The 139,829-nt window shown below is 37.2% G+C and overlaps 16 protein-coding genes, 1 non-coding gene and 3 pseudogenes across 22 annotated transcripts; 10 read left to right on the top strand and 10 right to left on the bottom strand.

Annotated features, from left to right (window-relative positions):
* The first annotated feature begins 5,775 nt into the window (after positions 1-5,775).
* LOC121754494 (phosphatidate phosphatase PAH2-like) lies at positions 5,776-12,017 on the top strand. Its single transcript, XM_042149844.1, has 11 exons — positions 5,776-8,417; positions 8,960-9,258; positions 9,387-9,460; positions 9,624-9,708; positions 9,882-9,968; positions 10,119-10,191; positions 10,320-10,363; positions 10,668-10,802; positions 10,887-10,985; positions 11,343-11,463; positions 11,649-12,017. The coding sequence occupies exons 1-10, from the start codon at positions 6,614-6,616 to the stop codon at positions 11,397-11,399; spliced, it is 2,757 nt and encodes a 918-aa protein (XP_042005778.1). The 5' UTR covers positions 5,776-6,613; the 3' UTR covers positions 11,400-11,463; positions 11,649-12,017.
* A 22,493-nt stretch (positions 12,018-34,510) lies between these two features.
* On the top strand, positions 34,511-37,408 carry LOC121754486 (rRNA biogenesis protein rrp36-like). The gene is made up of 9 exons (XM_042149838.1): positions 34,511-34,733; positions 34,927-35,060; positions 35,140-35,206; positions 35,637-35,689; positions 36,098-36,152; positions 36,242-36,316; positions 36,436-36,553; positions 36,866-36,912; positions 37,010-37,408. The coding sequence occupies exons 1-9, from the start codon at positions 34,650-34,652 to the stop codon at positions 37,115-37,117; spliced, it is 741 nt and encodes a 246-aa protein (XP_042005772.1). The 5' UTR covers positions 34,511-34,649; the 3' UTR covers positions 37,118-37,408.
* A 146-nt stretch (positions 37,409-37,554) lies between these two features.
* On the top strand, positions 37,555-40,543 carry LOC121754478 (protein TIC 22, chloroplastic-like). Its single transcript, XM_042149831.1, has 8 exons — positions 37,555-37,979; positions 38,229-38,291; positions 38,687-38,761; positions 39,099-39,149; positions 39,334-39,393; positions 39,485-39,556; positions 39,993-40,028; positions 40,136-40,543. The coding sequence occupies exons 1-8, from the start codon at positions 37,584-37,586 to the stop codon at positions 40,226-40,228; spliced, it is 846 nt and encodes a 281-aa protein (XP_042005765.1). The 5' UTR covers positions 37,555-37,583; the 3' UTR covers positions 40,229-40,543.
* Positions 40,544-45,058: 4,515 nt separating this feature from the next.
* LOC121801353 (UDP-glucuronate:xylan alpha-glucuronosyltransferase 2-like) lies at positions 45,059-48,661 on the top strand. 2 transcript variants are annotated; one of them, XM_042200828.1, is made up of 4 exons: positions 45,059-45,477; positions 45,592-46,228; positions 47,159-47,599; positions 47,947-48,661. In XM_042200828.1, exons 1-4 carry the CDS (start codon positions 45,295-45,297, stop codon positions 48,447-48,449), a joined length of 1,764 nt encoding a protein of 587 aa, XP_042056762.1. In that variant the 5' UTR covers positions 45,059-45,294; the 3' UTR covers positions 48,450-48,661. The 2 variants fall into 2 exon arrangements, with proteins under 2 accessions (XP_042056762.1, XP_042056771.1); XM_042200837.1 differs by having other exon boundaries at positions 45,335-45,485.
* TRNAR-CCU lies at positions 46,800-46,872 on the bottom strand. Its single transcript has one exon. It is a non-coding gene; the product is annotated as a tRNA-Arg (tRNA).
* A 4,396-nt stretch (positions 48,662-53,057) lies between the features above and the next one.
* LOC121792464 lies at positions 53,058-54,544 on the top strand (annotated as a pseudogene).
* Positions 54,545-54,567: 23 nt separating this feature from the next.
* On the bottom strand, positions 54,568-55,979 carry LOC121803450 (annotated as a pseudogene).
* Positions 55,980-56,132: 153 nt separating this feature from the next.
* On the bottom strand, positions 56,133-59,059 carry LOC121754471 (protein CYPRO4-like). The gene is made up of 2 exons (XM_042149822.1): positions 57,194-59,059; positions 56,133-56,618 (listed from the first exon to the last, which is right to left on the bottom strand). The coding sequence occupies exons 1-2, from the start codon at positions 58,829-58,831 to the stop codon at positions 56,328-56,330; spliced, it is 1,929 nt and encodes a 642-aa protein (XP_042005756.1). The 5' UTR covers positions 58,832-59,059; the 3' UTR covers positions 56,133-56,327.
* Positions 59,060-65,204: 6,145 nt separating this feature from the next.
* On the bottom strand, positions 65,205-68,188 carry LOC121754454 (alpha-amylase-like). The gene is made up of 4 exons (XM_042149814.1): positions 68,099-68,188; positions 67,811-67,943; positions 65,715-66,520; positions 65,205-65,580 (listed from the first exon to the last, which is right to left on the bottom strand). The coding sequence occupies exons 1-4, from the start codon at positions 68,177-68,179 to the stop codon at positions 65,326-65,328; spliced, it is 1,275 nt and encodes a 424-aa protein (XP_042005748.1). The 5' UTR covers positions 68,180-68,188; the 3' UTR covers positions 65,205-65,325.
* A 1,229-nt stretch (positions 68,189-69,417) lies between these two features.
* LOC121754463 (cold-regulated protein 27-like) lies at positions 69,418-71,862 on the bottom strand. The gene is made up of 4 exons (XM_042149819.1): positions 71,648-71,862; positions 70,503-70,682; positions 70,123-70,360; positions 69,418-70,027 (listed from the first exon to the last, which is right to left on the bottom strand). Exons 1-4 carry the CDS (start codon positions 71,708-71,710, stop codon positions 69,939-69,941), a joined length of 570 nt encoding a protein of 189 aa, XP_042005753.1. The 5' UTR covers positions 71,711-71,862; the 3' UTR covers positions 69,418-69,938.
* A 1,475-nt stretch (positions 71,863-73,337) lies between these two features.
* LOC121754450 lies at positions 73,338-77,695 on the bottom strand (annotated as a pseudogene).
* Positions 77,696-82,592: 4,897 nt separating this feature from the next.
* On the top strand, positions 82,593-85,794 carry LOC121754445 (protein DETOXIFICATION 33-like). The gene is made up of 9 exons (XM_042149808.1): positions 82,593-82,965; positions 83,502-83,697; positions 83,769-84,114; positions 84,204-84,290; positions 84,508-84,564; positions 84,630-84,868; positions 84,980-85,098; positions 85,260-85,346; positions 85,462-85,794. The coding sequence occupies exons 1-9, from the start codon at positions 82,726-82,728 to the stop codon at positions 85,516-85,518; spliced, it is 1,428 nt and encodes a 475-aa protein (XP_042005742.1). The 5' UTR covers positions 82,593-82,725; the 3' UTR covers positions 85,519-85,794.
* A 3,114-nt stretch (positions 85,795-88,908) lies between these two features.
* Positions 88,909-92,917, top strand: LOC121754437 (protein DETOXIFICATION 33-like). The gene is made up of 9 exons (XM_042149801.1): positions 88,909-89,306; positions 89,863-90,058; positions 90,134-90,479; positions 90,568-90,654; positions 90,924-90,980; positions 91,061-91,299; positions 91,441-91,559; positions 92,581-92,667; positions 92,764-92,917. The coding sequence occupies exons 1-9, from the start codon at positions 89,064-89,066 to the stop codon at positions 92,818-92,820; spliced, it is 1,431 nt and encodes a 476-aa protein (XP_042005735.1). The 5' UTR covers positions 88,909-89,063; the 3' UTR covers positions 92,821-92,917.
* A 251-nt stretch (positions 92,918-93,168) lies between these two features.
* Positions 93,169-96,474, bottom strand: LOC121801343 (protein DCL, chloroplastic-like). Its single transcript, XM_042200817.1, has 3 exons — positions 96,001-96,474; positions 95,361-95,475; positions 93,169-93,644 (listed from the first exon to the last, which is right to left on the bottom strand). Exons 1-3 carry the CDS (start codon positions 96,321-96,323, stop codon positions 93,468-93,470), a joined length of 615 nt encoding a protein of 204 aa, XP_042056751.1. The 5' UTR covers positions 96,324-96,474; the 3' UTR covers positions 93,169-93,467.
* A 1,709-nt stretch (positions 96,475-98,183) lies between these two features.
* On the top strand, positions 98,184-101,748 carry LOC121754426 (bZIP transcription factor 23-like). 4 transcript variants are annotated; one of them, XM_042149793.1, is made up of 5 exons: positions 98,184-98,257; positions 98,798-100,092; positions 100,943-101,014; positions 101,095-101,124; positions 101,403-101,748. In XM_042149793.1, the coding sequence occupies exons 2-5, from the start codon at positions 98,947-98,949 to the stop codon at positions 101,475-101,477; spliced, it is 1,323 nt and encodes a 440-aa protein (XP_042005727.1). In that variant the 5' UTR covers positions 98,184-98,257; positions 98,798-98,946; the 3' UTR covers positions 101,478-101,748. The 4 variants fall into 4 exon arrangements, 2 of the variants coding, with proteins under 2 accessions (XP_042005727.1, XP_042005723.1); XM_042149789.1 differs by lacking the exon at positions 98,184-98,257 and adding an exon at positions 98,267-98,451; XR_006040578.1 differs by lacking the exons at positions 98,184-98,257; positions 101,095-101,124; positions 101,403-101,748 and adding exons at positions 98,264-98,451; positions 100,682-100,768 and having other exon boundaries at positions 100,943-101,079.
* Positions 101,749-102,019: 271 nt separating this feature from the next.
* On the top strand, positions 102,020-103,183 carry LOC121792457 (trimethylguanosine synthase-like). Its single transcript, XM_042190416.1, has 5 exons — positions 102,020-102,096; positions 102,183-102,234; positions 102,518-102,756; positions 102,842-102,977; positions 103,082-103,183. Exons 1-5 carry the CDS (start codon positions 102,020-102,022, stop codon positions 103,181-103,183), a joined length of 606 nt encoding a protein of 201 aa, XP_042046350.1.
* A 1,600-nt stretch (positions 103,184-104,783) lies between these two features.
* Positions 104,784-108,871, top strand: LOC121801328 (trimethylguanosine synthase-like). 2 transcript variants are annotated; one of them, XM_042200809.1, is made up of 10 exons: positions 104,785-105,015; positions 105,096-105,147; positions 105,266-105,320; positions 105,443-105,534; positions 106,192-107,113; positions 107,217-107,442; positions 107,691-107,826; positions 108,034-108,128; positions 108,213-108,336; positions 108,527-108,871. In XM_042200809.1, exons 1-10 carry the CDS (start codon positions 104,939-104,941, stop codon positions 108,599-108,601), a joined length of 1,854 nt encoding a protein of 617 aa, XP_042056743.1. In that variant the 5' UTR covers positions 104,785-104,938; the 3' UTR covers positions 108,602-108,871. The 2 variants fall into 2 exon arrangements, with proteins under 2 accessions (XP_042056735.1, XP_042056743.1); XM_042200801.1 differs by lacking the exon at positions 108,527-108,871 and having other exon boundaries at positions 104,784-105,015; positions 108,213-108,520.
* Positions 108,872-112,926: 4,055 nt separating this feature from the next.
* LOC121804111 (transcription factor HEC1-like) lies at positions 112,927-113,773 on the bottom strand. The gene has a single exon (XM_042203654.1). The coding sequence runs from the start codon at positions 113,621-113,623 to the stop codon at positions 113,063-113,065; it is 561 nt and encodes a 186-aa protein (XP_042059588.1). The 5' UTR covers positions 113,624-113,773; the 3' UTR covers positions 112,927-113,062.
* A 2,577-nt stretch (positions 113,774-116,350) lies between these two features.
* LOC121801318 (protein ROOT INITIATION DEFECTIVE 3-like) lies at positions 116,351-119,281 on the bottom strand. Its single transcript, XM_042200790.1, has 8 exons — positions 119,045-119,281; positions 118,736-118,849; positions 118,503-118,636; positions 118,276-118,423; positions 117,843-118,042; positions 117,264-117,391; positions 116,898-117,142; positions 116,351-116,722 (listed from the first exon to the last, which is right to left on the bottom strand). The coding sequence occupies exons 1-8, from the start codon at positions 119,255-119,257 to the stop codon at positions 116,546-116,548; spliced, it is 1,359 nt and encodes a 452-aa protein (XP_042056724.1). The 5' UTR covers positions 119,258-119,281; the 3' UTR covers positions 116,351-116,545.
* A 3,224-nt stretch (positions 119,282-122,505) lies between these two features.
* LOC121801309 (heat stress transcription factor B-4-like) lies at positions 122,506-123,944 on the bottom strand. The gene is made up of 2 exons (XM_042200780.1): positions 123,418-123,944; positions 122,506-123,324 (listed from the first exon to the last, which is right to left on the bottom strand). The coding sequence occupies exons 1-2, from the start codon at positions 123,664-123,666 to the stop codon at positions 122,683-122,685; spliced, it is 891 nt and encodes a 296-aa protein (XP_042056714.1). The 5' UTR covers positions 123,667-123,944; the 3' UTR covers positions 122,506-122,682.
* Between the last annotated feature and the right edge of the window lie 15,885 nt (positions 123,945-139,829).

The raw sequence follows: 139,829 nt of genomic DNA, 5'->3' as shown, positions 1-139,829 counted from the left end.
ATCAAATAAAATAAAAATTTGCTTTTTTTAGAAAGAATGAAATAGAAAGTTTTACATCATTATGAATAATGGCATGAGTCGCATGACTTTAGTGGTGATTTTTTTAACTACATTTTTGGAAAGAGCAAAAGGAAAGAAATCGCTACAAGGAAATGAGTAATGTGAATGGGCTCGAGAAAGGGAAATTTCGAAAAGATGGATCCAAGATTTGACGTCTTGAATTGAATACTATTCCCTCTGTCCCACAAAGATTGTCTCACTTTGACCGGGCACGTGTTTTAAGAAATATAATGAAGAGAGAGTTGAAAAAGTTAGTGGAATGTGAGTCCTACTTTTATATATTAGTTTTATAATAAAATGTGAGTAGCAATGAGTTAGTGGAATATGAGGTCCACTACAAAAAAATGGTAAAAAGTGAAATGAGACAAATCTTGTGGGACGGACGGAAATGGAAAAATGAGACAATCTTTATCGGAAGGAGGAAGTATTTGAATTGGAATTCGAATTTAAGACAGAGATATTTGTATTTTACCAAGAATTCAATGAGTAATGTGCTTATTAGAGCTGCTTTATTTGTTTAAGGAAACAAGAAGATGCATACATCAAACAAATATAATTAAATTACATGAAACGGTATTTCGATATAACATTTTGATACGATAGTGAAAATACAATACTATATCGATATTGAAAATGTTTCATATTAAAAGTCCAGTATATTAAAAAAAATTGATATGATAACAATATGACACGTAAATATAAGCATTGAATAGACAAATTTAAGAATTTGGAATTAAATTCACGTTTTCAGTTTTTGAGATTAAATTCACGCCTTTCATAGTAAGGAATTGGGGCATGCGAACTTTTCATTTTAGGGGAATTCTACATTTTTCTCTTGTTTTTTCTTCTTTTTTTAATAATTATTTTCCCTCACAAAATACAAGAGTTGACCATACTGCCCAACAAGGGAGTTTTAGTTTTCCAAAAACTGAAATTCCTCGTTAGATAGTTTGGTCAATTCTTATATTTTTTGTGTGGGAGAAGAACTAAAACACTGAATTTTCCATTGGTTGATTTGGTCAATTCTTGTATTTTGTGTGAGAAAAGAATAAGAAAAGTAGAGAAAATTGGAGAAAAATGTAAAAAAATCCTTAAAATGAGCATGTCTCGTGTAGGGGTTGGTAGGTACGGTATACCTTACCGAAACCACCATACCGTATACCTTATTTTCAGTATGGAGAATTTTCATACCGATATCATATCTCATTTTCGATATGCCGTACCAAAGTTCGGTATACCATACTTTTGCGGTATACTTTACTTTCAATATCAATGAAAATTGAATATTTGAGTTTTTAGAATACTATATATATTTTATAGTAATTTAAATAATATACGGGTATTAAATACTAGTATATTTTATTCATATTATATTATATTTCACAATAAATTTTATAATTTAAAAGTATATAAAATACTTTATATATTATTATATTCATATTTTACGGTATATACCGAATTTCGGTATGCCGCGGTAATAAAAATTCATACCTTTTACCTTACCGAAATATTTCAGTAAGGTATCATACCGTACCGAAAATTCGGTATTTTTTCAGTACGATAAGGCCGGTATTTTGGCATTTCGGTATTTTTTCCCTAGCCCTAGTCTCGTGAAATCTCTCAAGGGTTAGTTTAGTCTACTCTCGTATTTTATGAGGGAAAAAAAAGGTGTGCCAATTTTATTCCATATTCTGAAATCTCTCAAATTGGATTCCAAAAAGTTTCTTTGGTTTTGAAATAGATAGTTAAATATGACCCCAAAAATTGAACAATATATATGCCACTTGCAAATTATATTAATCCCATTGAATATACTTGAATTCGTCAAACATTTAGCTTTTAGAGTTGAGATGAACACTCTTTTATTTGTACAATTTTAGCCAAATTAATAGTATTGAAATTAGTGATTAGTTTCAATAAAATTAAATGTTGTGAAGCCTTTCTATATGGGCCGGCCCATTCCTCTGTTTCAGCCCATAATATGTGGTTTACTTCAAATAAAATTTGTAGTCCAACCAAAGTAAGTGATATATAGTTTTAATATTTTTATTCTGAAAAAACAAAAAAGTAAACGAGAAACTCTATTTCCACAAAATATGTTTCACATTTTATCCTAGTTATGGGCTATCTTTCCGTGTATTGTTCAAAAAAAGGTTAATGAGTTATGGGGCTTTCAAGATGTACTAGTGTACTCATTGATATATATCATTGACTAAATAATTGGAGATACTATTTTAATTTTCTCACTAATAAAAAGGAGATACTATTTTCAACTTTTTACTATATCAAAATAAGATATTAAATCGTGAAAGAATAGACTAACTTGTTAGACTTGAATAGCAATTTGTCGCACAATTGTATGCTTAGGACTAAAACATAAATAAAGTAATTTTGTAGGCTTGTGGTTCGTGTTGTAATCAAAAAAATCCAAAATCTTTAAATAAAATAATACGAATATTTAATTCAAGATTCTCAATTCTTTTTTATATTCAGTTTTGAGAAAGGGTAGAGGGAAAGCCGAATTATTTATTTTTTATTCTTTTTCACTATCAAGAATCTATTGAGTTGTCCACACTCCATTTTTTTAGAGTACTAAGATGTGATCTTAAGCTTAAGTCAATTGTCTAAATACGAACACCATGAATAAAAAATAGATTTAACAAATATATGTTAGTTTGTTAATCCACTACCAAATTCAACTCCCATGTCCCAATAATTTAAATTATCTAATACCAATATATTTGACATAACTTATCAATTGCTAACTCATTACATTACATAGTTGTTAACTATAACTAATTTAAAATTATAGAATTAAGAGATCTAATGGTTTATAATTTGTCATGTGTAATTTAGTTTTTCATATTTTAATATTAAAAAGATAAGATTAACTACCACATTTAGGGTTTTGAATCGCAATATCAATATAGTGTATTAAAGATATCAACCCAATATATTGTATATGTCTACACAATTTAATATTGACATTGTACACATATTATGTTGACATAATATGTTATATATGTTGATATTAGAGCATCCGCAACGGTGACACCGTCCGTTCGTGCTAGCGGCACGGCGCACCGCTGCGCTCTTGCCGCTGGCGCGGCGCTGCTCGATGCATCGAGCACGCCTGTGTCAGCGAGCAGCACACGTGTCAACGCCTGATTGGCCAACGGCAATGCCATTGAATTTCCTTTAATAAAAAAATCGGATTTTAATTTAAAAAATCCGATTAAAAAAATATTTTCCCACTTCCTAAAAAATTATATCCGTTTTCTCCCCACTTTTAATTTATTTTTCAATTTTTTTCCCAAAAAATTCACATTTTCATCTATAAATACCTCACTTCCACACAAAAAATTTCACACCACACTACACAATTCTCATCTAAATTCTCTCATTTCCATTCTTACAATTCTCAATCTTTCTTTAAATCTTACAACAAAAAAATGTCTGGCTGCGGCGATCACCCCTCCGACTCCCGCGGTTGGAATCACGAATGGTTCGGCTAGCAACCATTTCCTAGTCCGGAAACGGAATTTTCGGCCCCTCCTCAAACCCAAAGTTTGCAAGCTCCGGGTGGCTATCGGCCTTACCCGGTGGACGACCAAGATGCCCCCGATGGGCAATACGGGTGGGCACCCGTACCTAGAGTGGGAGGGAGCGACAACTCTCAAACTCCTCATCTTCCTACTCGTGGTGTCCGCACCCCGTACACTCTGGGGGAGATGGATCAATTATTCAAAGCGTTTTTATCTATCTCCGAAGATCTGGAGATTGGCACGAACAAATCCGGGGACCATTTTTGGTGGCGCATCTGTCGCCGGTACAATCAAAACCGGCCGGCTGGAACAATCTAGCGCAACGAGAGTATGGTGCGCAATGACATATACAGAGCCAACGAAGAAATCCAAAAGTTCCAGGGGTATTACCTCCAGGAAGAGCGGACGGCGGGGAGCGGCAGAAGCGAGGCCGCTATCATTAGTGCCGCATTGGCGACCTACCAATCCTAACACTACAAACCGTTCAAGTACCTCAATGTTTGGCAGGCGGTGCGTGTGCATCCGAAGTATAGGGGAGGCATATCATCCTCCTCTAACTCCTCAGCAAACGGTCGAGGTCGGTACCCTATCCGACGCCCGCTCTGATGAGGTGTCCACCCAGCTCGCCGGAGCTAACTTGGGTAGCCCCGACGCCGTCCCGAGTAGTTCCCAACGCCGGCCGCAAGGAAGGAAGAAGTCGACGGCCAACCGCCGTCGCGCCGCGACTCCATCTGCCCCCACTCCCGTTCCCGCTGTGCCGCCTCAACCCCCCACCAACTCGTTGTGGGGGGTTTTGGCCCAACTCAATTTGGCTGATAGGTCAACTATGACCCCCGAGCAACTTCGATCGCATGTGACAATGATACGGGGTCTCCAAAGAACATTGGGGATAAAGCCGAACGAATAGTCTTCCATAGGGGTATTTTTAGCCTTTAATTATGTAATTTTTATTTTTAGGAGTTTAATTATGTAATTTTTATTTTTTAGGAGTTTAATTATGTAATTTTTAATTTTTAGGATTTTAATTATGTAATTTTTAATTTTTAGAATTTTAATTATGTATTTTTTATTTTTTTTATAATTTGTAATAGTATTTCGGGTAATTTTAATGCATTTTAATATTGTGGAAATGTTTTTATTTAAATTGAATAATAGAATGGTGGGACCCTTGAGCTTGTCCTTGCGGAAGAGCACGGATGTGGGTGTTGTGCTCTTGCCTAAGAGCAGGGAGTAAAAGTGGGTCCGGGCCCACATCCGTGCTCGTTGGCAAGAGCACGGATGTGGATGCTCTTAAGCTGTTTGTCGATAATTATGAAAATTTACGATTTTTTTTAATTTTGACGTCGAAACATATGCATGTAATGATGTAATGATGCACTATCTCGTTGGAATCCTTATAAAATTATCGTTAATATGATATATGTTGTGTGAAAAATAATTTAAATTGATATAAATATAATTATTTAAAGTTTTGAGTTATTTTTTAAAAGTTAGTTATGACTAACTTTTTGTTAATTGAAATTAATACCCCGATTAACATTATTTTTAATGATCCAAAGCCTACCATTTAGTTTTAGCAATTTAAGAGTGAGTTAGCAATAGAATGCACCATTTTGACATACACGCTCATCTACTTATAAAATTATAAAAAAAAATAATGAAAATAGTGAAAAAAAGTTATGTGAATCTTCGATCTCATTAATTAAATATAATATTAAACATAATATGTATTTAATTATGAGATATAATATTATTAATCGAAGGACCTCTTATCAGGATAAATTTTTATAAACAAAAAAGGTAAAACACATTTTTATTTTTTTGGCAATATTTTATTTTCTTTTTCATGTTGATCATACTTTATTCTTTTATTATTATTTATCTACTCTATTTAACTAATTTTTATTTAATTTAATTAAATTATTTTATGTTAATTTCACTTTATTTATAAAATATTTATCAGTTAACCTCCGTGTAAAAAACGTATCAACATTAATAGGAGGGAGTGTAATTCTTAATTTAAATATTAATTGGAGAACTTGTAAACGTATTCCACTAACTTATAAAAATTGATGGCGTGGTTAGTGTTATTTTAGCAAAATCAAAATATCATCACTATCCCAATCAATATGAAAATAGTTAATTATGATGAAATAAATACAATTTGATCAATCATCGTATTTGTCTGAGTTGCAAATCATGGAAACCTCCAGCACATCCTCCCTCCTTCGTTCTGGAAACATTTCATGGCATGCAATGTGTTCTCTCTTAATCCATCCTCAAACGTAACCGTCGTTTTCAATTCTCGAAATTTCCCAATTGTCAAATGGTTTTATGAGGCAGTGGGGTCTTTGTATTTGTATTACTAAATTCGAATAATCTACAAAGGAATATGCTTTGGACGCCAACTGTTGTTCAACGCCCACTCTTTGGCGGTTTATTGTTCGTATTGAGTGATCTTCGCATGTGGGTATGCCCTTCTATTTCCATTTCTTCAATCGCCAACTTTTTTGAGCTGGATTCCTTTTGATCGCTCTCGTTTTGTCGATTGCGACTGGTGTTTTCAATTGGATGACTTGATTCCTCTTCCTTTTTTGGTATGGGGTAGCTCTTTTTTTACCGATCATTATAAAGATTTTATCTTTATTCAATTTATTGATCTGGGGTATTTGAAAGAGGTGGGGTGTTTTTGGGTTGTTTGATGGATCAGTGTAGGGAGTTTTGAGGTTTTTGGAGTATTGAATTTGTAAATTTCATGTGATTTGGAGATTGTGTTAGTTAAGGGTGTCTGTTGGTTTTGTATTTGGTTCTTTCGAGATTCAGTTTCTTGGTCTTTTGTAGTTGTTGAAATTTGAATTGGTGGGTTGGAAGGGGTGGGGATTTTCTTGGGAGCATTTGGCTTGTTTGATGGTTCAGTGGAGTTAGCTTCGTGGTTTTTGGAGTCTCGAATTTTTGAATTTGGTGTGTATGAAGATTGTGTTAGTTAGAGGTGTTTGATTCCTATCAAGATGCAAGCTGTGGGGAGGATAGGTAGCTACATTAGCAAGAGTGTGTATACGGTTTCCGGGACTTTCCATCCGTTTGGTGGCGCTGTAGACATAATCGTGGTGGAGCAACCGGATGGGAGCTACAAGTCTTCGCCATGGTATGTTCGATTTGGGAAGTTTCAGGGGGTGTTGAAGTCCAAAGAGAAGGTGGTTGGCATCACCGTGAATGATGCTGAGGCGGATTTTCATATGTACTTGGATAGTAAAGGAGAGGCATTCTTTATGCAGGAGGTTGATGTAGAGGAAGGTGAGTCTACAGCCTCGCCTCCATACACATCTGGTGAGGAGACGGAAGGGCAACCTAGGAGGCCGCTGAAATCAAAAAGTTGCAACTATGACTCCAGTTTGTTTGAGCCTGTTGTTACGGAAAGGAATGCCTTGACTAGGCCAAACACTCGCCAATCTCAATTTTTTGGCTTTTTTGGAAGGAGATCTCTGACAGAGGAGGAAGAAAATGCACATGATGTTAACAAAGATGATCCGTTAGAGGTTGCTGAGATGGCGGCTGATCTCTTGGACTTGAGGTGGTCTACTAATCTTGGTTCCCCCAAATGCAAGAGAGACAATTGCGCACCATTATCTGATGCAGATACATTGGCAAAAGTAGTCAAGAAAAGTCCTCTGTTTGATGGTTCTAGTCATGATGAAATAAATCTTAATTCTCAAACAAGCTACCGTGAGGCAAATGGTGTTGAAATGGAATGTGTTACCTCAGAGTATCTTGTTTCCCCTTCAGTCGAAAGTGTTAGAGAACATACCCCTGCAACAAAGTTAGAACCAGTGATATCAGCATTAGGCTTGGATAAATCAGATTTGGAGATGAGTTCTGTTAGCATTGTTTCTGAGGCTACAAAATCTGATTTGGATATTGATGACTCTATTGTGAGACTTAATAGTTTGTCTGATGCTAATTCCTCTTTGAAGGAGAATGAAAGAGACAATAACCACTCTTTTTACTCTGAGATTTCAGGGAGCTCCACAGTTGAATTGGAGGGATCGTCTGAAGAGAAAAGTCGGCTGTTTTGTCATAAAGAATGCAGAGATGTATGCATTCATTCTGGGGATCATTTCACCATCATCCATGAAGAAAAGATTTCTTTGAGTAGAGGAACTAGTTTTGGTGCTTCAGAAAGTACTTTGACTGAATGCTATTCGAATTTAGTGAGCCGTCAGTCATCTAATGATTCTCTTAAGGACATCGACTCACAGAGTAATGCAGCTGATTCTAAATCGAGCATGGGCAAACATTCTATTTTGGGAGATAAAGACAAGCTTGGTTCCTCTGTAGGGCCTCTCTATGATCCTCATATTGAAAGGTGTACTGTTCCACCTTCAATTGGGGCGTCAACAATTTCAGAAGAAGAGCAGCTACTCTTCGGTGACCTGGATGGTGTTCGTCCTGCTGCCAGACACTCGGAACTCAGTGCATCTGATCATGAGGGCAAAAAAGCTGATTCATTACCTATGATAAGAGTTGCTGATCAAGGCATCGAGTCTTGTGATGCAAAATGTTCCCCCATTTCTGCGCTAGACCAGTCTGAAATAAATGACTCTACAAATGCCTTGTGTTTGGACACTAGAACAAAGAGTCCTATGTCTAATGATGTCTCCGTTACAGAGATTGGCAATGTTCAGTCAGAGGTAACCATTAGAAGCGCGAGATCTTTGCCCAGCATGGTTTCCCTTAGTAATAATCTAAATGGCACTGATCCCAGCGACTTTTCGAATGACTCACTATATCCAGCCGGAGAACCTCCTAAGCCGGGTAAGAAAATGATATGATGAGTTAATGTTACTATATTTTTCTTCTTGAGTGAGAACATCCATTGGTTTTCTACATGTTCATAATTCTACATTTCTCCATAACTGGTTCCATATTTACTACGACTCTTTTATATATGCTTTGTTTTAGAAAGTGGATCGACTGTTATAGGTATTGTAGCCTGTAGACGTTTTATTGCATTAAGTGAGTCACATCTCAAGCGCACAATCCTCTTCATCCAGATTGCTCGACCAGGAATAGGCAATTCCATGTTTTTATTTTTCAGTTTGTTTTGCTTTAGGAAGTTGACATTTTAGTTTAGAATCACATAAATACCTATTGCATATTACCATATACCTTGCGCTCTTATTTGGTGAATAAATTCCGATATCTGTTTCTGACAGGAGGTGCTATTTTTTTGGTGAGAAAAATCTTATTCTTAGTTCCTTTGTAGTTAGAAATTTGAATTGGAATAAATAATTCCAATTACTACAATTCCTGCATATTTGTATCAAATTACTCGAGGTTGATGTTTAGTTCTTCAGGGTACCCTCCAAGGTCCGTGGATACTTTAGGAGGAACTGGTAGAGATGTACACTTTAGAAGCTCAACAGAGACTAAAATTCCTGATGTGACGATTGACAGTGAAGAGGTGAATGGCGCAGACATTTCAAATGAACCCGGTGACGTGGAGAGTGAGACAAATGTTACCAAAGTGAAGGTAAACAAGAAGATAGTACAGACACTTACTCCAACATCTGAACAGCTGGCAACCTTACAGTTAAAAGAAGGGAAGAATGTTGTGATATTCACCTTCTCGACTGCCATGCTGGGCAAGCAACAGGTTTTTTTTATTTCATTGATTTATGATCTCTGAATTTTAAGTTTCTTTATATGCCTCTTGTGTAATAGTATGTTGGATGTTTGATGCATCATGCATGTCTCTGCACTGACTGAATTTGACACGTCCAGGTTGATGCTCGGATTTTTCTGTGGAGATGGGACACTAAAATTGTGATATCTGATGTTGATGGGACTATTACACGGTAAAGAATTTTCGTCCTCTGCCCACAGGTCTTCTCGCGTATCATTATGTGAATTGAACAGCCACCTGTCTTTATTTGCTCACATCCTGTTTATATGGACAAGTTAGTTGCCATATCGTTAATCCATCAGTTCACTCAGTGATCCATGAAAGGCTTGCTGCAGGTCTGATCTTCTAGGTCAGGTTATGCCCTTGGTTGGCGTGGATTGGTCACAGATAGGTGTCGCACATCTCTTCACGGCAATAAAGGTTCATGTTATTGCTGTGCTATGATCGTTGAGAACAAATTTCTGATTGTTCTTACATGTTTGTATTGTTGATTTACCATTTACTGTTGTGGTCAACACTATTCACATTAATTGTTTTGTCATGATTTTGAGATCGTTTCTGGATCATGAGGGATTTCATATCATGTATGACAGGAGAATGGATATCAATTACTGTTCCTGAGTGCACGTTCAATTTCTCAGTCTTACATTACTCGACAATTCCTTCTCAATATCAAACAGGTATCATGAAGTTATACTTTGTCATGGTTCTTATTTTGTAGTTTATCCTTTCCGGCGCTTTTGAAATTTGAACAAATTTGTAGCAGAAAAAAGTTTAGTTTGCTCAAGAAGAACACAAATCTTGTTTTTCATAATCTTATATTCTTTCAGGATGGAATAGCCTTACCGGATGGGCCTGTCGTCATTTCCCCCGATGGATTGTTTCCTTCACTATTTCGAGAAGGTAGAGATAGATGGCTATCTTTCGCTTCTATTACTTATTTGCACATGAAGTGTTGTCTCTTTTAAGCAGCCAGTATTTTGTGAATCTGGAAGTTATCATTAATTGTGCATTATATGATGCTTTTGCAGTTGTTAGAAGAGCCCCTCACGAGTTCAAAATTGCATGTTTGGAGGTTTGTTTTTGTATGATCCTAAATTATTGATATTCTTGCAAAACTCTTTATATATATTTGTAGGTGTGTTTAATAAAATTCTAATTTATGTACCATCTAACCTAATAAATAGGATATTTTTAATTCAAAGTCACAAAATATCGATGTATGATAGCAAAGTTTGTGTCATGAAACAATGTCCTTTTTTAGATGTATGCATATATGCCATAACAACGAAGACAGATAGGAAACTGAGAGAACTGTGAATTTCTTCCTCAGTTTATACTCGGATGGTAACAAATCTGATTATTTGTCAATATCCCAGGATATTAGGGCGTTGTTTCCTCCTGAAAGCAATCCGTATCCATTTTATGCTGGATTTGGTAACAGAGACACCGATGAGGTCAGCTATCTTAGGGTCGGAATTCCGTTGGGGAAAATATTTATCATAAACCCAAAGGTAAATAAAGGTGTTATTTAATATTGTGCAACTGCTCCTGTCGACTTGGTGATGTCTTATCAATTCCCCTGGCAATGTCTACAGGGAGAGATTATTGTGAACCGTCACGTTGACACCAAGTCTTACCTGACTCTTCATTCGCTTGTTAACGGAATGTTTCCCAACATGTTTACCACTGAGCAGGTTTGCTCCCTAATCTTAATATTCTGATACATTGTTATTCAATCACGCTAATAAACATTGCCAACATTAGTTTAATGCATCATTCATCTCTTCCATACATTGTCGAGGAAGAGAAAAATTAATTACTAAACTAATTGTTAATTTGCTTCTGTTTTTCGTCTTATATTCTCATGAACCCGAAATCTTATACCTGAGTTGCCAATGTATTAACAATGTCTTAGAACGGTAGTATATTTGTCGTCAGGTCCTGGTTGGATCGATAGATAACTTGTTCTTTTGGGCCTTAGAGAAATTCTATGATTCGGAAACTATATAATTCCAATACTCAATAAATAGTCCTTTCCATTTTGGTTTCAGGAAGATTTTAATACATGGAATTTCTGGAAACTTCCACCACCTTCAATCGACAATTAAAGGTCGAGTAGTTTGCGTCAAATGCAGGCAGGGAGGCAGCGTGTACAAGGACTGGAGTATTGAGGTAATCATCAGTTCCTTGTCATCGTCAGAGAGAAAAAATATTGAAGTGTATTCTGCTAATAAAGAACTCCAAAGTTATTTAATGTTCATTGCTCGTAAATGAGTAACATACCTATAGAAAACTAGATCTACACCCACAATTAGGGGTTCGTCGTGTGAATTACAATATTGTGCTCTTATGTGTAGGGCATAGTATGGACGACTTCTTTGTGTAACATGTCCAGCCATGGTCAAATATCCTGTATCGTACAAAGCTTACCACAAAAGGAGATTTGGTGTTAGTCTCTTGCTGACAATTTCCTTGGTTACATGCTGGAGCTGCTGGTATATTGCTCGAGAAAGTCGATTATGGATTGATATTGTTAGGCTAGTTGAATAGTCTGTTCAACGTATTCTTTCAATACTATACCGTGCAATGTTGTTACTAGGAGGTGACCAGCAAGGGTCTGTAAATCGTAAAATATAGGGCACATTGCTTATCGATGTCGATGATTCACCATGTAAATGTTGAGATACAGATGCACTAGATTGAATTCATTAGTGTTTTTAGGTGAAGGTCAGTTTATTCCGTATTTATTCATTCATTCATTGACAATGGCTTCTCTTGCATTCCCCTCTTCACCTTTGGGATTTCATAAGATTCAAGAGTGGATTGTTACCGTTACCGCGGGTTAAAATTTCTAACGACTCCCCAAGCGATGCAGGTCGAGGAATCTTGCATGAGAAAAATTCCTCAGATCCAGTTTTGTTCTCTGCAGATGCAACAAAGAAACCACCTTCATCCTCATCACAGTCGATGAGATCAATGGAAGCTCGTCTCCATCAGCTTTACCGGATATTTATAATTTCTGGCCATCTGCATCGCGGGCATTACAAGTTTACTCACTATTTCCAGGTTTGTTTTCGATGGAAAGCTTAGCTAGTCTTGAGTGCCTCTCGTTGCGATAATGCCTTTGTTGTTATGGTTTTCGTTGTTGGAATGGTGCTGTGCAGTAGCTGTAGAACTTGAAAAAGGGGAAAGAGGAGCATAAATGGAAATAATTGCAGTCTGTTTAAGACATATACTTTGATTGGTATGCTATTGTTGCTCTATTAATTTATGCTATAATATTAAATCTTCTTCTTATATAATTATATTTTAGAGTAAAGGTCAAAATTAAGTAAAGGTCAAAATTGGTCATGAACATATACTCATTTTACGATTTTGGTCATAGACATTATCTTTTAAATTTATGCATACTAAACATTTCAATTCAGATCACAATTGGTCTTAAACTAACAATTCTGTCAATTTTTAAACGGTCAATGTTTTTACCCTATTTTGACCAATTAAAGCTGTTAAGTATGATTATTTACCCCTAATTATATTCTTAATTACCGCGTGGGAGGGGGGAATCAACCCTCAATTTATAGGGTTTTGTTTTTAGTGGGAAAGTCATGTAGTGTCCGAATTTGTATAATAACCACGTTGTCAAACTTCAGAGAGTATACATTTTAGTTTGCTCAATTTAAATTTGTTTTATGCTGGATTTAGATAATCATATCGCCACGTTGGCATGCATGTAGGCATGCTTTGTTCATTAACACGAGAATTTGTATTATTGGGTGTAGATTAGGATAGATAATTATAATGTTTGGGGTTAGGATAGATAATTATAACTTATAAGGTGCCTAGTAATTATTTGCATTTACAAATTTATAATATATTTTTCCAGGAGTATAATCATACATAAATAACAAATCATGCAAGTATCAAAGTAGAGATAAGATCGAATCCACACGATTATAATATCTAGCCATGCTTGCTGCATGCAATTGGACAGTCAATATATATATATAAACAAATGCATTGAAATCATAAGAAATTCTTACTTATACTGTATAATAAATACTACAGTTATTAAGTTGTTGAATTTGAAAATTTAACAACTTCTAATTTTACGTGTGAAAATTACTATCAAATTTAATAGGTAAGGGTAAATGAGTCATTTTCATAGTTAAAATTTCATTTATCATATTATGTTACCTTTATTTCGTTAATTTTGCGGTTTAATTTCCATAACTCAAGTTAATTTTGCTGTTTGTTTGTGTCAAAATGACGATAACGTTGTCAATCAGTCATTAAAATCCCTGATAGTATAATGAGCAAGTTGTAACTTTACTAATTGGGGGTGTTCGGTTTGTCCGGGATTAAATTTGTAGTGTGTTTGGTTCATGAAATTCAACCACACAACTCAATCCTAGGTGGATAATCATGGGATAATTAGTCATAGCTAACCCATATAACTAAAATAATCTAATAACTCAATTCTAGATTGTATCTTGGTATTATTTTATCTTGGAAACCAAACACCATTTATACTAATATACTATAATCTTATATCCGTAGATGAGAGAAATACTATAATCTTATATTCTCTGTTATAATATGAAAATACTATAATCTTATATCCGTAGATGAGAGAAATACTACATGAGTGATTGATTTTGCCATTGACATGACAAAATTGAATATTATAATAGTATATTCTTTGTTTTACACTTGTACCCTTATTAACACATTTAATTGGAATAAGATTCTTTTTAATTATTAACATAAAGATATACTAATAAGTAGCTCGTGCATATTATAATATTAATCCAAAGAAGATATTAGAATCTAAACAATAAACTAAAGTAGTATTATCAAAGACACAAAGATAAAGATATAGGGTGTCATGAATTGCTAACTCACTCCTTAATTGCTAACTGTAATTAATTTAAAACCATAAAATTTATAGAGATCTAGGGATTTATAAATTGCCATGTGTAATTTCGTTTTATTATTATTTAAATTTAAAAAGATAAGAAGAATCACCAAATTTAGGGTTTTGAAAAAATTGTCAATATAGTATATAAAAAAATATCAATACGATTTCTTGAATATATCAACATAGTTTAGCATTGACATTATATATGTATAACATTGACATATTATGATTACTATGTTGATATTATCTTCTTGTAAAGAAAAACGAAAATTCATAAATTTTTTTTCAAATTTTGACATTGAAACATATGCAAGCGAGATCTCGTTGGAATCTTTATTAAATTATCTTTAATTTGATATATGTTATGTGAAAAAATAATTTAAATTGAGATAGTTATAATCATTTAAAGTTTAGAGATATTTTTCAAAAGTTAGCTATAACTAATTTTTTGTTAATTGACATTTTTTTGTTGCATTGATACTCGTGGCTGAATGATCTTATGCCTTGATTTAATTATCCAATGAATATCATTTAGTTGTAGTTAATAATTTAAGGACGAGTTAGCAATAGAACACACCCCCAAAGATATATATGTAGCTTCAAGATAACTGATGCACTTTTTATTAGCACTATAAATACCTGCAAGTATACATAGTAGGAATAGTATAGCTAAAGGTCAGTACCGGGATATCGAACACGGGGAATATAATTGCAACTGACTATCATGTACCAAGCGTCATATACTATCTAGAAAAACAAGAGTTTTGGGTTTAAAATAAATAAAACAAATAAACAACTAATTGCAAATAAATCACAAAGATGAAGTAATGAGAGATAAGAGAATTCCAGGGATGTGCGTTCACAGTTATGGTTATACAAATTCCAACTACAACACCCTAGCACAGTCTTTACTTCGATAGAACGAGTCACATAAGTTTTGTCCATGCGGCACAAGCGTAGATTACTAACACTAGGGCATCAATCTTAGATCCGTAACTCCTAAAAGCTCATAAGACCCTTAAAAAGTCCCCACTCTTAATTAACAATGTCGTTTTAAGGGAAGCTAATTGTAGTGTCTACTAAGTGGACCTAACTGGCCAACCTCCTCTCACGATTATGTAGCAAGTTATATTAATTCATCACCGAATGTGTCACTCAAACGTGAAGCATTATCCCACAACTTAGAGAAGAAACGAAGTAAAAACAAAACGGATATTAAATAGCAAAACAAAATTGTATAACTAAAGTCATTACTAACACATCCCTAGAATCCTGTGAATTTAGTTACACATGATAGAATAAGCTAAAAACATAGATTACAAGGAAATCATAAAATAAATAAGAACTAAAGCAAATAAAACCCAAAGGTTGAATCCTTGTAGCCTTGATATTCTCTTCATTCCTTCTTCAACCCTTGCACTATGAAGTACTCTCAAATTTAAGCTCTGGAATTACTTGGCAAAAAGAAAATCTAGATGAAGGATTAGGGTTGGAAAATGGAGGGAGGAGCCAAGAAGGCTCCCCTTTTGGGGCTATGAGTTCGTGAATATTATGAATTAGGTTATGCGGTATATATAGGCTTGAAAATGATTTAAATTTGGTAAAAAGTTTCCGCCAAGCAATAGTAAATATGGAATTTTCGTGCCCCATAGGTTAAGGAAAAGATTTGGCTTCACAAGGTAATGTCTTCTTTCATTCTTTGAATTTCCGCCTAAAATTCTGCACTTGACAGCTTTGTGCGACTTTGGTAAAATGGCCATAACTTTCTTCACAGAACTCCGATTGGGATGATCAAGGTACCAAGGCGAAGCTCTTTCGAAGACGGAGAGACTGACATATAGAACTCCCTGATAGGACTTCAGAATAGCCGGAAAATTGAGTTTGAACATAGGCTGTCGTGTGCTGCGTTTTCCCAGCGGGCCGCTGCACCTTGGCCAACGGTCACTGCGGGTTGATCCGTAGCCTCTACCTCTCGGATAGCGGTCGCTACACACACTCCAGGGGTCGCTGTGAATAATCCCGTAGTTTCGGAAACTCTTGAAGCGGTCGCTGCGCACTCCCCAGCGGTCGCTGGACGTGTTTTTTGTTTCAGCACAACTTTCTCTGGAGCGGACCGCTATTGGCTCAGTGGTCGTTGGGCCCCAGCAGCCGCTGTATTTGTTGCAGCGGACCACTAGGCGTCTCAAATGCTCCATATTTCCAACTTTGATTTTTTGCTGTCTTTTTAGGCTCAAATATGTCAATTTCTCACAAAACACGTCAAAATACAAAAATAGATAAAATATGCAAATAATGAACATGTGATGTAACTTTGACACTCAAAACGAACAAAAAAATAGCCTTAAAATTGTGCAAAATCCGAGCGTATCAATAACATCATTGAGGAAGTATAAGCTTCAATAAATTATTTGCATAATTTATAAATTGCAAAATTTTATCACTAAATTCTATACAAATTAATTACATAATTAAGAATTGTGAAACTGACAATATAATTAGAAAAAAAAAATAAACAAGATAGAGGGCCATTATCATCCCAATTTACCCAATTGGATATAGTTGGTAGAGATGTCAACACAACCCCAAACTTGAGGATTCGAACAGGCCAACAATTTTATAGGACTAGGATGAAAAAGCCTGAAACCTGATAGAGTTGACTCGAAATTAACAAAAACCACGTAGAGTTGACTTGAAATTGATAATTCTCATTATTTAATTTTCAATTTCATCAATCTTTACATTTAAAAGTTAGTTAAATAAGTTCTTTTTATAAAAGTTTATATGAAATTATATTTTGATTCATTAATTAAAAGTTATACTTATTATTTTAATATTCTTCTATATTTATCATAACAAAATTATATAACTGAAAGAATGATTATTTAGAAAAAATGTATTCATGTATCAATGTGATACACTCCCTTCGTCCCACTATAACCGAAACATTTTTTTTACATTCGTTCTGGAAAAATGATAAATAGTTAAAATGGAAAGAAAGTAAAGTAAGATAGAATAATTGAGGTAGAAATTTGAAATATCTTATTAAATCAAGAAACATCTTAATACACCCTTTTACTATTTATGAGCGAACTACATATTTAGTCTTTGGATTATGCGTTTCGCACGCAAATAGTCTATGGATTTTAAAAATATACTCACCGATCTTTGGATTTTGCCTTAATCACGCTGGTGGTCCTTTTTCACTGTTCATCGCTTTTCGGACGAAAATACCCTAAAAGCAATTTTGTAGCTGGATGGCAATTTTGTCCATTCATAAAAATGAAATACTTGGATATTGGATATGATATTTTCTCTATCTCTCTTTAGTATTGGGTTTGATATTTTTTTCTTATAATCTGAGTGTCTAAATGATATTTTTCAATCAATTTAAGTCGAATCCTCTTTTGTTCTCTTTCTCTTAAACTTTTGCGTGATTCTTTCATTATTTCTCGCAAAACTTTGCATTGCAAACCATAATATTCATGGCGGCCGGCATAGTTTAAAAAATACGTTTGAGTTTGTTTGCTTTATATCATTATATGTATTGAGTTTGAATGAGTTCTAAATTTATGATCACGTCACTCAATAAGCTTTGTAATTTAAATTCTAGTAAATCAAGAAACATTTTAATCCTCCCTTAAAATTATATACACCGATAATACATCCTCATAAACATATTTCTCACTTATCCACCATCATTTTAGAGTGAGTGATACAATCATACAAGACCCTATATATATAGTACACACATCAACACCCACACACAGTAGGAAATCCATATATAGACTAAATAGTAGTAGTACTTAAAAGAGGAGCTTCTTATCAACTAAAACTTAGTTGTTTGGCTGCAAAAATATAAGCATGTGGATCTCATGCTCATCGATAAGTCCATTTGATGTTGTTCGAACGTAGAAATCGGGCTAAAACATTCGGTGTCAGAATAACTTGAAATTCGTATGGTGTTACGGACGTTCTCCGTAACGAGGCCGGATGGCTAACTTCTCGGAGAGATAAGGTGATCGAACCTTCGACGTGCTCGAAGGAAAGCTCACGAATTGCTGATTTTCGGACGTTCTCCGATGAACAACAATTTGGAAACGAAATATGATATTCTTGTTACTCAAGACAAGTTTATGGAAAATAATATATTCATTGAATTATTAAAATGATAACATCCTATCCCTATTTATAATACTAGAATACTAGCTTAGGGAACAAGAAACAAATATACGAAAAGATATGTAAATCCCTAATATATCTAAACTAATTAATAATGATAATACTCGTATCAACTCCCCCACGGTTGAAATCCACCTTGTCCTCAAGGTGGGGACCACAAAGCAAAAATGAGAGTTGAAATCAGAAGCTTTGGCAAGACAACTCCTCCTGGATCAAACACACACCGAACAGCTGAACGACCCCCTTCTTCACCTTTGTCAAAAATCAACAAAGGAGACCCAATGTTGTCGGCAAAATTCCATGCCAAAACGAAAAGCTTGTCCACGCTTCCAAGAATGCTCAAACATGACGTGTCATTGCGCGGAGGGATCAACCTCGCATCGGTGTCGAGCGATGTTGATCGAGGATTCAGACATGTAGCATCCATAACATGCAAATCCCCATAGATAAAGGCAATCTCCTTCAAATGTATTGGAAAGGACGGTGCAACTTTATTTCCAACTAATGCACATAGATAAGCACCACCATTTTCACTAAAACAATTCTCAACAACATCGGGAGATGTCATTCGAGCAGCGTCGAGAGATGCGACGACCTTCTTCACTTCCTCCATGGAATCAACCTCCTCGTCGCCATCTAACAATGTTTCTTCCTCTCCACTGATATAGGGGCTGCACGGCGGAGAGATCATAGCTGGTGGAGGCAGTTCATCTAACAATCCGCCTTCCCCTCCGCTGTCGTCGTCGGGGCTGCAAGACGGAACTGTTGGGGGCAGATTCGAAGATGGGACAGCAGCTACATCGGGCAGTGACGCTGCTGCACGGCAGTGGCTTGTCATGCTCAAGCAAGATGACGAGCGTTGTGGTGGTGGTGGCGGGACAACAATGACAGTTAGTTGTGAGTTGCTAGATCGGTCGTGGTGGACATCAGCGTCCTCACCATATCCAACAGAGTCACAATCATAATCAGGGTAATATATGGATGCGATCTCTTCATAATCCAGGTTACCCATCGATACCCCAGTGCCCGGCGGGTCCCAACAGGATGGTTGGCGAGAAGGCTCGTTCTGCAGCTGCAGAAATTGACGAAGCGGGAACCCCCTGTACGTTGGTGGCGGTCCATAGTCAAAGGGATGATAGTGCTCGGGCAGTTGATAACGAGTTTGGTGGAGGTGGTACGGGCGGCGTCTATCCGGCTGATATGGAGGCGACGGTGTGTACCTGTCCGACTGGTGGTGTTGTGGCCGCCGGTACGTAGGCTGGGTGTAACGCCGATGCCGCTTGTCCCAATCAACGCGTCGTTCCAAGTTTGCGACCCGGCGATCCATCTTATCGAAGCGCGCGTTCAATTGCTCAAACCCTAGCGTGATCGGGTCCGTCGATTGAGGCCTACCTCCAATCTCGCCGATATTCCGCTGACGCATCGGCCCCAATTGCAGTGTTTCAGTCACCGGCACTTCGGACTCCATTAGATTTCGTTTTCACAGATAATGATGAGTTTCGGGATGAAAGAATATGGAGGATTAGGTGTGGCCGTGGTGGTGGAGCTGCGGCTGATTGTTTTTCTTTCTTTTTTTTTTCTTTTTTTTTTCGACGGGGGCTGGGAAATAATTTGGGGGATACGGATGAACGAAGACGGAGGATGAGCTCTCAATGAAAGCACCAGTTGTTACGGACGTTCTCCGTAACGAGGCCGGATGGCTAACTTCTCGGAGAGATAAGGTGATCGAACCTTCGACGTGCTCGAAGGAAAGCTCACGAATTGCTGATTTTCGGACGTTCTCCGATGAACAACAATTTGGAAACGAAATATGATATTCTTGTTACTCAAGACAAGTTTGTGGAAAATAATATATTCATTGAATGATTAAAACGATAACATCCTATCCCTATTTATAATACTAGAATACTAGCTTAGGGAACAAGAAACAAATATACGAAAAGATATGTAAATCCCTAATATATCTAAACTAATTAATAATGATAATACTCGTATCACATGGTGCATGCGAAATGCGATTTGGAATCGAACTCATCGCGATGGTGTTAGAATGACTTGAAATGCGCTCAGTGTCGCGATGACGGACGTTGGATTTTGGCCATCTGACATCGTTTAGGGGTTGAAAACGACATTCTACTGTTTTTTCGGACTTGATTTTAATTTTCTATTTTGCTTTTATTTCGTTTTGAATTTTTAGGGTTTCTAGACTCTTATAAATAGCGTTGTTTTTGTTGTTGGATGCAGTTGATTTTGATAATAATATTTTCGTTTTCACAGAAACTAGGGTTTCACAGAATTCTTGTCGACCGCACCCAAAACCCGGTTCGTCTTGGTTTTGCTGAACCAACTGCCTCTGGCACGAATGGCTGCCCGGAGCTCCTCCGCGCTTATCTTTCCGTCTCCATCTTTGTCGTACTTCTCCAGCCATATCTTGAACTCCTCCGGAGTTTGATCTTGCTCGACGCGTCGTAGGGTAGAAAATGCCATTTATCTTAGATGTACTATTTTGTTGTGTATGTGAGTACTGTGCTAATTTTATTTTGCCAAAACCCTCAATTTAATGGATTTTTTTTTTGTTGTTGGGAAAGTTGAGTTGCTGAATTTAATTAAATTATAATCACCACGTTGCCACCAAGCTTTGTTGTAGATTCCGAATAAAATGAATGGGGTTCAAAAAACCCTAGCTCTAATCATTAATATTACACTCCACTAAGTATAATATAGTAGGACGTTAAATGATAGAATTTTACTTTGGTAGTATATAATATCTTAGAGATGGTTATCGAGAGGTTTAGGTAGGCTCCAAATATTAGGGCTCTGCATATTGGATAGTTTGGGAGGAAAAAGTTGATTTGTATTGTATTGTGTATATTGTTACAATCGTTCCTCATCTTTAAATAGAGGGGAATACAAAGTATTTTGGTAAAGAATAAAATCTATTTCCATACAATGTATTCCATATTAATTGTGCACTAATTCCTTCCCTGATTTGTCGAGATCATAGTTGCTGATTTCTCTCCCTTGATTTAGGTAAGTTTGACACTCCCCCTCAAGTTGAGCGACGGTATCTCCGATGCTTAACCTGTCCAATATTTCTTTGAACATCTTGGGTTGAACTGCCTTGGTCAATATATCCGCCAATTGTTCTTCTGAACGGACAAAAGGGAATTCAATAATGCCTCTTTCCAATTTTTCCTTGATGAAGTGCCGGTCAACTTCCACATGTTTTGTTCTGTCGTGTTGAACAGGGTTTTCTGAGATGTTGATCGCAGCTTTGTTGTCACAGAATAACTGACTCTTTCGGGTTGGTGGAAACCCAATTTCGGTGAGTAATTTCCTAAGCCATAGGATCTCCATGAGTCCGCTCTTCATTCCTCGGAACTCGGCCTCGGCACTTGACAGAGCTACGACTTTCTGTTTCTTGCTCCTCCATGTAACCAAGTTTCCCCCAATAAACGTGAAGTACCCTCCTGTTGACTTCCTATCCACTGGGTTACTTGCCCAGTCAGCATCTGTGTAACCATCAACCTCCAGGTCTTCTCTTTTTGCTAGGAAAATTCCATAGCCTACAGTATCTTTCAAGTACCGCACAATCCTTAAAGCGGCATCCATGTGGTTAGCTTGAGGTTGGTGCATGAACTGGCTTACAATTCCCACGGCATATGCAATGTCAGGTCTCGTATGTGAGAGGTATATAAGTTTTCCGACTAGGCGCTGATATCTTTCTCTGTCTGCTAGTTCTGCTCCCTCTTCTATTTTAAGGCCATGGTTTGGAATCATTGGAGTGTCTGCGGGTTTGCAGTCGAGGAGGCCCGTCTCTGCTAACAGATCTAAGACATATTTTTTCTTTCTTAGAAATATTCCATGTCGAGATCTCAACACTTCTATCCCCAAGAAATACTTTAGTGCGCCTAGGTCCTTCATCTCAAATTCTCTGAACAGATTTTCCTTCAACCTCTGGATTTCCTCTACATCGTCTCCGGTAATAATCATGTCATCAACATAGATAATCAGACATGTTACCTTGTTGTCTCTCCTTTTTGTGAAGAGAGTATGATCGGAATGACTTTGTTGGAATCCATGTTTGAGCATAGCCTGGCAGAATCTTCCGAACCAGATCCGTGGAGACTGTTTTAGGCCATATAGAGTTTTCCGCAGTCGGCACACTTCTCCAACTCCAAATTGTTCGGAGAAGCCTGGTGGGACATCCATGTATACTTCCGTATTCTGTGCGAGTTCTCCGTGAAGGAAAGCATTGGTCACGTCGAACTGGTGTAGTGCCCAGTCTTTGCATGCTGCTACAGACAATAGTGTTCGTACTGTTTCCATTTTTGCAACTGGGGAGAATGTTTCTTCATAATCGACTCCATATACTTGGGTGTATCCTTTCGCGACAAGTCTTGCCTTGTACCTCTCGATTGAACCATCTGCTCTTCGTTTTATGGTGAATATCCACCTACATCCGACAGGTTTCTTTCCATTTGGTAGCGTACATTTCTCCCACGTAACGTTCTTCACTAGGGCATCTATTTCCTTCTTCATGGCTTCTCTCCAGTGCTTATGTTTATTTGCCTCCTCAAAGGATTGTGGGATGTCTTCTTCCTCGTATAGGGCAGTCTCGAAGGCTTTGGCCATTTCTGATAGATGACTGTGTGCAACATTGGATATTGCATATTTTGCCTTTTTCCTCTCCAATCTGGTGAGTATCGGCGTGGGGGGACTCCTCTTGTTTGTCTTGGGGGGAGTTCGTATGTATTTCTCCCACTTACTCCACTTTCCTCATTCGAGTCCCTGTCAAGATTAGTATATTCTGCGGAGGTATTATCAATATCAGAACTGTTTACCTCAGGTATCGAAGTCGGTTCTGATTGTTGGTCATTGACACTTTGTTCGTCGTTCTGTATCACAGGATGTGATGACCCGGTGGTGTTGCTAGCATCCTCAGGTGGACCAACGTCTGTGACCGGGCTTGGCTGTGGCTCTCCCCCTGTATGTGGCTCTCCCCCTGTCTGTGGCTCTCCCCCTGTCTGGTGTTCCCCCATATGTGGTTCTCCTTCTAAATGGTTATTTCCAATGTCTGGTAGCCAATCTAGGAGGCTCTTGTTTGGACTATCGTCTAAAGTATGGATCTCCCCCTGACTACTAGATTGGCTATAAAAATATTCACCTTCCACGAAATCGCAATTCATGGTAGTGTGGATCTTTCGGGTTTTAGGATCATAGCAGCGGTATCCTTTCTGATTCTTTCCATAGCCAATGAAGACACATTTAAGGGCGCAAGGGTCTAATTTGGTGCGTTCATGTTTAGGGATGTGAACAAAGACTGAGCAGCCGAACACTTTGGGTTCTAGAGACAGGGATGATGGGGTATCGAAATGTTGGGAGAATATGTCCAAGGGGGTTTTAAATCCAAGTATGCCGGTAGGGAGTCGGTTTATGAGGTATACTGCGGTAGCTATTGCTTCAGGCCAAAAGAATTTGGGTACTTTGGATTCAATTAACAAGGCTCGGGTAATTTCGAGGATGTAGCGGTTTTTCCTTTCGGCGACTCCATTTTGTTCTGGATTATATGCACACGAGGTTTGGTGGACTAGCCCTTTTTGCCTAAAGAATTCTTGCATTTTGTTGTTGACAAATTCCCCCCCATTGTCTGATCTAAGGATCTGGATGCTATGCCTATATTGGTTATGAATGAGGTTATAGAAATCTATGAACCTATCACACACTTCATGTTTATGTTTTAAAAAATAGATCCAGGTCATGCGGGAGTAGTCATCAATAAACAGTAAAAAATAACGAAAACCTTGGCCTCCAGTAATGGGAGCAGGACCCCAAACATCAGAATGAACTAAACCAAAAGGATTTTTCACTCGTGTATTATTCAACTTAAAAGAATGTCTGTGATTTTTAGCCAAAACACAAGTATCACATTGAAAAGAGTTCAAAGATCTAGCTAATTCAGGATAAAGGAGTCGAAAGTAGCCTAAAGATGGGTGCCCTAACCGACGATGCCAAAGCCAAGCCTGTCTGTCTGTTGGTCCTGGAGTCAGCATCATGGCAGCACTCTGTTGGGCTATCTCGTCCACGTAGTACAGTCCGCTTCGCTCAGTGCCACGCCCAACTATCGTCCCCGTCTTGATATCCTGTAGCATGCAAAATTTAGGTTGCATTAGTAATTTACAGTTGAGCTCTTTAGTCACATGACTAATTGATAACAACTTATGAGACAAGGACGGAACGAAAAGGCAATTAGAGAGGCAAAGAGTAGGCGAAATGTTAATTGTGCCCGCCCCCATCACGCGTGCTAGGTCCCCACTGGCGGTCTGAACATAGGGTTTTTTTGAGGTGGTGATAGACACAAAATCTGAGGCTTCAAAGGAGATTGTATCTGTTGCACCACAGTCAAATATCCAGTGCGGGTCTTTTGGGCCGGAAGTGGAGGTAGATGAGCAGGCTAGTGCGTCAAAGGGGTTCTGGCATGGTATGTTGGGTTGATATTGGACATTTATTGAAGGTTGGGGGCTAATTTGTAAGGTCTTGGCAACTGGGGGGGTCAGATTGACATTTATGTAGAGTTTGGGGTGGAATATGGGATTTCTGGAAGGTATGGGGTGGTAATTTGAATAAATTTCTGGAGTGGGGGTTTATTTGAGATTTCGGAGAGATATTAGGCAGTTTTGTAGATGGGGAATTTTGGGGGGGTGGTATTTCGGATTTCTCAAAAACGTGGGGTGGCTCGGTAATAGCTGAAGCTCGATTGGGGATTAAATTGGGTGAATAAACCCTAGCCGCCAGACCGCCCCTCTCCCTTGTGGGAACCCTAGTCTTCCCGTCGATCATCCTCCCGCCGTCACTGCCGGCGAGACCTTCAATTTGTGAGGGTTTACCTTCCGACTAGGTTCTTGCTATGGAGACCGATGCATTCGGCGGTTTGGCTTCGGTTCTCGTCTCGCCACCACCTGTGTTGTTCGGGTTGACTCCGCCACCGTTGCCTCCGCTGCTGCCCGCCGATTTTTCGGTGTTGGTGACGCGTTCGAGGGCGACTACTGCTGAAGCCCTCCCACCGCCTCTACCTCCGCCACCTCGGCTGGGATTCCGGGCTTGTCTGGCTCGTTTCATCTCGTCCCACCATTCTGGGAACCCATGAATATGAAAGCAAGTGTCCCTGGTGTGTTTCTTCCCTCCACAGTGACTGCATGTTAGTTTACTTTTGTCTTCTTCCTTTTGGTGATTGATATGTCTTGGTGGTGGGTTGAATGGTGGTGTGGATGTTCGGCTTCGGTCGTACACTGCGAGGCCGACTCCGATCTCGGTGTCTGGGGTGAGGAGTTTCTCGTTGACGGATTCCCGTCGTACTAGGCCGTATGCCTTCCTTGCTGATGGAATTGGATCCATATTGAGTATATCCCTCTTTACCTTGCTGTATTTGGTATCATCCAGTGCCCAGATAAACTGGTATAACCGATGCCTCTGGATGTATTGGTTGTACTTCTCGATGCTTTCTGGTGTTTCCATTGGATTGGGGTCTCTGGTGTCGATGGATATCCAGAGATCCTGGAGCTTTTGCCATAGATTTTCTAGGGTTAAATCTCCTTGTTTGATGCTGTATGCTTGTCTGTGCAGGTTGGATATCTGGAATTGATCGGCGCCACTCCCATACGTAGTGGCAAGACTGTCCCATAAGTCAAATGCCGTCTCGTATTGGGAGACCTCGTTGATGAGGCTGGCGTCGATGTTGCTTATGATCCAGTTGAAGCAACAGTCGTCCCGCTGTTGCCACCGACTGTAGTCCGGATCCTTTGGGGAGGGAGAGTCTGTAACTCCGTCTATGTGAGAGGACAGACCCTTCCCCCGAATCCCTCTTCTCATTAACTTTACCCACAATGGGTAGTTATCTCCATTGAGTTTCTCTGCCAGACGTATTTCGCCTAGAGATTCAATCGATGAAGGCTGGGGTTGTTGGTTTTTCTGAGACAGGCTAAGCCTCATGAATTCAGCGAATTGCTCGGCCGAAAGAGTTATTGGTTGGTTGGTTTTTTGTGGGTTATCGGAATCTGACATTGTGCTGGTTTGTGTTTTGCAGGTATCAAAAGGTCGGGAAAAATATTTGAGACGGTGATGAAATTTTTCTGAGTCTCATTCCCACTTATACCTGCTCTGATACCATCTTAGAGATGGTTATCGAGAGGTTTAGGTAGGCTGCAAATATTAGGGCTCTGCATATTGGATAGTTTGGGAGGAAAAAGTTGATTTGTATTGTATTGTGTATATTGTTACAATCGTTCCTCATCTTTAAATAGAGGGGAATACAAAGTATTTTGGTAAAGAATAAAATCTATTTCCATACAATGTATTCCATATTAATTGTGCACTAATTCCTTCCCTGATTTGTCGAGATCATAGTTGCTGATTTCTCTCCCTTGATTTAGGTAAGTTTGACATAATATATGTGTGAGAGGGAAATAGAATTTAAAACCCTTGCATACATAATATGTGCACATCTAAATCTTTTATTTAATTTATTTGTTTTTTTTTGGTTTGACCACAAGTGTACGAAATCCGCCTTTGACAGAATCCGACTAATCCTGCTCGACCGGATTTGCATATTAAGACCGAAAGTCGCCCAGCGGGTGGCGGGGTTGGAATCCGTGACCTTAAGGGTCACCACAGCTCCGCGCTGCCAATTGCACTACGACCTGTTTATTATTTATAATTTTTTTAGGTGCAATAATTAGGAGAAATAATGATGTGCAGGACTGTGATAATGTACTTTTCACGAGATACACTATATTTTGCAGAATAGGATGAGAATCATATCTAAATATACACCAAGTTGTAAAGTATAGGATGTGATCGAATCTATTGAGGAAGACTAGGCAATTTCCAATTGGATGTGATATGCTTTTTAATTTAAGTACTTAAAAAACAAATTATGTCTTGACAAGTCATATCGGTTAAAGCAATAAAAAGGAGATGTCTGAATCTACACATTTTAAAAATAGAGAATAATTTTAATATATTTGCTATATCAACGTTTTGAGTCAAGGGATTTTATAAAGATGTGGTCATTTTATAGTATATAGCGTGAAACTACCAAGCTTTCTCGTGGGATTAAAAGCGAGGAGTCAAGAAACGTGTTATGCAAAACAATTCAATTATTAGTAGAGACAACTAATTGTTCCATGTGCTTACAGGCATCTCAAAAAGTGAACAACTTATCCATTGGTATATAGGGGTTGCTCTATGTCCAAAAGTAAAGATCAAGTAGTTAATAATTTAGTTAAGGATAAACGAGTCTCATACTATTTGACCAACTCCCTTGAATTAGAACTTCCTTCGTTCCAAGGAAGATGACCTCTTCCTTAGCCGCCATAGGATTTTAAGCAGTTTTATTTTGTGTGTTAGGTAGGTAGAGTAAAGTAAGAGAAAGAGAATAGAGTAGAGGCAAAGAGGTTTCTAATTTTGGTAATGAGTCATCGCGTCCGGTGGAACAAACTAAAAAGGAAGTGAGTCATCTTCCGTGAGACGGATGGAGTACTATTTAATATCTCCACTGAAAGAAGAAAGGAGAATATTTTTCGATAGTGTTGTTAATTAATTAGGTTTCCCATATCTTGTGGAAAGAGTTATTTCTGCTTACCTAGCTAGCTAGCCTTCTTTTTACAATGAGTGCTATGTACCATAATTGTTCCAAATATTCTATAATTTCTATTGATATACGCGTAGATATTAAATGTAGTAGATTCATTTGTAGAATTCGATAAAACGATGAAAAGTTGAAAACAAAAATCGCAACAAGTATCCAACAACTGTGTGTAATTGGTCAACACGATTATTGTTTTCAAATACATTATCTAAGGCCTTGCCTTAGCTATATACTTAGTATGTAGATTAGGCGCGCATACATAAACATGTATACATAAAAGCATGAGATTTAATTTTGATCAAGCAACGATCTTGAGCCCAAATTGTTTCTGAGCAAACAATTGAAGCATGGGAATTTGGGAGTCGTCGATGAATCCTTTGGATTTGGTGTCGACGGACTTGAAAATGCGGGAGGCCTTGGCCGTGCTGAACCAGCCCCCAGTGGCGCGGATGGCCTCCCGGAGCTCCTCCACGCTTATCTGGCCGTCTCCATTGTCGTCGAATTTCTTCAACCATCTCTTGAACTCGTCCATGGTCACTTCAACCTTTCCTTCCTTGCTGCGGGGAGTACTACTTGTTTTGAATGCCATTTTCTTCCTTTCTTATATTATACTAATATATATTGTGTGTGATGGCCTTTGTTCATCATCTGCCCACTATTTATAGAGGAAATTATTTAGCGGTACGTAAAATTTGATTTATGGAGTAATTAATAATCTTGTTTGTGATTTGGGTGGAACGTGTTACATGTTACCCAACTTTCTCGCGGAGCGGAATCAGATTCTATTATATATAGTATTGTGTGACTTCTAATCATTTTCCTAAAATTGAATCAGAATCAAATAAAGCAGTAACAAATGTTTATGTGCCAATTCGAGATACTATATAGTATTAAACTGGCCGGTGGTGAGAACTTACTTAGTGATTTTGTATCTTTCATTATTTTGGAATATTAACTTAACAAAGTGCATTGTATATACGAATATGCGCTTCGATGTCTTGTCAATAGATACTCCATCCGTCTTGCGAAATGTTGTCCATATTTGACTCGATACGAGTTTTAAGAAATGTGAAGAAAAGTGAGTGGAAAAAATTAGTGAAATGTGAGTTTAATGACATTTATAATAGTTTTATAGTAATAGAATGTGAGTGTAATGAGTAAGTGGAAAATGGACTTCATTTACCAAAAATAGAAAAAAAAACAAAATAGATAACATTTCACGGACGGACTAAAATGGCAAAAATTAGGGGTGGCAAATCGTGCGTGTCGGGTCGTTATCGTGTCGACACGATAACGACACGAACACGATAACAACAAACACGAACACGACCCGTTAAGAAAACCTCAAACACGAACACGAACACGACACGAAACCCTCAGACACGAACACGACACGAACACGACACGAACCCATTAACGACACGAACCAATTCGGGTCAACACGACACGATAACAACACGTACACGAGATGACACGATAACGACTCGATAACAACACGACCTGATAACGGTTAAACCTATTAAAAATGAAAATAATAAGAATTAATAATATTAAAATATTATTTGTTAACGGATAACACGAACACGACACGAACACGACACGAACACGTATTGTTAACGGATAACACGAACCCGACACGAACACGACACGAACACGACACGAAATTTTCGTGTCCTTAACGGGTCGACCCGATAAGGACACGAACCCAATAAGCTCTGACCCAAACCCATTATTTTCGTGCCGGTTCGTGTCGTGTTATCGTGTCGTGTCAAAAATTGCCAGCCCTAGCAAAAATGGACAACATTTCATAGACGGAGCGACTACATAACAAGATATTGTGTGTGTGTGTGTGTGTGTGTTTTATAGTCGTGTCTCACGTTCGCATGCACGTGAAGCTTTAATATTCCTTCAAGATTAGCAAAATAACTTGCAAGACAAATCTCCTTGTCCTTTTAGAATAAGACCATACAATATCAATATTGGAAGATACTAATACTATTTTACTCAAAGTAATTAAAATAACATACTTTTTTGTTGCACCAATTGATAAAGTAATTATGCGGAGAAAATTATGATACTCATTAAACAAATGAGTACGTATGTATGTGTACGTATGTATGTGTACGTGTAATAAGTACTCCGTTCCATTGTCCATTGCAGCAAATTGAGTCAATTTTTTTAGAATTTTCAAGATAATTGAGTCATTTCTATTTTTAGCAAAAAGTAATTCTCTATCTTATTTTATTTACCATTCATTTAACACACTATTCTTAAATTCTGTGCCGAAAAGAAATGCATCTATTAACAAGAAACGTGGGAGAGTATATTTTTTGTAGTTTGCAACATGATTCTTTTAATCGTTTTAATTACAACGCCACTTTTATCACTTTTGGAATTACAATTACTCCCAAATTAATTAAATATATTGTTATGTGAATTTTTATACGATATACTACCTAATTTAGAATAATTTATTCCTCTACAACTAAATATGCAGATATTTCCATATTGATGCGTCCGCAAAATTTATCGATTTCAATTTTTGGTAATACGGCCTACTATTTTTATTCTCTCCTATTTATCCATCTTCAACTAACCATCCACTAATATTAATTCCATTACCGTGTCTCTCTATCTCTTTTACTTTACTCATTTTTTCTCTTACTTTATCTTACCTTACCAATTTTGCATTAAAACATTTGCCGTTTACAAAGTTTCTATTTTTAGAAAACGGAGGAAGTATTTATTTTAAAAAATATGTTCAATGGAACTTTTCCAATAGTAATTTTCTTTGCGTTTCATCAACCCCAGTGGTAAATATTTGTACACAACAAAAGATGACAAAAGTAATATTTACACATGACATGGGGTAGTATATATTTTCCAAACACCAAAAAGCCTGCTATATATACATAGAGTCATGCATATTGCTGATCAGAACTCAGCTGCATATATACACATACATACACACACAGAGACTTACTATTTCCGGTAACAAAAAAAAGACGGCGGAAAAAGGAACACTAATTAAGTAGTTATTCTTACACCTAGATACTGTTGTGCAAAATCGATGAGATTATTAATCTCGTAATCGTCGATGGCGCCGTTGAGGTTCTTGTCGGCCATCTTGACGCCGCGCTTCGCCTTCCGGGTGCAGAACCACCATCCCCCAGCCGCGCGGATCGCCTGCCGGAGCTCCTCCACGCTTATCCGACCGTCTCTGTCGGCGTCGAACTTCTTGAGCCATCGTTTGAACTCTTCCACCGTGATCTCGTTCCCTTGATTGCCTGCACGATTTGATATCGCCATGTGTGTTTGTTGTGTTTATTGCTTTCTTTGTTGGTGTAGGGAAGGAAATGCTAGTAAGGCCTTCATTTTATAGGGTTTATTTGAGTTGATAAGGATTAGATTTTGTAGTTTTGGGGAATGAGAATCATAACAAGTAGAGGTCGCATGTGATAACATGTTTAACTTAATTAATTAGCTCTTTAGGTATATGCGACTTATCTTCCCATTCCTAGAGGCCAATCTTTAGGGGTATTTTAGTAATTGCTCATTGTTAATCCTAAAATTTTAATCTTGAGGGTATTTTGCTACTTGTTGCACATGTAAGCGTTTGTGTTTGTGTTTTTTTTATTGAAAATAAATTGTTCAAAGGCCAAAGACAACATAGAACGAGGAGCAAGAAAGTTCCACAAAACAGTCAAAACCAAAACAACCGATAGAAATCTATGGTTTCATCCTCCCTTAAACCCTTCAAGGCAAATCTTGGAGGGGTTGAACCTTCTTTATTCGGGTGGACCACTGACCCAAATTTTAAGTCCAGATATACTGTTAGGTCAATCATTTTTTTCGGTTTTAGCCCAAATATATGCTGAATTGGTTAAATTTAGTCCATAGTCTGCGACCCGCTCTAATACAATGATAAAAATTCATGGATTCCATCCTAAAGTCAATTTGTGATAGGAGGAGAGATCCATGAGACTTAAATAGTGATTTCAGTTCTCTATGAACACCGATGTGAAATAATTATATTTATATATTTACTTTCAATTACCAACAACAACCAACAAGCGAATCATGAGAACTAAAAAACCCACAACAAAGCTACAAGATGACCACCAACTCAACAACAAAGAAGAAGTGAAGAACTAACAAACCAATGAGACAAAGACACCTTATCTAGAAAATTAAAAAACAACTACCAAAGAAATAAATTGTGCATATCTGATATGTTGAATACGACCTGAAAACTTTGAAAGAAATAGTAAACGACCTTACACTCATATGAAAGATTTGTAATAATTTTTACCATATATAACCCCCTGAAATGGTAAGAAGGAATCCGGCAACGTGGACGACACATAGAATCCAAATCAACCATCTTTTAAAAGTGTTAAATTTATAGATCTTTAATTCGTATCAGATTCAGTCTTGAAAACGATTTTGATACAATCATTAAATATCACCCAAAACAATTAATGGTCCGGCAGTTGGAATCCTTTCAACGCTTAATAATAGTAAAAAAACAAGCATTTTTTCAACACAACATGTTTTCGGATATTTTCAAGTTTCAACCAACAAAAATATCAATATGATAGTGGCATGTTTTATCGTTGAAAAAAAAGAAGAAACTTGCATATAAAGAAGTTACATGATTTATTCCTTCAAAAAATATAATTTTATGTTATTACATTGTCGCCAGGAATATATATCCACGTCTTTAATTATCGTGGAAAAGAAAGCTAATTTCATTAGTATTTATTTATTAAAATCATTTCCGACCAAATTACTGGTTTTTTTCTTGAATCATTATAGTCAGGAGAGTAAAATTTTATTTGCTCAAATCGAATATATGTTTTGAGACATGAATAGAACAAATTATTTATGTTATCATGTAATCCAAATCCGATCAAGAGTATTCCATCTATGAATCAGATTCTGTGTGAAAACGATTTCACTCCCAATATTAGTACTCCACCAATTATATTTTCTAGACTTCTATAGAAACCAGAATTCCCTTAACATAAAAGTATCTAGCTTTGATTAATTAATCGTACTTAGTAATTTAAATTAATTTTCCATTATTTGAATGCAGTCGAGAAAAAATACCAAGTCTTATTAAAGAGAGTGCATTAATTATTAATATTAACGTACAACTAACAAAATAAAGTAACAAAGTTAATAAGAAAGTTGATGGGATATATGAAAATATGAGATATATTGATAATAGAAGCTCCATGTCAATCTTGTACAAAAGAGAAAAAAGGTTAAGTAACTCGGAGTACTAATCTAACATAGCCTAAATGCTAATCTACTTTGTTAGTTAGCCAATTGCATGCTTTGTAGCAAATTCAATGAGGGAGTTGAGCTCATCTCCTTGGATGTAGCCGTCACAGTTCTTGTCGGCCGCGGCCATGCAGCGGGCGGCATACCACCGGGAGAACAACCGGAGCCACCACCCTCCCTTCTCTCCGATGGCCACTCGCAGCCCCTTCTCACTAATCTTGCCGTCCTTGTTTGTATCTGTTAATGATAGCCTTCCTTAACGTTCGAATTCCACACACAATCAAGAAACAAGACCGTAGTCGTCGAACGCCCAAGAGGTTTGGGTCGGTGAAGACGTCCGGCAGAGGGGTGCTGGGCGCGAGAGAGGTTCTCGTCGGCAGCGATAAAGACGTTTCTTAATGCACAATTAATTGAGCCAAATAAATAATGTCATATACTGATTGGCTGAGTAAAATGATAACAACTCATCCCTATATATAATACCAGAATACTAGCTTATGGAACAAGAAACAAATATAAGAAAAGATATGCAAATCCCTAATATATCTAAACTAATTAATAATGATAGAATACTCGTATCAGTATCGTATTTCATGAACCAATTTTCGTCGATTTCTCCGATGGAGGTTGTCTTCTCAGGGACACCGCTACCCAAGTGCCTCATCGCCGGCGCCGCCATATGTGTGTGTTTTGCTTTGTTTTAGAAAAATAGGTGAAAATGCTCACCGATGCTAGTATTATTTTATAGTGTGCATAAGTAGTGTGTTTCCAAACAAATGAAGAAAGTAAATAAAAAGGGAATTAATGGATTGAATGAATAAGAATCAGAACTATAAAAGTGCTCCTTATCTTGAACATGATTTTGATCTATAGTTGGAAAAATTAAGCATGCTTTTGTTTTTAATTAAACTGCGTAGCTAGCATGAAATGACTATAAACATAATATATCTTCATCTAGGTAAAGTAATATTAATAATAATATTTCTGTAATAAGTTTTATTTTCCATTTATTAAAGTTTATATAAAAATAGATAGTACTACTAATATTTATAAAGAAAAATATTACTATAACCCTAAAAACACAGAAAAAGGCCCAATTCTAAAGAAAAAACAGAAAAGATCAGTAGGCCCATTAAAAGAGGCCCACTAATTTACAGGCCTAAAAACAGCAAAATAATGCAATGAGCAGACAACGGAACGAATCACAAAATCCCTCCTCCCGTCGCCGCCTTCTTCAACGGAATCGGCGCTGAAATCGCAGCTCGCCGGTGATTTTTCGTGCTCTACTCAGTAATTGAATTCGATATCCCTCCTAGAATTGAGATGAAGAAATCGGATCCCGCGGTGGCTGCTTCTACTAAAATCACATTCGATGACAGTGATGACTACGAATCTTCCTCTGATGAAGTAAGTAAACTTCCCCAAATTGATTTCCTATATCTTCTTTTGTCGCATATTGGAAGTTTTTAGGTTATTAAAAGCTTTGGTTTGTGTATTTTGATAAGAAACCTCTTGCCTTTTTACTTGCTTATACATATAATTCACGTGCATTAGGTCGACATTTTGATTGCGGTAGCTTAAAGTCTTTGAATTTGTACAGGAGGATGCGATAAAACGTGAGATTGCAGCTGAAGTAACATTCGAGGAGCTGCAGAGGGCGAGGTCTGATGGTTCTGATTTGGTCTTTAGGAAGCCTAAGCCGGAGAAAAAGGGCGGTCGAGCTAATAAGAATAGGTCTTGTGTTCTTACAGTTTGACTCTGCATTGTGTTGTTGGGAAGCTGTTTCTCACTGCTAATTTGGATATTTGTATAGGCCGATGGAAATCAGCAGCAAGAAGCCTGTTACTAGATTTAGAGAAGTTATTCAAGCTCCTAAAAAGGTTGGTATTTTGTGCTTTTTTTTTTTCTAATTTATCAACAGATATAGGAGGGGAGAAGGGCGAATGTATAATGTGTTGTACTAGGTTGGCACAAATTTTGAATGTTTCAATGAATTATAGTTTTCTGTATAATTTGAAGCTCATTCTAGGTCTTCTACCTCTCAAAGATATTGGATCAGTAACCATATGTTTCGTCTTGAAATTAGTTTCCCTAGCTCGTTCCATTATGCAATGCTGACCTTCTAACTTGGTCCTACTAAGTGTCTGTTAGACGGACAGCTTTTATTGAAATATGTGTGATCTACGTAAATCATGCACCACTCAATTTTTCCAAGTGCTTGGTGGTTCTATGTGCTTGTTCTTTCTACCTTCTAAACAAATAGTCTTGCTCACCAGATTACAATGGTTAAAATTAGTTATTATTCTTCAGGTTATACGGGATCCTCGTTTTGAATCATTATGCGGCAATCTGGATGTGGATGGGTAAGCTTTTACTTTCATGTATAGCTTTCTTTTTGCTCTGCTTTGTGCTATAGGTGTGCTTAGAAATGTCGTGAAGGGACAGTATATGTGCTTGCATTATGAAAATGTAGAAACTAGACCCTAGTAGATATGCTGTTCTAGTGTGGCAAGGATAACTATTACCAATATCTGTGCTTGCATTATGGAAATGTCGTTAAGGGACAGTATATGTTCTTGCATTATGAAAATGTAGAAACTAGACCCTAGTAGATATTTCGTTAAGGGACAGTATATGTGCTTGCATTATGAAAATGTAGAAACTAGACCCTAGTAGATTTGCTCATAAAAAAATAATGCCTCATGAGATGACATTTTTAGCTATTTCCTCATGATATATATATCGTTTAACATTATCTTCTGAATCTGTAGGCACAAGAAGAGATATAATTTTATTTATGAAAATACTCTTCCTGCAGAAAAAGAGGTACTCATTTAATCTTCGAAATGTTACTCAAACATAGATGCTTTTGTGCAATGTTCTGCTTACGTTGGTTGTGGGGTTGGCACCTGTAGGAACTTAAGAAACAGATGAAGAAAACAAAAGATCGCGAAGCCGTTGGTGAACTAAAAGACCAATTAACTCGGATTGTAAGAGCTTTTTCAAAATTCTTATCTATATTCATTTCTACTCATTAATCAATGCCTGTCATGTGCAAGTAGATGCCGATTCTGAACTTTAAGGTCCTTATATATTTTATCTGGACCAGGATAAAGAATTGAAGTCAGTAGCAGTGAAGCGTACAGAGAAGGACATTTTGGCTGAGCATAAGAAGAAAGAGAGGGATGCTGCAAAGAAAGGAAAACAACCTTACTATCTGAAAAAATGTAATTCTCTACCCCTCTTCTTTGCTTCTCTCTGTCTCTTGCTTCTATATAGAATGTTGATTGGTCGTTACTTACTTAATTTTGCTTGTCAATTAATGAATGGTATGTTAAAGAGCATAACTCCGAGTTATTTAAAGTATTTGGTGTGTAGAAGGAAAGAAAATGATGTGGAGAAATCTTTTGGTTTGTACTATCTTTTATCGATTGTTCCCCTTCCTTGAGTGGGTAGGCCCCCGTTGCTTGGTTTAGGAAGCTTAAGTTTTCTATCACTACTGATTTGTTTATAACAATATCATTTGTGTTTGGTTGCAGCTGAAATCCAGAAGCAAAAGCTTGCTGAGAAATTCAAGGAGCTCAAGGTACACGAACTAATCAGTAACATAACGATACAAACAACCCATCTCTGGTTGCTATTATTGACAATTGTAGTGATGAATTTTCTTATAATTAAAACAGGAGTCAGGCAAACTGGAATCTTTTATTGAGAAAAAGAGACGGAGGAATGCTGCAAAGGACCACAGATTCATGCCATACCGACGCCCTACTGAACAAGGGGACCAGTAGGTTGACGGGCGCATACGCTATTGGGGGTTTGAGATACGGACTTGGTGATGGACTTGTTACGCGCCCGTTTCTAACATAGAGCCTCGTCAGAGACAGTTGAAATCCTTCGATGTGCAGGGAAAAGAAAGATGCTGGAGTTTTCTTGTTATTGTATTTATGAGTAGCATCATAACTGAATCGGCTAATTTTGTTGGTTTGAAAGTTTTGATATGCACTAAACTCAAAATTGTGTATGAGATTGCAGTTTTATAAGTAATATATTCGAAAACGTGGAATTTTAGGCATTAACAATTTCACTTGTCAAAATATGAATATCAATTTATATCAGAACAATTGAGGCATTTTTTGTGCAGAAAAAGTAAGGTTGGGCCGTTCATGATAAATAAATAGGCCCAACGTAGGCCCAGATGAAATATAATCTGAATAATATTCACAGAAATTCCACTGTGGAATTGAGGGAACGACAATGGAGTCATCATCTGCAAAACCCTCGGTGGGCCCACCTCCCAATCCCCTTCTCCCCCTCTCCACCTTCTTCCACCGAGTGAGCACTCAGCTCGCTACTCGGCTCGACGACGCCAAGCGGTTCGCCGGAGCTTCTCTGCCGGCGTTCCTGCCTCCGCCTCCACTGCCGAGGTTATCTCTGCCTTTCGCCTCCGTTTCTCAGCGCCAGGGGAAGCAAGCGGCCGCAACGGAGGCGTCGCTCAATTCGGCGCATGTAGCGAGGAGGCTCTCCGGAACTTCGGTCTACACGGTGAGCAACACGAACAACGAATTCGTGTTGGTTTCTGATCCTGAAGGCGTCAAGTCTATCGGGTTGCTTTGTTTTCGGAGAGAAGACGCCGAAGCTTTTCTAGCTCAGGTATTCTATTATAGATGAAGAATTTTCGATTGAGGTTAATCATTTGATGAAATTTCGATTTTCTATGTGTGTGTACGATTTACATTTTCCTTTGCATTGGTACCGTGAACTGAAATCCAGTTATATGCTGCTAAAGAGTAAATTTCTGCGTAGCTTATTGCTATGGAATGATTACTGAAATTGTGGTTATATGGCTTAAGTAGATATTGTTTACCTAATTGTTGTTTTGTTATAATGATCGATTTGTAGGTAAGATCAAGGAGAGGGGAAGTGAAAGGCGGGGTGAAGGTGGTACCGATAACTCTTGACCAGGTTGGTACATTGCGTAGACTATTTGCAGGTATCTTGTTCTGGGGACTAATTTTCTGATGTTGGCCTCTTAAGTTGTATTGTTGTTGACAATCGAGAAGGAATGTCAAGATTACGTTTGTGTGGTGACTGAATGAAAAGCAGAGTTTCCTAAGAATAGTAGTTCCTTCTGATATACATCGAAGAAATGTATATAACTTTGCGAGTACTGAAAATTGTGATAGACGAGTATGGCTTTGACTCTCTAAAGAAAAATCTTGTGTGGGAAATATGGGCTTTTGTTTGAAGAATGAAGCCTGAAGGAAAGTAGGCAGATGTAGCTGTTTTTCAACATAAAATTTATACTTTTCCTTTCAACTGACAATATCTAAGAACTGATTCTGGTCCCTTAATTGCAGGTCTATATGTTGAAAGTTGAAGGGATAGCATTCCGGTTTTTACCTGATCCTGTTCAAATTAAGAATGCATTGGAGGTCAGTGCCGGAGTTGCTTGCATGTCATGCACAGTGGAAAATACTAAAGAGTGTATGTTAGAAATAAGAATGAGTGGGCGATAGTATTTTAAAACAAGAAAAGAGTAGTAAAATACTAGATAAAAGTATGGGAGGGGGTTATTTTTATACTCTTACAATACACACACACACACATATATTTTGATGGAATAAAATGCTTTTATTATTTGAAATCATAAATAATGTTTAACTGCACCTAAGACTCATTTGCTTGTTATCAATTTTAAAACCTTAATTTCTTGCTCATGCCTTACTCATAAAAATTTTCTTCACGTACTTCACATTCTATGATGTTCAGATAAGAGCATCAGATGTCAAGACTGGATTTGATGGAGTTCCCGTTTTTCAGGTATATTTAAGGGAATAACATGTTATACAAGTTAAAACTTTTGTTTAAGATAAGTTGGTACTTTGTTTTTTTACTAGCGAAAAACAGAGTATAGGAGGTATACCCTATATTTGTGATACATAATTGCCTTTCCTATCAATGCTTTTTTTTTTATTCAAACTTACAATGAATCTATCAATTGCAGTCAGACCTCCTTGTCGTAAAGAAAAAGAACAAGCGCTATTGCCCCATTTATTTTCAGAAGGTACTTTTCTTTTGCACGTGATACGGTTAGAAAAAATTAATCAAATCTGTTTGAATTGCCTAAGCCTAACAAAGTTCATCTTATTGTACAGGAAGATATAGAGAAAGCACTGTCAACAGTATCAAGGGCTTCCAGAGGACCGGGTCTTTCTCAGCACATCTTGGTATGCAAATTGTTACCTACTTCACTTTAGTTCTTCTTTAGCTTGTGCTACTAATTGTTTGAGGCTGGTTATATGTTGAGAAATGGCTGTTTAATGACTTCATATTTCTGTGACATGATAGACTTTTATATCTGAAATTTGTGTATTTACTGATTTCTTAAGCAACAGCTATCCATGCTTGATTTTAGGACTTAAGAGACCCGTAGAAAATTAAATTACCATTTGCACTAGGTCAGCCCATCAAAGCTGAAATCTTATGAAGTTATATAGGAGTAATCCATGCTTGTCAGGGTCAGGGTAATTAGAGCTTCCAACTTGTACCTATACCGTTGTATGATGTTCTCTATGTAGTTTAAAAGTTTGATGTAATTTTCATGCTCAAATGTAATTTCACATCACTTTTTCTACTGCTGTTCATGTGTTCGAGTACTGACAGGTCGGGAGTTTAGAGGATGTTCTTAGGAAAATGGAGGTAATTGCTTCCCAACTTCTTATGTCTGATGAGTATTCATCCTGAAACAACTTATACAATGTTTTAGTGGGGATTCTAATGACTCACAGCAATTTTTGATATGGCAGATAAGTAAGAAGAACTCGGGCTGGGAAGACTTAATATTTATTCCACCCGGTAAAAGCCATTCCCAACACATTCAAGAGGTTGCGAAAGTATAAAGATTGATCGCGGAACTTCCATTTCACTATACAGCATATAGGTGAGTAAATGCATGTTTGCATTTTTGTCGATATGTGCTTAATTTAATCACTAAAGTCATTCTGCAAATCTTGGTCCCTCCGACCTCTGCCACGCATGGCCATACAAAGTTATTATGCCTTTCCTGTCCAGCGATTATAGACTAACTTTCGAACTGAGAACCGAGTTCCCATTTTGTAGGGCTTGGGAAGACTCCCACCAAAGCCTTTTCTTCTTTCCCTTGTATCCTTATATTTGTTTATTTATATATTTTTTATCAGTTTTTCTCTTTTCTACTTTCGTTGCCTCTCAAAATGCACAATAATCATTCATGACACCTGCAATCAATGCTATGATTTTGCATAATTTATGCACCTTTTTGTAGTCGCATCAAGCACAATGATGAAAAGGAGATGTGTGTGTGTGTGTTTCTGTGTTATTTTTCTGTTGGGTACTGAAATTTGTTGAAGATAAACAATGGTGGTTATTATCAAATTGTCTAATTTGATTTAACAGTTTTTTCACTGGTCATTGTTATGCCATTGATGGTGCAATCTGTGGAGTCTTGTAGAAAAATGAGAGAATCATAACTATTAAAAAAATGTTACTCCTATATACTTTAAATTGCTAACTAAGTGTTGGTGGTGTAGATTTCTTTTGACTAATGTTAGTGTTAACTACTACCATTAAATAAATATTTCACTCCACGTAAATTTCCTCTCTTGATTCACAAGCTCTTACTCTTATTTGTTATTGGTATTTTTTTGTTTTGTATACTACTTGTTCTGTAGTCATACCCTTTTCGGGTTTTCACGTATTAGGCTAATTTAGGTTGTAAAGATTTTTATTGATATATAATTGTACTTATTAGTTATCGTTTAAATAAAAATAACGACGAAAGTAACTCAGAATCTTCCATTTGGCTTGTAAATGTAAGCTAATAAAAGTTCTAGCCGGCTCTATGTCACTGTCACATTATGTCTGCAAATTTTTATAATTTTATGAAAGTATTTAATTTTTTATCTGAATTTATTCAAATAATAGTCTTTTATACAGTCGTAATTTTATCGATTTAAGCTGGGGGATTTACATAAATTGAAGTTTTCCAAATTCTTCCCAAATTACCTAAATACTACACCAAATTTATCAACTTTGAGAGATAGCAATAATTGTTTTTCTTAATTGTTTCGTTAGCCAGCATATATCCATGACTAACATCCTCTCAATAAAATATTTAAACATCATTATTCTTCCCTCAAATCTAGATTAGCAGTCGACTTCGATGGCCCCATATTCAAGATTTAATCATTTGTAAGAGCAACAAACATATAGCTTAAAACTGGAAATCATCCACCAATATTTTTGATGTTTAGTGCGATAATTGCGATATCTTAACGTGCTTAATAAATTGAGTTTGGTGCCTTGTGCAAAACACTGAATTAATTCATTCTGGTGTGGTGTGATTATCAGACCTAATTATGTAGTAATCTGACTTTGATAAAAAAAAGAAATGATACTAAAATTATTAGTGATCATGATTAATTTTTGTTACCAACTTAGATAGTCATTTTTTTATTTTCATTTTTCACAAAACTTTTTTAAATGTGTAGTCTTGAATTAAGACCATGTTGTCAGTCACATGGGTCAAGAACCATATTCGAATCGAAAATTGTATACTGATTATTTTGAATTTGAATTTTAAATCGACCTAGTGGTGAAATACACAGAGGGCTGAAGTAGAATGAATCAAATCATTTTTTTCTTTTGTACATATTTATGTACGATAATTGAAAAAAAAAATCTTTATAGATCCTACATGAAATTTCGAACTAGAGTTGCCTTCGTCGTTGTTAATAATGAGACGTGCATTTACATATGACACGCATTTTGTATTTTTTTTTATAAAATGGGGGATTGAAATACAAAAGATTTGGTGTATAATTGTAAGGTTGACAGAGCAACTAAAAGTTGTTGGTATTTGCCGAAATCCTACTTGCAATATTCGTAAATTCATTCATACAATAAAGTTTACCCACTTTTAGTTCTTCCTATTTTAAAAACTTGTAGTATATACATATATAATAATCTAATTAATTTAAAATTGAGGAGACTACTATATTAACCAGATTAGAATCATCTCCACTGGTTTTATATGCATAAACGACGAGAAGTTCACTATTAATTCAACTACTGCCGTTACTATAACATATTGAGACCATCCACAACGGGTCTCGCCGGCGTCTCGCGTCTCGTCTCAGTGAGACGAGACCCCGGCGAGACGCGTTGCAGCCTCCATCTCGTCCCGTCTCGTCGCGCGAGCCACGAGACGAGCTGTCTCGCCACGCGCCTAGGACGTGGCGCAGCCCGGCGTCGTGCGTGACGCCCACTCGCCGGCCCGCGAGTGGGCGTCGTCACGTGCTGACGCAATAAATATTTTTTTTAAAAAAAATTCGATTTTAAATAAAAAAAAAATTTGTAACGGTATTATTACCGTTTTTTTGTTTTTTTTTTATATTTTTTTTGTTTTTTATTAAATTTTTTACTCTATAAATACTCCTAAACCCATCCTCATTTACACACAACTACACATCTATTCTTCCTATCATCTAAATTTTCTCTCAAATTTTCGCTGAAATTTTCATAACCCAACTCAAGATGTCCGGCGACGGCGAGGGCAACTATGGCGGCTCCGGCTCCGGCGGGTGGGATCTCAACTCATTCGGCGATTGGGAGAACATGATCAACACATTGGGCGGTGGAGGTTCGTCAACGCCGGGGTTCGGCGACGCCGGGGGGGTACCAACCACCCAATTTTGACCTTGATGCATATGTTCGTCCCAACGTCCCGCGGTTTTCGCAGGGATTATCCCAGATCCGGGAGGATTTTCCAGTTGATCCCACGCCGGGAGTAGGCCGAGGCGGTGGAAGTGGGCGAGGCGGTGGAGGTGGCCGAGGCAGTGTACAACCCCAGACGGGCGAGGACGAGGAGGAAGAAGAGGAAGAGGATCTTGGCCGACATCCGTACAACAACCTCGAAACGATGGCGGTGTACAACGCTTGGATCACGGTCTCGTACGATCCCATCGTCGGGAATCAACAAACCCGGAAGTGTTTCTGGGAAAAGGTTGTCGAGGTCTACCACCAAATAAAGCCGAACCGCTCCCGCAAGCGCACAGTTAAAATGATCCGCTGTCACTTTGACCGAGTCGACCGATAGGTCAAAAAATTCTGCGGCATCTACTCGGCGGAAGAGGCGCGCTACCAAAGCGGCGCCACGGCCACCGACATTTTGACGTCCGCTTTGCGCGCCTACTACCAGGACGAGGGACATCAATTCAGATTTGTTGATGTTTGGCGCGCCGTCAAGGACGAGGAACGATGGGCCGGCGGTTTCCGCTCCAGCTCGGGCTCAACCTCGAAGCGCACGAAGCATACGGCGAGTGGCCTATACTCGTCTAGTGCTGGTGCGTCTAGTGGTGACACTGCTGAAGGCATCAGCCAACATGATGCTGAATCCCAGGAGTTTGCGGGTACAGTCGGCGCTGTAGGAGGATCCGCGAGTGGGCGCCGTCGGCCGCAAGGGACGAAGGCGGCGAAAGCGGCTAGAGCAAGGAATGGCCGAGGCGAATCAAGCCAGTCGGCCTCAGGATCGGGCTCGCGAGGAGGCTCGGACACACTTATGGTGGCGTACATGACCGCCACAATGGCGGACACTTCCCGCTTCTCGCACTCCCAATTCGCGGCCTGGTGGAACGGAATTGTGCATATGGCAACACAACTTGGCCTTCCGACTCCCCCTCAACCTCGACCGCCTCCGGAGGATGATTAGCCCTTCCGATTAGTTTTTTTTTTATTTTGTGTGTTTTTTTATTTTGTGTTTTTTTTTTAATTTTTTTGTGTGTGTTTTTTTTTTTATTTTGTGTGTTTTTTTTTGTTTTAATTTTAATAAAGTGTGTTTGTTTAAATTGAATTGAGTTTTAAAAAAAAATTATAAATTAAATTGAATGAATAGTAATTAAGAGACGGTATAGAGACGGTTAAGAGACGGAGCGTTGCAGGTTCCGTCTCTTAGTTAAGAGATGGAGGAAAAAAGGACAGTGGGGCCCTCAAATAGTGCTCAAATAGTAGTTAAGAGACGGTTTAAGAGACGGTATAGAGACAGCGTTGTGGATGACCTGAAACAATATATACTGTAGTATTATTTTATTTTTCTGTTATATATAAATGCGATATATAGTACAACTATACTATCCCAAGATAAATGTTGGTGCTGACTAATAATTAATTACATTTCCTAGTAATAAACTTCTCTAAAAGTTTTATTTCCTTCAATTATGTTATAAATTTTATTTAGACCATCTTTATACAATGACATACGATGGTTTAATTGTCGGTATTAATAAAATATTTATATAGTAGTAATATTTTAACTTTCACACAACTTAAAAAATATAGAAGTATATATACGCACAACGCTTCACAAATTTTCTTAATACTATTAAATAATAAAAAGATAGTATAGTAGTAGTATTTTACAAAATTTGAAACATAGGCATCCACTCAGCTACCCGATTGACGACTAGCCAACTCCAAATCACTATTTAAGAAGTATTTTAATTTGAGAAACAACTAAAAAAATAATGAATCATAGTCAATTGGCATCGTCATATAATTTTGAGCACTAAACAAATCAACACATAGGTTCTTGTAACTTCAAGTCTAGGACAAAAACGGCAAGTCATTGCCAAAAAAACAAAAAATAAATAAAACTTTAGATAGAAATAACAAAAGCCTATAACAACTCATAAATCAAAAGCCTATCATCATCTCTCCCTTTTTCTCCAAAGCCAAGAAATCCCAACACTACTACTACTACTACATGCACCTCTTTCATTGGCTCCCCCAAAAAACACTTGACTTCCAAACTCAAATTAAATTCCTCTATACACATTCTAGACAAATTCATTTTGTGTATAAATCCCAACACAATCATTCACATTCACCATCCAAATCTTGACATATAAATCTCTAATTTGTGTCACAAACCATGGCATTGAAGAAAATAATAATGTCTACCTCTCCAAAATCTCTCATTGTAAAAATCAATCTTTTCTTCTTAGCATTCTTCTTAGTCGTCTACGCCGGCCTCCTCCTCTACCCCTCCGCCTCCGATTATCACCACCGCGCCGCCTCCTTGGTCCGATGCTCCCTCCTCGATTGCCACCATAAGGTAAGAAGGTGAGCTAATTTTTTTTCCAAAAAAAAAAAATTTAGTGTTTTTTTAAAAAATTGAAGAAAGGAGTATTAATTTAGTGTTTTTTTTAAAAAAATATTTTATGATAAGAGCGAAAGTGGGGTTACGATGAAGGCGGTTCTAGAAGGTTCCGCCGGCGGCGGCAAGGCGAAGCCGAGAAGGGAGCTGATCAAGAGGGAGATTCCGAGTTTTTTAAACAAAATCGGTCGCGGATTGAAGATCGGAATGATTAACATGGAGGACGAGGACGTGACGGAGTGGAGAAGCTACGGAGAAATTTTTCCAGCGACGTTCGATAGGGTTCCGGCGGAATTCCGGTGGGAGTCGATTTTTCCGGAGTGGATCGACGAGGAGGAGGAATATTCCGGCGCGAGGTGCCCGGAGATTCCGATGCCGGAGTGGGAGGGGTATGGGTACGTGGACGTGGTGGTGGCGAAGGTGCCGTGCCGGAAGCCGGAGGAGGGGTGGAGCCGGGACGTGTTCCGGATGCAGGTGCATTTGGCGGCGGCAAACATGGTGGCGAGGCGGGGGAGGCGGGAAAGGGGCGGGCGGGCGAAGGTGGTGCTGCTGAGCAAGTGCCCGCCGATGCCGGAGTTTTTCCGGTGCGAGGAGGTGGCGGAGAGGGAGGGGGAGTGGTGGTTCTACCGGCCGGAGATGCGCCGGTTGGAGCAAAAGGTTTCTTTGCCGGTTGGTTCGTGCGATTTGGCTCTGCCTCTATGGGGAAAAGGTACGTTTTACGTTTTGTTTGGTCGAAATCTCGAACTTGAAATTTAGAAATTATTTACGAGTTTTTACTTGGAATCTCGAAAACTACTTATTCTGATATCGAAATTTAGAAAATATAATCTCTAACCGCAAATGATATTTAGTTTTCGAATTATGTTTTTTGAAATAAAATTAATTTGTAGAATGACGTTGATCACAATTTTTGCATGCGTTATTATAGTATTAAGGGAGAAGATAAAGTATTATGGAAAATAATTGAATTTTAATGACTTAGTTATTTTGGAAATAAATTCAACGACTTCGTCCACGCGTGTATTATGTACATATAATAAACTATTATTTGGAATACACATTTGGATTTGAATGAAGAATTGATTAAAATTATTAGTGGTTGCATTAGTGTGATATAATGCTTTGGAGTAAAGTTATAGTAATATTCTCATCATTCATATACAAATAATTGTATTTAGTTTCTCAAAGCGTAAAAGTATTAGATTGTATAATTTATAAATTTTGAAATAAAAAAAATTCAATTTATGAAACTAAAATATTGCCAAAAATGGGGACTAACTCGCGCCAGGTAGGGGTCGAACCTACGACTTTCTGCTTAGGAAACAGACGCTCTATCCACTGAGCTACAGGCGCTTTATAGTATTATATCTTGTTGCATAATAATTATACTATTAATACATTATCCTTTTAGAATTAGATGAAATTTCATTTTCAGGAGTTGGTGTTTGTACCTGCTCCTAATCATTTAGTAGTTGGAAACACTTTTATATCAAATTATTAGTCTTTACTCAAATTGACAAATCAATATTGCTCCACGTTAGTAAAAAGGAGAAATCAGCTCACCTAATTTTCACATCTTGATTGTGAAGTTACTTTTTAGTGTATTCTTCACTAACAACTTTGAGTCCGACAATAACAGGAGCGATCAACGAACGATACGACATATCAAAACTCAAAGCCACAACCGTAAAATCTCGAAAACGAGAGGCTTACGTCACGGTTCTCCATTCCTCTGAATCATACGTTTGTGGGGCCATAACCCTGGCCCAGAGCTTGACCCGAACCGGGACTCAACGTGACCTAGTCCTCCTCCTAGACACATCCATCTCTGAGCCCATGCGGGTTGCACTGAGGCAAGCCGGGTGGACCCTCCGTTTCATCAAACGGATTCGGAACCCGAGGGCAGAGAAATATTCGTACAATGAATATAACTATAGCAAGTTTCGATTGTGGCAACTCACTGATTATGACAAGGTCATCTTCATTGATGCCGACATTATCGTGTTGCGCGACATTGATATCCTCTTCAACTTCCCTCAGATGTCCGCCACTGGCAATGACGCCCACATATTCAATTCCGGTACGTCATGAATCGACACCTCATTTAATTTTATTTCTTCAAAATAAAGATTTTCATGCGTTTTGTTTAATCTTATTTTGACAAATATTTACAAACTATAATTAAGACGCACATTACTATTTTGTTCTTAATATCGGAATTGTTTGAATATCCAATTATACCATATAGTACTATTAATTACAACATGTTAAATAAAAAATCACTTTTGTTGAATCATTTTTTTGTTGAGTCAATCAAAATTAGTCCAATTTCTATTTATAGTAGCTGTGTTAACTATTTTTTTTTATAATTTACCAATTGCGCATTAAAACTCGTGTCATACGTAAATAATTAAATATCTCCGGCAGGAATCATGGTGATTGAGCCATCAAACTGCACATTCCGAATGCTGATGCGGCGGCGCAAGGAGATAATATCGTACAACGGCGGCGACCAGGGCTTCTTAAACGAAATCTTCGTGTGGTGGCACCGCCTCCCCCGGCGCGTGAACTTCCTCAAGAACTTCTGGTCCAACTCCTCCGTTGAAGCCGGCGTCAAGAACCAGCTGTTCGGGTCGGACCCACCAAAGCTCTACTCGATCCACTACCTCGGGCTGAAGCCGTGGCTCTGCTACCGAGACTACGACTGCAATTGGGACATCGCCGACCAGCACGTCTACGCCAGCGACCACGCCCACCGCCGCTGGTGGGAGGTGCACGACGCCATGCCCGAGCCCCTGCAGCGCTACTGCCGCCTCTCCGACCAGCGGAAGATCGAATTGGAGTGGAATCGGAAGGTCGCCGGAGAATTAGGGTTCGAGGATTATCATTGGAGGCTCAATGTTACTGATCCTAGGAAATTTATTTCGTAGACATTTTTTTTATGTTATTGGCGCGTGGCGTGCATTGATGATACGAGATGAAATATTGTTTTAGTGTAAATTTGTATTTTTTTTTTGTTTAGGGTTTTTTTATGTATTATTATATATTTTTTGCATGGAGAGATAAGAAGTTAAGGGTGTATATGTTGTTTCTCATTATTTAAGTAATTGTAGAGAATTAAAAGATGGTGGTTTAATTTTTATATTTCATTTTTAATTGATATATAGTTCATTTTTATAATTAATACTTCATGCCTATCGGTTCGGTAATTAACCGTCTGATTTGGTTATCAGTTTTTGTAGCTGTCATCCGTTGAAATTGAGAGAATTTTATCTCAATCAATCGAGATTATAATTTATTTTCATTTTTCGTCAGTCATACATTGAAATTGTATTACAACGCTTATAGTGACCCTTTTCACTATATACACAATATCTGTTTTTTGAATTTGTCGTTGCTTACAAGTGATTGGAATATTTGCTAGTTGGCCTTTATATATGTATCCCAAATATTTATGAATATTATAAGATTATGGAGATTTATTTGGAATATTTCTAATATTAAATGAAAACTCGTTCAATGTTTTAGAGAGAGAGAATGTTAATATGTCGTGATAATGAAACTCCAAAACACCAACCAATCATTTATTAGGTGCACCAACAAAGAAAATATATATTGATAAACAATGTCTACCATGATTTTAGCTTGACTATAACATAAGATTATGACATACTTTACCCTTTTGATAGGATAGGGATGTAAACAAATTAAATAGAGTCGAAAATTTATTTACTTTATAAGCTTAATATAATATTCTAGTAATCAAGTGAACTAAATCATAATGAGCTTTATAAAAGTCAAAGGGAGCATAAGTTGATGCTTAAATTAATCATTTATACCAAACTTCGATTTAATGAGTAAATTAATTATCATGAATTCCTTTATTATTGACTTATGAAATGTTTAATGGCTCATAATGGAATATATTCGACCTTGAATATCTTGAGTAGTTCCAAATAAATCGATTAATTTAGTCACACATTTAATTTGTGGAACCATATCGAAATATGTATGGGTCATCGTATGCACTTTTACGAATAAAATTCGAGTATATGCATTTAATTACTCGTGCCATTGTATATATCCGTTCGACATATATTTTGGATTATAATTTGGTTGATAATGAAACCCTTCATCCGATCGTAAATAAATGTATTATTTTGAATTTTCGCATTTTTAAAACTAGTGTAAAGAAAAATTGGTGAAAATATATAATAGAATGTATGTCTTATTTATACTATATTGATAAAATAATAACTTATGAGTGTAATGAGTTTATACAATGAATGTAATGTTCATTCAATAATTAATTAACATAAAAAATGAGATATTTAATGGGCTTAACAAATAATAATATGAGATATTTAATACTCCATTATATTATGGTAGAAAATTAATAGGTGTTTCAAAAACTACATTAGTTTCGAAACATTTTAAAAAATCTATTTAAATTATATATTAAAAATTTGACATCATCTCTTCTCCAATTATATAGTAATAGTACGAAGTTAAATTATAAGCTTCAAATTTTGATTTAATACTTTGAAATGTCAATATCCCATGTTTATGTCTAAACTTTTTTTTAAAAGAGTTTAAACTATCAATAAGTGACGTATGTGATTTAGCCTAATAGTAAAATGGTCGATGCCTAACACTAAAGGTCTTGAGTTCGAGTTCACCATAAAGTTATCAAACTTAAGTGAGAGTGTTGAAAATATCAAGAAAAATCACTTCATCTCTAACTTTAGAGCCTATCGATGAAATAAAAAGATCAATAGTATACATTATCATAAACCAATTGTAATTTACTTAATATTTTCCAAGGAATTAGTCATATAAATATTAGACATAACTATTATGTAAATGAAGCAATACGAAATTCAACAATACATTTAAAATAAAAACCTTTTTTATTTTAATAAAGTATAGCATGGCTAACACGTCTTTTTTTTAAAAGCTACTATTCAAGATGTGCATAAGAATAACATAAATCATTGTTCAAATTATATTTGACCTATATATTTTCCACAATATTCGAGCAAAAATAAGTATAATGGTTTAAACATAACTAATCAAAACCAAAAAAAAAGTACACCCCAACTGACAACAAACACAGCATTAATTAATGATTAAAGATTGTAATAAACAATAGAATGATAAATGCACATTCTAATCCCGGATGGTTGTTAGATGAAAAGCATTGCTTTGTTAAGCGTTTCTAGCGATAGAAACGTGTAGAATAGATGACGAGGTTAGTTATTCTTTGTCGAGCAGCCACATTGTCCAACTCGTATACCTTCTTCTTGTAATTTTCATGATTACAGATGGTGTTCTTGCAATGAAATCAAGCTCATTTTTCATTTTTGGATTAAGAAAATGAAGGTTCGATCTAGATTGTACTTTGAATGCCAAATCCGAAACAAGCTTATCTCTAATCGTATATGTCTTCTCTTTGTTATTGATTTAGTTTGGACGTTGTTCAATGTTTTAGTTTGTCGAGCTCTAGAGGAACTAATGTCGATAAGATGACCTAGGTACTCACTTTGACACGTTACTGCAATAATGGCGATTGTCTCATGAAATAACTTATGCATGTGTGTGTGGTTTATTTCTCTATGTTTGTTCGTCTCTTTTAGTCCCTTGGCGATTATTGATGATGAAACTGTCACACCCCAACCCCATTGACATATACATTTAAAATAGTTACAAAAACCACAAATACATATTTTAAAATATCTTGGATTCTCATAATTCTATATGCTATAAATTTTTCTTTGCGCAAATTGATAAGGATAAAAAGGTTGTTAAAATCCATTAGCCACCGACCCTGATAATTCGTAGAGTTTGTATAACTCAAGCCCACCAAAACATCATTGATATTTTGTTCAGATTAATATTAGTGGATTATAAGAGCCACAAATCAGCATATATAAATTCCACCTTTAATTTCCCACTACACAATTATCAAACATACTCTTTAACCAATACATATAACCAAGATCAATAAAATATCGTAAACAAATTAATATCCATATGCATATGCATCTCTGTTCAATTTATTATTCTGTGACAAATCAAGCTCTGTATCTGCCCGGGGTTTCCAATATGCCAATATGATTTGACCTGTGGGTCCCAATATGATTGACCCGAAGGTCCCATTGTGATTGACCCGAAGGTCCCAATATGATTGACCCGAATGTCCTATTGTAATAGACCTGAAGGTCCCAATATGATTCAGATCCAAAGCAAGACCGTCACAGATCCTCTTTAATTCAGTGATTCAAATAGTCCAAATGTCATATAAAAACATATCCATTATTGTCATACTCCAACCCCTTCGACGTATATATTGATAATAAACAAATGCTCTTTTTAATTCCACACTACACAAATATCAAACATATTCTTTAACCAATAGATATAATCAGAAATAATATCATAACAATTTCATATCTATATGCATATGCCTCTCTGTTCAGTTTATTATTCTGTGACGGATCAAGCCCGGTATCTGCTCGGGATTCCTCTATGACCCGTAGGTCCCTCTGTAATTGGACTCATAGGTCCCTCTATATTTAACCCGAAGGTCCCTCTGTATTTGACCCGTAGGTCCCTCTGTATTTGACCCCGTAGGTCCCTCTATAATTCAACCCGAAGATCCCTATATAATTTCAGATCCAGGGCAAGACCGTCACAGATCCTCTTTAATCATATGATTCATGTACTTCAATGTCGAGTGTATCCATTGCATCAATCAATATTCACATTATATTCTATGAAATAATTTCAACACAATATAAAATCTATCCCTTGCACCAATCATATATTCACATCATATTCCACCATATAATCCAAATACTTACTTTAATTTAACACATAATAATCAACCATATAACACTTGTAAAATTAAAAGTGTGATTTATACCCACCTCTCATATAAAGATAATCGATTTGAATCTTTTACTTCTTTCTTCTGTCTATGACCCTCGACCCTTTTTTTTCTTCTTCCTTCTCTCAACCTCTCTCTCCTAATGCATTATTCATGTTTTTCTTCGAACCTCTCCCTTTTCTTTCCTTAAAATGAAAAACTCTCCTCCATAACAAATGTGTGTGTATGTATTAGTAGGTAAATCAGTATAATTTTTCCTCCTCCCCCATTGATAAAATGAACTTCCTATTTGTATTTAGCTTTACCTATAATTTTGCATAAAAGTTGTTTTATTACCACATATAAGTCATCACATCAAAACTTATCAAAATTATTTACTTTAATATTATAAAGTGAATGACTCTGCATGTAATTCTACACTTGCCACGTATCATATTAACTAATACCTCAATTTAATTGGGTTGGGGATGTGACAGAAACACTTGATGGTTCCGTGGATTGCAGGTGGTCAGGCAAGTAACGACCCTGCCATTGCAGGAGGATGGAGGGCGTGAACGTTTTGATCGAGGATGCGCCTCCTCCTCCTGCCCAGCCCAGCCAACAACGGCTGTAGAAATCACGACCGTTCCTGAATTGGCTTCAACACAGGATGTGGTCGAATAAAGAAGGTAAGGTATCCCTCAAGATGTTAATAATGCCACAATCCTAAGCGAACCCGTTTCACCAAGTGATGCTTCTTCAAGTCAAAAAGGCTTGCGCTTCCCACACCACAGGATATGATTATATACCACCAACTCCTTCATCACCTCAACTGAGAGGCGGAGGAGCACAGAATTGGAGCGGCTATGGCGAAAGAACAGGACATGCTCAACTGGGACAAGGAGATGAAGCAAGCTGAGGAGGATCTTGTGAAGATGATGCAGCAGTTGCAGACCAAGTTGGAGACTGCAACCGTTTTGCTGAGAGATTTGAAGTCTGAATTGGCAACGTACCTCGAATCAGAGGAATCTGGCAAAGCAGGACATTTCGAAGATGTGCTCAACGAAACGGAAAAATCAAACCTGGGTCAGCTCTTTCCGCAGCTAAGAAGGAACTCGAAGAAGTGAAGCTCAATTTTGAGAAAGCGAGCGAAGAAGTTTCCATCTTGAAGGTGGCCGCGATATCGTAACTCGAAAAGGAAAAGGCAGAACTGGCAGTAGGGAGGGAATGGCATCGATTGCTGTTGCGTCTCTTGAAGCCGAGCTGAACCGGACCGAATCCGAAATCTTGCTTATTCAGTGTTAAGGAGCAAGATGACAGAGACAAAATGGTGGATCTTCCAAAGAACCTACGAAAGGCTGAACAAGAGAAGTCCCTGGCTCAGACTGCTCGTGACGAGCTCAGAAAGGCGAAGGAAGAAGCAGAATTGGCGAAGGCGGGAGGCGGTACCGTGGAGAGCAGACTACGTGCTGCTAACAAGGAAATCGAAGCAGCTAGAGCTTCTGAGAATCAAGGCATTGTCGGAGAGTGAGTCTACTCAAAGCAACGACGAGGAGGATTCGCCAGCCAGAGTAACGCTCTCGTTAGAAGAATACTACGAACTCAGCAAGAAGGCCCGCGAGGCCGAGGAGGAGGCGAACGCACGCATCGCTGCTGCCCTTGCCGAGATCAAGGTAGCTAAGGAATCCGAGAGGAACAGCTTGAGGAAACCAACGGCGAAATGGCTGAACGAAAGAATGCCTTGGAGATTGCGTTGCAGAAGGCCGAGAAAGCCGAAGAAGGAAAGCTAGGCATCGAACAAGAGCTGCGTAAGTGGAGGGCCGAGCATGAGAAAAAGCTGGAGAGTTGGCCACGAGCAACACGGGAACCGAAACGTCTCCGGATGCCAAACCTGCCAAGAAGAAGAAGAGATCCATCATCCCTAGAATATTCAGGTTCTGGAGCAAGAAGAAGTCATCCAAGTCGTCCAAATCATCCAAGTATTGCTCGTGGATCGGCGGAATCGCCTGCCTTGGAATTGAGGTTTCTCTTCTAAGAATCACCTTGTCCATTCTTGACAAAAACGTCTATATTTGTATAGCAGTATTGTTTTGTGTACACAATAGGTTGCTCTGATCATAAATTTTCTTTTTCTTTTTTTCCCTAATACTTGGTTGGGGTCAGTTTGTAATTATATCTTGGTGTGGCCCTGAGGGATTGGATTCTGTAATAAAACTTTTTTACTTTTTTGAAACATTGATAATTCAAGTTACATCAGACTTCTTGATTTTAGTATTTTTGAGAAATGAGAATGCAAGAAAATCAGACCACTTTTATGAAAATATTGCAATGAAACATTGAAAGAATTCATTCCCCTATCACAAAAGTATCAAGATTTAGATCCAAAAATTATTTGAATGATGGTTGTATGCCAAGGGTTAGAATGATGTTGGATGAGATTATCAATAGGGCCAACATGTGTGACATTTGCTTGAACAAAGATTCCAAGAATTGCCACCATTGCCAATCTCCCTACACAGAAATGCAAGTGTTAAGAGAGAGATGGAAAAGAAGAGAGAGAGAGAGAGAGAGAGAGAGAGGAGAGGGAAGAACCATTTTTTTATCTCTTTAAGCTTCCATTCATGAGCATTCTTGATATCTTTTGCTAGCCCAAGTGGATTGAGCAACGGGCCACCGGGATACCTGCTTGATGCAGTGGAATATCAAGGCTAGAGACCAGAAACGGAAAAAAAAGATTCTTTTCGACGCGATGAAGATGAAGATTACCCGGGTTCAAGTCCTTCTAAGGAAGCTTCTAATCCGAAGAAAGAACCCTCTTTGGCTTGAGAGCCAGGAGTTCTGAAATCCATGTATCTTTTGGTTTCTACAAAACTGCACCACAAAAATATGAGTTAAAAAGTCTTATGTCAGAATACAACATCACTGGATTAGTAGTGTAGTTCTAGTTACCCCATCAAGAGTAGTTGCACTATGATGAGAGTTCTGGTGCTAGCAAAACTGAACTTGGTGGCACCGGCTTCGTACCAAACGGGCAGGTTGCTTATACCCGTCACGCGTAGTAACTGCCGGAAAATCAAGAATCTGATGATCATCTGTTGAAACTGAATGAAATTCATGGATGTTACACAGTGACTTACATCAGTGGCAAGAATCCCTGCAACTCCAGCCATGGCAAACCTGGCATGAACTAGCTCTGCCTGGACATACCATTTTAAGTTTTCGGGATCTTCACCGAGCCCCAGGGGGTTGAACCCAAAATCTCCAGCTAGTCTACATGAATACATAAAGAATGCAGAGGTTTAAATAGAGCACTGATGTAGTGTGTACAAGCACTAAGAATTTAATCAACAAACATGGCCTCACGTTCCATCAAGATAAGGTGGAGGGGGTCGAGGCCGGGGGGCCACGTGGGCCGGTTCTGAGCTCGAACTACCACCACCCGGTGGCGGCTCGAGGCAGAACCCGGCCCCTTCTTTGCAAGCCAGCCATTGTTGGATCTGGTGAAGGAAGTTCTGTCTCTGGTTTTTACAGTGTATGGGAAGGAGCTACAGTGAGCCAACATTTGAATTCCTCTTCCCACTGCTACCTCCATCGTTTTCTTACCTCATATTTCCAAACTTCTTGTTAAAATGCTTAGCAAAAGGAATACAAAAAACAAGGTCCACAAATAATGAAGAGCTTCAGTTATAACTGGATGATAAACATGATAGCACGGCCCCAGTTATCCCTTTCTTTTTTCTTTTTATTCTGTTGTGCAATGCAAAGACATTATCATTCAACAAGAAAGTAGATTGCTAGAAGCAACCAATTACAGCAAATTTTTGTCTTGAATCTTCAAATACTAAAACAGATTAAGGTCAATATTTTCTTACACTATAACCTAATACATAAAAATTCCATATAAAGTACATAAGCTTGATCAATCATAGATTGAACTTCTTTACATCTGCAGTCGGCGGCTGGAGATGCTGAAGGAGCTGACTCTCATGGGGGTTGCCACCACGAGCGGTGCCTCAGGTGAGTCGCTGACTGCGTATTTGTCGTGCATGAAGCGACTGTCAACGATCGAGTCATCTTTCAGGACAACCTTGTAGCAGTAGCAGCTTTTTAGGCCTACTTGATTTTGATAGCAATGGTGAGATCCATCCTTCACCTGTTGGAAATTCCATATAACACTAAACTTTCCCACAGTGGCAACCAAGTGGCGCTCCTGCTTCCCTTCCTCCGTGACCTGAGCAATCAAAACAACCTCTCTAGCATCAGTTTCTTGCAGCATACCATCTCAAGAAAGATAAAGCATCTCATGCATTCTTCAAGTGGCAAACCAAATATGATAAAAATGCATACGGAATAAACTATCCGACATTGATATTTAACTGAATATGTGTGAAGAAGGGATATTGGGGAAACCTTCTTGCAATTAGTTCACAAGGGTTTACTTGGCACATGTTTCTGAAGAAGGGTGGAGGATTTAGACAAGATTTCAAATCCAACATCTCATGTCTAGTAGTAACAAGATCAATAAATGATGAAGACCCCAAAATTTTGCTAAAAAGGCTAAACCCAAATCACCATCTTGCAAAACTAAACGCAGCACTAAGTTTCTCATTCTGAAAGCTTTACAAAATCTATCAACGCATCTAAACCACCAAATTAGTATACATCAAATGTGCTAATTAAATGGAAAGCTGAAAAAGAAACCAATCAGTAACAATCTCATTAAAGATGAACAAACAACATCAACATTAAATGTTAAGACCAATCTAACCAAAATAACACCACGAGAAGATTAACATGCATACGTACCCACGAGAACTGAGCATTGCGGAATTTGCTTGTGCCAGCCATGTGTGAATCCACAGGATTCAGCTTCAACAACCTCGGAGCTGAAATCCGATGCCCCATTCGGCCAGAAAAACCCGTCTTGGTCTTACCATCTTTATCTGTGAACAGACTGCATATGAGGACCAAGTAAGTATCAGTGGTTCCCAAAATCCACTTCCCATCAAAGGTAACATCAACATGAGTGATAGGCGAGCCAAGGCCAGGAAAGGCAGTCTTGGCCTGCCTCATGGAACTGACAGAGTACAGCCTAATCTTCCCATCTAGCGATCCAACCACAATAGAGCCATCACCAGTCGTTGCAAAGCACTGGAAATTAGTCCCCCTCGAAAACTGATGCCCCTGAGTCCAGTTCAACACAGGCGTGCTCTCATTCACAATATCCTGGACCATCCCCCTCCTATCACGCATATCCCAACGACACAGCCTGTTGTCATCCAATCCCAAGAAAGTCGACCCCGAGGGATCCATCTGAGCCCCCTTGTTATCATTAGTGATATCTCTCATCGAAATGTCAGCTCCATCCTTTTCAAACTTCCACTCACTCACAACTCTCCCAGTTTCGATATCAAGCTGATGCACACCCTTCGAATGTGGTTTAGCTTCATTCATAGGGCTCATGAGAAGCATATTAGTCTCAGCTCTCATGAGCAGAGCCTTCCTCGGAGTCGCATTAGCACCCTTCCTACCACTCAATTTACCTTCTTCAAAATTCACATACATCCCCTTCCCTTGAATCCCATGGCTGTAATTCCTAACAACCTGAATCCCCGAATCGCTGACTAAGAAACTGTTATCCAAAGCCCCCAAAGCCAAGCTCTGGATAGCGCCCCCATTCACCGCAGCATCCTCAAACTCCTCAGTCAAATCATTCCCTCGTCTCACCGGAGTTTTGCTCGGAGGAGTCTTCATCTCCGCATCCTCCCACATCGAATCATCCGCGACCTCAGGATTCGCCCATCCGATGAAATCCTTCCCGTACACCTTCAGCTTACTAGCATCATTAGCTTCATATCCATAGGTATTCTCAAACAAGCAATCCTGATACCTCTTAGTGAAACAATCCCACTCTTCCGCGTTGAAGAACCTAATCGCCCAAACACCATTCACGACGAAATCACATCGCCTCTGCTCCTTAAATGCCTTCAATTGCAAATTCTCATCAACCCTAGCTCTCACCTTCGACCCGATTTTCAAAAGCCAGCAGGCATTCGGGTCGGATCCGCCTTCATCGTCGTATTCGTCGTCTTCCTCCTCGCCGTTCGGAGCCCCCTTCACAAAGGAATAGGAAGTTACCTTCTCGGACACCACCCATTTCGATTTGGCGGTGTTGCCGCCGACGTGGAGGTAGAGCTTCACCGCGTTCTTCAAATTCGGAGCGGTGGAGTTGTTGTTGTACTTGAGTTTGAGCGCTTTGAGGCGCGATTCGACGTCGTCGATTGAAGACGGCGTTTTGGGGTCGTCGCGCTTCCGGTCGGAGGGGTGCGACGACGGCGTGGCGTAGGCTTCTTCGGAATCGGATTCCTGGTGCGTGGTATCGTGAGACTCGGTGTCAGATTCGGAGTCGGAGAGATCCAAATCTCGGCTGGGGTGGGCGCCCATTGCGACGGCGTAGAGAGAGGAGCGGGAGTTGAAAAGTTTGAAAATGGAGGTTTGGTACTTCCAATTTCTAGGGTTATGGTTGAATTTCAAAATGAAAATTACTTAACTGATTTCAAGTTTCAACGGATAGTTTCAGAGCTAAAATATTGTGTTGTTATCATCATTTGATTCTCTTTTACTGTATTCAAATTTTCATAACAAAGGACAGAAAAGGAAATAACGAGACGTAAGTATATTTCTGGAAATTCAAAAGCAAACACCAACTGTTGAGATATTTTATTGAATCATGTGATATTATGATTAGTGACCGAAGCTCGCAGTGATCACATGGAAAAACTATAAAATTCGAAATTATTAACAATTTTGTTATAATGATTTTTTGGTGAAAATATACTCCCCAATCCTATAAAAATAGGTCATTTGTGATTGGCGATGATTTTAATGCATAAATGTTAAAGTAAGAGAGAAGGAGTAAAAATAATTAAAATTGTATGGTGGATGGTGAGACTCATAAATGATAAAGTAAAAAAGAAGGAGAAATATGTTGTCATAAAGATATGGATTATTTCTATGGGACAGACGAAAAAGGAAATATGATATATTTCTTTAGGACGGAGGGAGTATTTGGTGACGCGCGGGGCGTAGCCCTTAACGAAGTCGAGCCGCCAGCCGTCGAAGCCGACGTCGGACTTGAGCCAGTTGAGCCACTCGGAGAGCTCGGCCCGGACGCGGGGGTTGAGGTGGTCGATGTCCGGAGCCATCTGGTAGGGCTCGCCGGAGTCGAGGTTTCCGGTGCCGTTGGAGAAATTCTTATCGTCGCGGCATATGAAGGACGGGCCCCAGTTGAGGCGATCGTCGGGCGTGCCGCCCTCGAAGATGTTGTAGATCCCTCGGCGGTCTTTCTTTTCGGCCGTGCGGTGGTTGATCACGATGTCGGCCACGGCCTTCATGTCGTGGGCGTGTATGGATTTTATTAGTGATCGGAGCTCGGTACCGTTGCCGTATTTCGATGCGTCGAGGTCTTACAGCCTTCCCGGCCGATACCCTACACAAGAAACGTTGCATGTTGACTCATGGGTTGAAATCAATGCCCGATTGGTTAAACAATGTCTTCCATTAATTAAATAAACAACGTGATTTGGTTTTAAAATATCAATAATATATTATACGCTAGATAGATTTTTTCGTCATTGAATAATTGAGAACAAATTCAAAAACATTATGATCGTTGATTTTGGACGTCATGGGAAAACCAAATTTCATTATCTATCAGACAACTTGTCCTCTTAGGCCACCCGCAACGCGTCACGCAAGTGGCCCGTAATCCGTCACTAAGGGACGAGACGGCGGCGTGACGCGTTGCAGCGCCTCGTCTCGTCCCTGGCCCGCCACACGTTTCGTCCCGCCGTGACGGATGGCGAGACATCTCGCCACGCGCCAGGGCGACGTGGCGCGCTCCGGCGCCATGCGTGACGCCCACTCGCCGACCCGCGAGTGAGCATCGTCACGCTGACGCAATAAATCATTTTTTTAAATCCGAATTTAAAAAAAATTAAAAACGAATAACGGTAATATTACCGTTATATTACCTTTTTTTACTCTATAAATACTCCTAATTCATCCTCATTTCACACACAAATACACATCTATTCTTCCCAAAATCATCTCCATTTCCTCTCCAATTTTCATATAACCTCTCATCACAAAATGTCCGGCGACGGAAACTCTGGCGGTGGCGGCTCCGGCGGGTTCGACATCAATGCGTTCGGCGACTAGGGGGCATGTACAATGTCCTGGGTGGTGGATCCGGTTCGTCGACGCCGGAGGGTACCAACCACCCCATTTTGATGTGGATGCATACGTCCGTCCCTCCGCCCCGAGGTATTCGCAGGGATTATCCCAGATTCGGGAGGATTATTCCGTTGAACCCATGTAAGTTGTATTTTTATTTTATGTTGTAATTTTATTTTATTTTTAATGAAGTGTGTTTTTATTAAGGGCATCAGCAGTGGGGCGCCCTAAGGCGCGCCCTATGGCGCGCCACGTCATCAGTTTTATCCTTCTACCTCTCCACCTGCAGTGGGGCGCCCTATGGCGCGCCACATCATCATTTTTTTAATATTTACAAAATCCATACGAATTTAAAAAAACTAATAAATTAAAATACGAATTTCAAAAACTTCATTTCATTTAATAAAAATTAATACATTACAATGCGAATTAAAAAAACGTTACGAGCCCACACTTCTTCAATCATGTCGCTCATGAGCTGCGCATGATCCTGTTGGTTGCGCATTGAGGTCTGTCTAGATAGATCATCATTGAAGCCTAACGGTAACCCTCTATCGGGTGTCTCGGTCGACGTGCCGGACGAGCTAGATGCACAATCATCTTCATTCCAATCGGTGATGCTTCCGCCTTCATTCTCGACTATCATGTTGTGCATGATTATGCACGCATATATGACATCGGCGATGACTTCCTTGTACCAGGAACGAGCCGGCCCTTTCACAATTGCCCACTGTGATTGGAGCACACCAAATGTCCGCTCGACATCCTTCCGCGCCGACTCCTGCTTTTGCGCAAATAAAACCCTCTTCTCACCAATTGGGCAGCTGATCGTCTTTAGGAAAACTGGCCACCGTGGGTAGATGCCATCGGCCAAGTAGTACCCCATATGGTATTGGCGTCTGTTGGCAGTGAACTCGATGGCCGGGCCGTTGCCGTTACATTGCTCGGTGAAGAGGGTGGACTAGTTGAGGACGTTAATGTCGTTGTTCGACCCGGCTACGCCGAAGTAAGCATGCCAGATCCAGAGTCGATGGTCAGCGACGGCTTCGAGGATCATCGTCGGGTGGCTGCCCTTGTATCCACTTGTGAATTGGCCTCTCCACGCCGTCGGACAATTCTTCCACTGCCAGTGCATACAGTCGATGCTCCCGAGCATCCCAGAAAACCCGTGCGCCATCTCGTGCATCTGCATCAGACCCTGGCAATTAGTGGCAGTCGGCTTGCGCAAATATGTGTCGCCATAGGCATCTACTATCCCTCGACAAAAGCGCTTCAGACACTCGCGGCCTGTAGAATCCCCGCAATGGAGGTACTCGTCAAAAAGGTCCGACGTGGTGCCGTATGCCAACTGACGAATAGCAGTCGTGCACTTTTGCAATGGTGTAAGGCCGGGTTTGCCGATGTCGTCCTCCCGAAACGTGAAGTATTCATCACGTGAAGACAATGTCCAAACAATGCTGAGAAAAAGGTACCGCGATATTCTAAACCGGTGGCGGAAAACAGTCGGGCCCCATCGTGGTTGATGGCAAAATAGTCTTCAACCAGACGTCTGTGAGCTTCCGGGTGGTCGCGTCGGACATACGTCCTATGTCGAATAGGCATATGGACTTGCTCAGCCGCGGCTGCCGCCGCCTTCTCCTCGCGCTGCATTGCCGCATAGCATGCCGCCATGGCCTCTTCAACGGCTGCATCTAATGCTTTTGACGTCGAACTACCAGACTCAGACGAACTAGAACTATTGGTATCGTCGTCGATATTCATTTTGGTTGGATGTTGAGAGAGAATATGTAAAGAGATAGTCGATATGTTCGTATGTACAAATGAATGAGAAACGAGATTTAAATAGAAAATCAAAAACGCGTGCCATCGTCCGCGACCATCGTTCGCGTAGCCCACAGTGGGGCGGACGATGGCGCGACCGATGGCCAATCGTCCGCGGCCATCGTCCGCGTAGGCCGCAATGGGGCGGACGATGGCGCGGACGATGGACATCGTCCGTGCTATACTCCGCGCCATTAGTTTAGGGCGCGACGATCGTCCGCGGCCTATGTCACGCACCCGCAATGGGGCTGACGATGGCGGGCGCGGACGATGCGCGCCATCGGGCGTGCCATTGTCCGCCCCATAGCGGATGGCCTAATTGAATTTGTTGGAAATAAAAATAAAAAAATGAAATTGAATGAATAGTAATTTAAGGGACGGATAAGAGATGGATGGTTGCAGGTTCCGTCCCTTAGTTAAGAGATGGAGTAAAAAAGTACAGTGAGACCCATGAATAGTAATTTAATGGACGGATAAGTGACAGCGTTGTGGATGACCTTATCTAGCTTATTAATGTCCAACTTTTAATTTCTTGAATTAAGAAATTGACAAGAATTAGTCTAAGATTGTAATTTTAGTAAATTTTCCTAAATTATGGATGGAATTAACTTTAATTAGTTATATATTGATTTGAAGAAGATACTAATAAACTAATAATAGGAGATGATGTTAACTTTTAATTGAAAGTTGGCCTAAGAGTCAACTTTATGGCCATGTTATTGTTGTAAATAAGATTGTATTTTTTGTTTCTCCACTTTATACATTAAAATCTTAGCACCATGAAAATTCCCTAGAATAAAGAAAGAGAGAGAGAGATAGACCATGAGAATCAGCAGAGTGAGAGGAGGTGGAAGCCATATATGTGTAACTCCGGCGGCGGCAATGTCAGGTACAACACCAATAAGCATATTGTACCACCCTCCTTGCTTGTTGCATGATTCCCAGTTGAATCCCTCGCACATCAAAAATAGAAAGTAATTAAATACACAAATTTGAGTGATAAAAACAATAGAATAATTGATGAATCAAGAGTGCCTGAAACAATATGGTGGAAGTGGAAAAGCTGGGAAAGAAAGTAGAAACAGAGAAGATCATCCAAAAGAATGTAAGAAAAGTAGTCATGTTTTGGAGTTGGTTTTTTTCTATGATTCTATCGACTTAGGGGCCTCTTTATATGGATTTGAGGTAATACGCTAAAACAGTTATTTCAATGTTGTAAAGAAAATAATAGTATTCTACTATAAGTATTAATTTTTGGTGGCTTAAAATATCACAGCTTATCGTCATAAATTCAAGTGAGTCTACCCTACTCAACCGACTTTATCGAGAAAGATTACTTTTTTTAGGCCAAGAGGTTGATAGCGAGATCTCGAATCAACTTATTGGTCTTATGGTATATCTCAGTATCGAGGATGAGACCAAATATCTTTATTTGTTTATAAACTCTCCTGGCGGATGGGTAATTCCCGGAGTAGCCATTTATGATACTATGCAATTTGTACGACCAGAAGTCCATACAATATGCATGGGATTGGCCGCGTCAATGAGATCTTTTATTCTGGTTGGAGGAGAAATTACCAAACGTCTAGTATTCCCTCACGCTTGGTCCACACAATATGCATGGGATTGGCAACGTCAATGAGATCTTTTATTCTGGTTGGAGGAGAAATTACCAAACGTCTAGTATTCCCTCACGTTTGGCGCCAATGTAATTCGTGTTTAAAAAATATTTTGATTTTGAATTATAGGCCAAATAGATGATTTTGAGTTATTGGTGAAGTACAGTCGATTCCAATTATTTCTAAAGAAGACTTGGTCATTTGAAAGTCATCCACCATAGCCACCACTGCGTGATCATGCTTGTTAAAATTCCACAATATTAATTAATTAAGAGAAAGATGGCCAAAGTCAGAAGTCAGGGGGGCCAAAAATATGGAAAATTATTATTACGCATTTATCGCATGGAAAAATATGAGAATTAGTGCATACTATATGTTGTAATTTGTGATATAATCCCTCCGACCGCGAATAGGAGTCTCATTTTTCCATTTTAGTCTATCCGCGAATAGTAGTTCCGGTTCACTTTTATCATAAACGGTAATAAGGTTTCATATTCCACTAACTCATTTTACTCACATTTCATTGAAAACTAATATAAACAAGGGGAACTCTTATTCCACTAACTTTTTTCCACCTACTTTTTTTTAACATTTCTTAAAATCCTTGCCGCCAAGAAGTGAGACTCTTAATAGCAAACGGAGGGAGTACTAATATGATAACAATATCATTTTCATGATATCCCTAAGGTATAAGAGCTATAAATTTATACTTTTTTTATGAGAGAGAGAACGCCACTTCTTCAATACTTTGTCATGACACATCCTTGAAGAAGGGAAGGGAAATGAATGAACAAAGTACTGCTAAAGTGATGGTTCTCTCTAGTGTGAAAAAGACATAAATAATTCTTGAAGCAAAAAAAGTATTTTGATAAAAAAATTTTGCAAAAAGTCCTTCCAACAATATTATACAGAGTATCAATTTCAAAAAAATAGGGACTAAAAATGTAGTTCTTCCTTACCTCATCATCTCCCTCTCCTCCACACTACCACAATCTCTTCATATTAGCGATGATTTTTTTTAATGTCTCTGATTCCATGAATTTTAAGTATTCCTTAATTTGCCCAGAGTTTTCTTGGCCCTCGTGTTATGTTCTTTGATCCACTAATACCAAATGATTGCTTGAAGACTAAAAAGAGAGTAATTAAACAAGATATAAATTTCCAAATTCATATATTTTGAAGTTCATTTCTTAACATACAAATCCAAACTTGCATCAGCCAATTAGTTATTAATTTCACAATAATATTAATTAGGTTTAGGGTTTAGGCTTGCTTCTCCCAAACAGCATAATCAGCTCCATCAGCTGCAACCTTAAAATCCGGAGGAATTAGGTTTCCTAGATCCATCTCTGCCCCAATTTTGGTGATGATCTTATCATCAATCTTCGCAACATAAAGATTCGCCTCCGCAGCCAGAATCTCGACCTTGCTGTCCGCACCAATGCCGTTCCTCCTCCTCACCGCGATAAGCTTCGTAATCTCTTCCTTCTTCCCCCAATCAAAAAAATGATCGTAGAACTACAAAAGTAGAACGAAAAATCAGTCACTTAGAATTGTTGATTCAAGTGTTCAGTGGTGCTGGAAATACTAGTTCTTTAAATATTTTTTAATTATTAATAAGTGAAAAAAACAATTTAAATAATGACACTTACCAAGGATGGAACTCCGGGATGAGTAAGGATATAAGCATAGCCTTGCGACACCTTATCCGCCGGAAAAGGCCACAACATTTGCGTCGAGCCGGTGTCATGGTTGTCGATGAACGTGACCGCATTCTCGGGCTTAATCCCGATCAACCCTGGCGGCTTGCCCTCGGCGTCCTTCAATCTCCACAGCTCCCCCTCCACCGCCGCCTGCAGGATCCCTTTAGTCGTGAAATCGAACGCCGTCGCCGCCCCGCCGGCGTTCTCCGTCCACGCCGCCAGCTCGCTCCTGTGCCCGTTCTGATCGTACGCCGGCTTCCCGTCCGCACCGTAGGCGAGCGAGTTCCACAGCTCCCCTACGGCGAAGTCCGGGTGGGTGTTGTCCATGTAGATCTTGGTGACGGAGGCGGCGTAGCCCTTGACGAAGTCGAAGCGCCAGCCGTCGAAGCCGACGTCGGATTTGAGCCAGTTGAGCCAGTCGGAGAGCTCGGCCTGGACGCGGGGGTTGAGGTGGTCGATGTCCGGGGCGGGGTCGTAGGCGGCGCCGGAGTCGAGGTTGCCTGTGCCGTCGGAGTACTGGGTGTCGTCACGGCAGATGAAGGAGGGGCCCCAGTCGAGGCGGGCGTCGGGGGTGCCCCCCTCGAAGATGTTGTAGATTCCCCGACTGTCCTGCCTCTCGGCGGTGCGGTGGTTGATCACGATGTCTGCCACGGCCTTCATGCCGTGGGAATGTATGGATTTTATCAGCGATTGGAGCTCGGCCCTGCTGCCGTATTTTGATGCGTCGAGGTCATACAACCTCCCCGGCAAATACCCTGCCGGAATAGAGGGTGATTTTGTTAGGATATATGAATTTTAATACTACAAAATTAATAAAGTACGAAAGAGATAAAATAAAATTGTGTTACTGGAAAATGAATTTCATCTCGTCAAGAGAAAGAACTTTACTAAAATGGAATGTTTCTATCTTTAGGATAAAACTCAAAAATTGTGTCTTACTGACTTGGTGAAGATTCCATCTAAATGTCTCAAATTTAACCGGTGCGGGTTTTAAGAAATTGTTTAACTTTGACTTGTGAAAAAAAAGTGGGTGAAAAACGTTGGTGAAATATGGGCCTACTTTTATGTATAATTAATAATTTTATAATTATTGTGAGTAGAATGAGTCAGTGAAATGTGTGATTTACTTGCATAGTAAATGCGAAATGAGATATTTATTGGGACCATATAAATTGAATAAGGAAATTTAGAATATTTAATTGAGATCGAAAGGAAGTATATAAGAGTGGATAATTCATATAAGGGTGAATGACTCATTTCTAATCAATTGAGCACATGATCTTTTGTTTTCTACCTTGGCTCTTGGTCATTGGAGATAATTCAATTAAGTACTTTAAATCATGAATCATTTATATAGAGTAGATTCTAGCTTTTTAACAAAAGCTTCTTCTGACTTCTCACCAGCTTTCGTACAAAAGAATAATATTGTTAAGAGTTCAATATATTTATACATTTATATTAACAAATAATTAATTGAATTCTGCAATAAAAGATATCTGAGAAGTCAACCCCCAGAGTTGACAACGCTTATGTGGTAATGGTTCGGCGATTGCCAAACAACCGCAGAATTATATAATTTGAAGAATAAAGTAAAACTCATTTAATTGATAAAACTTTCAAAAAAATAAATTTTGAAAATAATACTCCCTCTGTCCTCGAAAATTTATCACATTTCATTTTCTACGCTCGTTTTAGAAAATTGATGATAAATAGTTAAAATGGAGAGATAGTAAAGTAAGTGAAAGAATAATAAGACTCTTATTTAAATCATTCAATCTCTTGTTTTATCTTATATCCACTTTAATTATTTATTATTATTTTTCAAATAAGTGCAGAAAAACAAATTTCAGGGACGGATAGAGTATAAATATACTTTTAGCATATTAATTTATTAATTATAAAAATATAATGAAATGCTTCTTTATATACCTCCGTTTCTTATACTTAAGTCTAAAAAATACTTGAGTAAATAAGTATCATTACCTTTCTTCACAAAAAAGAGAATAATTTGAAGTAAAAAAAAAAGGAGATACAGAAAAAGTGACCTTGTTGTGCGGCCGATTGAGATGGAGGTGGGAGCCAAATATGAGTAACTCCGGCAGCGGCAATGTCAGGTACAACACCGATAAGCGAATTGTACCACCCTCCTTGCTTGTTACTCGACTCCCAGTTGAATCCCTGTAAATAAACACCCAAAACTAAAAAAAACTGAGTTTATCGACGGAATTACCGACAGATTATGATCGGCCAGTTTTTATCAACACGTATGTGGAACGGGCACCGTCGTTTGGAAATATAAAAATGAATAAATCATCAGAGTTTTCGAAGTTTACCTGAAACAATAAGGTGGAAGAAGTGGACAAGCCGGAGAAGAAAGTAAAAGTGAAAAAGATGGTCCAAACAAAACTACTCATTTTTTTTAAATATTTTGGTTAGTTGGAAATAATTCTGTTTAGAAGGGGTCCTATTTATAGGTTGCTTTAGAAAAATTACTCTTATTTTGAATTTTCCGTTACGTGTACGCGTATGTGGATAGAAGAAAAAAAATTGAGACTGTGTCAATGATAATAATTTAATAACTTAGAGTTGTAATCTTGATTTTATTTTATTGCAATTTCCGTTTGGACAGAGGAAAAATTATAGAGTGGTATCATGGTATGTAATTTAGTCGTTTCTTTTATTTTAGTCGTTTCTTTTATTAGTGTTGATAATATATGTATAAATATCCTCCCGTTGTTCGTCATTACTTGTCACTAGTTTCATTTTCAATTCGTCCGTCGACACTTGTCACACTTACGTTTAACTACTTTTGATAAATGAAACCCATATTCTACTCACGTTAAAGTATAATTCACATTCCATTTAACTTTTTTAACTCACTTTTCCTTTATAAAATACGAGCCGAGCCGAGTCAACTTGTGACGGTTAATGGCCGATATGAGGAAATGAATTTTATTTCATTCACATGATTCACTTATCTTAATAAGCATATACAAGCTTGCATTCATCAGCTCAGGTTTTTTTCACTACAAATTCACACACACAAAATCAAACTAGCCGTAAGCTATTGGAAGTTCGAGTCGAAAAAATCTCACTTGAATTTCGATTGCTAGTGAACAAGGCAAGCTCAAGCCCCAAACTGCGCTTGAATTGTTTTGGATGAGTCCATCAGTAACCCAAAAAAAAAAGGTTCAATCCAAGAGCTCGAGCATGCGAATAACTTAATGTGCCAAGCTTGAGCTCGAGAATACCCTAACAAACCAAGCTTGAGCTCGAGCACGAGAATACCCTAACAAGCCAAGCTTGAGGCTGCCGGTATTCAGACTCGTTTTATACTGCCCTAGTCGAAATTCCTCAGAAATATGGTTTTTGTGTTAAATTTGCCCAAAATTCCTCATCCTAACCTTACTAACCATAAAGAGGTATACTAATTGTACTAACAACAGGCTCCGATAACCTCTACAATACCTATGGCCGAACAAGCATACTTTCGCTACTTAAATCAGTTTCGGCCAAAGTAAATCATGCTGTCTAATTACACGCAAAATAAATAGGGCTTTTTTTAGCGGTGGAATATGTGAATATAATATACATCGTCCATTTTTATTTACAGTTATGCTTATTGTCATTGAATTGTCACACAAATTGGATATTCAACAGAAATTGCAATTGAGAGTATCTTTCTAGCATATGTAACTATAAAGAGATGTTATGAGGCACAGTTTGGAGAAGTGTTTATGCTCAAAAATCAAAATACAATTTGGAGAGGGCCTAGAAGAAAATTCTGGAATTCTAATAATAAAGAATAAAATCTGGGATTGCTTCTAAACCCAAGTAATGGGATAGCTGCAGTCTGCCACTGCTTTGAGAGCTTACAAAAATAATCTACTCCACATAACTAGTGCAGATTCCGGCACCCTTCTCCACATGTCAACTCTTCTTTCATGGAGTTATAGGTTCAGTTGTGTCAATCAGAATACTAGGATCCTCTGGTTTTGGGTCTATCTAAACTACATCAGCATTCTAGCCTTCGAGAGGTTTGTGCGGATGGCCTTCCACGATGTTGTTAGCTCGAATGGTAGTGCCATTAGGAACAACTAGAGGGAATGACTTGGAATTTGTGTTGCCAGAGTGTGTTTTATGCAGATGATAGGAGAGCAAGTAATTACTTGATCATGGCTTCTCGTTGTCTTTATATTCGTCTATCTTGGCAGACGGCTCTTCTGTAACAGCTTCATCGTTGAAGTTCTGATCTGACATCTCTGTTAGAAAAGATATGAGCATGTTAAAGAAATTATCAAAGGTTTTATGGTGATGGTAGTGCACAAAAATATGTCCAAAATGGGATGGAAAATACCTATATTATCGCCATTGTCATTTTCGCGTGAAGGTGACAAGTTGCTCGTGTGTGTTGTTGCTAAAGGAGCTTTAGCAGACGAAGATGGACACCTTTTGGTCGCCTGTATTTTTGAGTTCCGATAGCGCTGGATCCAGGGACTTGACAATGGAAATTTACCCTCCTCTCTTTGGTCGTGTTCAGATTCATCCTTCTGGAAGTCGACTTTAGACCAAAATCCATCTCGGTGAACCTTAAACTGCATTGGCGGAAGAGGTTGCAAATAGCAAACAGTAACGTTTAGGGATGGTTTCTGAATTTGGAACTTATACACAAAGAGCATAACAGTATAACACTGCAAAAATTACTACTTGATGGACAAAGGTAATTAGAGGTTAAACCTGTCCAGAAGTTCGGGTGCTCGTCTGCTTTTGCTTGAGCGGTTTTGATCGCGATGAAGAGCTTGTATGCGACTGCAAGCCAAACATCTCTATTGACTTGTATAGCTGGTTGACAAATGTTGATTCCATAGATTTGAGAAACAAGCAGTGTTTCTCGTCAGTCCATTCCTGTGCCATCAGCTAAAACCAGGAAATCCATATAATTGCAAGAACCAACATACGGTTCAGTGTATATCAAAGAACGAGCATCAATGCACGAGGGTAAGAAATGTCTATCCTCTAGATTCACAACCCAGGGGCATTTAGCATTCAGGCAAGATGGAATCCTTTATGCAACCCTAACTCACAGTCTTGATTTAAGATACCAACTTTCAATAACAAATTATAAATGGATTCAAGAAGATTAGTAATTCAAGAACCAGCACATATCATCATTGCAGAGGCGCAAAGACGACTATATATACACTAAATTCAATTCCAAAGATACTAAATTCCTCAACACAAGCAGAGGCATTCAGGAAAAATTAAATGATTTATATAACCTTACCACCATTCCATCAAGCAAATATTAGCATTTTCCTTAATGGTAAAAACAAACAAATGCAGTTCAAAGTTTGAGCGAAGTCTAAGACGATCCAACAAACACGGTGAAATCCATCAAAGAAATGTTGGGAAACAAATTGAGATGCTCAAAGCTAATTCACTCTGCTGTTCAGATTCATCTCTTTCTTCATAACACAGCCAACTAAATCTTCAAAATTGAAACAGTATTTTCATAAATCAGCTGTGTACTCCAAAAAATTTGTAGAGTTTAGCGACTTTTCAACAATAACACATGATACAGAATCAAAGAAGAAGGTAATTCTTCTCATCTTCTCATCATCTCATCAACAAAAACAATGAAATCGGGGGAAGAAGATATTCCTATTAAGATCAGCACATCACATAATTCTCCTCTTTCGATTGAACAACTATCAAATATCTCAAACAGTTGCTCTTTCGTGATGCAAATTTCTGCACAATTTTGCACTAATCACGGCATAATTATAAAAAAAATGTCAGCTAAAAACAAAAATTCATCAAAACTACTCCATCTTTTCCCAACTATAAACCATAATTATTTGAGAGGGATAACAGCGATTTACCACTAATTTGGAAGTCTCTTCTTGGTCGACAGAATTTCTGGAGGGTAACTCAGACGAATCCATACAATTTCTCCTTTTCCTTTGTCCAAAACCTCAAATCCAGAGACAATAAATTGAGAATTTTAGTGAAATTAACAGATTAAATTTCGATATTGTAATTGGTTGAGATAGTTTGGCGTTGATATTTGTTTGGGGTAACCCTTGGTGTGGCAATAGTAAAAAGTTCATGCCATGTGGTCTACTTTACCCGTGTTAGCCATAAGGCCATCCACAATAGCAATAGCCCAGCAATAGCCCAGCCACAGCCTAGCCACTGCCACATCATCAGCACTAAAAATCCTCTTGTCACATCATCAAAATAAGCAAATAGCCCAGTAATAGCCCAGCCATAGCCTAGCCACATACTATCCACATCACTATTAACAAATATATACAAAATGCAATAATTAACAATAACGCAATATACGAAATTTAATTTACGAGACATATACGGGAAAATTCACTAATATTAATAAAATTTAAAAAGTACATAATTAAAAAAGAGAGACAACCAAGAATGAGTTTCATAAATTCGCAAGCCCATTAAATATATATGGGCTATTACGAATTTCTAGTATAAATTTATTTATAAAAATTGATTTTTATATATTGAAAACAATTTTTATGATAGCGTAAAGTAGCTATCACAATATTTTTTTAAAAAATTCGAATTTCAAAAATTCGAATTTAAAAAAAAAATCGCGTTGGGCGATCCGGGCGCTGCAATAGCGCCGAGCGGATCGCCCAGCGCACCGCCCAGCGCTGCGCGGTTTCTCTCTCCAATCGTCCGCTGGGCGGCTGCAATAGACCGCCCAGCGAACCGCCCAGCGCCGGCGCTCGGCTGGGCGGTCACTGGGCGCCTATTGTGGATGGTCTAAACGATATTTTCATACTTTTTCTATAGTTTTAAGTTTGCACTATATGAATTGTAAAAATAATTATTTAATTAGGTTTTATTCTAACCAACATAACTAAATATTAATAGTAATAGTGAATGCCTGAATATGGAGTATAAATATTAGCCTAGAAATACCTAAGATAATGTGCTGTTGTCATTTTTATAATAATTACATGTAAACGTTGCTGTCAAAAAATATCTGTTTAATTTTTGTTCCATTTTATACATTAATTTCATGAAGAGCCAGTATGAAATATGTATTGACTGACGTCATGATTTGTTGCAAAAGATTAAAGTGAGAGAGAAATGTCAGATATTTAATTTAGACTCCAACAAAAAAATCTAATTCATTCAATGTATCCTACAAAATATCTATTTGGCTACTGTCGAAGGTTCGAGTCATAAGGTAAATATAGAAGTACTATTATTTAATTTGTAAATATTGTTCTTTCTGCTTAATCCAATTAGCATCAAACTAAAATGAAACATCTAGATAATACTAAATCTATTTTCTCAGTAGACTTACAATTTATATTCTATTGTCAAATTCACGCTTGCTTCATATATAATCGAGTTAAATTTAATATAATAAATTTAAAAAATTTGAAGAACTCAAATTAATTCAAGTATTCATCTTCCTTTTAGTAAAAAATTCAATTTCTTTTAACAATATAATCTTGTCAAAACGAATAAGATCAATTCGATATATAGCAAATGTATACATGTCCCTACTCAGTGCCAATAAATTGTATATTTAGGGAGAAAATGCAGATATATTCAACACCAAATTCGTTGCACAAACAATTAAATAATTTACATAAATGTTGTTATTTCCTGCAGATATTAACATTTCTCCACCATTGTAGAAACAACAGAATTAGACAAAGAAGTAAAGAAAAAATTGAAAAATTATGCCCAAAATTGTTATCCACAGTGATCTTGAGTTCTCTTCATATACATAAAGAACTAGCCGCTTACGCGCATTGAATCCGAATACGAGCATTGGTTTAAGCTTCAAACAACGTCAAGCTTGGGGCTTTGGGTCGTCCTCAGCTATCACCGAGTCTTCTAACCCTACGTGACCTGCATTAGGAGTCAAGAATCATGCGTTCGCCTTTTCAGTCGAGTAGAAATAACGATGCCTCATTATGTAGTCGAAGATTTAACATACCAAATAATGAGACCAGAGAAGGAGGCCTTGAAGATGGATTTGAGCTCACATCTATACCTGCACAACAACAACATATATAGGTTAATCGACTTCAAGAAAAGGCAAAAGGACGTCTTAAATTGGGTATTCGAGTTATATATTCGACAAAATCTTAATTGCACGTAAGCATAAATAAAATGCTACTCCTATATTGTTTGAAGCATATGTTAAGTAGAGACCAATCGAAGCAATAACTGTCCGTGATCTTAGTGAAGGGCGATACCTGCGGTTCCAGCTGACTTGAGAAGATCTGATTTCTTGAAAGTGTACCCGATAAAATTTGCATCTTTCGATGTTAACATCTGTCATGCAAGAAAATCGACACGTTAGATCATCAGCAACTCGCCATGTGGTACCTAATCATCACAAGGAACAATTTTACAAAGAATTCCTTTCTTGAAAGCAAAAAATTATCAACTTTATTAAATCAAAAACATGTATTTAACATTTCTTATTTCTTGTTCAATATGCTCAAGTAAATAGCCTAATATTTTAGCCTAATTTGCAATCTTCTTCACAAGTTAATTACCTTCCTCCATGGCCCTACTCTTGGTGTGCTAGATGGTGGATTTTCTCCCTGAGAAAGAGAGGCGAAAGCATTAGAGAAAATCGTCAAATGCTACAAAATGGTATCGGTATAGTCTTACTTGATTATAAGAGGAGAAAGAATCGATGGCAGATAATAGATGGACGGTCATACTGCCTAGACTTACTGACATTAAAACTAGTTTGAGAAATATTAAAATAAACTCACTTCATCAAACTTTTCGAAATTCTGTGTATCCAAATCTCCATTCACGACGGGTTTGTAGGCAGCTTCCATTTCGTAGAGGCCATCCCATTTAACACCTCTAAACCATGGATGTCCCTGAAATCGAAATAAACTTAGAAATTACCAAATGATAGAAGAGGGAGTATACATGAAAATCAGCATTTTCAAATACATCCTTGAATAATGAAACATTTTACATACCTTTATTTCGTCCACGCCTCCTCTCGTCCCTAATCTCTTCTCAACGTCACATAACAAATGACAAATAAGATCCCTTGCCTCATCTGATATTTTTGGTTCTTCGGGAAACTTTAAGCATGTTTTCCAATTTATTATCTGGTACAAAAGGAAAGATAGTTCAACGACAACAATTAAATGCCAGCGAAGTCTATATCAGAAAAGCTTCAACGAAAAATGACCCAATAATTGTACAAATAAGAACCAGCAACAAACAATTGATTTGTGGAAAGGTGAGTGAATAAATTTCAAGGTCGCATATTTGAGAGTCGGTCGAGACTGTGTACCTTGCGACATGTCATTCTGGGATCATCAGAACAAAATGGAGGATAACCGATAAGCATTTCGTATATTATGGCCCCCAAAGACCACCAGTCGCATTCCATCCCATATCCTTTCTTCAATAAGACCTCGGGTGCCATATAATCGAGAGTTCCAACAGTAGAGTACGCCTACAAGCAAGATTGTTGAGTGCATAACAGCTTTATATGTTATATACATAACAGAGAAGAGAAAACAAAAGGGGACCTATGAACAAATTCATATACAACCAGAGGAAAAAAGGAAATATACCAGGGCGCGGCGGTTCCTTTTCCATTGTAGTAACTGCTCATTTGCCATTAACCAGGGAGCAGTTAATTCATCAGCATTCCCTTCACCGTCGGTTTTAGAATCTTGAGCCAAAAAATCGTCATCTTCCAGCAATATCGACGAGTATTTCTCCAGTGTCTTACACAAGCCAAAATCGGAAAGTTTTAAATGCCCATTTTTGTCCAATATGAGGTTATCCGGTTTGATATCCCTACAGATTGCAAATTCGAACAAATGTCATATTCAATAAATCGATTTTTAAAGGCACTTTATATCATATATGCACATACTACATCATTTATATTTAAATGATACATAGAAGGATGAATATATATAAACCTATGTACATAGCCATGCTGGTGGATCGAGCGATAGCTAGAATACTTTCCCCCATGTAAAACCGGGCAACGTCTTCAGAGAGGATATCCTCCCTCATCAATAAAGTCATGATATCACCACCAGGTAAATACTCCATTATGAGGTATAAAAAGTCGGAATCTTGGAAGGAATAAAAGAGCTTCACTATGCACCGACTATCAACCTCGACCATCAGGTTCCTCTCGGAATGAACATGCTCAACCTATAAGGAATCATCTCATCCAGTGAGTTTCAACAACAAAGTACATGGAAATATCTTTTATATCTTTCATTTTCTATTTATATTTTCCCACCTGCCCACGGCTAAGCATATCCGACTTCTTCAATTTCTTCATGGCATATATTTCTCCTGTGCCTTTAGCTCGACATAGTCTAACCTGCATCACTTAACTGAGTCACGCACGAATCACAATAGTAATCTACGTTTGCCATTTCTGGCCACACATAAGTACAAGTGAGCAATAAATTTGCATTTGCTTAAGACCATATCACCCGCAGTAATTATTTTTGGAAGACAGGGATAGGCTAAGATATAATGTCGTAGCATATCCAAGAATCCTTTATATTTAATGCACTAACAATTCGGCCTAGTCTCATTAGTAGGAATTAGAGCAAATCCCTCTCTAAATTTATTAGGTTAAACGAGCAAATAGATCAGCTAAACTTGATTTCACAAAGACTAATGCCATATATATCTTCAATCAAGTGGCTCTTTAAAGCACCAATCAAGACATTTCCTTATAACCTTCTAAATAGACGAATCACATAATTCAAGTTAAGCTAGTCAATTGTGAAGTCTACTCTAGCTTAACTTTGGGTAATGATTCTAATAAACTCCTACAACTGATGAATCAAAGAGTGTCATCTCGTCGTCTCATCAATACTAAACCTATGAGTGTTCTTCTGCAAATCACCTCATTGAACCAACAAGGAATCAGATCAAACAAATGCAAGTACAATGTGTGAAATCTAAAGCTGCAAACAAACCAACATACCTCACCAAATGCTCCTTTACCAATAATAGTCAATTGCTTGAAATCATCAATCCCTACTTTGTGCCTCTGCAACCTCATATACTCAGTCTCCCTCTTCTCCAAATTCCTCATCATAATCTCCTCCTCCTCGCTCGACACCTGAGCCTCCTGCGCCCTCCGCTGCAACGTCCTCCTCCTAAACAACCCCCAAATAAAAACTTAAATCTCTAACAAAATGCACATGGATTCACCTAATTCATTCACATTTCTAGAATCCATACTAGTAAAATTCAAGTCAAATCCAATCAGCATCCCTTCAAAAGCAAAAACACAACAACTACAGATTCATCAAATCAAATCAAATCAAATCAAATCCAAAAGGCAATTAAGATTTTCACCTCTCCATGCGATCTTGCAACCCCTGCAGGTAATTCTTGTAGTGATTCTCAATAAACTGCTTCGCCGCCGCCGCCTTCTGCCGCGTCACCGGCGAAGAAACCGCCTCATCGGGCTCCAAGCTGAAGGCCCGATGGGCTCTGCGGGCTCTCCATTCTCACCGCGCTCCCTTCTCCCTCCATCGGCAGATCAAGAACGGCAGCCACAGCAGCAAAAGGAGACAACAATTGGAAGCTTCCTCAATAAAGGTGCAGACTTTGATGTGAATTCGACAGTTGAACCGTCTGCAGTGAGAATTACGAGGTGGAGAAAAGTGTAGAAAGCGAAGTACCTGAAAAAAGGGAGCAGGAAATGATGAAAATAGACGAAGAAGCTGCTCGCAACCAACTCTTGTTTTGCTTACTTGTTGGGAGTTTCGATACGTGATCGATCAATCATAAATTGCTTTTAAAATTGGTGGTGGGGTGTGTGCAAGCAGATGATTAGCTGTAGTTTGTTCGGATTTTGAGTTAATCTAATTGGATTCGACGTATTGGAGATGTGGCAACGTGAATTTTTGGAAAGAACGAATTTTGTTTAACTGTTAATTGAGGTTTTTTTTTAAATTCTTTTTGCTGTACAACAAACAAGCATTGGTATCGTTTTTTGTTTTTTCCTTTTTTTGTAAATCAGAGTTTATTTTGGTTTAATTGCTATTTTTTATAGTACATGACACGTTTTCTAAATTGTTACAATAATAAAATTATACATATATTGGCGCAACCTTCTATGCCATTTATCGAATTATATGCTATACTTATTTTTCATTCATATTATTTTCTTAGATATTTCAATTATTAATGTGGGTTTACATAAGATTATAGGATGTCTCAAACTAAAAATTGCCAATAGAATTTAAACATTTTGACTGTGTCGTCACTTTAATTACTAATAATTAATCAATCATCCCATTATATTATGACTATATACATGTATTTCACTATCCTCCCAAAAAAAAGTTCTATTTACAAAGATTTTTTAAGTGAAAAATTCGATGAAAATGACCTCACAACAACAGAAAGATGAAATGAAAACGCAAAATTATCCCTTTTCCTCATTTAAAATGGGGCATATTTAAACATAAATGAAAACACGAATTATAACTATGAAATTTAGGAGCGACAATAAATTATATTTGCAAATCGATACGTGGGTAGTAATAAATTTAATACGAATGGTACCATAATTAAATGAGTGTGCATGTAATTTTGGACCCCATAACCCATATATATAGGTCGACAGATGTATAGATATTTTCCAAAAAAATAATATATATGTAATAATGAACTACAGTATATGTAAGCCTCTAAATTGACATAACACCACAATAAATCGCAATGCACATAAGATATTACTGTGTGTTTCTGTGGATACTAATACTATTATTTTACTTTTCATTATGTTATTTTAAATTTAGATATATTTATATACTCCTATAACTTATTTTACTTTTCATTATGTTGTTTTAAATTTAGATATATTTATATACTCCTATAACTTATTTTAATTTTCATTAAATTTCGAATACGGCCAGAAGTTACTATAAGTACAGTGTGTTGTAAGTTTTTTGTAAATGTGATTATTTCAATTAGGCGCCTTTGTCCCATTAATTAGTACATCGAAAAGTCGTTTTAGAGTCTCGTGTATTTATTAATTAATGTTAAAGCTTATTTGCCATAAAATATTTTGTTACGTCGGTGCCAAAGTATTAGACCTAATTATTAATATTCTATTTTTAGTACATTAGCATTAGTCAAAATTTGAGATGATTGTGGACAGTGGATATGAAAAATGGCTGTCAAATTCATTTGTATAAATTTTTAGTCAAATTTCCGAAATTTACAGTGAATTTGATCAGTTTGACCATGTTACCAGTTTGATTTTACTCATTTCGCACCATTAACTCTAGAAAAATATTTGTGTATTGGTATTTTGGTTCAAAAATTAATTAGCATGTGTTGCATATTCTACTATTTTCAGCTTTTCAACAAAAATGAGATAAATATATAGTAGTATTATAGTATTTGTTGGATAAAAATGTCATTTACAATTTAATTTTAAAAATAATTTAGCCTATCATTATTTTATTTTTAATCTTATATACCAAACATCAACATAAAAATCAATGCCATTTAAAATTTCATTTCATCGATTAAGTTTGTACTAAGTACTAGTAGGGGGTGTTCGGTGGGTGTTCGGTTTGCAATATTGTATCCGAGATTAAATTTGTAGTGTGTTTTGTTCATTAGATTCAACCTCACAACTCAATCCTAGATGGATAATCATGAGATAATTAGTCATAGTTAACCTCATATAACTAAATAATCTCACAACTCAATCCTAGACTGCATTTTGGTATTATTTTATCTTGCAAACCGAATACGTACTCCTACGACTTATAGTATTGGTCTCACAATGCTTTTTTTGACAAATTTATCATGGACTGGGCTTTGTGTTTACATTCAATAAAATTGGCCCAATCACAATTTTTTAAAAGTAGCTCAAAATTTGCTTCAAGAAGCCCAAGTTGGAATTTTTTTATTATGATATTGTAATATAAAAAAAGATTGAAATGTCCAAAAAAAAAAGGCTTCATTTGGGTTCATAATCTAGATATTAGTCTTGCTTCGTTTGTTTAATTAATTTTGTTCTGGTATATTTATATATATGAATTGCCTACAAATATAGGAAATATACAATTTAGGGGTGTGTTATGGGTGGTTTTGATGCTGATGATCCCAACCTATTTTCTTCACAGTTGGTGAGCTCATTAATCATGGAATTAGCACCTGATTTCAATTCTTTTTTTAGAATATTGATTTAGGAAATTGTATGAGCTCATTAATCATATGTCTAGAATTGAAAGTGAAATTGCTTATAATATCTTCAATGACGAATCCATGAACGAAATTCGTGAGGACTTTTAATTAGCTATGTCTTGATAATAGTTTTTTTAGTATCTCTTATTGTAATTTTCTAATGTTGTCTAGTTATGTTAGGTTTTGGTCACACAAAAAAAAGACTTAGAAATTCATTGCCACGAACAATTTTTTTCATTTTATAGTTGAAATTTGAATTTAACATACCAAATATCGCTTTTCAATAGTATATTGAATTTCACATCTGAATCTGAAAAATTAAGTTATTATTGGCCAGTGCAATCTGAACTCATGCCAAATTACTGAAAACTAAAAATTTGATTTAAAAAAATAGAGTTAGTTATAAACCAAACTTGGAAATCTCTTCTATATTTATAGGAAATTAATTCATAAAAATAGGACTTTTTTTTACATTTGCAAAAGAAATTTATCTTGTGAGTTTAACTTATATTTTGATTTCAAGAGAAACTTTATAAAAAAACTACTTCATAAAATATCTTCTTAAGCTCAAAACAGTACATGGGGCATGTGCATGTCTATCTTATTTTTCTTCAATTATCCTTTCTAATCTTTGACACTATAGTCTTCCACTATTTTCTGCAATTGCCAATTTGGACTAATGCCAAATTACTAAATACTAAAAATTTGATTAAAATTTAGAGTTAGTTATAAATCAAAGCTGTATATCTCTTCTATATTTATATGTAACTAATTCGTAAAAGAAAGACTTCTAGACATTTGCCAGAGTGACAGTCTTAAAATTATACAGCTAAAGTATTAAAACTTCAAGTTGATAAAGTTTGTTAGAAATTATGTCGTTTTCCTAAGGAATTAATTTTATGTTTATCCCAATTCCAAAAGAAAGCAATAAATTTGTTTATATATTTGAATCACGGGTTGTGCTTCATTGGAGATTATTCCATCCTATTTTCAGCGACGTCATTTTTATTTTGCAAATTATTATTAAATTAAAAATAAAATTAAATATTTAAACACTCATTAGAGATATCAAAATTACTCTTTTACTCCCTCCATCCGCCATAGGAGTCATGGTTGACCATTTTAGTCCTTCCGTCATTAGGAGTCCCGGTTCACTTTTACCATAAATGGTAGGTTGATCTCATTTTCCACTAACTTATTATCCTCACATTTTATTATAAAACTAATATTTAAAAATGGGTTTCACATTCCACTATATTTTTCCATCCACTTTATTTTGTATTTCTTAAAACCCGTCGCGAACTCAAATTAGATTCCTAATGGCGGACGGAGGGAGTATTTCATTTTATATGTCCCCTTTATTTTACACGTTTGATGGTGTTGGATATTTTAGTGTAATTGGATTAACTTGATTAATCAATATGATCATAATGATACATCAAATAAGTTGGAAGTGCGTAGTGTACACTTACTTTGAATTTGTTATGATTAGACGGGGGTTCGGGGGCAGCGCCCCCGAGTAGCGGGGTCCAAGGGGCAGAGCCCCTGGCTGGGGTCGAGCTGGCTTGGAAAATTTTTATTTCCATTAAAATTGATGTATAGAAAATGCATCCGGAAATATAATTTCCAAAAATTTGAAGGACTAAAATGTAATTTTCTAAACCCGCCAAAACTGTTAAAAACAGTTATGAAATTAAAGAGATGCAACGTTTCATCTTCAACCTCTTCTTATTGATCATTTTATGGTTCAAAGAAAAAAAACAAAAAGGACATACGAATTCTTCAAAACCTGAATTGTATCCGATCAAATATTGGTAGAACCACCAAATTAATTTGATCTGAAAGTGTTTCACGTCTTTCAGGATATCCGATTTGTTCACATTTTGTAAATCTCCCTAATAGATGGTATAAAGATTATACTATAGACAAGACTCTGATATAAAGACAGAGCAAATGTATGGACAGGTGTGCATATGCCTCTTCCAAACTTTTTTCTACCCTTTAATCAAAATAATGTTTCTTTTGTCATAAGTTAGTTGAGCCGTATTCCATTTCAATTATTCCAAACAATTAAATTGTTTTTTTATAACAAAAAAACAATACATCTAACTTTTTTTAATTTATTCTCTTTTATCTTTTCTATACTATAATTCTAAGGAATGATATGCTACATACTTTGTGTGAGCTTTTTTATGTGAGCATCACTCTCGTTTACGCACGTTTAGTGTTATTCATTTCAATTTATATATTTAGTTTAATTCTAATACATTAAAAATATTATTGAAATTTTTAATCTCACGAAATTTATAAAACCAAACCTCGATTTGCTCGTTTTTTATATAATTTCAAATGAATTAATAAAATAACAAATCAAGTTTTGATTTTTATGATTTTCATGAGAATAAAAATTTTAATATCATTAGAATCAAACTACATATATAAATCGAAAAGAATAACACTAAACGTGCTTCAAACGAGACTGGTGCTCAAAAAGAATAACATTAAACGTGCTTCAAACGAGACTGGTGCTCATGCTCACATATTTAACATATCGATACTCCTATAATTCTATTCTATTATTAAACCATAAATATAGCATACTTGATCCCTGATCGGCTGATCCCTCCTTCACAATCACTGCTGTAGTAGTAATATCAGGTTACATTTCTAACGACCTGTTTCACACTCACTACTCCCATCCCATCGCGCTTCCAATATTCCGGCCATGGACGGCGCCGGGAAACAGCCGCTTCTCGAGAATCGCGGCGGCGGTGGCTTCTTGGAGAATTTCGGCGTGGAGTCGAAGACGCTGTGGGGGATTTCTGGGCCTGCGATATTCACCTACACCTGTCAGTACTCGCTCGGCGCCCTCACGCAGATCTTCGCCGGCCAACTCGGTGAGCTCGAGCTCGCCGCCGTCTCCGTCGAGAACTCTGTCATTGCAAATCTTGTTTTTGGCGCCATGGTAGAAATTCAATCTTGCCTCTTCTTTTCTCCTTTTCTTTGTGTGTTTTTATGAAGAATCGTGGTGGGGTTTTGTTGTTTTTTTGTGGGTTTTTATTTATTTCATGTTCTTATTCGATTTTGGAAATGAGAAGGTGGTGTGTACTGTGTAGATATGATGTAACACTGTTTTTCATTTCATCTTTGGAAAATTGGAAAGATTCAATTTTTAATTCTTGTGTGTGTGTGTATGTGGATATTTAATCAAACAGATTGTAAATTTTTTTGATAGAGCTTAATTTAATGAAAAACAGGGGAAATGGATTTTTTTTCACCTTTAATGATGTTGGAAGATGCAATTTAATATGAATGTGTTATTGGAAAGTAAGGAAGATACTGTGTGTGTAGATATCTTATCAGTAAATATGTGTAAAGAGTTCAATTCATATTAATGCATGTTGATTTATGATCAAGAAAACACCTAAGTTTGTAGATATGTAAGATATGAACGACGCATTTTGCTGTGAAATTCAACAAGAAATATGGTATTGATTGCAGTTGGGAATGGGAAGTGCTTTAGAGACATTGTGTGGGCAAGCATTTGGTGCAGGGCAGATCAGGATGCTTGGTGTTTATATGCAAAGATCATGGATCATCTTGCTTGTCACGTCGTTCTTGCTCCTTCCGATCTACCTATTTGCTCCTCCTATCCTCACATTCTTCGGGGAGTCTGATGAGATTTCTCAAGCTGCAGGTTCATTTCATTCAATCTATATAGAACTTTAATGTAGTTTGGTGTTTGAGCAAAGTGTGTTTTTGGTGCAGGTTGGTTTGCGATTTTGATGATACCACAGATGTTTGCGTATGCGGTGAATTTCCCTATACAGAAGTTCTTGCAATCGCAGAGGAAGTTCATGGTTATGGCGTGGATATCCCTCTTCGTTCTGATTCTGCACACGTTCTTCAGCTGGTATCTGATCATGTACCTCGGGTGGGGGCTTGTTGGAGCTGCAATCACTCTCAACGTGTCGTGGTGGCTCATTGTGATCTTGCAGTTGGTGTACATCTTCTACACCAAGTCTGATGGGGCGTGGAGTGGCTTCTCTTGGCTGGCCTTTCGCGACTTGTATGACTTTGTGAAGCTCTCTCTGGCCTCTGCTGTCATGTTATGGTAAAGTGATTTTGTCGTTTACGCCTTTTCCTTATCGAGGTTTGCACGAGTCTTGGTTGATGTTGGTGTGACTTTGCTTCGATGTGCAGCTTGGAGGTTTGGTATTTGATGGGGTTGTTAGTGATAGCAGGGTATTTGGACAACCCTGTGATACCGGTCGATGCCCTTTCAATTTGGTACGTGTCTCGTCTCGTTGCACTGTCCTTTTCTTCTTTTTCATGTTCTGATTGAGAGAAAACAAGATTCTTAATCTAGTTAGGTTCTGACAAGATTCTTGATTTGATCATGGATGGATGGCTACATTAATTGAGAAAACAAGATTCTTGATTTTGAATTTTGATGAGGGCTACATTGAGTTAGGATTTAACACCTTGTGTAAATGTGTGCTTGCAGCATGAATATCAATGGATGGGATGCAATGATCTCAGTTGGATTCAATGCTGCCATAAGGTGCTCCTTCTTTCACTCGTTTATAAACGGAAATCCAACTCGTCTAAAACCCACGTTCGTTGCAGTGTGAGAGTCGCCAACGAGCTCGGGGCAGGCAATGCAAGGGCTGCAAAGTTCTCGGTGGTGGTGGTGTCGATCACCACCATCTTGATCGGGGTGGTTTGTATGGCTACTGTGTTAGCCACCAAGGATTTCTTCCCTTACCTCTTCACAAATAGTGATGCGGTGGCGAAGGAGACGACAAGGCTATCCACTCTCCTCGCACTCACTGTCCTACTCAACGGCCTTCAACCCGTCTTATCCGGTACTACCTAGCCTATGATGCCAACAAGAGTGCACATAATTTCATCAATTTCGTAATTCCGACATTACTTTTGAAACGTTGCAATAATGACTCGACATGGTGGCTTGATAGGGGTTGCCGTGGGAGCTGGATGGCAATCAATTGTGGCATACATCAACATTGGGTCTTATTACATTGTGGGGCTACCACTCGGGATACTCTTGGGCTTTATTTTCGACTTTGGCTCCATGGTAAGAAATTCCTCATCTTACAATTTCATTATAGTTGTGTTATTTATTATATGTTAAATTCACTTATTCTTTTGGTTTATTCCTACGAAAAATGGAAAAAGAAATATTTATTGAAAAAGCATGTAGTATTAGTGTATCAAAAACATGGTGAATATATGCAGGGAATTTGGGGTGGAATGATTGGAGGAATTTGTCTGCAGACACTAATCTTGATAGGCATCGTATCAACTAGAAATTGGGAGAAAGAGGTTAGTTTCTTGCTTTCATTTATTTACTTACTTATTGTTGGAATAAAGTGATTGTGAGAATGGGAGGAAGAGTTTGATTCCAATTTCTCAACTTGTATGATACTATTATTTATAGGCCAATGAAGCAGAGAGCCGTGTCAAGAAATGGGGTGGAAATCTTGCCAACCACTAATACTGATGATGCAGCTTTTTTTCTTCAGATTTTCAAATTTTTTAAAATAATTGGAAAATTTTGGGATTTAATTATAAAGTTTCGGATTTCCGAAGTCAGTTTTTATATATTTTGGGTTGGTTTGGATTCATAACTATCAAATTTTCTGAATTTTCATATCGGTCTAGACACTCAGATATGTAAATTTCAACTATAGCTTATTTATTTATGTTTTTGTATGAGAATAGTAATGTAATGTTATGGTGCATGATATTGAAATTATTTGATAATTATAAATATCAAATGGTGCATGGTAGACGAACTAATTAGGCTAATAAAACTCATTTTATTAATTGGGGTCTGTACAAATTTAATACTACTATATTATAGACTTATAGTTTTGGTCTTGAAATCATTTTTTGACAAAGTTATTATGGCCTGGGCTTAGAGTTTAGTTTGTTGAACATATCCAATATTCAAACTTAGTTGAGTTCTTCACGCTTTAAGTAGATTTCAAATAAGTTGGCCCAATCACAATTTTTAGAAAAGTTACTCAAAAAATTCATTTTAGAATTGCATATGTCAAGAAGCCCAAGTTCGAATTATGTTGATTATGGAATAAGTTGGCCCAATCACAATTTTTTAAAAAGTCACTTAAAAGTTTCATTTTAGAATTGCATATTTCCAGAAGCCCAAGGTGGAATTTTGTTGATTATGAGATGTAGCACAAATAAAGATTGCAATGTCCAAAAGTAAGGCTTTATATGGGTTTTCATAATCTAAATCTCAATCTTGGTTCATTTGTTTATTTAATTTTGTTCAGTCATATTTATATGAATTAACTGCCTATAAATATAGGAAATAAACAATTTAGGGATGTGTTATGGGTGGTTTTGATGTTATTCATCTTAATCCCTACCTATTTCTTCACTCTTGGTGGATTGCCAAAATAATGAAAATGGATGAGGAAAGAGTGGCCAATTTAACTTCTTTATTTAGTTTGGTTCGATGATGATTTTGTATAGGAAATTGTATGAACTCATGGGAAATTGTGTGAGCTCATTAATCATGAAATTATCATCTTATTTATTGGGACAACATGAAAAGTTGATTATTTGAGATGGGACACACTGGCGGAGCCAATGTAAAACTAGGGGTACAACTGTACCCCCAAATATTGTTGTTATGTATATATTTCGATGGCATGTATTCTTAAAATGTGCTTTGGCGCAGCGGTAGGACATAGCTTGGTCTCACTCTTGTACTCGAGGTTGAATCCCCTCAGCAGTGTTTTCTTCTGCTATATAGTACCCCCTCCGTCCCTGAAAATTTGTCATTTATTTCCTTTTTCGTTTGTCCCTCAAAATTTGTCGCCTTTCACTTTTACCACTTTTGATAATGGACCATACATTTCATTAACTCATTCCCACTCACATTTTATTTTAAAACTAATATATAAAAGTAGGACCCACATGCCACTAACTTTTTCAACCCATTTTCTATTACATATCTTAAAACCCGTGCCGAGTCAAATGGTGCCAAATTTTAAGGGACGGAGGGAGTATATTTTTTCATTTTTTATATACTTCTCTCAAATATACAATATCTAGTCTATTATTAGAGTTTCAAATATTATTTTTTTTCTCCCTTCTTATTATCATTCTTAGATAATTTATGTCAACATTATATTTTCATCTATATAAGAATTTCAAATATTAGAGTAATATATTTCTACATATATAAAAGTTTATTTTAAATTATCTTTTATAACTATAAAATTATTATCAAGGAATTCACATCTAACAAAATTATTTTTGTTAAAAATAACTATTTTTTTTCAAATGATTTATGTTAATTATTACTCCATATACCTATTTATATATGATTTTCATATATTTTAGCTTTTGTGCAGTTATTATATTTTTTCTTTCCTAAATTAAATTTACATTTATACAACATCTTCATAACTAATAAAATATCATTTTGGTCGAATTTTTAAGGAACAAAATCACTTTAATTAAATATTGTAACCCCAAATAAAATTTTTTGGATCCACCACTGATGGGACACAAGGAGTACCATATATTGTTACGAAAGTATAGTCAAGAGTTTTTGAAAAACTAAGTTAGTAACCAATAGTAAAATTTAGATTAAAGATTTAATAGAATAAATTGAGTTAGTTGAAAACCAAAATTTGGATATCAGTTTTATATTTATAGACAATTTATTCATAAAAATAAGACTTGGAGACATTTGCAAAAGAAATTTAATTTGTGAGTATAACTTCTGCCTTGATTTCGACAGAAACTTTATCGAAAAAGCTATGCAAAATCTTTAATCATCTGACATGCTTATCATCTTTTCGTCAGTTATCTATTTACCCTTTTCTGCAATAATCTTACTACATTTATTTACACTTTATTGAATGCAAAATTATTATGGTATTATCACTTTGTGACGTATGTTTGCTTGGTAATGGAGTGGTTATATGTTGACGCATCATCAATTCTTGGATGATTAAACTACAACAAAATTTGTTAAATTTCGTTTGAAATTTTATGGTGTTTTTGGTGGAACGAATTTTATGTTTATCCAAACAAGTGTATGACTTGTTTGTATCTTTGTTCGGCTTCGTCACGTGCTTCATTAGAGATTAGTTTATTCTATCCTATTTTCAACGAAATTGTTTGTATGCAATTATGATTACATTGAAAATAAAATAAAATACTACGTAAACACAAAACTCATTTGCAAATATCAAATTGACTTTGCCTATACATATTTCATTTCATTTGTCTGCACTTGTCCCCTTTATTTTACACGATTGCAGATATATAGAACAGATAAAATATGGTTAAATTGAAATAAAAATAAAATATTTAAACACAAAACTCATTTACAAATATCAAAATTACTTTCCCTATATTTCATTTCATTTGTATGCACTTGTCCCCTTTATTTTACAAGATTGTGTATTTTCAATACAATGGCAAGATGAAACGAGACTCTGTAAATTACTTCCTTCGTACCAATTAAGATGACACATTTTTCTTTTCAATTTGTCTCAATCAAGATTACACATTTCAATTTTTTGTTAACTTTTCTCTCCAATTAATACACCAACCATTTTTTTCTCTCTCCAATTAAATATTAAACTATCTTTCTCTCCATTTAACACGTACATTCACTATTTCTCTCTCCAATCAATCACATTAACCACCAAGTATAATTTTTTCCCCTCTATCCCAACCGATCATTTTACCTAACATATGTCCAATACATGTGTATGTTAAGGCACACGTACACCCAATTGAACACGGCAAATTGAATTCGACTTACTATAAATAGTGAAAAATTCACAATGTTGTTACTCCATTAAATCAGAGTGGTCCATGCAAAACTAAATAAACAAACAAAAAACCGCGTGTTGCCGTTTTTTTCACCATAAATATAGCATAATTCATCACTCATTTTCCTCTGTAATAGGAGAGTAATACTATTATCTGGTGACATAAATATAGCATAATTGATCACGCTGCCCCCCTCCTCACACCGTGATTCCGGCCATGGACGGCGGCGGAGAGCAGCCGCTTCTCGAGAAGCGCGGCGGCGGCGGCGGCTTCTTGGAGAGTTTCGGCTCGGAGTCGAAGACGCTGTGGGGGATTTCCGGGCCGGCGATATTCACCTACATCTGTCAGTACTCGCTCGGCGCCCTCACGCAGACCTTCGCCGGCCAAGTCGGGGAGCTCGAGCTCGCGGCCGTCTCCGTCGAGAACTCTGTCATTGCTGGTCTTGTTTTTGGCGCCATGGTAAAAATCCTATCTTGGTTTTTTTTTTCTCGTTTGTTTATGTGTTTTTATCGAAGAATTATGGTGGGTTTTGTTGTTTTTTAGTGGGTTTGAATTAATTTGAGGTTTTAATTCGATTCTGTAGCACTGTGTTTCATTTTTGTTTTGGATAATGGGATTGGAAGATGCAATTTTTTTTGTAATGTTTTATTGAAATTTGTAAAGTAAGGAAGATAGTTTCTCTCTCAGTGTGTGTGAGTATCTAATGAAACATACTGTAAATTTTTTGAAAGAGCTTAATTTATATACAAAACAGGGAATGGAATTTTTTCACCTTTAATGCATGTTGGAACTTACAATTTGTTTTGAATGTTTTAATGGAAAGTTAAGGAAGATACACAGTGACAGTGTGAGTGTGTGTGTAGATATCTTATTATTTTTATGTGAAAAACAGGGAAAACAGATTCTACCTTAATGTGTATTGGCTTATGATTAAGAAAATTTCTTGAAATGTGTTGTAGTTTTGAACAAGGCATTTTGTTGTGAAATTCAACAAGAAATATGGTATTGATTGCAGTTGGGAATGGGAAGTGCTTTAGAGACATTGTGTGGGCAAGCATTTGGTGCAGGGCAGATCAGGATGCTTGGTGTTTATATGCAAAGATCATGGATCATCTTGCTTTTCACGTCGTTCTTGCTCCTTCCGATCTACCTATTTGCTCCTCCGATCCTCACATTCTTCGGGGAGTCTGATGAGATTTCTCAAGCTGCAGGTTCATTTCATTCAATCTTTGAATATATAACTTTAATGTAGTTTGGTGTTTGAGCAAAGTGTGTTTTTGGTGCAGGTAGGTTTGCGATTTTGATGATACCACAGATGTTTGCGTACGCGGTGAATTTCCCTATACAGAAGTTCTTGCAATCGCAGAGGAAGCTCATGGTGATGGCGTGGATATCCCTCTTCGTTCTGATTCTGCACACGTTCTTCAGCTGGTATCTGATCATGTACCTCGGGTGGGGGCTTGTTGGAGCTGCAATCACTCTCAACGTGTCGTGGTGGCTCATTGTGATCTTGCAGTTGGTGTACATCTTCTACACCAAGTCTGATGGGGCGTGGAGTGGCTTCTCTTGGCTGGCCTTTCGCGACTTGTATGACTTTGTGAAGCTCTCTCTGGCCTCTGCTGTCATGTTATGGTAAAGCCTTTTGTCGTTCATGCCTTTTTCCTATCGAGGTTTGCACGAGTCTTGGTTGATGTTGGTGTGACTTTGCTTCGATGTGCAGCTTGGAGTTCTGGTATTTGATGGTGTTGGTAGTGATAGCAGGGCATTTGGACAACCCCGTGATACCGGTGGACGCCCTGTCTATCTGGTACGTGGCTCGTCTCGTTGCATCACCATCCTTCTCTTCTTTTCTTATTTTGATTGAGAAAACAAGATTCTTGATTTTGATCACTGATGAATGGCTACATATAGTTTGATTTTGATCATGGATGAAAAATGGCTACATTGATTGAGAAACAAATTCCTGATTGATCATGGATGAAAATTGGCTTCATTGATTGAGAAAACAAGATTCTTCATTTTTATCATGGCTACATTGAGTTAGGTTTTAACACCTTTTGCAAATGTGTGTTGCAGCATGAATATCAATGGATGGGATGCAATGATCTCAATTGGATTCAATGCTGCCATAAGGTGCTCCTTCTTCCACTTGTTTATATACGGAAATCTAACTCATTTGAAATCCGCGTTCGCTGTAACAAAATTTATTGCAGTGTGAGAGTCTCCAACGAGCTCGGGGCAGGCAATGCCAGGGCTGCGAAGTTCTCGGTGGTGGTGGTGTCGATCACCACCATCTTGATCGGGGTGGTTTGCATGGCTATTGTGTTAGCCACAAAGGATTTCTTCCCTTACCTCTTCACCAATAGTGATGCGGTGGCGAAGGAGACGACAAGGCTATCAACTCTCCTCGCTCTCACTGTCTTGCTCAACGGCCTTCAGCCCGTCTTATCTGGTACTATTTTTCCTACAAGGACCTTCTCATATTTTGTAGGGTGCTCGTTGGCATCATTATTGCACAAAATTCCATCAATTATATAATTTCGACATTACTTTTGAAACGTTGCAATAATGACTCGACATGGTGGCTTGATAGGAGTTGCCGTGGGAGCTGGATGGCAATCAATTGTGGCATACATCAACATTGGGTGTTATTACATCGTGGGACTACCACTTGGGATACTCTTAGGCTTTATTTTCGACTTTGGCTCTGTGGTAAGAACTTTCTCATTGACAATTTAAACCTAGTTGTGTTATTCATTATTAAAATAATTCATCTATCTGAACTAAAATAACATACTTTCATTTTTGGTTTATTACAACGAAGATACCACGTTTTTTAAAACAAAAACACTAATATTTCTACTTAATAGTATATAAATAATAGTGTATAATTTTTTTTTATTATTGGTAAGGAGAGAGTATTATATTTTGTATCACACACCTAATTACTCCCTCCGTTCCATAATAATAGAGTCATTTTGTCATTTTGATACGTTCCATAGTAATAGAGTCATTTCTCTTTTTAGTAAAAGTCAACACATTTTTCCACGCTTACTTTACTTTCTCTTACTTTATTCTCTCTTCATCTCTCTGTCTTTTTCATTTTCCACTTTACTCTCCCTTTACTTAACTCACCTAACACAACTTTTCTTAATCTCCGTGCCGAAAAGAAACGCCTCCATTACTATGGAACGGAGGGAGTATTTTTTTTCCTAAATTATAATTTTAAATATTACTAATTTTTTTATAAAATAATTGAGTGTGAAACAACATCTACTATTGTACTATTGGCCATAATAGCATGGGATCCAAACCACCCACCATTCAACTGTTTTTTTTAATTTAAGACGTCCAATCAATTTATATCCATGTCTTGAATACATATGACATCCACACCAATTGAAAGCTAAGCTTTTGCATGTGGTCTGGTTGGTGTGAGATTTATTTTATGATTGGTAAAAATGATACTCCACATGTGTTATCCTAGTTGGTCCTAGTCCATTTATTATTCTCTATATCATATTTTAAGGAGCACATTTTTAGTTTATTTTGGGATAATCCTATTTAAAGTGACATATTTCTAAAAAAGAGTAGAAATATTTTTGTTTTATTCTTTGTTCACTCAACATGTTAAATAACTCTGTACATAATCGAAAAAATGGAAAAAGAAATATTTATTGAAAAAGCATGTAGTATTAGTGTATCAAAAACATGGTGAAATGAATATATGCAGGGAATTTGGGGTGGAATGATTGGAGGAATTTGTCTGCAGACACTAATCTTGATAGGCATCGTATCAACTAGAAATTGGGAGAAAGAGGTTAGTTTCTTTCTTTCATTTATTTACTTACTATTGTTGGAATAAAGTGATTGTGAGAATGGGAGGAAGAGTTTGATTCCAATTTCTTATTTATAGGCCAATGAAGCAGAGAGCCGTGTCAAAAAATGGGGTGGAAATCTTGCCAACCACTAAAGCTTATGCTGATGCTGTTTTTTGTTGAATTATTTGGATTGTTCGATATGATTGGGATTTATATAATTTTGGGTTTTTGAATTCAGATTTTTCTACATTTCGAGTTGGTTCAGAATCTTCAGATTCTTAGTCTATCAGCTTTTTGGAATTACAGATTGGTCCACATTTGGCAAAAATCTATTCCGAAATCCAAACAAGCATGGATTTTGTTGTGATCAAATTATACACTGCTATAATTTTATAATAAAATGTGATTGAGATAGACTAAGTTAAATGTGAGACTCACTTATCAAACACTAAAATATTATTTTGGAAATAAAAAGTAAAGAAAATAATGGATGCTATGGAAGAACAACAAATGTTGGTTGTATTTTCAAAATAAAATCAAATGTTACAAATATATAGAAAAAAACATCATCCTAAATTTACAACAGAAAGAGCCAATTAATAAAATGCTAATCATAAGAAAGAGCTACTATTTCCATTTAAGCATTCATAAATCCAACTCGGCTATATTCAGAATGATAGTTTCCAACTATTATCCAGCATAATATACCAATCCTCATCTCAGTAATATGATATGATTGAGGAAAAAGAGGTAATACACTAAGCCATATATGGGTATCAGTATGAGAGCCTGTTTACCTTCAGTCGTTGCGTCTACTCTTCCTAAAATGTCTGAGAATGAAGCTGTCTGCATATAAAGGGTAGTTTTTCCTTATCAAACCCTTTATGCATTTCCAGTATGAGAAGTCGACCAGTTCTCCATCCTTACGAACTATGAATAAACATCTTGAGGTTCCAAAAGTAGGATGGTACCCAATCTGTCAAACAAAGAGTCAAGCATAAGAAACTTACAACAATTTACCTACAAGACCGAGTCTTTTAGAGGTACATGATAACTGATGTGTGTGAATGTGACAGATCGATCAGGCTTAACACAATTCAAAAAAGTAAAAGGTCGTTTTTCACATTTATGCTTGCTGAAAGTGTAAGCTTATAGCCTCTTGCATTGATATTTGACGGCCTAATAAAATAATGGGACCAATTTTCACACTTCAAAGCTGCTATAAAAAGATGCCATGAATCTAATAAAATGACAAGAGGAGAAATGGATCTTGTTAGAGCATTTGGTTGTGAGCGACCGAAACCTAGGTGTCGGACGAACATGCCCAAAAGTCAAAGGCTGGAAAGGAAATTATTTGTTTTCCAGATGACTTAGCTGCAGAACTTGGGCGGAAGAAACCGCCTAACTGCATCTCAGAAGCCATCGCCATCAATAGTCTAATTCTTTTTCCATTAGGAGAAGAAAAGAATTAAGGGGTATCTACGGTGGTTTCAGATGAAGCTACAATGCTGTTTTTGCTCAGGTATGTATGTTATTAATGTGTAATGAACTGATGGATATTGCATTTGTAGGTTCTTTTCCGGCCTATGAGTCATCATGATACGTTCTCATCCCTATTCAAGAAAAAGCAATCACACATTTGCCCATTTGGAGAAGAAGTAGCAGAAATCAACTTTAACTGTTTGTTGTTATGGAGCGTGAGACCCTATTAGGTTTTCTTAGCTGGCAGATTAGCATACCATGTTGAGGGAAACAAGAAATCAATTATAACTAAGAAACTATGCTAAAACTACCATGCAAGATACCTATAAACAATGAAAGTTATACAATGCTATATCAAGGTTCGCCAAGGATACATCTGAAGTATTAGCATGTTTATAATTCAATTTCGAGGAAGCTAAATGTCAGTATGTCACACCATCTATCGTGGCCACATAGCTCACTGAGCAAAAGGAATTCCTTCATAGTCAATGGAAAGAAAATAAGCATAGTTGGCCAGGTTACAGAAAATCCCATTTCTCAGTTGAGCTATAAGAGCATACTTTAAGGCTTATAGGCCTTTACAGACAAGTAATTGACGTCTAGAATTAGTTCTGCTTTGGGCACATGAATCATTTAACTTGAGCAGAGATCGACTCGATTTTCCATTTCACATAGATGACTACATCACTAATTCATATTTTCTTCATTTTGCAAGCTAGCATATACACATTTAATCGGTAAAAACTTTTTTCGATAACAAACACTTAAATGTTGAAGTGCCCCAGGGAGATCCATTGTTTTTAAATACGTGACACAGATGTTACCTTAGGCACAACTTTCAGCACAGTTTACAACTAATATACAATACGTCAAGAAGGAGATAGCACAAATATAAAACACAACACATCAATTTGCTCATTTAGATATGATGCTAAATAAAAAGTAATATGTTACAACTATAGGTCACGAAATACTGATATTGGCGTATAATGAAAACAACAATTTTTTTGTACATGCTGCTTCGAAAATGTTTCAGCACCGGAGTTATTTTCTGAACTCATGCAAAGTGAAGCAATTTTCAAGGTTATTAGTTCAAAAACACAAAAACTTCATAAAATTTGGGAAGCTCGCTCATAACTCAGCCATGCCATAAAATCCTATAAAAGCTTGAGGAACTATCATATTAGTCAAGAGAGTGCAAGAGAGATACCGTGATGTAATCAACTCCAGATCCTATCTTGTCTTCATATGCTGGATGATAAGGAAGGACCCTCTCTAGAATAGTTCTCTCGTGTTCGGGGCTCAACCTATCACCACATTCATACCTACAATAGAAAATCCGTGCATTGGTAAGTTTGACAAAAATGTGATTTATACTACCTCATACTATCATTTACCAGTAATGCACGAACAAACAAGTTTCATCATTACATTCTCACGGAAACTACAAGAGCCGGTCACTGTGATCCTAAAACCAGAAACATGGATCATTCGACCAAAAATTGTCAACCAACCACAACGTAGCATCCAACACCATCATCTTCATCGATTTCTTTGATCATATAGTATTTTATTGGAAAGCCAACAGATTAATTCTCGATAACAGGAATAGCTAGTAGCAGCCCGAAAACGGAAATAAAAATGAATTCAACTTCCCATCATCAGTTTATTTGAATGCCTCAAACATTCTTATGCTAACTAGATTCTATTAATGCGATAACTAACAAGTGTGTATTTGTGTGATTGTAATTATTGTATGCAAGATAGATACAGATACTGTAACGCTGTAAGCTGAAATGCAGAGATTAACATAAGCAACTCAAATTAATGAAACTAAACGGCGAGCTTACTTTCCAGAGTGAAGAATCATTCTAACAAATCCAACAAGGGGAACAGTGTCCTCCAAAATCTGGTCCTCCCAATCCACCCACGTGTCACCATCTCCGCCCTTGTTCTCACTCCCATCATCATCCGAATACTCCGGCGCCAACGGCTTCCTCAACAAGTCGCCGCCGCCATCATCCGCTCTGGTCTTCACGGCGTGCAATCTAGTTCTGTGGAGCGGGAAAGATATGGAAAATGAGGATAAAATTAGGTTTTGCGAAATCGGATTTCTGTGGAATGAATGTATAGTATTAGTAGCTGAGCTCGAAGATGCAATTGACGACGCCATAGCAATCTAACTTAGATCGTAATGCAGTGTTTATACAGTTTATGGGTTGAATTATACTTCCAATTCGCGAAAAACAATCATTTCATCGATTGTTTTCGGCGAATTTTGTTCAGTTCAGGAAAAGAAATTTTGAGGTGGAAGAGTAGTAGAAGATAACAAATGTCTATATTTTGCCCCACAATTTGGAAGGAAAGAGCCGGGTCGGGTCGTTGTCCTATCCGACGAATATGGGTACCCGAATCCGAACTGCCCGGTCCCAACGTGGTACCAACAGGCGACAACAACGGAGTCCTGACCTGATAATGGACCGGGAACGAATTGGGTCGGGTAATAAGTGATATCCGACATCTCTTTCTTAATTTTGCATTTCGCCACTACCGTTTTGTTGCTTGAAGAAATGATGTGGATTTAAAAAACAAATAAATAAATGAGTCAAAAGGTTGTTGTTTTATAGTTGTATATTTTTCGTATGCTATATTTTTTGAAAAGGATGATTAAAATAATGACTCCTTTATCAATTGTGCTGCGCTTCATCAATTCTTTTTTATTATGTTCATTCATTACACGGAATATATTTGAATAAACAATAATCCTAATATATCAAAAACTGAAAATAATTTATAATAGAAATATCTAGAAAGAGATATAATATATAAGAAAATAGGAGAAAACTCTATAAGAGAAAATATGATGAAAACTTAGAACAAAATAAAATAAGTACATATGTAGTCTATATATTTGCATATTGTAAACATTTTGTAGATGCTAAATTTTGTTAGTGTTTTTAGTTTTCAAATTTATGTAATGATAAAAGTAATTTTAAATTAGTTTTAAGAAAAATTAATTGAGTCATGAGTCGCACAGATGGATACTGATAACTATAAAGTCAATGTTAATGTTTTTTTAATTATTTTTCAATTATGTAGAAAATATAAAATTTGATTATAAATTGTAGTACCATTAACTTTATTTTAAATACAAAAATTCAAATGATGATTCATCAAGCACATTTGCTACCGCTGCTGCTTGCCTCCATAGCCACAACATTCTCTCCCCCGCTACCATTGCACCAACAGTCTCTTCCATTGTCGGCCCTCACAGGAGCACCCTTTTTAATATAGTACGTGGATCATTGACTTTCTTCAGATTAGAATTTCTCAAATTAATATTTGTGACTTATTCACCATGTATTTTGTATCATGTCCCAATAGAATCTCTTATAATATTTATAACATCATAATTCAAAATTAAGACCAAATCTATCCTCTTAAATTTTGAAATGAATGGATGAGATTAAAGTTCACGAATTTTAATAAATAGTAGATAAAATATCAGCAAATGGATAAGATGTTATCATATGATAATTTTAGTGATTTTTTTGATATCAACAGTGTGTTACAATTATAACACAATGACATGAATATTTCAATATATTCAGCTAAAAAAATAAAATCGGGTTCAAATGTATGTAACACATGTCAAGATCTTTACCACACTCCTTTAACAAAAATTAAATATAATCGTACCAATTAAATACTATTACGAAAAATTAGATGAAACACAAAATCAATTAGCAGCTGACATAATCTCAATTGCACATGCAATCGGCTATTAGCAACAAAATCATCTAACTAATCAATTCAAATTTCAAAAGGACAAAATTAGTGAAGCACCAAAACCAATCATGTTAGAACCGGGCCGGCCCGGCCCCCTTCAAAGCCTACTAAACGACAAACACTAAATCAAATCCTTGCCGTCCATCCATAAAAAACGTGTGCGGTTCTGATCTCACCACTTAGCCTCTCACGGTTGGTTTGATATCACACCTAACTCCTCAAATATGATTGGTCCACGATTTATGTTAATCCCATAAATTTACATCCCATGGAAAAGTCATCACCGGTCAGATGATGGAATCCTACAGCAACATTTTGGTAAAAAAAAAACTCTATTCCTTCATTTGTTGCTATATTTATGTCTTTTTTGGGCAAGACTATTGTGTGTTACGACTTTACGATTGCTAATTTCATTTTCTTGGCTAGTCCTATTCCTCACTCGCTTCAGTTATCCGTTAATTGGGACTGGTTTGTTCAGTTTCCATTTTGGGTCAATCTCGTAGAGATTTGTGGTTAGTGTTTTTTCTTGAGCTGTTTTTGTTACAAGCTGATAGCTTTACAGATATTTTGTTGTGGGCTCAATTTGCATTTGCTTACTAGATTTGGATTGTTTTTCTTTTTGCTGTTTTTGGGATGGATCTTTTGTGGGAATCTTTACTTTGGTTTTTACATTTTGGATTTGTAGATAAGTTCATGTTGTGAAATAGAATGTGGTAACAAGTTTTGGTGGTGGACTGAAACTGAAGCATGATGGCAATCATAGCATAATCTGTTTTTTTTTGTTCAAGATTGTATTTTTATATATTTTGGTAGCTGTATTATGCTGATTATAGATGTTTTTGCATCTTTCACCTTCAGTTTTAGGTGAATTTGTAGGAGTGAAGGATTTAGAAAGGAAAGGTGTGATCCACGCTTGTTGGACTTTGAGGGTTACTTTGTGATTTATTGAATAAAGGGAATTGGTTTGGATTGAATTGGTTGGAGTTTAAGGGGAGGAAGTGTTAGAAATGGAGAGTACTTTGAATTTCAAGAATTTTGGGAACGAGCCACCGGCCGGTGGAGGTGGTGGGAGGCCACCGAATAATAGCCCTTTGGCACGGCAGTCCTCTGTCTATTCTTTGACCTTTGATGAGTTCCAGAATACTATTGGGGGGAGTGGGAAGGATTTTGGGTCGATGAACATGGATGAGCTTTTGAAGAGTATATGGAGTGCAGAGGATAATCACAATTTGGGCCCTGTCATTGGTGGTGGTGGGAGTGGTGGCCAAGAAGGGGGTGGCTTGCAGAGGCAGGGATCGTTGATCCTTCCTCGGACACTAAGCCAGAAGACAGTTGATGAGGTGTGGAGGGATATGTCGAAGGAGGGTGCTGCAGCAAAGGAAGGAGCTGTCACTGTTGCTAGTTTTGGCGTGCCAGAGAGGCAGCAGACTTTGGGCGAAATTACACTGGAAGAGTTCTTGGAGAGGGCCGGGGTCGTGAGGGAGGAGGCTCAGTTAGCTGCTGCCAACAATGCTGGGATTTTTGGTGATCTGTGGCACCCTGTGAATAACAGCTCGGGTATGGGATTCGGATTTCAGCAGCAGCAGCAACAACAGGCTAGTAGGAATTTGGGGTTGATTGGTGCTGGGGTTAATGAAACTAGTAATCAGATGGCTGCACAACCAGCTGCTAATTTACCATTGAATGTGAATGGCGTACGGTCTGCTGCCCAGCAGATGGGGAATCATCCGCTGCAGCAGCAACAACAACGACAACAACATCAGCATCAACAGATCCTTCCTAAGCAGTCCGTGTTGGCTTATGGATCAGCTATGGGAATTCCAACTAATGGTCAGTTGAGTAGTCCACGGATTAGGGGCGGAATGGTTGGGATTTCTGATCCAGTAATGAATAACTCGCCAGCCCATAATCCAGCTTTACAAGGTGGAGGACTTGACATGGTTGGTTTGGTGTCTAATGGATCTCCAGCTGTTTCATCGGATGGTCTCTCGAAGAGCAATGGGGATACATCTTCCGTGTCGCCTGTTCCTTATGTGTTTAATGGGAGTTTGAGGGGCCGGAAAAGTGCTGCCCTGGAGAAGGTGGTCGAGAGGAGGCATAAGAGGATGATAAAAAATAGAGAGTCGGCTGCAAGGTCACGAGCTCGTAAGCAGGTAAAAAATCTTAAATATAGTAGTTAATTCAGAACGTAACTTCATTGATAATAGTAACTTCTAGAACTAGGAGGCCTTAATATGAAGATCAGATTTATAATAAAAGAACTTCAAAAAAATAGGCCTTTACTTCGTAGATTACTTGCTATTTCAACTCAGATAGCTTCTAGAGTTTTAGTCCCTATCTATTTTTGCACTCGTTTATGTCAACAATCGTGCACACTTAAATCGAACTTTTTGTTCCTCGTGTATTGTAGATTTCTGTTAGTGACAATTCTGTGCCTTTTCCGCTCACAATTTGCAACTTGAACAATTTTGTATTTTTGCCTCAACCGCCTGTCCATCTCTATATGGTGCCATGTCGAAAGATTTGTACATTTTTGTTTGCAATGTCTGATGTAATGAGTGCTCGAGAAAAGAAGTAGAAGTAGGGCTATGAATTATGATAACAACGTGCTACACAAAGGAACAACTATAAATTTCATGTTCTTGCCACGTTCTAAGTTATGATCGTCAAAGTTCTGCTAATATCATCCATGGAAATCCCCTAAAACATTTGAATAAGAAAATTGGATGTCTTATGCAGCAGAGTTGTATTGTGATAGCAGTCTAGTGTGACGAGACATGAAAAAGTTATGACAAGTTACTCAGTCTCATGAGACGCTTAATCAACGAGGTAAGTTAGTGTATGCTCTAAGGAACATGTATGTACCTGCATTTAATCAACAACTGAGTTTTCAGCTACAGTGATGTCGATTTTGGTGTCGGCTTTTCTTCTCTCTTTCGCTTTGACCCTGTTCGAATAAGATTTTAAACCTTACTGACCAGTTCTCCTTTCGGGTTTTTGCAGGCTTACAATATGGAGTTGGAGGAAGAAGTTGCCAAACTAAAGGAGGAAAACGAACAATTGCAGAAGAAACATGTTGGTCATTGTATAATTCTGTGCGACGACATACGTATATTTGGAAAGAAATTAACGCGCTTTTTGGTTGTGCTATGCAGGACGAGATGATTGAAATGCAGAAGAATCAGGTTTGTTGCTTCTCTTTAAGGCCACAATTTCACTTTGATCTCCTTATGAATGTCTTCGTTTCTTGCAATGATTCGTTTCCACTTCCCATCAAGATTCATTCTTTGATATTTTCTTGATACTACTTTTCCCAACATAAGTTAGACTAATACCAACTACCCTTTTCTCATCAGCATTAAGTGTTTTCCGTTCTCTCCTTTTAGCAGTGGGACGAAGTAATGAACCCCTCCGGCCATCCAAAACGAGCATTTCTCACCATCTTTCTGTTTGATGTTGGCAGGCTCTGGAGTTGATGAAACAGCAGAATGGGACCAAGAGACAGTGCTTGAGAAGGACGCAGACGGGGCCATGGTGAACACAATGTGGAACGAGATTCGCCTATGTAAATAGTACATAGAAGACAACAACGTTCATGTTGCTGTAATCTAGTATAGAGAATTAGAGGAGTAGTGTTCCTTGTTTCTGATGGAATGTAGGTACAAAATGCTTCAAGTTTACGAAAGGGCAGTCAATTAGGTACACAGATTAGTCGAGACTGTATTTTACTGCCTTGTCGTGCTTCTCGTGCCCGTGTTCATGTTCGTGTTGACATATATTTGAATGACATATTTACACTGTTTGAGTTACTGTTTTCTTTTTTCCAGTTTTTTGCTGCATTCTTCAAAGATCTAATGATCTTTTGTAACTGCCCTTCTAATAATAGCATCAATTTGTTACAAAATAAATTGGGGAATAGATCTCATGACTATGATTTTTTATATATTAACTAAATTTAAGATCTTGAAGTCTAGTTGCCATTAAACAAAACAATGGTAAGCACCAAAACCATTTACAGGATTGTTTAATTAGCCAGCGTTGATTATTAGAACAAAATTCCGTTTCAAGAATTTAAGCAACATGGATTTCTCTGTAGATGAATCGCCGGCGGTGAAAGCTCTTGGCCCTCTTTTTAAGCTCACCGAAGTTCACTTATGGTCAGCAACATCCCTCTGTGTGTGTGTGTGTGTGTGTGTGATTAATGAATAGTAATTGCAAATTTTGGAATTGTTTAACTCAACAGGGACGATGATTCAAGTAAGGTGGCGGAATCATCTTTTGTTCAAGAATCCATTGTAAGTTTTATGTGTTAATATTGGCCAACTCAGAAAAAAATTAAATAAAAATGTGATCTTGGTTGAGTTGGAGGTATTTTAGTTTGCTTTCTTGATTCTTAGTTCAAATATGTTTACAATTTATAGAGAATATGCAATTTGATGGTTATGAACTTATGATGCATGTATATATGCATAGTACTTCAGAAGATCTTAACTGAATTTTTGGAGTATCCCTATCATAATCTTTGCTATGAAGTACTATTGTTGCTGATGTGTCGTCGTCTTTCGTTGTAAACCTCAGCTATTGCCTTCGCCTAGCGTGCCAAGTGTGGATCTTGTTCCGGACGAGATTCCCTCCATTATAAGCAAATACTGGCTGCAGAGGTACCTATTATTCTCCAGATTCGACGATGGCATTAAGATGGACGAAGAAGGATGGTTCTCTGTCTTAGCCAAACATCATGCAGAGCGCTGTGGCCGTGGTGCAGTAGTCGATCTCTTCACTGGAGTTGGAAGGAATGCTATTCAATTCGCCCAGTGGTTAGCAAGTCTTATAGCTTGCATAGTTTCTTCGTCTAAATTTAAACTTATTCGAGCGATGCATTTGGTCGTTGGTATTATGCAGGTGTAGACATGTGATTGCGATAGATATTGACCCTATTAAAATCGACTACGCACGACATAATGCAGCGCTGTATGGAGTCGATGAGAGGATAGAATTCATTAAGGGTGACTGCTTTTCTTTGGCCCCTAAATTGAAGGTAAGAACTTTTCCTCTATGAATATGATTTATGGAAACAATAGTTCTTTTGTTCTAGAAGATTGATGTTTGCTGTTTAAATAGTGTTACTTGTAAATTTTGCAGGCTGATGTAGTTTTTTGTTCTCCACCTTGGGGAGGTCCTGGCTATTCCAAAGTAACGAAATTCGACATCAGCACCGCGCAATGGGTATTGCTCGTTTTTTGATGGTTATTTGGCTCTCGTTGCTTCGTGTGATTCCTCAATGTTATACTCATCTTGTGTGCATTAGAAAATCTCTCTTCGATGCTGGAAGGCGAATCGTTCCCAAGATTGTCATGTTTCTCCCTAAAAACGTCGATATAAACCAGCTTGCAGAGTTGTCCTTATCAGCTCGGCCTCCATGGTCTTTGGAGGTACCATTCATGTTTCTATACATTCTTATCATCTATATTATTTTCTCTCGTCCTTCTTCATCATCGTTCATGTTTCATGTCGTACTAAGAAAGATGCTAACCCATCTGACGGACCTTGATCTGTGAGACGGTTTGACACAAGTTTTTGCTGATAAGAACAACAAGAACTTTTTTTTTATCATTGATGCATCATCCATTGGTGATTTCCTTGATTGTTATGTTGTTTGATTTTGATGATCAATAATTTTAGGTGGAAAAGAACTACTTGAATAGAATATTGAAGACTGTCATGACCTACTTTTGTGATCCATCAACATCTTTATAACGACAAATGATTGGTATAATTCAAACTTAGGATATCTCAATGTTCATATACTGTATGATTGCAGGGTTTATTCGTTAGTACATGTTAGAAAGAAAATGTGAAATATTTGTAATTGAGGTATAAACGTTTATTGATCGACATAATAGTATTACTTATTAGTAGGCAAAATTAATTTGATGTTTAGATTGAAACAATTTGTATTTGACCTCGAGATATAGAACCTTGCAAATATAGAAACGTGAAGGCTAAAGTTTCAACTAATTTGTTGAATTCACTCCATTTCTCTTTTAGTTCTACATTCGACGTTTGACAAAGACCCTTTCTACTTCTTCCTCTTGAATTATTCAACCTTTAACCATCAATATTTTTTGTCACAAGCTTTTTAATGATACCACCAATTTTCTGAATATATGTTAGACTACAAAATAGGGAGTACTACTAATTAGCAAAAAAATCTCGTGACTATGATTTTTATAAAGTGTGTTTGTATGGTTTTTGTAAAGTTTAGTGGACCATAGTCAATTTAGGCATTTTTGAAGAGTGATGCTAAATGGTCATAATGTGGCCAGCTATAAACATAAAATATAAATAAAAATTTATGCATTTAATGATATTTTAATTATATTATATTATTATTTAATTTGTATTATATAACTACTTTTAAATTAGAATATAAATATATTCATGATATTAAAATTATATAATTGGTATTTAGCTTCACTTACAAATGAAATAATTTAAACTATATTATATTTAGCATTAATATTTAAATAACTTATAAATAATAGTATAAATAAAATAAATGTAAACATTACTATAAAATTATTTTATATAAAATTAATTCAAATATTATGGAGAGAGAATGTTGTAAATTTAAATTTAAAGTAAAAAAATGAGAAAAAAAGGTAATTAAGTAAAATTATTTTAATACTAACTATTACTATTAATTTATTGCATTGACTTTTATTATTATCTAAAAAAATGCCATTGTACATCTGGCGCTGATAGCATTGCTCTTTTTGAAATTAATTACGGTGAAAGTACAATTACCAAAAAAATGAAATAAAAGTAGTAGTAATAAAATAATGAATCGTTACTAAATTTGATCCCTATAATCGGTTTCAAAACTTTGATTTCTTCTCTCCTTTTACCTCCCAATTTTGTAGAATTGATGCTTTTATGATTTCCATTATTCTTTAAAAAGGGTAAGCACCAAAAACCCTTTTCAAGAATTGAAGCAGTATGAATTTCTGTGTAGATGATTCGCCGGCGGCGAAAGCTCTTGGCTCGCTTTTTAAGCTCACCGAAGTTCACTTGTGGTGAGCAACATCCCTATGTGTGTGTTTTTTGTGTGTAATTATTGAAAAATTGCAAATATTGGAATTGTTTCACTCAACAGGGACGATGGCTCAAGTGAAGTGGCGGAATCATCTTATATTCAAGAATCCATTGTGAGTTTCTGTGTGCTTTTCTCAGTCTTGCTTGGGTTAATATTGGCCCGAAATAAAAATGTGATCTTGGTTAAGTTGGTGCTATTTTGATTTTCTGTTTGGTTTATGTGAAATGCAGAAACTTGTCAGTGATGATAAGGATTGTGAGAGGAATGATTGTGGGAGAAAAAATGGCAAGTTTGTGTTTTTTTACTTAGTTTTCTTGATGTTTTTGCAGCTGATATTTTCTTGAAGTTTGTGTAGTTTATCTGATATTGAGTTGGAGAATGATTGTTTGATGTTTGAATTTGTTCAGGATTCTGGTCGTTGTCCGAGGACGTAGATGTAGAGCTAGCCAGACAAATGAATGATTTGGGGCTTCCTCTCTCTTTCCGAGCTAATGAACATGTAGGGACCTGCAATTCATTATGTATCTTTAGCATGTTAGTTAGACGATGAAATTGAAATTTATCGACTAGTTAGCTGAATTTTGAATTTTAATTGTTGTTTGCTTATGATTCTGAGAGAGTATTTTAGCTGCTTCTCAATACAGATTATCGTTATAGCAGCAACTTGTTTTCGTGAAATGCCTCAGCTGGCCGATAATGATGTTTCAGCTCTCAGTTGATAAGTTACGAAGTACAAGATGTCGTTAATATATGTTTATGATGTATAGAGAATTTGCAAATTTGATGTTTATGGTGCATATATACTTCAGAATTAAGTGTTTCTGATTTTCAGAAGATCTTAACTGATTTTGTGGAGGATCCATGTCATAGTCTTTGCTATGATAGTATGATGTTGATGTGTCATTGTCTTTTGGTGAGCCATAGCTATTGCCTTTGCCTATGGGCGGAGCCAGCCCTTTAGCAGGTTGGGCATTTGCCCCTCCTCACCTCTTTCCCTCAACTATACATTCATTACAAATTTTCATGTATATATATAAAAATATACCAAATGCCCCTTCTCAAAAATGAAAATTTTATATATATGTAATTTTGCCCCTCCTGTAATGAATTCCTGCCTTTGCCTAGCGTGACAAGTAGTGTTGATGTTGCTCTGTAGACAAATTATGGAACGACTAGAGGAAAAGGGAAGGGCTCGAGGAAGAGCAAGCAGCGGAGTCCTATTGAGATTGATGATTACAGGCTGGATTCAACAAAAGGGACTGAGGAGGAGAGTAGGTCCCCTGCTAGTGTGCTTAATACTTCTGAAATGCTGGACCAAAGTGATACGTTAATGTTGAAGAACGAAATTGTTGCAGAGATAGGTTGTTTGCCTGACCTATCTCTTGAACAGGGGGGTTCACTGATTTCAGATGCTTGTGCCAGCACCCTCAGCAACAAACATGAATACAACGGTGAAACACTGAAACTCAAATTTGATGCCAGTGTTGGTTGCGTTTCTGGATTTGGTAATGATATGTCGTGTGAACTGAATACTCTGCATCAGAAGGCCTCTTTGGTGATGAACCACAATGCTGATGGAAGGTCAAATTATATGAATTCGGAGATTATAAAGGATTTGGATGTTGCTCCCAATGCACTGTTTTCAGAACAAGCTGATTCTGAAATGATTTCCGGCTCTGGAGAATGGGTAGCATATTGGGATGATTATCACATGAGGACCTACTTCTACAATGTTACGATGCAGGAATCGACATGGGACCCTCCTCCGGGCATGGAACATCTTGTATATAGTAATGTTGCTGACGAGTCTACTAGCACAGTGCCTGGGATGTCGGAGATGGTCAACAATGAAATGGATACCGAGATGCCTGAAGAGGTTCAAGCTTCTTGTGATCTACAGTTGGACCACGATTTGGCTAAAGAATCGACGAATGATGCTCATTCATTTAGTCAGGAGTTGGATAATATATATGCTGATTGGGTTTCAAATGATGACGACTCCAGCAAAAACACTTGGAATGACAAAATGAAAACAAGGAAAACAAAATCCAAGAGGAAATTATTCATCACAAGTGAAGGTTTGAACATTTTTTAAAGGCAATATTATCATGCTAAAAAGTAATATTACTTGCTGATATCAGGTTTTGACCTGGGTAATTTTTCCTTGTTTAATGTCTTTAGATTATCTAGGAGGTCCGGACGAGCTTCCCTCGAGTATAAGCAAATACTGGTGGCAGAGGTACCTGTTATTCTCCAGATTCGACAATGGCATTAAGATGGATGAAGAAGGATGGTTCTCTGTTACACCCGAGACCTTAGCCAAACATCACGCAGAGCGCTGTGGTCGTGGTGCAATAGTTGATCTTTTCACTGGAGTTGGCGGGAATGCTATTCAATTTGCGCAATGGTTAGCAGTCTTCGCTCTCTGTTTCCCTATGCACTGTCTGAACAGTATTAATAATACAAGCGAAAACAAATAAAAATGGTGCTTATTCTCCTGTATGAATCTTCAGTTTATAGTATAGCTTCTTGGTCTTTTTATAATAGGTACATAAGGCTGTGCATTGTGTAGGAAGAAAATTAATCGTATCCATAGCTTCTTCGTCTAAATTTAGACTTATCTGGGTGATGGATTTGCTCATTTGTATTTTGCAGGGGTAGACATGTGATTGCGATAGATATTGATCCTATTAAAATTGACTACGCAAGACATAATGCAGCGGTATATGGAGTTGATGAGAGAATAGATTTCATTAACGGTGACTCCTTTTCTTTGGCCCCTAAATTAAAGGTAGGATTTTTTTTCTCAATAAATATGAATTATAGAACCAATAGTTCTTATATTCTTGGAATATTCATTTATATATTTATTTTATTGGAAAATGGTGTTTGCTTACTTGAATACGAGGCTGTGTAGGGATTCTTAAGACAGTTTTTTTTCTTTTTTTCATTTAATTCTCGTGGTGTTGTTTAAATAGTGTGACTTATTAATTTGCAGGCAGACACGGTCTTTTGTTCTCCACCGTGGGGAGGTCCTGATTATTCCAAAGTAGCGAAATTCGACATCAACTCTATGCTTAAGCCTCGTGATGGGTATTGCTTGTTTTTTTGGTGGTTATTCGACTCTCGTTGCTTCATGTTATTCCTCGATATTATACTTAATCTTGTGTACATCAGGAAATCACTCTTCGATGCTGGAAAACAAATTGCTCCCAAGATTGTCATGTTTCTCCCGAGGAACGTTGATATAAACCAACTCGCAGAGTTATCCTTGTCAGCTCTGCCTCCATGGTCTTTGGAGGTACCATTCACATTTCTCTACATTCTTATCGTCTCATCTTTTTTACTCTCGTCCTTCTTCATCGTTCATGTTTCATGTTGTACTAAGAAAACGGGGGGGAGTCTCGTGTAAAACACCCATGAGATGGTTTAGCAAGAAACTTGCTTTTATCATTGTTGATTTCCTTGATTTTGATGATCAATAATTTTAGGTGGAAAAGAACTACTTGAATGGAAGATTGAAGGCTGTCACGGCATACTTTTGTGATCCATTCACATCTATATAACAAGTAGTACTAATTTATTGGTGTAATTCAAACTCGGGATCTCTCAGTGTTCGTGTACCGTTTAACCATGGGATTTCTTCATTAGTCATAGTTAAGGAAAAAATGTGTAATAGGAGGAGTATTGATGTCTGGTTTGAGATGTAAATGTTAAGTGTTGATGCTGCATAATGTTGTTGATTTATAATTATTATTTATAGGTATATATGGTTAAAATTAATGTCTGTATTTGGATATAGAAGCTTGCAATTAAAATATTTTCTATTTTCCTTTTTTGCACTGAATAAGATAATAGTAGTACTATACTACAATATTTATTTTACTTGGAAAACCTTATCCGAAAACGTAACTTTTTAGAATATAGTCAATATTTAATTTCTTACTCTATCGATAAATTGGGACGGTGGATAATATTGTATATAAATAAAAATATCTTTAAATGGAATGTCGTATTCAAGCGAAAATGCAGAAGAAATAAAAAAAATTCCATGAAGGGGACAATTTTATTTTATTTATTTAAAGAATTGCTCCTGTTACATTGAACTGAAAATAGAAATAGCATGTACATGTTGTATGAAAGGATGCACTGTATCTGAAAAAAGATCCATGCAATGCAACATATGTATAGGATAGGGACTTTTATCCAATCACAATTTATTGAGGCATATAAATACTACTATTAAAAAAAATCTTCACACATTATAATAAAGACGATGCTGGCCATTTCTGGATTTATCACATGGGGTTGTATTGATTACTTTTTATCTTTTGTGTGCGGTTTGTATTTTACTCGATTATGTTTGTATTGAATGTTGTATGTCGGGTTTGTGTCAAGATTGAGCGTTTTCTTAATCGATCGTGCTTGAGTTTGATCTTAATGAATTAGGTAGTTATTCTGTTATTGTATCAAATTCTGGTTCAAATAAAAATGATTCATTTGCTAATGAAATAGTAAATCATTTAATTCATCTAAAAATCGTAATTATTTATAATTATAATACCCTATATTTGGTAGTACAAATCATCATCTCTCTATAATAGGCATAAATGAATAAGGAGTAATATTCAAATATTTATGCATGAAATAAGGTTATTAATTTATTTATTCTAATATTAGAATTTATGGCTAGACAGCAATGCATAGCTTTATTTAATATAAATATCTGGATTTTGTTTTAATATTAATATATATATAAAATAAGAAAAAAAATTATCAAAAAATTCTTCGACATTGCACTTGTGAATTTTGGGGCATGCTGCACATTTACTTTCTGTAGTTTTTTCTTTGTTAGCGAGTTTTCTAATTTTCTGTTATTTTTTCCTTTTTATGGATGCATAATAGAGTGATGAATAGAATATTAATCTAATTTTCTGACGTGGGAAGGCCACGTAGGTTGGATTCACATGGGAAAGCAATTTCATTATAGATAAATCACGTTGACTTCTCGTGCTAACTCCTAATTTAAATAAATAAAGACATACTAAAAGCTAGGGCTGGCAATTTTCGACACGACACGATAATCCGACACGAATCCGCACGAAATTATTGGGTTGGGGTCAAGTCTTATTGGATCCGTGTCCTTATCGGGTTGACCCATTAAGAACCCGATAATTTCGGGTTGGGTTCGGGTCGGATACGGGTAACCCATTAAGAAATAATATTATTATTTTTATTATTATTTTAAAAAAATATATTACTTTGATTTTTTAATTTCTTATAAATTAGGTTTAAATAGTATAAAATGAATCTTAATTGTGTAAATTAGGTTAAAAATTAAGGTTTAATCGTGTAATATTAGGTTTTAATCGTGTAATATCAGGTTTGGGTTGTTATCGTGTCGTGTCAACCCATATTATATCGTGTCGATAACGGGTTCGTGTCGGGTGCGGGTCGTGTTCGGATTTGAAGGTAGCAGGTCGGGTTCGTGTTCGGATTTACAGTTTCCTTAACAGGTCGGGTTCAGGTTAGACCTTATTGGGTTGGGTCATTATCAGGTTGACCCGATAACGACCCAATCCGCACGATTTGCCAGCCCTACTAAAAGCTAACATCAGACCTAAATAAAATAATGGTGACATTATGGTTTCACCTACAACTCGATCACACGTTTTATTTTTTGATATCACTGAATTCTAATTTCTTCCTCCTATAAAATGTAAATAGATCATTAGTAGTATTTCTTTTTGAAATTTCAAGAGACGAATTTGACGTAAAAATATAATATGCTACAAATAACTGGAAAATTACGTAATTAGATATATAATAATTATGCAAATTCCAAACATAAAAATTGAATATTGAATAATTTGTTATGTACTTTGGAAAAGAACATTCCTAAAAATAAATTTAACTTAATTGTCAGTTTCTTTTAAATTATTAGGTGCAAATTAAAAATTATTCATCTTGTGCGTTGGGACCAAGATACCAATATATACCAACAAAAGTGTTGCATACTATTTTAATATAGAAAACATTTATTTGCTACTATTATAAAATTATGTAATTTTTTTCACTTTCTAGAATATGTTTCGCTGATCTAGCATTGGTTGGCTTTTGTATTCTAGAATACATTAATTATTTTATTTATTTTTATTTAATTAAGTGGAGTATTTTTTTTCCTTCATAATTATTTGCGTATCAATATAATTAGGACACATGTATATGAAAATATTTAAATAATAAAAGATCAGACCCAACCTAAAAAGAGTCATGTTGTTATGTTTGACAATGATTAAATATTAATGTGTATATTTATGTATTTCATTTTAAATCAACCTAAAAAATTGAAGGTCGAGTTCTATCCCACAAATCACGGGATCAAATTTACAGGTCACAATTTATCATCAAAAACATCATTTTTATTAGAACCAACTTTCTTTCTATATCCTCCCTCATTCTCTAATAATTTATCACCATTTAACAAGATGTGTGAGTTTTAAGAAATGTAATAGAAAGTGGATTGAAAAGTTATTGGAATATGAAATATATTTTTATATATTAATTTTATAATAAAATGTGAGTGAAAACGAGTTAGTGAAATGTGAGGTCCATTACCAATAATAGTAATATTAGTAAAAGTGAAATATGACAAATTATTAAGAATGAATAAAAATGAAAATAAGTAGGGAGTATCACCTTTGACCTTCTCTCTTAATTATGGTGTCCCAATTTCAATGATAACATCTGAAATTCAAGTAAATTAATTGAAATCCCATCGAATTATTGTGTAACAGATCACTAATACAAAAAATAAAAAAGAACGACTTCTTCGATTAGAAAAATACATCAATCTGCAACACAAAAATTCCAAAATTTACGATTCACGAGGGAGCAAAGTAATTAATATTGGAGGGTCCTATTTTCCAAAAATCCTCAAATCTTTAATAATTGTATAGTGCCTCATGAAATGATGTTTTCTGCCCCCAAGAGGCTGACCCTTTGCCCCTCAGAATTGGTACACTTATATTTTCAAATGGACCTACTAGTTTATTATTTATGGAGCATCATTTTTGCTACATGGCATTTTATGCCATCCAAATTCCCCTACCAAATTGGTCCCTATTTTAATCCATTATTCCATACCCTTTATTTATTTTCTCTCGCTAAGTTTCTACAAATTGACTAGATTCTAAAGTTACATGAAATGTGTATAGCTATATGTGATTTTAATTTGTTACTTTAGAATGTTTTGATTTACCATCTTATTTTTATGTCCTCAGTTGCACTCTTGATTACTTAGAATAACTTTAGAATAATTCTAGTACTAATTGTGTGAGACAATCTTACATGTCGAGATTTGTACACGGTATATATGATCCCTATTTTCAAATCAAACTCCATCATGTCCCACATTATATTCATAAGTTTATCAATGTGTCAGTGTTCGTATTTAGACATGAACATATCGTCTGACAGATATTAACATGCAAAACAATCTTGCAACATAATATATTACAGATATAATATCCGTCTAAATAACGAAGTTTGATCAAATTAACTCCAACCAATTTCATTAGATTTGAAGAAGGAATACTAAATCATAAAGTTACAATTATTCTCAATTATCTTATCCATAGTATTCCGTTATAATAATAATAAAAAAAAAAGGAACAGAAAGGGGAAAAATCCTATATTTACAAAAATAACCCGTTTGAATATTATCAAAAGATATTGTTTTGCACACGGATATTGGGACAACTGATTTTTTTTTAAAATTTCACATAAAACTGACCAGAATTTGAGAAAAAATCGTGCTATTATTATATATGTGAATATGTGATGATATGCTATTAGGTTTAGCATGTTAAAAAGTGTGTGTAATAAAGATTTGATCATTATTATATTGAGAAAGAAGCATGCATGACATAATTTGGCAATCACAATTAGACTTACCTTTACACAAAACAAACTCCAAATATAACTAACCAATTAACCCTTAGCTTAATCAAATTTATCATCCAATATCAATATTCAACATTATGGTAACCCTTCGCCGCCGCCGCCGCCGGAAAATAGGTCCCGCTCGACATCGGCACGGGGAATCCGACCTCGGGCCGGGCCGCAGCGACCCGCTCGAGCGACTGCACCTGGCTCTTCAAGAACTTGACGTAGTGGATGGCCTCGTCGAGCATCGACGCCGTGTCCATCTTGGTCCCGCCGGGGACCAGCCGCTGCAGGATCCTGATCCGCTCGCTGATCCTCTCGCGGCGGTGGCGCGCCGCCACGCTCTGCGGGTCTGTCGATATCCTCACGTTCTTCCGCTTCGGCCGCTTCACCGCCTCCGGGTCGATGTGGACCGGCTGCATCGCCGCTATCCGGAATATCATCTCCCTCATTGCCGCCATCGACGCCGCCGGATCTTGGTACGCCGCCGGGGACCGGGCGTCGAAGTTTTCGAAGGCGTAGCTGCTGTTGTTGTGGGTGGTGGTGGTGTCGCTGTCGTCGTCGTCGAAGGCGGAGGCGAAGTCGGGGAGCTTGTCCATTTGCATAAGCATCATTTCCATTTGGTCGGATTTCATGTCCATGGTGGCGGTCGCCGCCGATGGTTTCTTTGTTGAAATGACGAAAATGGGCTTGTGGAAAGGGGGGATTATTGAAGGAATAGAGGAAAGGAGAGGGATGGGATGGGGAAATGGAAAAAAAGGAGTGTGGTTTGATGAAGAAAAAAAAGTAGTGATGTTATGATGGGGAGAAACTAATTGAGGATTGAAGAGAGAAATATATATATAAGCACATCAACAACGCAGATAACAGATTTACCTGTGTTGGTCTAGTGATAATTTGATTAATATACAGGTCAAATGTTTCAGATTCGAGTCTATAATTTTTAAAATTTTCTCTTTATTTATCTATAAGAAAGCCATGTTGTGGAGAGATAGAGTTATGCAGTTTCAACAGTAGGCGCTAGCGATATTTAAATGTCCCTTGCAAAAAAAATTTGGGTCAAAACCTAAAGAATAAATGAATACTCCCCTTATTAATTGGGCGAAAGGAGTAAAATTGGTCCTTTTCTTGGTAATTTTGTAAATTTATGGGAATTCGTAATATGTAATGTCATTGTATGTGTATATATATATGATCATATGATATATTGATAATTAAGAAAATATGCAATTGAAGGTGAAATAAGAGAAATTGGGGCACAGTGGAAAATGGCAGAGATCTAATCTACCAACTGGTATATAGTGATTTGAGTGGAAACTTTGGCTTAGAATTTACTTTATTTAAAGAAATCTAAATACCCCATTGCACATGTTACAAGTCAGAGGATTGTGTAAATGATCCCCTCACCACCCGGTTGGGGCCGGTTGCCCATCTCCATCTCTTGTTTCTTTAGTTACTAATAGTATTAATTGACAAAGCCAAAAAAATAATAATAATAATAATTTGTGGAGTCAAACATATTCGAAAAAATAATTGTCTGTGTTAGAAGACAGAAGATGGTACAATAGTCGTCATTAGCAATAGATGACGGATGAAAAACGAAACTAAACTCTAACCTCGAAGAATTGCGGTGGAATCCCCGCACCGTGAGATTGGCGACAACCATAATTTTTAGAGTATTATTAAAATATTATGCAAAGTCTAACGAGTCATATATGCGATGCTTCAATTATTTAATTTAAAAGTGAATTTTGATATCGAGATAAACAGTTGATAACCGGAGATCCCATATAGCCATTAACATGTGAAACGACGTTGTTCCAGTGTTACATTTGATGTGGACGCATTAATACGGAGAGAGTATATTTTTTTAATGTACGTAATTGAGTTATCATGCCGACTTTGTGAATTGCAAATGCACCGGTGAATTCATAAATACATTCTTTGAATATGTACAATTTGCAAGGTGACAAATACGTGAGAATATATAGTTTGAACTTTTTTAGATATTTATAGTATTTTTTTTAATTATTAAAATAATAGTATACTACTATAATCCAGTTGCAAACAACTGGACCAGAAATTGTGAAGGGTCGCTTTCCTCCCAAAGAATTGAAAAATAAGGTGTGTGTATAGGTTGAATTATAATATTGTTCGAGGTGGCACACTATTCGAGGTGGATTAGATTATGATGGCTGCAGCAACTCTTTTCATTTCATGTGAATGCTTCAAATAATAACTCCCCTAACTAAAAATTCAGAAAGAAGAAAAAAACATTTAAATACTTTCAACTGCCAATGTTTTACTCTTTGTTACCCTTGTTTAGACATTTACACATGTCATGTCACATTCATTATTCTTTTTCCTATATTTGATCTCGTATTTTAATTTATTTTCAACTTACAATACAAATACAATCATCATTGTAACATACTCCTACATGTAAGCTATAAAGTTTAATTTAATTGAAATATATCGATATATATATATATATATCTCAAAAAGAACGTGAAGGAAATTATGAAGGTAAGAGGACCGTTGGTTTGTTGTAGCATGTAACGTCGGAATCTTGGTGCTTGGCAACTTGATCTTCTACTTGCCCTTCATAAAATAATTTCTTATACTATGTTCAAAGTGGCTAGTTGGTGATGTGAAAGTACGTCAAACAAAAATTATATAGTAGGTGTTTTAATCACATTAATTTATATTGATTGCGAATTCAGGTGGGTTGGTCTTATGTCAGAGGTGGATCCACCCATTGTGGGTCGGAAAACTCCATAAATTCTGTTTTGATGTTGTCGTTGATCTTAAAATGCAGTAGCTCCGACCCCGTCTTTCGAGGTTGGAGTTCACTTCTATTATTTGTACGCCATCCATTGACAAGTGACGACCGTCGAACTGTGATACAGACTGAATGTACTCGCAAATATGTCCGCATATATTCCCATTGAACTAAATAATATAAGTGCAAATATTTCTCAAACATGTCAATCTTATTGTTGTGTCCAACTCATATATATTCCAAATAATATAATTTACAGAAGTAGGATTAAAGTAAGTTTCCATTAATTGGTTTTCTTCTCCTTGTTAATGTGGATTTCTACTTAAAAAACAGTCATATACAAAATTGTCGATACTGGAGTAGAAATTACGCCTCCAATTCCGACACTTCACATGTATATGCAGGTTCCAAAAATCAAACTTGAAAACTGTAAAAAAAATCAATGATCAAGTCTCAAATCATAGATAATTGAATGTCGAAATATGTTGTCAAAAATCCCAACATTAACTCATAACTGACTTGTTATTCTTTCGTGTTTGTCGAGTAATAATGAGACGTGGACAGTAAATAGTTAAAATTAAGGTGGTTGGCGTAAATATCATAATATTAATATTGCATAAGTGAAACAAAATTCAATTTCTCACAGTACACTACAAAACCTTGTAGGGATTACCATTTTTGTAAATGTGCTAAGATGTGTAAATAATCCTCCAATTAATCAAGACCAAAGAAGCAAATAGTAGCATGATCCTAACTCTTCCAGCTTACCAGAATTGTCGTCTCACAGATTGTGATGAGTAGGTCTTTCAGTACGAACGTCTTCCAGAAGTTCGTCAACACAGAATTGATGCAGGTCATCGTACATCGTCTTCCAATGTTGGATCATTTGCACGGATCGTAGTTGGTCATTTTTCAGTCGTTCCACATCCACTTCTGCAGCTGCAGTCGATCCCTTTTGCTGTAGAGGGGTTCAACCGGAAAATTAGAAGCTTCATGGTTATATGTTAAGATCCCTTTTCAGCAAGAGCAAAAAAAAATAAGAATTGCAGGAAGAATCTGGCATTACCCTTACCAACTTATATATAAACATCGGGTTAGAAATTAAGAAGTAAAACGGAGTATAAAATAAGAACCTGTAGTTCTCGAATTTGAGCCTCCATTGCTTGAACGCTGACATAGGAAGAGTCTGTGATTCCATTGGAAGGGTCCTGACCCCCAATGAGTACTTTAACATGGGTGTTCTCATCAGGTGAATTGGCAAATTTTTCGAGCGGAGGTGGTAATGTTAATGCTTGCTTCCTTGATGAAGCAGTTGGAGCAGATGTTCGAGGATTAAGCAATTGTGGTTGTCTGGTGACCATAACGTTATTAACGGGACCTGAGGGAAAGCAAATGCGGGAGATGAGAACTTGGTAGTACTTTCTATACGGTTCCCATAAATGACAAAGAGGAAACAACGATATTTTGCTATATTATAACTGAGTGATAAAGCGACATGCCTTTTGCATGCCTAAAGACACGGATGATGTTTCGAGTTCTTGTATCCCACACCCTAATCATACCATCCTCAGATCCAGAAACTAATAGAAATCCATCAGCACTAGAAGCCAAGCAGGTTACAGCTTTGCTGTTTCACAAATGAAAAATGTACATACAAAAATTAAAATCATAACAAGGTCAACAAAAACAAAATCAAGCAGAACACCACTATAAAACCGTTAGCACAATATCCAAAAGGCTATTGCTAATTCGCTATGCATAATAATCTTTTCAGAAACATAGAAGTTAAACTCATCATGAATGAAGAAAAATTCCTTACATAAACATCACCAAAGGAAATGGTAATAAATCAGTAAGAAATTGCCCTATTAGCAGAACAATATGGTTACACTAATTCTGATTCACAGTAGCATACAAATCTATATTCTCGAATTCATGGCCTGGAAAATAACCACATACTAAAAACCGCCATGACTTCATATCAAAGCATTGAAGAACAATTGGAGCTAAGCCAGAATCATATCTTTGGTAAAAGGACTTTCAAAAGGAATAATGAATATATTTATGTGTTGACTAACCTGTGCTCAGCTAGTGAACCAAGTACATGCGGTCCATTGTTGCTGTTTTGGCTCATTGGAGCGTTTAGGGCAGCAATGTGTATCTTACCATCTCTACCACCTGCATAGAAGACATGCTCCCCGGGGTCAAGGGAAATTGCATCTATTACTGCAGGGAAGAGAACATTTCTTAACAATTTCCCTCTCGATAAGCTCCACACCTAAGGAAAGAGAAGACCAATCGGAAATCAACATAATTTATTACACCGTCGTAAACTTCAACATCAAATAACATGATTTCTTTAACTTGAAGGAGTTGAAAAGAAGTGAAATTTCAATGAGAAGAGATGGCTAGCTCATATCTTCTTCAAAAGACAAGAATCTTCTCTCCCCAAATTATCTTTTACACCAAAGTAATAATCTTGTGCTATATCATCAAAATTTTGGTAAGAACCTTGCAAGTACGATCATCAGAAGCAGACACGATGATTGCGTTACACCCACCATAGCCAGTTTTTACATCGGTGACTCTCAAAGAATGCTCGTGGAAACTATACTCGAAAAGATTCCTCGTTTCTTCCCTCCTAACTGCATCAAATATCCTAAAACAAAGTCGAAACATCTAAGTTGGGAGATTCAACAAAATCGTGCACCACAATTATATACACAAGAGAAACCTACAGGAACAACGACCAAACACGAACACATCCATCCTCCGCCCCTGAAATCAAGAGGGATTGGTCATCGTTAAAAGCCAAGCAAGTAACAGCCCTGTAATGCGCATGCCACTTCTTAAGCAATTTTCCAGTCGCAACCTACAAATATATATATAGAATTACGCAACAAACTCATCCATTATACCCCATTCGAGCAATCACTAGTAGTTAAGAAAAATACTATTTCAAACAATCCACCTCCCAAAAGTAGATATCTCCAGAAATGCCTCCTCCGGCAATATAAGTTCCTTGGCTGTTACACGCAATCGGCCTAATAGGCTCTGCTGGGAAGCTCCTCACTTCAACCTGAGCCTGCAAAAACGACGTCGCTCACTCTTCTCAAAACACAACCCTAACAATAATCGATAGCCCAAAGCAAAAACACTAAAATTTTGCATCAATTGAAACCCTAAACCTGCATAATCCGATAAATTCCGTATAATAGGAACTAATTAACTCCTAGTAATGTCTGATTTATAGATAATCTGTAGCTAAAACGAAAAATACCTTGTTCCACGACCAGTAGAGAATGGAGCCAGAAGTAGAAGACTTGGCGTCTCGGACTTGAGAAGAAGCGAGGAAGCGGCCGGCAACGGAGGTGAGACCGTGCAGCGGTGAGGCACATGACCTATAGCGGAGGTGCTCCGCCCCGGTGCGGAGGTCCCAGCAGCTGACGCCGGCGTCGGTCGGAGATGAGGCGATTATTATCTCAGGCTCCATTGTTAACACAGTTTTGAAATTTGGGGTTTTGGAAGACGGCTGAAGAAGAAAGGGGTAAACGGATTGGGCCTTTTCTCTTTAAAGCCCAGTTTAGAGTGGGCTACAGCCCATACAAGAATTTAGTTTGAGAGTGGACATGTTGATTCACTCTTCTGGAATGAAGGAATTAAATGCAAATGAATAATTGAAATTTTACTCCTCATAATTAAACTTGTAAAATTTTGTCACAGTCAATTCATGGAAGGAATTAAATGCAAATGAATAATTGAAATTTTATTCCTCATAATTAAACTTGTAAGATTTTGTCACAGTCCATTCGAATCGACCCAAGAATCATTCTTTCACTAGGTCAAACGTGCAAAAACATAACAAAATTAAATAAATGTTCATTCTTTCACTAGGTCAAACGTGCAAAAACATAACAAAATTAAATAAATGTTTGCTTTTACATAACTATGGTTTTAAAGAATGAGAATATTATTCTAAAAAATTGAATTATTATAATATTTCATCACTTAGCTATCTATTAATTTGACAATTTATTTAACTCTATGCAACTACTATTATTTAATGATGAAATTGCCAGACATATATATAGAATCTCAAACTCATGATGGTTTCATATATAAAGTTGTATTCCTTTATTGGTATCATAATGTTTATAATCTTTTAATGAAATATGAATAACATGAATGGCTAATCATCACCTAATTAACATCAAGAACCCCCATCAAAATGATTGAAACTATTTCTCAACATAATAACATACTCTTTTATTTAAACAAAATATATGCCTCACTCCTACAATTAAAAAATCTCAAAAAGTGCTTGTCAAATACCATTACCAAACTTTATGCTTTGTTATTAGATGAACTCAATTTTGATATAAGCGAGTATTTTTCTTGAATACTAGCACTACTATTCACAAGCTACAATGGTATATCTATTTAATTGGAATATATAAAATATATATTGGAGGAATAATTTAGTTTGGATGAAATATTTGAAAAGAGAATGAATGGAATATATGAGAAATAGTGTAGCAGATGTAATGTGATGGGGAGAAACTAGGGAGCTCTTTATTTCTCAAATTTTCTCAAGTTGTGAAAAATGGTACAACTATGCCATATTTATAGGCCTTCATTTCCTATTCTAGAATTCTCTACTTTAATATTTTATATCTACATTTTTCTCCATAAAAATCTAGATATTTTACTACTTTCTAGAGATTTCTACTAAAATTATCTAAATATTTCTACTAAAATACCTAGATATTCTCCTACTTAATTCTAGAGAATTCTATAATATCTAGATATTAGCATCATATCTAGATAATTCTATTACAAAAATCATGTTTATTTTAATTCCAACATTTAAATGGAGTAACTTTTAATTTTTAAAGTTTAAACCCTGCGGTGTGGAAAAACAAAAAGAAAAGTTTCACTAGAAAGACTAAACAAAAGGAAATTTCCCAATTGCAAAATTGCCTCCCTTTTTCTTCCCCTTTCCCAACTTTCAAAACTCTAGGCTGTTAAGCAACATGCAAAGTGCAAAACCATCTTCTTAAAGCATCTTTATCACCATCACCTGAAAGCCCTTACACTATTCACTTTTTGTAAATTACAAATCATAACTCAATCTCCCACAATTTATTGTGAGTACATCTTTTTAATTTCTAATTTCGTATACTTTACCACTACTTTAATTAGCTCATTACAACCTTATCTTGTATCCATCTCTCTACAGCACGTGCATTTTCGTAGACACCCACAAAATAAGACAAGAAATGGAAGTACTTATCTAGGTGTGCCGAGATACTAGGTGTTAGGGTTTTTTTATTCTATTTATTTTTATATATTTATTTTATTTTAATATAAAACCAAATCATCCCACGACCAAGATTTTTCCAATCTAACGTTCCTACACTTTTTCCCCACACTAGTTCTTCTTCTTGTTCTTTCTCGAAATTGGGATTTAAAAACCCAGCATTTAGTAATTAATAGTACTTGAAGTAAAGCAAAAGGTAGCAGAGAAATGGGTGGTCAAACTTTCCATTGAAACTTTGCCTTTATGTTGTTTTTGGACAAAGGAACAACGAAAGTTGGGATCTTTAGCAAAGGTTGTTTTGAATCATTCAAGAAATATACACTCACTACACACATTTACCCAATATACCTAACAGTCAACTTTCTCTCTCTTTATCTTCTTGTATTTCATGGCTAGCTGGCTCACTGTAATTAATTAATTTTGTTTTTTCCTTTTACTTTCCTCCAACTAGTGTATGATTTGAAACTACTAGTTGTTAACTCTTCACTAATTTATTTCATTTAATTCAATAATACTATACTCTATAAGGTGTCACAAATTTTATCTAGACTTTTTTCGGCACCAATATTTCGTGTTCTTGAAATCATAAAAAATCGATGGCATTTTGTGCAAAAGCGTCCGTTGGCAAAATTAAATAGCATAAAAACAATCCGGCCGAAATCTAAAATTTCGAACTTGAAATTTAGAAAATCCCTAATCTCGTCCGCCACAAGAATTTTTTTTCTGCAAATGCCCTAGCTATTTGTGGAATGGTGATTAGGGTTTTCTTTAACATAAGTAGAAGATATTTTTGTTTGGGGTGGGATATGGGGATTGAAAGGAAGGTGTTAAAGAGATGGTTCAGATACTTAAAGTAGGAAAAGAAAAAGGTTTCCTGTTGATGAGAAGGAGTATAGAAGCAGCCTTGATAGCTACATCTCAAACCACATTTTTAGTAGTTTCTTACCACATTTCGCTTTCATAGAATATTACACCACTCCCTTTTCTTCTTATTACATTTATCCATTATGTATCTATGCACTCACTTTTTTCTGTTTTTTTCCCTTTGTTTTCTTCTCTGTGTGTTTTCCCCACTTTCTCGTTTGTTTCTCCATTTTGTGGGGTTAACTAATTCTCTTTTTTTCACGATTAATATATTGGCAGTGTACGTATGATACATTGATTCATGATTGATCATATCAGACAAGAACAAAAAACAAGAAATTTTTTTTGCCATTAAAGCCAGACTGCAAATTTATGAGTTTTCTCCTCAGCTCCAGATTCTCTCTCTCCATCTCTCTCATGTTAGCATTAATTAATGTGACAGAAACAAACAGAAACAAGAACCAGAAAGAGAGGAATTAAATGCTGGATTATTGAGAAACAAACTACAAAGAGAGAAATATCCATTGAACTAAACCAAAAAAAAGACAGTCTTGATCTGATTAAAACCTTAATATGATCTTCTCTCTCCCTCTAACTAGAAAACCCACCTGCAACATAATACCATGCCTACAATTCTATGTACAGAAACTTTTTTTCCCATCTCAAGATTCGGTTTCTGCTTCAAGATTCACGAGCACTAAATAATACTACTAATAAAAATCTAATCTTTATTGCTAACTCATGAGATTGAGCCCTAAATCATCCTTGTCGATCACCAACCTCGGCTTGTTTGATGAATTAAACTCGGAATGCAGGCGTTTCTTGGAATGCAGCGGCACCCCAAACAGCTTCGTGCGGTAGGGCTCGGGCTCTTTCTTGCCGGAGCTCAGCAAATTGAGCTCGCTCGACGGCTGCGGCTGCGGCTTCGAGTTGCAGAGGAAGAGAGAGGGGGTGAATGAGTTGCTGGGCGCCACGGGCTTCACGTGATTCTGCACGAAGTAGATTATGTCGTTGTAGAGCTTCCTCATGTGGGCTAATTCCGACATCAGCATGTGGTTGCTCCGCCGCAGCCGCTCGTTGTCTTCCGACAGCGCGCTGAGGGAGTTGATTCCGGCGATCGGATGCTGCGGCGGAGGGGGAGGGGGAGAGGAGTAGTGCTGCTGCTGCTCGTCGGAATCTGGTGGAGAAATGCTGACGCGGGAAGGGTAAGGGAAGAATGCTGGGTGGCTGAGGTGGTGGTGATTGCCGCCGCCGTCGATTGACATTTGCGGCTGAGATGTGCGGCGGCGGTGGATCTCGCACAGCAAGTGCTTCTCCCCTTTCTTGAAGAAATCGTTGGCGAATTCCCACCTGTCCGGCACGATTTTTCTGAAACCCTAGATTCCATAAATAGGGTTAAATTAAATTGCCGAAGATAAAAAAAACCCTAAAATGAGTACTAAAACTTATGGATTTATAAGATGACTTACATAGGTGTTGAGTTGGCGGACGAAGCTGGAGAAGTTGTTGTGCTTGAAGTAGTTGGGGAGGAGGTCGCGGGCGAATTCCGGGGGGCGCCAGACGACGAAAGTGGCGTCGTCTTCGCCCCAGGAGACGATGTGGTCTGTGGCGGGATCATCGACCAGCTGGTAAGTCTTGCTCAGGAATGGGGCAGGGACTGGTTTTTGAGAATCTAGTGAGAGCATTATGCTCTCGCAATTCTCTAGCATTGCCGCCATTGATAGATTTCTTTCTTTCTTTGTAAGATAGTAGCTTCTTGAGAGTGAGGGTTTTGAGTGGAAGTGTAGTAAATTTGTATGCTGATTTTGGGGTTTTGTTTGGGTGGGTGGGGGGATTTTGATTTTTTAATTTGGTAAGAAGACCTCGGGTATGTAGAGAGAGAGGAATATGTGTCTGTCTGTCTGTCTAGAACTGTGGAAATAAGGGCCTTTCAAGACACACCCGTGATAGCTCTTCTCTGTCTCTCTCTAGATGAGTATATGCATATTATTAGATTGAAGAAGAAGGTGGGGGTGTGTTCCTTTTTCACTGTCTTTTTTTCTGAGGAAAAAGAAGAGCTTTATTATCTTGGTTTTAATTGTTTTGACACTGATATACTGCTCTACACTCCCACTTTTTCAACTTCAATTTTTTTTGTATTCTTTTGTAGTAGTATCTCATAATAATATCCTTGTCGGTTGATTAATGGATCGGATAAATTTCTCCATAATTTAAAATATTAATAGAAAGATGTGATCATTTCATCGATCACATATAAAGAAAACAAAAAATGAAATAATCTAAAAAAATCTTAATTGATAGGGGCTGTATCACTTAAAACTTCTGTTTTTCATGAAAATAAACAAGAAATTTTTACAAATTAGAAATAAGACTTGCTAAATATTGATATTGATGAACTAGCTAGCAATTGGTACTTGTTAGTGTCACTTTAACATGATCATTTTTTCCTAAAAAAAGCACTACATTTTTCATTTGCGTACAATCTATTTGATACCAAGATGAGTTGGGTCTATATATAAACGAATTCAATTTATTGAATATTATTATGCCAAAATATATAAAATAAAAGTCTATTTTGGGAAAAAGAAACTTTATTCTGAGACCATTTTTACAAATCCATGCAACTCAGAGTTGAGAATTTACTACAGTCAAAATTCAAGAAATGGAAGAAAGAAGAAAAATGAAGCTAGCTAATTCACTTGAAACGAGTATCTATCTTCTTTCCATTTTGTTGCTTTCCTTTTGTTGTGTAATGGCTTCGAACAATGGATCATATAGTGCTTCTCTCTCTCTTACACACAAAAACACAGAGACCATTATATTTCCGAATCCCATCATTTTCTACTCCTACTGCTGCTGGTTCTTTTGCAGATTATATAAGGAAAAGCCACACATCGTATTATGTGATGGGAGTTAAAGCCTGTGGGAGTCATAAAACTAATATTTATTTATTATTATTTATGTATATCTTCTTCTTCTTCTCTTCTTCACAATCCCAAACTTCAATACAGCATCACTGCATCATGCACATAAGACATATATACCTCTGCACACTCCATCTTTCTTGCTGTCTTGTTGTTTTTTCTGCCCTAACCACACACACTCCCATGGACCATTTCCATGTGATCGATGCTTCCATCTCTCTTTTCCTTTTGCTTTTCATTTTCCTCACTTATTATATTAATAATAATTAATTTATGTAGTATATATTGAAAAAGATGAGAACACCACCAATTAATTAACTTACATAACCTTTATATATATATACACATTATGATGCAGATATAGTCGACGAAGTTGAAAAAGTCACAAACTCATAATTACCTTAATTTTGTACAAAATTTACAAAATAGGATGAGGAATCGAACTCGGAATGATGAAACACGATAGATTTTGACTATCAAAGATCGTTTAAAAGGGCAAATACATCATTTTATTGTTGTTCCGGATTTTATTTTAATTTCCATAATTTTTTATTATCTAGACATCGTACAGATAATTAATGAGGATTATTTTTTTCATTTTTATTTTGTTAATAAAAACCTTATTCATAAGAATGTGACAACACACGTATAATAATATCATGTAACTTAAAAACACGAGCATGTTATAAATTTAATTTGAGTATCACACACGATTCTCTTTTTCTCCCATGAGTGGCATAAAAAGTTTAGTCATTGATTGCTAATATATTTTCTTTGTCACAATTATGAAAATGATGATGAGTAATGATATGAACACCGATTAATATAGATCGTTGGATTTGGGGTTGAAGATTGTGATCATCATAAGGTGCAAAAGTTATGACTGTTCATCTAGTTTCCCACGCCAATGATGATTATTATTTGTATCTTTTTGCAGCTTGTTTTGATTGTTCTTTTCATCGATCTATCATCTAAAACAATGTTACCTTATTTAGTGGGACTTTCCCAATAGTGCTTTCTTGAATTTGCAGTTATACATCACAATATTCCTCTTTTTTTTCTATCTAGCTACCTACTTGGCATGGTACCTTTAATTGTCTTATTATGTTGTCACCACTTGAAAAAGTATTGGCCTTTTTATTTTTTACGTATTATAAAAGTTGAGTGAAATTGATGGACGAAAAATATCAACGAGGAACATTAGGTAAGGGGAAAATACTTGAAATTAATGACGGATGCAGGCTAGATTGGGGTCGAAATATCACATTGCAAACTCTGATGGCTGGATTTTTTTTATAAATTTAGTATTTGGAGTTGCTATCTCTACAATGCATACAATTATGCCCTAACCCACGAAGTCTTTGCACACTCTGCTTATATTGCATGAAAAAATTGGAAAAGGAGAAATAAATTTACTTTGATCTAAGAGAAAATTAACCGGAACGAAATTCTTTTGTCATCAAACAAAAGGGACATGTTGTCTTAGCGTGAAGGACTGAAGTTATAGAGCTCGACAACATTGACGAAAGGCGTTGCGGTTCGTTATGATTCGTCAATTCTGCATAAGGGCATTAGCAATGGGGCGCCCTAAGGCGCGCCACGTCAGCAGTTTTATCCTCCTACCTCCCCACCTGCAGTGGGGCGCCCTGAGGCGCGCCCTATGGCGCGCCACGTCATCATTTTTTTAATATTTACAAAATCCATACGAATTTAAAAAATAATAATACATTAAAATACGAATTTCAAAAATTGAATTTCATTTAATAAAAATTAATACATTACAATGCGAATTAAAAAAAATGCACACTCAGCGACGGCGGTTACGAGCTCACACTTCTTCAATCATGTCGCTCATGAGCTGCGCATGCTCCTGTTGGTTGCGCATTGAGGCCTGTCTAGATAGAACCTCTTCGAAGCCTAACGGTAACCCTCTATCGGGTGTGTCTGTCGATGTGCCGGAAGAGCTAGATGCACGGTCGTCTTCGTTCCAGTCGGTGATGTTTCCGCCTTCACTCTCGACTATCATGTTGTGCATGATTATGCACGCATATATGACATCGGCGATGACTTCCTTGTACCAGAAACGAGCCGGCCCTTTCACAATTGCCCACCGTGATTGGAGCACCCCAAATGCCCGCTCGACATCCTTCCGCGCCGCCTCCTACTTTTGCGCAAATAAAACCCTCTTCTCACCAATTGGGCAGCTGACCGTCTTTAGGAAAACTGGCCACCGTGGGTAGATTCCATCGGCCAAGTAGTACCTCATATGGTATTGGCGTCTGTTGGCAGTGAACTCGATGGCCGGGCCGTTTCCATTACATTGGTCGGTGAAGAGGGTGGAGGAGTTGAGGACGTTGATGTCGTTGTTCGACCCGGCTACGCCGAAGTAAGCATGCCAGATCCAGAGCCGATGGTCAGCGACGGCTTCGAGGATCATCGTCGGGTGGCTGCCCTTGTATCCACTTGTGAATTGGCCTCTCCACGCCGTCGGACAATTCTTCCACTCCCAGTGCATACAGTCGATGCTCCAGAGCATCCCGGGAAACCCGTGCGCCCTCTCGTGCATCTGCATCAGACCCTGGCAATCAGTGGTTGTCGGCTTGCTCAAATATGTGTCGCCATAGGCCTCTACTATCCCCCGACAAAAGCTCTTCAGACACTCGCGGCCTGTAGTCTCCCCACAGTGGAGGTACTCGTCAAAAAGGTCCGTCGTGGTGCCGTATGCCAACTGACGAATAGCAGTCGTGCACTTTTGCAATGGTGTAAGGCCGGGTTTCCCGATGCCGTCCTCCCGAAACGTGAAGTATTCATCACTGAAGACAATGTACGAACAATGCTAAGAAAAAGGTACCTCGACATTCTAAACCGGCGGCGGAAAACAGTCGGGCCCCATCGCGGTTGATCGGCAAAATAGTCTTCAACCAGACGTCTGTGAGCTTCCTGGTGGTCGCGTCGGACATACGACCTATGTCGAATAGGCCAATGGACTTGCTCAGCCGCCGCTGCCGCCGCCGCTGCCGCCGCTGCCGCCGCCGCTGCCGCCGCCTCCTTCTCGCGTTGCATTTGCGCATAGCATGCCGCCATGGCCTCTTCAACGGCTGCATCTAATGCTTCGTCAAGCGAACCACCGGATTCAGACGAACTAGAACTATTGATGTCGTCGCCGAGATTCATGTTGGTTGGATGTAGAGAGAGAATATGTAAAGAGATAGTCGATATGTTCGTATGCACAACTGAATGAGAAACGAGATTTAAATAGAAAATCAAAACCGCGTGCCATCTTCCGCGTCGATCGTCCGCGACCTCCACAATTGGGCGGATGATGGCGCGGCCGATGGCCATCGTCCGCGCTATCCTCCGTGACCGAAGTATACGGCGCGACTATCGTCCGCGCCTTATGGCACTCACCCGCAATGGGCGCGGACGATGGATGGCGCGGACGATGCGCGCCATCGGGCGTGCCATCGTCCGCCCATTGCGGATGCTCTAATATCGCCAATTTGTACTTAAATTTGATTAGATGATTACATGGTAATATAGATTTGGATTCCTACGATGAGATTATCAAGGATGATCTTAGCAGTTCATATCATCCATATATTCATTAATTCTTAAAATTTGTAACCATCTGGCTCACTTATTATTATAGTAATCCAAACTTTGTACAGATAATTTTTTATGTTTTGTTATTATATTAGAGGAGACATTTTAAGTTTATAAAATCATGACTGATCTTTCTAGAAAAACGAACAAACTATGATACCTCTATCTACAAAATTTGAAAATTAAATAATAATATCCCAAAACATGGCAGAATCAAGCTATGTTGATTCGCTTCAAGTCCCAATATCCGATAATCCAAAATAGAAATAAAAATAGTAGTAGTACTCCTATTAAATTAAGAGTGATGCTAAATGGTCATAATGTGGCCGACCATAAAGAGTTAATTTAGTCCATTTACATGTATAAAAAAATTAGAATTACCGATATAAACTTATATGTGTGTGAATGGACTTGTGAGTTAATACTTATCTTTGAATTCCATTACGTAAAACACATTAATATCACGAATTACTGTATACGTTCAGCAACAATCAAGAAATGACAGTAGTAATAAGTTGAGCAAAAACTACGAAAGAGCAACACTAACATATTGAGCAACATATAATGAAGATGATATAAAAGTAAAATCAAGTAGTATTAAACCAAAAATTTGAAAAAAAATCAATTTTTTTTGTTATTTAATTAATTTATGGCTGGCCATAATGTGGCCGCATAGCATTATTCTTAAATTAAAGTAATCTCATAATAACTGTTTGAAAAGACTTCTTAAAATTTTCCTCTGTACCCTTTCTTCATCTAGCTAGTTTAATTTCTCACACACACACACTGTCCATTCTGTATTCTCTGCACAAATTATCAGCGGCTGGCATGGAAGCAAGCCCCCTCTTTTCTGGAGTTGGATCCCCTGCGGTGCACAGCAGTGCTGTGCACCTCACATCACAATAAAAAAATATTTTTTTTTTATTATTAAAAAATTATGTTGTGAGGTGCACAGCACTGCTGTGCACCGCAGGGGATCCAACTCCCTCTTTTCTTAAGAGTATCCACATAAGAATAGTCCCCAGTAGTCTAGCCATAAACTCCTCCTGTCACATTATCAATACTAAAAATTCATCTACCATATCATCAAAACAAGTAAATAGCCCAGCAATAGCCTAGCCACATCACTCAAAATTATATAAAACAAATAATTAACAATCACAAAAAATACGAAATTAAATTTACGACACAGATACGGGAAAATTCAATTATATTATTAAAATTAAAAAGTACATTAATTAAAAAAAAATTACATTAGTTAAAAAAAGGTACATTTAAAAAATTACAAAAAAAAGAAGGTACATTAAAAAAATTACATAATTAAAAAAAACTAACGTCGTGCAGTCCTCCGCGCCCACAACTCTTCAGTTAAATCCTTTTATAGTCGAATATGAGCATTCACTTGGCGCAGGTCAGCATGTGCTTGGAGGCGGTCGGCTTCATCGTGAGGTACCCCGCTTCGTACGTTGGGGGCGGCCACGTCGTGGCTTGGACCTGCTTTATTATCGTCGTTCGCCCAACTAGTCAGTTGTACACCTTTATCTTCGACAATCATGTTGTGCATGATAATACATGGGTACATTATATCGGCAATGCAGTCGACATGCCACAAACGCGTTGGACCCCTAATTGCCGCCCATCGAGACTGGAGCACACACCAAATGCGCGTTCCACGTCGTTACGCACCGACTCCTACCATTCCGCAAAGTAGGTCTTCCTCTCATCGGATGCACATCTGATCGTCTTCACAAAGACGGGCCACCTAGGGTATATCCCATCCGCCAAGTAGTAGCTCATATCATGCCGGTTGCCGTTGGCGACAAAACTGATGGCCGGACCGACGCCCTAGCACTGCTCGTTGAAAAGGGGCGACGAGTTGAGGACGTTGAGGTCGTTGTTCGACCTGGCTACCCCAAAATACGCATGCCAAATCCACAACCGATAATCAGCTACGGCCTCGAGGATCATCGTGGGATTCTCTCCCTTGTAGCCGGTCGTGTAGAACCTCTTCCAGGCAGCAGGACAGTTCTTCCACTCCCAATGCATACAATCTGTGCTGCCTAACATACCCGGGAACCCATACTTCTCCCCGTGCATCTGCATCAACTCCTGGCAGTCTTCGGGGGTAGGGCTTTGAAGGTACTGATCACGGAATATTTCAATCACGCCCTGACAGAAATACTTCATACGTTCAAGGACAGTCGTCTCACCGATGCGGAGGTACTCGTCCCACATGTCTGTCGCGCCTACGTAGGCCAACTGCCTGATTGCCGCAGTGCACTTTTGAATAGGTGTGTGGCCGGGTCTACCAGCCGCATCGTGCCTGAAGCGGAAATACAAATATCGACGCTCCAAAGCCTCAACAATACGCATAAACAGGGCCCTGCTCATCCTAAAACGCAGCCTGAAAAGGTTGGCGTTAAACTGCGGCTCCGGTGCGAAGTAGTCTTCATATAGCCGCTGATGTGCAGCTGCGTGATCCCGCTCAATAACTGCTCGGCGGTGGACAACAGGTCGAGGTCGAGGTACCGCCGGCTGCAAGGCCCTCTGTAACAGTCGGTCTATCTCACGGGACGTATAGGCCTCCAACGCTTCGTTCATTCGCCGTTCGTACCCCTCAGCATCCCCACCACTACTACCACCCGCGCTACTCATTTCGCGTTGTTGCTCTTGTACAGAAATTCAGATAGAGAGAATACTCGTTAAAACAAGCGGTGCAAATGAAAATGACGTGCAAATCGCGTATATATTGTGTTTCGAAAATTAAATAAAAAAAATCCGCTCGCCGATCGCTCGCCGATCCGGAGCCTGCAATGGCGGCCAGCGGATCGGCGAGCGCATCGGCGTGCGCTCGCCGTTTTTTTTGCCGAAATTCGGCTAGCCGGTTACAATGGTTCGGCGAGCGGATCGGCTAGCGTCGGGGATCGGCTAGCCGGTCCGCTCGCCGCCATTGTGGATGCTCTAATAAGCTTTTCATGTACGTTTATGCTTATTTTTATGTGTATACTACAATTTTAATATACCCCAATAGTAGTTCCTAATGGATTCTCCCTTGTTTAACCACAAGTATATTTTGGACAAGTTCTCCTCTTGAGTGTGTGAACTGATATAAGTTTAATTGTCCCATATTTATGGATTGTGATTAGAATTTGACAAGTAATTTCCTAAGCTATTTAATTACTCCACTTAATAAGCCAAATAAATTGCACCAATTCTAAGAGTAATTCTAGTGACAAATTCGTATGAAATATTATAGTACAGTACTTACTATAAGCTAAAATTGAATGCATAAGGTGATGCCAAATTGTCTCTTGTGGAGGGCACAAGAACAAATGTGTCAATCAAAATACAGATTAATATATGTCTTTGATTGGACTCACCATTAGTCAGTCAAATATGGAATACAAATATACAATCCATCTCAACTTTTCCATGTATAGTTTTTTCTAAATTAATCAATGAAAGTTCAGGCATTCAAATTCTTGTAAAACATTCTATTGCAATATGAGAAAGATAAATCCATATAAAATTAAATAAACACTTATTTACTCGTAGTATCCTGTGTACACGAATTGATGAATGTAAAATAGAAAAGGAAATTTAATTTGAAAAATTGCAGTACTCCATATGTGGTAATTGAAATTATTGGAATTATTATAACAAAATAGAAAAGGAAATTTAATTTGAAAAATTGCAGTACTCCATATGTGGTAATTGAAATTATTGGAATTATTAAAGTTATAATATGTAAATGAAGATTCTATTCCATGAATAGTGAACTACTCCTCGGATTACCACCGCAACACTCTCTTAGAGCATCTCCAAGGAAGAAAGGTAAATTGAGAAGGTATATTTCTCATTTACCTTATCAAAAAGATAATTATACCTTCTTAAAAAGTAATGTATTCCAAGCAAAAAATGTAAATTAAAAAGGCAAATAAAAATAACTAACATTTTACCCTTTCTACCAAGAAGTCTACCAAGAAGAGGTAAAGATACCTTTTCAAAATGAAAGAAAGTATAATACCTCTCCATATACCCTTTCCATTGAAGCATGAATTTTTTAAAATAAATAAATAAATATGATAATTATTTCCTTTTACCTTTCCATTTAAGCTTTTAACATAATAATCAAATTATAGTATAGTACTATTAGTGTAGTATTTTATAATAATAATAACATTATGAGAATTTCAAGGAGAGACAGCCTAGAACTCACACCCAACACTGATCAAACTTTGCTCTTAAATCAAGACAAATCTTGAGAAGTGAGAGATCCCCCCACCCACCCTCTCAATCTCTTTCACACACACACACATGCTCGCACACAATTAGACAACACCTGCCTTATTACTCTTCAAACCATAGCTAGATGCTTGAGTTCTCTCACCTCCCTTGTATATAGTAGTGGTGACGCCGAACGTATTTAATTAATTTTGAACTCACAGTCCACGTTTGATTTCAATTTAACCATCTATCTCTTCTACTTGTATAATGTATTTATTGTTAGGAAATGAAACCTTAACTAGAGGAATTTTAATTTATAAATATTTATAGATTTCATTTTAAAACCAATTGATAATAAAAAGGGATACTCATAAAACTTATATAAGTGATTTGAGTTCTCCATTTATAATAATTTGGGATAGTTACTATATTTTATTTGAGTTTTAATTGTCGAACCATGCACTTAGGCCACCCGCAACGCGTCTCGCGGGTGGCTCGTATCACGTCCCGCCGAGACGAGACGGCGGCGAGACACGTTGCAACGCCCCGTCTCGTCCCAGTCTCGCCGAGACGCCCGTCCCACCGAGACACCTCGCAGGCTGTCTCGCCACGCGCTTGCGAGACGTGGTGCGCTCCGGCGCCATGCATGACGCCCACTCGCTGGCTCGCGGGTGGGCTTCGTCACGCTGACGCAATAAATCTTTTTTTATTCAAATTTAATTAAAAAATAAATAAATAAAAAATTAAAAACGGTTATATTACCATTTTTTGACCGTTTTCCTTATTTATTTATTTATTTATTTATTTATTTATTTTACTCTATAAATACTCCTATTTCATCCTCATTTCACACACAAATACACATCAAATCCTCCAAATCATCTTCATTTCCTCTCCAATTTTCATCTAACCTCTCATCACAAAATGTCCGGCGACGGAAACTCTGGTGGTGGCGGCTCCGGCGGGTTCCGGTTCGTCTACGCCGGGCACCCAGGGCTCGTCGACGCCGGGGGGTACCAACCACCTCATTTTGATGTGGATGCATACGCTCGTCCCTCCGTCCCGAGGTATTCGCAGGGATTATCCCAAATTTGGGAGGATTATCCGGATGAACCCCATCCGGAAGGAGGACGAAGCGGTGGAAGCTCCAGGGCATTCGACGCCGTGGAGGAAGAGGCGGAGGCGGCCGAGGAGGATGAGGATGTAGGCCGGCATCCGTACAGCCGCAAGGACACGATGGTGGTGTACAACGCCTGGATCAACGTCTCGTACGATCCCATCGTCGGGAATCAACAATCCCAGAAGTGCTTCTGGGAAAGGTCACCGAGGCCTACAATGAGATCAAGCCAAGAGGGTCCCACCGCCGCACATTGAAGATGCTCCGCGCTCACTTTGACCGAGTCGACAGAGAGGTCAAAAAATTCTGCGGCTTCTACAAGAACGAAGCGGCTCATTACCAAAGCGGAGCCACGGGAGCCGACATTCTGAGATCGGCTTTGCGAGTCTACTTCGACGGCACCGGCAAAGAATTCAGACATGTCGATGTCTGGGAGGCCGTCAAAGACGAGGAAAGGTGGGCCGGCGGTGTGCGGTCCAGCTCGGGCTCGACCTCGAAGCGCATGAAGCACACGGCGGGTGGCCAATACTCGTTTAGTGGGGGCGGTTCGGGCAGCGCCGCACAAGAGGCTGCCTCGCAGGAGGTTGAGGGCGCGGCAGACTATGCCGGGGGTCCTCCCGTGGGTGCCGTCGGCCGCAAGGGACCAAGGCGGCGAAGGCGGCTATAGGGAGGAGGGGCCGAGGCGAATCAAGCCAGGCGGGCTCGGGCTCGGTCTCGGGCTCGAACACCCTATTGTCCATGTACTTGACCGCCACGATGGCGGACACTTTCCGCACGACGCCTCCACAATACCAAGCCCATCTTGCCGGAATTGAGTATATGGCAAGACAAATTGGTATTCCGCCTCCAGGTAGCTTGAGTGCACCGCCACCGCCTTCAGGAGATGATTCGCCGGTGGAGTAGTTTTTTTAATTTCTATAAAATTGTATTTTAAATTATGTTTTTTTATTTATTTTGCCACGAATTTAATTATATATATATTTTTTAGGATTTTAAGTTGTATTTTTATTTTATTTAATTAAGTGTGTTTTTTATTAATTGAATTTGTTGGAAAAAAAATAAAAAATGAAATTGAATGAATAGTAAGTTAAGAGATGATTAAGAGACAGATAAGAGATGGAGGGTTGCAGGTTCTGTCTCTTAGTTAAGAGATGAAGTGAAAAGTACAATGGAGCCCATGAATAGTTAATGGATGAGACGGTTTAGAGACGGATAAGAGAAAGCGTTGCGGATGGCCTTATATACTTATCAGTGTATTTCTAGCACTATAAAATAATCTTATTGTAAGGCTTTCATATCATCGAATACAATAGTAATCAATCAAACTCCCAAGCTTTCTCTAACTCCATGATTTTTTTGACAGGAAGCTCTCTTATTCAATATTCATCGAAACCGCAATTTTGTCTCCCTAGTATTATTAGATCAACGTCTATATATATACACGAAAAATAGGGCAAAAAAATAAAAATTAAAAGATAAGTACATAGTATTGAAGAGGACAAGGTACAAGTTTTCTTTTATGGCTCTTTGTCAACTTCTGTTTTGTCCAATACCAATACGATGGAGCTTTCTGCAGGGGGGACATGAGCTAGTAGTAGTACTAATTTTAATATCACTTGATTAAAAAAAAAAATATTGCCCATTTTGCAATTCTTAGAATCTCAACATAGATATATACAATCTTCATTACTGGTATGGTGAGTAATTATTTGTATTTTATTCTATAGATCATTTTATAGATATAAAAATGAGTAGTAAGTATTTTGTTACATTAAAAGGTTTTTGAATTATTTTAATGGAGTATATGCAAAATTAGTAATGAAGAGACATATATGATTACAGGTGGCCATATTTTTGTCTTTAATTTGTTGAGATTTGTCGTGTCGATTTTAAATATATTTATGTACTATACATATACAGTGAGACTGAATTTGATATCAGCTGCATTAATGATCTTTGAATTTATATGTGCATCAATATTCTTCATTTCAATTTGTGTTTGCAAATTGAATAAATATCGACAGATCAAAGTGCATAAGCTTTGTACTTGTTAGTACACCAACTTAATTCAACATACAAATGATACAATCTACATTTGTACATACATACCTCCTATTTATCCATTTTAACCAAGTAAGTATAACAATTAATATATACCTACAAATTTTAATACGAAATTCAAGATTTGTCATTTATCGACGAATAATCCAATTTATACTACCATTCAATTAGTTTGATACCAAGTTTTACGTTTATATTTTAATATATATGCTGAACGATTTGAACGTCCATATATAGTGATAATTAATACAAAAAGACTGAAAAATATATGGCGAAAAAAATGAAAATTTAACTTGGAATAGTACTCTCCATGCAAAAGTTGCTTTACTAGAAAGCAATAAAGGAAATAGTTTGTAAAAGCAGCTTCTAAAAAGATAAAATTAAATTAATCAAATTAGATTAATATGTGTAAAAAAGGAGTTTTAGTACCTTAGATCCATGGGTGATTCCTCTAATCACTTAAAAAAACCCGATTTCAACACTCTTTTAGAATGTAGTATTAAAAGAAGAGAAGTCTCCTTCATCATTTTTATTCCTTCATTCCCTTTTATCTTCATTATTCACAAATTAATTATTAAGGGAAACTTATGAATTTATTTATGAAAATAAATACTTTGTACACTTTGTTCAATAGTCTAACTTGCACGATTCAACTCAACACTTTGTTTATTTGAATTTGATTGTGTCATGACTCTAAAATTTGGAATTAGATTTGTAAATTAGTCTCTGTATTAACTCTACAATATTCTATGCAATTAACCAAACATGATTAATTAAAAGTTGAAAGAAAATGAGAGACAAAAACAAAAAAAAGTGATGGATTAGTCACAAAATGACAAGAGAAAACAAAGAAAAAATTGGATAACATATGCAAGAGGGGAACAAAAAGGCTGTTAGATCACATGCATATCACCTTCTTTCTTTCTCTTGCCTTTCTGTTTCTCTTCTTTTTATACCGTGCAATAAAATATTTAATACTCGAATTCAGGAAGGAAACTGATTTAATCTAAATATCTTAATTAAATGAATGATTATGATCGAATCATTGATCGAATCGTTCTGATTTTTCCAAATGTTTTATAACACAACATATATAGCACATATAGAGTTAAAAAATGATGTGTTCCACACTTCTATGGTCGCATACGCTTATTTGCAAAAAAGAATACACCTTCACTTTCCAATTTAAAATTATTTTAATTTGGAAAAAGGTATGGGTGGCGAAACGGGTTACCCGCGGGTACCTGCACCCGACAAGTCGGGTGCCCGTACCCGATTTCAACTAAATTTGTTGTCCCAATACCCGCCCCGCAACATAACGGGTATACCCGCTACCCGCAAAACTCTGAAACACTACCCGATCCCGCCCTCTTTCCCGTTATCGTCGGGTTGCGGGTACCCGTTACCTGATGGATATAGGGTCGAGATGGGAATTACCCATTATCTACTACCCATTTTGCCACCCTAGAAAAAGGAATTGCCATTTTTTTTGGAAATTAAAGATTCAATAAATTTTATGTGATACAATCATGGTACAGTATATTTTTTCATGGAGTTTTTAAACCAAAATAATCTACGTGTTACAAAATAACTTTATTTTAGAGAAAAAAGGAATTTCCAAATTTTCTCTCTCTGGTTGGTAAGTAGATATGAATATTGGGCCCTTCTACATGATTTTCAGAATAATCTTTCATGCAATAGTGAAGACCCACAGATCTGACGTCCATTTCTTACTTGCAAAAAGTAGCATTATAGTAGTAATTTGCTAACCAATAATTCAAAACACAAAAAAGTGTATGTAATAGTATGAAATTCTATTTGATAGATTTTTTAAGTTTTTTCTTTTGATTGGGGCAATGAATATCTCATGATCATATAATTAAGAAGAACATTTCCATTTATTTTACCACACGTTGCAATTGATTTTGGTTTGTCAAGTTCTTGATATGATTCTCGAGATATTTATTTATCATCACATTACTTTTTCATGAGTAGCATATCCCTTATCAAAATACACATACATATATCATAAACTTTTAATAAAAAATTCTTATATACAATAGTTTCTCGAATTTTTATTAACAAAGATAATAGACTCTACAACTAGGCAAAATTTATGTATGGAGACTGCATGTTCTCGACTTCTAGTTTAATCTAAGTTAGCTTTATTTTTAATTTTATCTATTTAATTTATTTTAATATCTTAAAAATTGTTATTGACGTCTATTAATTTTATAAGTTATATAAAAATAAATATTAATTTTTCAATTTTCTCAATAACTTTAAAAATAAAAAAGAACAAATTGAGCTTTCATTTTTATATAACTTGCCAAAATTAATGACATTAATAATAATTTTTAAATTATTAGAAATCAATGATTTTTTTTTCTCTCTCGATATATATATATATATATAATCACATTAATACTACATATCTTTATGGGATACACACCCAAAACTATTTATATTTAATTCGAATCCTAACCATCGTATTATTTCTTGGTAGTCCGACCACTACAACACAAAGAAAAAGGCAAAAATCATGGCTTTAATCAAATCACCGAATGAGGAAAGCAATTGTTGAATTTTAGTAGTTTCGTGACACAATTGACAGTTTACCACGCTCCTAAATCCGATTAGAAAGGGCACGTTACACGTAAATCGAGCCTTCTTTAATTTAAAATATAAACAAAACAAACCCTAAAACCAAAACAAAAACAAAAAAAATACATCAAATTATCCTTGTATACTAAGAGGAATTTTTTCATATGTTTCTCTCCTATGTACAAACTAATGGTACATAATTTACCAAAAATATAATGATGGTAGTGGAGCTGATCAGGTGTTATTGGATGGTCAAAATCAAATGTAACATCTCATTTTGTGGTAGGAAAATTGAATAAAATCGAAAGTGTTTTTGGTGTCGGAGTATATATATGGATTCGAGAACAAAAACCCACAGATCTCGATGGAATTGGGAGTTCATACACTTAGGGCATCCACAATAGGATGGATATCCCGGCGGACATCCCGACGGACTTCCCAAAAACACCTTCTACCATGTCATAAGGACATCCCAATGCACTGCGACGTCATAAGGACATCCCACTACACAATGGCGGACATCCCCAAGGATATCCCGATGGACATCCACAAAAAACAATAAAAAAATCGGGACGTCCGCCGGGACGTCTGATAAGACCTATTTCATGCATCGGTTTAGAGGTAAAATGTATGCTACTTGATCAGTTTATCGCGCAAAGCAAGTGTTAATGTGCACGAATGCCGCTTGACCAAGGCAATTAGGCCAAACTGATCAAGTTGGTACAAAAAGGTGAAAAATGCCAAAAATCGGGTGAAATGATCAAGGGGTAATCAAGCAGTTAGGCGGGGACCACTGCGTTCTAGAAGAAGGACACGTGAGGCTAATGAGCTGGATGGTGATCATCATTCTGTTATCAAGGACGACGTTCTAGAAGGGGACACGTGCTGAAACGCAAGACGCAAGGACGGAGCTGAGTCATCATTTTGTTATTGAGGAGCGACGTCATTCTAGAAGGAAGACACGTATCAATCGATGAGACGCTCGATCACAGCGTGAGCGAATATCCTCTTCCGAGATCGTTATCCAGCTGGAGGTCATTGCGGCGAGCTTATAAATAGAACATGTGCCACCATAGTGAAGGATCTTCTTTTTAGCATCTTCCTTTTAGTTTCTTTTTTTAGTTTAGTTTCCAGTTCCGAAGGTAGCTTAGTTAAAGAAATAGTTAGAGAGAGAGCGACCGAAGGGAGCGCGACAGAATACTCAATATCTGTTCGGCGTCGTCCCAAGTTTCCAATCAAGAGCTCCTCGGCCTTACTCGTTTTCTTACTTTCTGAAATTGTTAGCTTAGTATAAATTCAGTGTTGTTCCGTAGTTCAAGTTTTGATCTTTTTGTATTCCGCATGT

Source organism: Salvia splendens, chromosome 1 (assembly GCF_004379255.2).
Source record: "Salvia splendens isolate huo1 chromosome 1, SspV2, whole genome shotgun sequence".
In the NCBI taxonomy this organism is placed as follows: Eukaryota; Viridiplantae; Streptophyta; class Magnoliopsida; order Lamiales; family Lamiaceae; genus Salvia; species Salvia splendens.
Note: the sequence above shows the minus strand (reverse complement) of the source record. Positions and strands in the feature narration are given on the sequence as shown.

What these genes read in the sequence shown, in the direction of transcription:
- LOC121801353 (XM_042200828.1), top strand. Translation starts at nt 45,295, where the DNA reads ATGGCATTGAAGAAAATAATAATGTCTACCTCTCCAAAATCTCTCATT. An exon ending in TCCTCGATTGCCACCATAAG is followed by an intron (nt 45,478 to 45,591) that starts GTAAGAAGGTGA and finishes TTTTATGATAAG; the next exon opens with AGCGAAAGTGGGGTTACGAT. An exon ending in CGCCCACATATTCAATTCCG is followed by an intron (nt 47,600 to 47,946) that starts GTACGTCATGAA and finishes TATCTCCGGCAG; the next exon opens with GAATCATGGTGATTGAGCCA.
- LOC121801309 (XM_042200780.1), bottom strand. Translation starts at nt 123,666, where the DNA reads ATGGCGGCAATGCTAGAGAATTGCGAGAGCATAATGCTCTCACTAGAT. An exon ending in TCCGCCAACTCAACACCTAT is followed by an intron (nt 123,325 to 123,417) that starts GTAAGTCATCTT and finishes TATGGAATCTAG; the next exon opens with GGTTTCAGAAAAATCGTGCC.
- LOC121804111 (XM_042203654.1), bottom strand. Translation starts at nt 113,623, where the DNA reads ATGGACATGAAATCCGACCAAATGGAAATGATGCTTATGCAAATGGAC.
- LOC121754494 (XM_042149844.1), top strand. Translation starts at nt 6,614, where the DNA reads ATGCAAGCTGTGGGGAGGATAGGTAGCTACATTAGCAAGAGTGTGTAT. An exon ending in ATCTCTTCACGGCAATAAAG is followed by an intron (nt 9,709 to 9,881) that starts GTTCATGTTATT and finishes CATGTATGACAG; the next exon opens with GAGAATGGATATCAATTACT. An exon ending in TCAAAATTGCATGTTTGGAG is followed by an intron (nt 10,364 to 10,667) that starts GTTTGTTTTTGT and finishes TCAATATCCCAG; the next exon opens with GATATTAGGGCGTTGTTTCC.
- LOC121801343 (XM_042200817.1), bottom strand. Translation starts at nt 96,323, where the DNA reads ATGGCGTCGTCAATTGCATCTTCGAGCTCAGCTACTAATACTATACAT. An exon ending in ATGATTCTTCACTCTGGAAA is followed by an intron (nt 95,476 to 96,000) that starts GTAAGCTCGCCG and finishes TTTCTATTGTAG; the next exon opens with GTATGAATGTGGTGATAGGT. An exon ending in CTGGAGTTGATTACATCACG is followed by an intron (nt 93,645 to 95,360) that starts GTATCTCTCTTG and finishes TTTGTTTGACAG; the next exon opens with ATTGGGTACCATCCTACTTT.
- LOC121754486 (XM_042149838.1), top strand. Translation starts at nt 34,650, where the DNA reads ATGAAGAAATCGGATCCCGCGGTGGCTGCTTCTACTAAAATCACATTC. An exon ending in GGTCGAGCTAATAAGAATAG is followed by an intron (nt 35,061 to 35,139) that starts GTCTTGTGTTCT and finishes ATATTTGTATAG; the next exon opens with GCCGATGGAAATCAGCAGCA. An exon ending in AGAAATTCAAGGAGCTCAAG is followed by an intron (nt 36,913 to 37,009) that starts GTACACGAACTA and finishes TAATTAAAACAG; the next exon opens with GAGTCAGGCAAACTGGAATC.
- LOC121801318 (XM_042200790.1), bottom strand. Translation starts at nt 119,257, where the DNA reads ATGGAGCCTGAGATAATAATCGCCTCATCTCCGACCGACGCCGGCGTC. An exon ending in TCTACTGGTCGTGGAACAAG is followed by an intron (nt 118,850 to 119,044) that starts GTATTTTTCGTT and finishes TCGTTTTTGCAG; the next exon opens with GCTCAGGTTGAAGTGAGGAG. An exon ending in TGTCTTTAGGCATGCAAAAG is followed by an intron (nt 117,143 to 117,263) that starts GCATGTCGCTTT and finishes GCTTTCCCTCAG; the next exon opens with GTCCCGTTAATAACGTTATG.
- LOC121754445 (XM_042149808.1), top strand. Translation starts at nt 82,726, where the DNA reads ATGGACGGCGCCGGGAAACAGCCGCTTCTCGAGAATCGCGGCGGCGGT. An exon ending in ATCTTGTTTTTGGCGCCATG is followed by an intron (nt 82,966 to 83,501) that starts GTAGAAATTCAA and finishes TATTGATTGCAG; the next exon opens with TTGGGAATGGGAAGTGCTTT. An exon ending in GTCGATGCCCTTTCAATTTG is followed by an intron (nt 84,291 to 84,507) that starts GTACGTGTCTCG and finishes GTGTGCTTGCAG; the next exon opens with CATGAATATCAATGGATGGG.
- LOC121754454 (XM_042149814.1), bottom strand. Translation starts at nt 68,179, where the DNA reads ATGAGTAGTTTTGTTTGGACCATCTTTTTCACTTTTACTTTCTTCTCC. An exon ending in TCAATCGGCCGCACAACAAG is followed by an intron (nt 66,521 to 67,810) that starts GTCACTTTTTCT and finishes CTATTCCGGCAG; the next exon opens with GGTATTTGCCGGGGAGGTTG. An exon ending in ATCCCGGAGTTCCATCCTTG is followed by an intron (nt 65,581 to 65,714) that starts GTAAGTGTCATT and finishes CTACTTTTGTAG; the next exon opens with TTCTACGATCATTTTTTTGA.
- LOC121754478 (XM_042149831.1), top strand. Translation starts at nt 37,584, where the DNA reads ATGGAGTCATCATCTGCAAAACCCTCGGTGGGCCCACCTCCCAATCCC. An exon ending in CCGAAGCTTTTCTAGCTCAG is followed by an intron (nt 37,980 to 38,228) that starts GTATTCTATTAT and finishes ATCGATTTGTAG; the next exon opens with GTAAGATCAAGGAGAGGGGA. An exon ending in ATGTTCTTAGGAAAATGGAG is followed by an intron (nt 40,029 to 40,135) that starts GTAATTGCTTCC and finishes TTGATATGGCAG; the next exon opens with ATAAGTAAGAAGAACTCGGG.
- LOC121801328 (XM_042200801.1), top strand. Translation starts at nt 104,939, where the DNA reads ATGAATTTCTGTGTAGATGATTCGCCGGCGGCGAAAGCTCTTGGCTCG. An exon ending in CTCACCGAAGTTCACTTGTG is followed by an intron (nt 105,016 to 105,095) that starts GTGAGCAACATC and finishes TTCACTCAACAG; the next exon opens with GGACGATGGCTCAAGTGAAG. An exon ending in GCTATTCAATTTGCGCAATG is followed by an intron (nt 107,443 to 107,690) that starts GTTAGCAGTCTT and finishes TGTATTTTGCAG; the next exon opens with GGGTAGACATGTGATTGCGA.
- LOC121754426 (XM_042149793.1), top strand. Translation starts at nt 98,947, where the DNA reads ATGGAGAGTACTTTGAATTTCAAGAATTTTGGGAACGAGCCACCGGCC. An exon ending in AACAATTGCAGAAGAAACAT is followed by an intron (nt 101,015 to 101,094) that starts GTTGGTCATTGT and finishes TGTGCTATGCAG; the next exon opens with GACGAGATGATTGAAATGCA. An exon ending in TTGAAATGCAGAAGAATCAG is followed by an intron (nt 101,125 to 101,402) that starts GTTTGTTGCTTC and finishes TGATGTTGGCAG; the next exon opens with GCTCTGGAGTTGATGAAACA.
- LOC121754463 (XM_042149819.1), bottom strand. Translation starts at nt 71,710, where the DNA reads ATGGATTCGTCTGAGTTACCCTCCAGAAATTCTGTCGACCAAGAAGAG. An exon ending in GCACCCGAACTTCTGGACAG is followed by an intron (nt 70,361 to 70,502) that starts GTTTAACCTCTA and finishes CCGCCAATGCAG; the next exon opens with TTTAAGGTTCACCGAGATGG. An exon ending in TGACAATGGCGATAATATAG is followed by an intron (nt 70,028 to 70,122) that starts GTATTTTCCATC and finishes CTTTTCTAACAG; the next exon opens with AGATGTCAGATCAGAACTTC.
- LOC121754471 (XM_042149822.1), bottom strand. Translation starts at nt 58,831, where the DNA reads ATGGGCGCCCACCCCAGCCGAGATTTGGATCTCTCCGACTCCGAATCT. An exon ending in GCAATGCTCAGTTCTCGTGG is followed by an intron (nt 56,619 to 57,193) that starts GTACGTATGCAT and finishes TTGATTGCTCAG; the next exon opens with GTCACGGAGGAAGGGAAGCA.
- LOC121754437 (XM_042149801.1), top strand. Translation starts at nt 89,064, where the DNA reads ATGGACGGCGGCGGAGAGCAGCCGCTTCTCGAGAAGCGCGGCGGCGGC. An exon ending in TTTTCGACTTTGGCTCTGTG is followed by an intron (nt 91,560 to 92,580) that starts GTAAGAACTTTC and finishes GAATATATGCAG; the next exon opens with GGAATTTGGGGTGGAATGAT. An exon ending in CTAGAAATTGGGAGAAAGAG is followed by an intron (nt 92,668 to 92,763) that starts GTTAGTTTCTTT and finishes TCTTATTTATAG; the next exon opens with GCCAATGAAGCAGAGAGCCG.
- LOC121792457 (XM_042190416.1), top strand. Translation starts at nt 102,020, where the DNA reads ATGGATTTCTCTGTAGATGAATCGCCGGCGGTGAAAGCTCTTGGCCCT. An exon ending in CTCACCGAAGTTCACTTATG is followed by an intron (nt 102,097 to 102,182) that starts GTCAGCAACATC and finishes TTAACTCAACAG; the next exon opens with GGACGATGATTCAAGTAAGG. An exon ending in CTTTGGCCCCTAAATTGAAG is followed by an intron (nt 102,978 to 103,081) that starts GTAAGAACTTTT and finishes TAAATTTTGCAG; the next exon opens with GCTGATGTAGTTTTTTGTTC.